The sequence below is a fragment of the Ranitomeya imitator genome, chromosome 1, assembly GCF_032444005.1.
Source record: "Ranitomeya imitator isolate aRanImi1 chromosome 1, aRanImi1.pri, whole genome shotgun sequence".
Taxonomy (NCBI): Eukaryota; Metazoa; Chordata; class Amphibia; order Anura; family Dendrobatidae; genus Ranitomeya; species Ranitomeya imitator.
The window spans coordinates 162,878,737-163,022,915 of record NC_091282.1 but is presented as its reverse complement, the minus strand read 5'-3'; the positions used below and the strand labels follow the sequence as shown (position 1 = coordinate 163,022,915).

Here is a 144,179-nt window from a genome sequence, read left to right as displayed (position 1 = left end):
TGGCTGGAAGAGAGACGGGCGTCCATTCTCGAGGGTATTGGTAAGCATGCTGTTGACTGATGTCTGCCTGTGTGCTCCACCCAAACAGACGTCTCCCACAATGACCCATCCTAGGTCAAGTCTCTGAGCATATGGGGCGTTTTGTGGGCTGTTGATCTGTCCTCTAGCCTTGTGGACCTGTAAAATGTCTCTTCCGAGGAGTAAGACGATAGGAGCTCCTTGGTCAAGCTCCGGTATCAGGTGAGCTATACATTTCAAGTGGGTATGATGAGCTGCTACCTCTGGTGTTGGTATCTCCGACCTGTTGTCGGGAATTTGATTGCACTCCAGTATCGATGGCAAGGATAAGCAGGTTTGACCGTCTATAGACTCTACTTTGAATCCGGTCGCCTTTCTCCCCGCCGTCTCGACAGTACCTGCACATGTCTTCAAGGAGTACGGAGAGCCGGGACCAGCAATGTTGAAAGTGTCGAAGAGAAAGGGCTTAGCTAGAGACCTGTTACTCTGATCGTCCAAGATTGCATATACCTTGATTGCCTTATCCCGTTGGCTCGCTGGGAATACTCTGACAAGACAGATCTTCAAGCAGGATCTTCCTGCTACAAGTTTCTTGCAGATCTCTGTACACTGAGAAGTGACCACTGGGGTGTCAATGTCAGTGTCCATCTGTTTTTCGGCAGACTCTTCTACTCGCGACGATACCCCTGAGGGTGGTCCAGGGTGTAGAGCCGTGTTGTGCTCCGCACTACTGCATTCTGCGCATTTCACACTGGTTTCACAGTTCTTGGCGAAGTGTGAGGTAGTCGCGCAGCATCTGAAGCATATCTTGTTTTCCTTTAGGAAGCTCTTACGGTCTTCTAGAGGCTTCTCCCTGAAGGCTCTACATTTTAGTAGAGGGTGAGGTTTCTTGTGTAGGGGGCAGTGTTTGCTGAGATCCTGAGGTTTGTCCTGCTCTGGAGAGGACTTACTTGCCCTGTAAGGAAAACCTGTGGAGGTAACATTAGTTTTGTGTACTGCCACTGGTAACATAGTAACATAGTAACATAGTTAGTAAGGCCGAAAAAAGACATTTGTCCATCCAGTTCAGCCTATATTCCATCATAATAAATACCCAGATCTACGTCCTTCTACAGAACCTAATAATTGTATGATACAATATTGTTCTGCTCCAGGAAGACATCCAGGCCTCTCTTGAACCCCTCGACTGAGTTCGCCATCACCACCTCCTCAGGCAAGCAATTCCAGATTCTCACTGCCCTAACAGTAAAGAATCCTCTTCTATGTTGGTGGAAAAACCTTCTCTCCTCCAGACGCAAAGAATGCCCCCTTGTGCCCGTCACCTTCCTTGGTATAAACAGATCCTCAGCGAGATATTTGTATTGTCCCCTTATATACTTATACATGGTTATTAGATCGCCCCTCAGTCGTCTTTTTTCTAGACTAAATAATCCTAATTTCGCTAATCTATCTGGGTATTGTAGTTCTCCCATCCCCTTTATTAATTTTGTTGCCCTCCTTTGTACTCTCTCTAGTTCCATTATATCCTTCCTGAGCACCGGTGCCCAAAACTGGACACAGTACTCCATGTGCGGTCTAACTAGGGATTTGTACAGAGGCAGTATAATGCTCTCATCATGTGTATCCAGACCTCTTTTAATGCACCCCATGATCCTGTTTGCCTTGGCAGCTGCTGCCTGGCACTGGCTGCTCCAGGTAAGTTTATCATTAACTAGGATCCCCAAGTCCTTCTCCCTGTCAGATTTACCCAGTGGTTTCCCGTTCAGTGTGTAATGGTGATATTGTGTTTTACTGGGTTTTACACCGGAGGCAGTGGTACATGACATAGTGAAATCGAAACTGGGGTCATTTCTAACTTTAGCCTGCTGAGCAACAAAGTCTACAAACACCCTGAAAGGAGGAAATGGCACCTTATGAGCCTGTTTGTAACGGGACCCGTGACTGACCCACTTTTCTTGTAAATTGTAAGGGAGCTTTTGGACAATCGGGTTGACACCTCTGGCAGTGTCCAGGAATGCCAACCCTGGTAGGTCACCTTCTGCCTGAGCAGCATGTACCTCCATTAACAAGTCGCTCAGTTCCCTGAGCTTTTGATAACCCTTATTTGCTATCTTGGGGAAATCATCAATTCGTTTATACAAAGCATTTTCTATAGCTTCTATTGACCCATAACATTCTTCGAGTCTCTCCCACACCATGCGAAGTCCTGTGTGTGGGTACTTTATGTTAATGTTCCTGATTCTTTTGGCGTGTTCAGCTGACTCGTTCCCAAGCCACTTAACCAGTAGATCTAACTCTTCACTACTGGAAAGATGCAAGTCTCTGATGGCATTCTGGAAGGAGGCTCGCCATGCTCTGTAGCTTTCAGCTTGATCAATGAACTTTACAAGTCCCTTGGTCACCAGCTCCCGGCGGGTAAAGAACCTTGCAAAGTTCATAGTGGCTGAGTCAGTGCCAACATGAGCTGGTGTGCTGTTGTCATGCGGTGTGTGTGGTGCATCCTCATACCTGGTAGGAGCTTCTGGCTTAGGAAAGTCTGTATAAAACCGTTCAGAAGCGAAGGGTGTCCCTGTCAGTCTGGGAGGAGGCCGTACCTTCTGTTCTGTAAGACGGTAGTGGTGATCGACGTCGTTTCGCAGTATACCTTCCTGCTTCCAGTATGGTGTTTGGAGGAAGGATCTCTGGTAATCTGTATAGGCTGGTTGGTGTAACGGATCAGAGTTGTCTTCTATTCCGGGATGTTGGAGGACATATTCTGAGACGCGTTGAGCAGGGTCCTGACGATCAAGGTTTGGTCCACGTACGTCGCTGTCACGCTCGGATTCAGGACACTCCACGGCTTCTAAGAACTCAGCTTTGGCTATTGCGGCTGCTGCTTCTTTTTCGGCGGAAAGCCTTTCTAAGGTCTCTCGCAGGCGTGCTGTATCTGCGTCTCTATCGGCTTGCAGGCGGGCTCTTTCTGCTTCTTGCTCGGCTTGCAGGCGGGCTCTTTCTGCTTCTTGGCAGGCTCTTTCTGCTTCTCTATCTGCTTGCAGGTGGGCTCTTTCTGCTTCTTGCTCTGCTTGTCTTAACTTTAACTGCATCTCTTGTGCAGCGAAGGAGGATCTTACCTTCGCCGCCTCAACTTCTGCTCAGGCGAGGGTGACAGACCTTTTCGAGGAAGACTTGCTAGAGCGGCTTGCTTGAGACCTCGTCCTGACTGAGGATGCTCGACTTGCAGACATCGTGTGTCCGTTTGCAGGCTGTAGGACATCTCAGAGCGGGTAGGAATGACTTCAGCGTAGACTGAGACGTGTAGCGCTTGGCGGGCAATATGGCGGCCGCTGCGGTATCTGCAGGCTGTGCGGTGAGGTACAAGCGGCTGTGTAAGTGGTCTTGTTATTGCTGGCGTCTAGCCTGGTTTTGCTAGCCTCCGCTGGTATTTAGCTTCTGTTTTACTGCTTGCTGGTATCTAGCCTGCGTTTACTGGCCTCCGCTGGGGTATAGCATCCGTTTTACTGGCCAAGCTGGCGTCAAGAATCCATTTTACTTGCCAAGCTGGCGTCAAGAATCCGTTTTACTGTTCTGTCTTCATACACGTTGATACGGTGTGTGATCCGACATACGGCATAAACCACTTCTGTCTCCCAAATAAGCAGACTGTTCTCTGTAGTCTAACTTGTTTATTGGTAAACATGAGCGCGGTAAAACTATAAGAATACAAATGATTTGTATAAGTATTGGGCAAATAATAACATGACTGCAACTAACAGGGAAAGCATACAGGATGATGCAACTTCTATAATAACTACATACAGCAGGTAACCAAAAATCACATTTCCTGTGTACTAGCTGCTATACAGTTAATCACACTCTGTACAACATTACATAGCAAGAACAGGGATAATGGTCTTACCGGATAATCTTAACCGGAATGGCAAGTAAGTGAGGTAGTTCAACACAGCAGATTAACACGTGTGTCCAGGGAAATACACAGAGAGAAAATGGAGTTTCCCCTTCCCATGATACCTTGGTGAATCCCAGAATGCAACACTCTAATAGTTACTGAAAAACACAGGTAATAAATTTAACCACCACTGGGTGGTGCTATAACACAGCAAAACCAAAACTATGGTATTAAACCTTTTTAAAGCTAGATACGAAACCTGACCTTCGCTAGAATGGGCAGAACATGTATTCCTCAAAACACTGAAGGACTTGACAGAGGTCTTGGAGCTTCGACCACTGCACACCAGACAACTCCATGTCTGCCATCCAACTGCCTGCCCGTGTATGTGTATCCTCCCACAAATACATTACAGCACGCCTCTGTTCACACAGCCTCTGAACCATGTGCAGTGTGGAGTTCCACCTTGTTGCAACGTCGATTATTAGGCAGTGCTCGGGAAAATTCAGTGATCGTTGATGGTTCAGCATACGGCTGGAGTGTACGGGCGACCGGCGGATGTGCGAGCAAAGTCTTCGCACCTTCAGGAGCAGGGCTAGTCACTCCAGATAATTTTTGAGGAAGCACAGCACCACCAGGTTCAAGGTGTGAGCCAGGCAAGGTATGTGTTTAAGTTCTGAAAGGGCTATGGCAGCCACAAAATTACTTCCGTTATCACTGACTACCTTGCCTGCCTCAAGATGTACACTGCCCAGCCATGACTGAGTTTGTTGCTGCAAGTACTCGGCCAGTACTTCCGCAGTGTGTCTGTTGTCACCCAAGCACTTCATTTGTAACAGCCTGCTGACGCTTACCACTAGCTGTTCGATAATGAGACACCTCGTGTGCAACACTGGCAGCTGCGGATGTAGTGGTCGTGCGACTGCGCTCTGTGGACGAGCTTTCGCTTCTAAAGGAGGAGGAGGAGGGGTGGCGAATGCCTACAGCCAACTGTTTCCTAGACAGTGGGCTAGGCAGAACTGTCCCACTATGGCTGTCCACTGTGGACCCTGCATCCACCACATTAACCCAGTGTGCCGTGATGGACACGTAATGTCCCTGGCCATTCCTACTGCTTCATGCATCTGTTGTGAGGTGCACCTTTCTACTGACTGATTGTCTTAGTGCATGGACAATGCGGTCTTTGACATGCTGGTGGAGGGCTGGGATGGCTTTTCTTGCAAAGAAGTGTCGACTGGGTAGGTCATAGCGTGGTACTGTGTAGGCCATCAGGGCTTTGAAAGCTTCGCTTTCAACCAACCGGTAGGGCATCATCTCTAACGAGATTAGTCTAGCAATGTGGGCATTCAAACCCTGTGTGATTGCTTTGGCCTTGCGACGATACCTCCACATTTTCTGCTGGTGGTGTCCTAACCAGTGGGCTTACAGTGAGGGAAGCAATGTAGCGTTGCTGACTACCTTCATTCTGAGCAGGTGCACCAACGGTACGGGACGTTTGGTAGTTAGTCCAGGCTTGCAAGTGCATGCTGGTTAAATGTCTAAGCATACACGTTGTATTTAAATTTTGAAGATTCTTCTCTCTGCTAAAGGTCTTTGAGCATTTCTTACAGATAACTTTTGACTGATCATTCGTATCTTGGTTAAAAAATTGCCACACTGCACTATTCCTACTATGGAATACCTTTTCAGGCATTGCACGCTCTGCTACTTTCACCGGATGGCCACGCTGTCCTAAAACTGTTTTTGTTTTTGACAAACGTTTTTGGCCTGATACGGGCCTGCCAGATGACAGCTGTTGCGATGTAGATGGCTGCTGCGGATCATCCTCCTCCGCTTCTGAGCTACTGGCAGCAGCACCCTCATCTATCACCTCCTCTTCAATGTCATGTGCACCTTCCTCTGTGTCACCGTGTAAGGTGCTATAGCGTTCGGGACGGGGCACCATGGTCTCATCAGGGTCAGATTCTGGCTCAGTACACTGCGAGGGCAATGTAGTGATCAGAGTCAATGGAACAGCATTATAATCTAGCTGTGGCTTTGCATCAGTGCACTCCATGTCCGATTCATCTTGTAATGGGCAGTTAACAATTTCCCGTTCTAACCCAGGCACGGTATGTGTAAAGAGCTCCATGGAGTAACCTGTAGTGTCGCCTGACGCATCCTTCACTTTTAGTTTGGGTAAAGGACACAAGGAAACGTCTTGTTCCTGACCAGGAGCATCCACTGACGATTTGCTGCCTTTATATTTGGAACTTTCTGAAGAGGAGGCGAAAGAGCTAGTGGCTGAGTCAGCAAGAAAAGCCAAAACTTTTTCCTGCTGCTCCGGCTTTAAAAGCCGTTTTCCTTCTCCCAGATAAGGGAGCCTTCGAGGCCTTGTGAAGCCAGACGATGAAGCTGGCTCAACACCTCCAGCCTTAGGTGCTATTGTGCTTTTGCCACTACCACCAGATGCACCACCACCACCATCAGTACCAGCTCGCAACCACCGCCCACGGCCTCTTCCACCTGACTTCCTCATTTTTTGGAAAATCTAACCAAAATAACAACTGTTATATGGTACTGTAAAACAAGATAGAAGGTGTATATAAATGTGTTGAGATTTTAAATCTCCCTTTTTTATTTGGGAGACTGAACAAAAAATCAGGCCCTGTGCAAAAAACAACACAATGTAAGTGGCAGAAAGTGGCTGGCTGATATACCACAAACTAACAGGACTGAAATATACCGTATATACTCGAGTATAAGCCGAGATTTTCAGCCCAAATTTTTGGGCTGAAAGTGCCCTTCTCGGCTTATACTCGAGTCACGGTGGGTGGCAGGGTCGGCGGGTGAGGGGGAGAGGGCGCTGAGGCATACTCACCTAGTCCCGGCGCTCCTGACGCTCTCCCTGCCTGTCACACTGTCTCCGGGTGCTGCAGCTCTTCCTGTCAGCGGTCACGTGGGACCGCTCATTAGAAAAATGAATATGGACTCCACTCCCATAGGGGTGGAGCCACATATTCATTCCTCTGAGCGGTGCCAGTGACCGCTGATAGGAAGAGCTGCGGCACCCGGAGACAGTGTGACAGGCAGGGGCAGCGCCAGGAGCGCCGGGACTAGGTGAGTATTTTATATTCACCTGTCCACGTTCCACCTGCCGGGCGCCGCTCTGTCTTCGCGTCCCCTTGCACTGACTGTGCAGGTCAGAGGGCGGAATGACGAATATAGTGTGCGCGGCGCCCTCTGCCTGATCAGTCAGTGCAGAGAGACGCCGGGACGGGACGCCGGGAGCTGCAAGCAAGAGAGGTGAGTATGGCATTTTTTTTTATTATTGCAGCAGCAATGGCACAGCTTTATATGGAGCATCTATGGGGCAAAAATGAACTGTGCAGAGCACTATATGGCACAGCTATGGGGCAATAATGAACGGTGCAGAGCACTATATGGCACAGCTATGGGGCAATAATGAACGGTGCAGAGCACTATATGGCACAGCTATGGGGCAAGAATGAACGGTGCAGGGCACTATATGGCACAGCTACGGGGCAATAATGAACGGTGCAGAGCACTATATGGCACAGCTATGGGGCAATAATGAACGGTGCAGGGCACTATATGGCACAGCTATGGGGCAATAATGAACGGTGCAGAGCACTATATGGCACAGCTATGGGGCAATAATGAACGGCGCAGAGCACTATATGGCAGAGCTATGGGGCAAGAATGAACGGTGCAGAGCACTATATGGCACAGCTATGGGGCAATAATTAACGGTGCAGAGCACTACATGGCACAGCTATGGGGCAATAATGAACGGTGCAGAGCACTATATGGCACAGCTATGGGGCAAGAATGAACGGTGCAGAGCACTATATGGCACAGCTATGGGGCAATAATGAATGGTGCAGAGCACTATATGGCACAGCTATGGGGCAATAATGAACGGTGCAGAGCACTATATGGCACAGATATGGGGCAATAATGAACGGTGCAGAGCACTATATGGCACAGCTATGGGACAAAAATGAACGGTGCAAAGCACTATATGGCACAGCTATGGGGCAATAATGAACTGTGCAGAGCACTATATGGCACAGCTATGGGGCAAGAATGAACGATGCAGGGCACTATATGGCACAGCTATGGGGCAAGAATGAACGGTGCAGAGCACTATATGGCACAGCTATGGGGCAAGAATGAACGGTGCAGATCACTATATGGCACAGCTATGGGGCAATAATGAATGGTGCAGAGCACTATATGGCACAGCTATGGGGCAAGAATGAACGGTGCAGAGCACTATATGGCACAGTTATGGGGCAAGAATCAATGGTGCAGAGCACTATATGGCACAGCTATGGGGAAGAATGAACGGTGAAGAGCACTATATGGCATAGCTATGGGGCAATAATGAACGGTGCAGGGCACTATATGGCACAACTATGGGGCAATAATGAACGGTGCAGAGCACTATATGGCACAGCTATGGGGCAAGAATGAACGGTGCAGAGCACTATATGGCACACCTTTCTATGGTACATCTATGGGGCAATAATGAATGGTGCAGAGCACTATATGGCACAGCTATGGGGCCATAATGAACGGAATGGAGCATTTATTTTTATTTTTGAAAATCGCCGGTAGCTGCTGCATTTTCCTCCCTAGACTTATACTCGAGTCAATAAGTTTTCCCAGTTTTTTGTGGCAAAATTAGGGGGGTCGGCTTATACTCGGGTCTGCTTATACTCGAGTATATACGGTAACCACTTTGTGATAATTTGAATCTCAGTTTTTTGGGGGGGAGACTAAACCAAAGCTCAGGCCCTGTGCATAAAACAACACAATGTAAGTGGCAGAAAGTAGCTGGCTGATATACCACAAACTAACAGGACTGAAATATATCCACTTTGTGATAATTTGAATCTCACTTTTTTTTTTGGGGGGGGGGGGGAGACTAAACCAAACCAAACCTCAGGCCCTGTGCATAAATCAACACAAAGTAAGTGGCAGAAAGTGGCTGGAAGATGTATGATAAAATACAAGGACTGTAGTACAATTTCAATCTCCCTACAATGATCTCAGGACAAGTATGGCAGCAATAAAAAGGACTGCTGCACACAAAAGTGTGGACAAATAAACAAGATAACTGTGCAGAAAGGAGCAACAGGATTTTTGCTTTTAAAAAAGCAGTTGGTTTGCACAGCGGCGTGCGAACAGCAATGCAGCTATCAGGGAGCCTTATACGGCAGCCTAATAAGCTACAGAGCTGATGCACAAAAATATATCCTCCACTGTCCCTGCAAACAAATGGTGGTGTTGGACAGTGGAAATCGCTACAGCACAAGCAGTTTCGGGGCTTAAACCCTTTCTGACATTAGACGTACTATCCCGTCGAGGTGGGGTGGGCCCCTATGACCACCGACGGGATAGTACGTCATACGCGATCGGCCGCGCTCTCGGGGGGAGCGCGGCCGATCGCGGCCGGGTGTCAGCTGCCTATCGCAGATGACATCCGGCACTATGTGCCAGGAGCGGTCACGGACCGCTCCCAGCACATTAACCCCCGGAACACCGCGATCAAACATGATCACGATGTGTTGGCAGTGCAGGGAAGCATCGTGCAGGGAAGCATCGTGCAGGGAGGGGGCTCCCTGCGGGCTTCCCTGAGCCCCCGCAGCAACGCGATGTGATCGCGTTGCTGCGAGGGTCTCCCTACCTCCCTCCCTGCTCCAGGCCCGGATCCAAGATGGCCACGGCATCCGGGTCCTGCAGGGAGGGAGGTGGCTTACCAAGTGCCTGCTCAGAGCAGGCACTGTGAAGCCTGGAGTGCTGTAAGTCAGATCGGTGATCTGACAGAGTGCTGTGCAAACTGTCAGATCACCGATCTGTGATGTCCCCCCCTGGGACAAAGTAAAAAAGTTTAAAAAAATTTCCAAATGTGTAAAAAAAAATTAAAAAAAATATTCCTAAATAATGGGAAAAAAATATTATTCCCATAAATACATTTCTTTATCTAAATAAAAAAAACAATAAAAGTACACATATTTAGTATTGCCGCGTCTGTAACGACCCCACCTATAAAACTGGCTCACTAGTTAACCCCTTCAGTAAACACCGTAAGAAAAAAAAAAAAAACAAGGCAAAAAACAACGCTTTATTATCATACCGACGAACAAAAAGTGGAATAACACGCGATCAAAAAGACAGATATAAATAACCATGGTACCACTGAAAACGTCATCTTGTCCCGCAAAAAACGAGCCATGATACAGCATCATCAGCAAAAAAATAAAAAAGTTATAGTCCTGAGAATAAAGCGATGCAAAAATAATTATTTTTTCTATAAAATAGTTTTTATAAAATGTATAAAAGCCCCAAAACATAAAAAATGATATAAATGAGGTGTCGCTGTAATTGTACTGACCCGAAGAATAAAACTGCTTTATCAATTTTACCAAACGCGGAACGGTATAAACGCCTCCCCCAAAAGAAATTCATGAACAGCTGGTTTTTGGACATTCTGCCTCACAAAAATCTGAATAAAAAGCTATCAAAAAATTTCACGTGCCCGAAAATGTTACCAATAAAAACGTCAATTCGTCCCGCAAAAAACAAGACCTAACATGACTCTGTGGACCAAAATATGGAAAAATTATAGCTCTCAAAATGTGGTAACGCAAAAAATATTTTTTGCAATAAAAAGCGTCTTTCAGTGTGTGACGGCTGTCAATCATAAAAATCCGCTAAAAAACCCGCTATAAAAGTAAATCAAACCCCCCTTCATCACCCCCTTGGTTAGGGAAAAATTAAAAAAATGTATTCATTTCCATTTTCCCATTAGGGCTAGGGTTAGGGCTAGGGTTAGGGTTAGGGCTAGGGTTAGGGTTAGGGCTAGGGTTAGGGTTAGGGCTAGGGTTAGGGTTAGGGTTAGGGCTAGGGTTAGGGTTAGGTTTAGGGTTAGGGCTAGGGTTAGGGCTAGGGCTTGGGTTAGTGTTAGGGCTAGGGTTAGGGCTAGGGTTAAGGCTACAGTTAGGGTTGGGGCTAAAGTTAGGGTTAGGGTTGGGGCTAAAGTTACGGTTAGGGTTTAGATTACATTTACAGTTGGGAATAGGGTTGGGATTAGGGTTAGGGGTGTGTCAGGGTTAGAGGTGTGGTTAGGGTTTCTGTTGGGATTAGGGTTAGGGGTGTGTTTGGATTAGGTTTTCAGTTATAATTGGGGGGTTTCCACTGTTTAGGCACATCAGGGGCTCTCCAAATGCGACATGGCGTCCGATCTCAATTCCAGCCAATTCTGCGTTGAAAAAGTAAAACAGTGCTTCTTCCCTTCCGAGCTCTCCCGTGTGCCCAAACAGGGGTTTACCCCAACATATGGGGTATAAGCGTACTCAGGACAAATAGGACAACAACTTTTGGGGTCCAATTTCTGCTGTTACACTTGGGAAAATACAAAACTGGGGGCTAAAAAATAATTTTTGTGGGAAAAAAAAGATTTTTTATTTTCAAGGCTCTGCGTTATAAACTGTAGTGAAACACATGGGGGTTCAAAGTTCTCACAACACATCTAGATAAGTTCCCTGGGGGGTCTAGTTTCCAATATGGGGTCACTTGTGAGTTTTTTTTTACTGTTTAGGTACATTAGGGGCTCTGCAAACGCAATATGATGCCTGCAGACCATCCCATCTAAGTCTGCATTCCAAATGGCACTCCTTCCCTTCCGAGCCCTCCCATGCGCCGAAACGGTGGTTCCCCCCCACATATGGGGTATCATCATACTCAGGACAAATTGGACAACAACTTTTGGGGTCGAATTTCTCCTCTTACCCTCGGGAAAATACAAAACTGGGGGCTAAAAATAATTTTTTGGGGAAAGTTTTTTTTGTTTATTTTCACGGCTCTGCGTTACAAACTGTAGTGAAACACTTGGGGGTTCAAAGCTCTCACAACACATCTAGATGAGTTCCTTAGGGGGTCTAGTTTCCAAAATGGTGTCACTTGTGGGGGGGTTTCTACTGTTTAGGTACATTAGGGGCTCTGCAAACGCAATGTGACACCTGCAGACCATTCCATTTAAGTCTGCATTCCAAATGGCGCTCCTTCCCTTCCGAGCCCTCCCATGCACCCAAACAGTGGTTCCCCCCACATATGGTGTATCATCGCACTAAGGACAAATTGGGCAACAAATTTTGGGGTTTCATTCTAGGGACACTTGACATTAAGTCACTCTATACAGTGATTAGCCACTCAAAAGGTAGCGAAGCGGCTGAATATTATCTGAACCAATTGAATATTTACAAGGATACACAGATCAGATTTATTATTGAGAGTATTCTATTTATTTTGGAACACAATTTCTTTGTTTATGATGGCCAGTTCTACCTCCAAACATAGGGAACGGCCATGGGTACCCGCTTCGCTCCTAGTTATGCGAACCTATATGTAGCCAAATAGGAGGAGCTACACATAAAACTTACCAATAGCCCTAACATTGGGTTGGTCATGTGGAAACGGTTTATAGATGATGTACTGTTCATCTTGAATGGCCCCCAACATGAACTGGATGTATTTATTGCCACTCTCAATCACAATGACTTCGGGTTAGAATTTACGGCTACCACCAGTAAAACAACAATCAATTTTTTAGACCTGAGTATTTTTATTGAAGGGAACCAGGTGCTAACTAAATGCCATCGCAAGGCGGTGGACTCCAATGGTTTCATTGACATCAGTAGCTGTCACCTTCCCGTTTGGTTGACCAATATCCCCAAAAGCCAATTCACTCGATTAAGACGGAATTGTACTAAGATACAGGACTACGAAACTGAGGCTGAGTACCTAGCGGGAAAATTCCTTGAAAAAGGTTATCGTAAAGATCTTATTGATGTAGCCAACAAGGAGGTATATGAAACATCCAGAGACACCCTTTTACACAAAACGACTAGGAATACATCCACTTTAGGGGGTATTACAGAGGAAATCCATCAACTACCTATCATTACGCAGTATCATCACAGGCATACACAATTTACTAAGATCATACGTAAACATTGGTCTACCCTTCAATTAGATAAAGTGATAGGCGGTTTACTACCCCATTACCCTAGATTTATCTTTAGGAAATCTCAAACTATCGGCAATATTATAGCCCCAACAACTAGGAAGGGTCCCACAAAAAAGACACTCCCAAAAAACCCGGGCTTCACGCCCTGTGGCACTTGCTCTTGTTGTGTGCGTACTAATTTTAGGAAAATTAAACAATTTAAATTTTATAACTCAGACGGCACTCGGGAATTTTCAATTAAGGATAGCATATCGTGTTGGTCTACGGGAGTTATCTACCTAATTAAATGTCCCTGTGACAAAATCTACGTAGGTCGGACAAAACGTAGACTTATGGATCGTCTTAAGGAACATTTCACTAATATTGAGAAAGGTTTTGTAGGCCATCCTTTGTTGAGACATTTTAGAGAACATCATGGGAGGTCAACTAGAGGGTTGACTTTTTGTGGCATTCAGGGGGTGCATAGAAATTGGAGGGGAGGCGGCGATTACATTAAACTTATGTCACGCACCGAATCCAAGTGGATTTTTATGTTAGACAGTTTAGCCCCTAGAGGCTTGAATCATGAGGTTGAGCTGTATGCTTTTAGTTAAATCTTGGTTCATTATGTATGCGTTTTTATAGCTCCCTCTTCATTTAGCTGGTCCTCTCCTCGTCGCCGTCGTTCCCCCCTTCCCCTCCCCCAGTCCCCCTTTCCTTTCTTCCTTCCCCCCTCCCCCCCTCCCCCACTCCTGCTCTCTTGTTTATTTGGTCCCCCGAGTTTTGTATGGGGCATATTTTATATTTTATATTTTATAGATTATATACTATATTATTGATCATATATTATCCTATTTTATATTTCATGTCCCTTATTTATTTCCCCATTTGCAAGGTGGTTCTTTGCATGTTTTTTTAGCCTAGTCTCCGATTTTTATGGTATTTTTATCTATTTTAATACAGAACTCAATAAAGGTTATTTTTTAAGTTAGGGGCACATATCGCTTACTTTTTTGCACATTGCACTTTTATTTATTTAGTCATTTATTTAGTCATTAATATATTCTCCCAGCTATTTTTCTCATTCACCTATATCCAGTCAGTTCTGTAGTGTTCTATATAGGCACGGTTTGTGGGTATTAGGGGCTATATAAGGAGCATCAGACTGCCGGGACCCTTTAGCCCTGACGAAGAAGGTCCGGAGACCTTCGAAACGCGTAGGCATTTCTGGTCCTGTGCGGCACCCGTCCTTTGCTCCTTACCCTCCTGTCTTGGTGACGTCACCCAGACCACGCCCCCCTCTCTCTCACCGCTCTCTGCAGTGGCTCTCTCCCGGCCCACGTGTGCCGACTAGCAGCGTTCCAGGCGCACGGAGGCTGTACACTCACCGGGGAGGACGCTCCCCATCTCTTCAGGTGTTGTTGCCACCTCACGCTGTCGTCTTGGATTCGGCATCTTCAGATACCCGGGCCGCTGGTGATCCTGATCTAATACTCCCCAGGACAGCGCCAGCACCTCTCAGACCAGCGCCAGCATTCCCACGGCAGTTACGTCTTATCTAGTAAGTGTGCGGTCTTTCTATTCATCTTATTCATTATATACATTTGCCACACACCTTATTATTGCTTCATTACTCCTCACACCTCATATCGTGGCCATAATAGGCAGCCCTGCTGGTTCTGTGAGCAATCGCTCATTTGTTTACTGACATTTATTGTCTCCTGTGACACCCTCACTGTACGTATTACCGTTTTTTTGCTGGTGGTCGCGACCACTTCTACATTGGCTGCCCCCACTGCTGCTATTCTCTATTTTATTGTTTAGGCTAGGTTCACACTAGCGTTGCGCCGCCCTGCGTCGGCGACGCAACGCGCGACGCACGTAAAAACGCGCGCGTTTTGCGACGCGTGCGTCGTTTTTGACGAAAATCGGACGCACAGAAAATGCTACAATGTAGCGTTTTCTTGCGTCCGACGCTAGCGTCGGAAACGACGCACGTGGCGAAAAACGCCACCAAAACGACGCACGCGTCCCCTATGTTAAACATAGGGGCGCGTCGCCGCTGCGTCGCCGCTGCGTCGCCGGCGCAACAGCGACGCACATTGGCGGAACGCCAATGTGAACGTAGCCTTAGCTAGAAGTTTATCTATTCCTTGGACTACATGCACCCATTTTTTGTTTCTTTATCTAGTTAGCGCGGTGTCTTTATTGATTTATACCTCACCTTTTATTATATGACAGACTTGGCACAGTAGCTGTCTAGGCACCTGCTGCTTTCTAGTGTACCCCCCTGGGAGCGCCGGTGTGTTTTTTGTTTTTTAAATTTTGGGGTCCAATTTCTCCTGTTACCCTCGGGAAAATAAAAACTGGGGGCTAAAAAAATCATTTTTGTGGGAAAAAATTTTTGTTTTATTTTTACGGCTCTGCATTATAAACTTCTGTGAAGCCCTTGGTGGGTCAAAGCGCTCAAAATACATCTAGATAAGTTCCTTAGGGGGTCTACTTTCCAAAATGATGTCACTTGTGGGGGGTTTCAATGTTTAGGCACATCAGGGGCTCTCCAAACGCTACATGGCGTCCCATCTCAATTCCTGTCAATTTTGCATTGAAAAGTCAAACGGCGCTCCTTCCCTTCCGAGCTCTCCCATGCGCCCAAACAGTGGTTTACCCCCACATATGGGGTATCAGCGTACTCAGAACAAATTGTACAAAAACTTTTGGGGTCCAATTTCTTCTCTTACCCTTGGGAAAATAAATAATTGGGGGAGAAAAGATAATTTTTGTGAAAAAATATGATTTTTTATTTTTACTGTTCTGCATAATAAACTTCTGTGAAGCACTTGGCGGGTCAAAGTGCTCACCACACCTCTAGATAAGTTCCTTAGGAGGTCTACTTTCCAAAATGGTGTCACTTGTGGGGGGTTTCAATGTTTAGGCACATCAGGGGCTCTCCAAACGCAACATGGCGTCCCATCTCAATTCCGCATTGAAAAGTCAAATGTTTCTCCTTCGCTTCCGAGCTCTGTCATTCGCCCAAACAGTGGTTTACCTCCATATATGGGGTATCGGCGTACTCAGGACAAATTGTACAACAACGTTTAGTGTCCATTTTCTCCTGTTACCCTTGGTAAAATAAAACAAATTAGAGCTGAATAAATTTTTTTTTTTAAAAAGTTAAATGTTCATTTTTATTTAAACATTCCAAAAATTCCTGTGAAACACCTGAAGGGTTAATAAACTTCTTGAATGTGGTTTTGAGCACCTTGAGGGGTGCAGTTTTTAGAATGGTGTCACACTTGGGAATTTTCTATCATATAGACCCCTCAAAATGACTTAAAATGAGATGTGGTCCCTAAAATAAAATGGTGTTGGAAAAATGAGAAATTGCTGGTCAACTTTTAACCCTTATAACTCCCTAAGAAAAAAAAATGTTGGTTCCAAAATTGTGCTGATGTAAAGTAGAAATGTTACTTATTAAGTATTTTGTGTGACATATCTCTGTGATTTAATTGCATAAAAATTCAAAGTTGGAAAATTGTGACATTTTTAAAATTTTTGCCAAATTTCCGTTTTTTTCACAAATAAACGCAGGTAATATCAAAGAAATGTTACCACTATCATGAAGTACAATATGTCACGAGAAAACAGTGTCAGAATCCCCGGGATCCGTTGAAGCGTTCCAGAGTTATAACCTCATAAAGGGACAGTGGTCAGAATTGTAAAAATTGGCCCGGTCCATAACGTGCAAACCACCCTTGGGGGTAAAGAAGTTAATCTTCCCTCCCTAACTATATCCCTTCTTCTGATGAAGCTGCGGCAACCTCTCCCTATGCTACGATCGGCAGAAGTAAGATGGCGGTCGGCGTGCACGCCCCTTTATAGCCCCTGTGACGCCGCAGAAAGCAAGCCAATCACTGTCATGCCCTTCCCTAAGATGGTGGGGACCGAGACCTATGTCATCACGCTGCCCACACTCTGTGTCCTCCTTCATTGGCTGAAAAATGGCACTGAATGCATCATACGAAACGCGACTTTGACGCGAAGATCGCCGACCTCATGGCCGATCCCACACTAGATCGGGTCGGGTTTCATGAAACCCGACTTTGCCGAAAGTCGGCGATTATTAAATTTGTCCGATCCATTTCGCTCAACCCTAATCAACAGTAAACAGTTTGGCAAGTGTGGCATATTTGGTTAGGTGGACCTCTTTCTCTCCACAGTTGAAGACACGTACTGGCACCCTCCCCTTGCGGACTTCAACCACCCGTCGGGCTGTCAGGATTGTTGGCCTACTTTCCGAATACACAGGTTCTACCAGGGCCTGGTAGTCTTTACCTCTGACGCCTATTATTGCCCGACACCATATTAACATTTCACTCATGGGGGTATTGCGATGGGGATTGAATCACTCACTGTGGCACGGCCAATTTCTCCACCAGATAGTTCTACCTGCTGTCTCTGTACCAGTGCTCTGATTTCTTTCTGCAAAACACATTGCTCACTGGAACCAGCAGTTTCGGCCACCTGTTGTAATAAGACAATAACCTCTGCAAGACAATTTTCTATGACATTAGTACCAATGGTCATCATAGGGTTACATTCACGGCGATCAATATCAACAACCACTATCCCTTGGGATTTCAACTCTACCTGCACCACTTTAATGGTGACCTCTTTGTATCCCACTTTTGGTAAGGGCTGACCGTTACTGGCTACTATGGTGAAATCATCATCAGGGCCACGAGTAATGTCTGTGTCAGCCCAATAACGTTTATAAAGGATGTAAGGCATAGTTGTCACCTGAGAACCGGTGTCCAAGCGTTCATGGAGATACCGTCGATCACAATGGGGAGAACAGGTCGTCCTCCAACATACTTGGCTCTCCAGTTTTGTGGGCCTGGTCGTCCTACTCCTGGGGATTGGCCCTCTGCCCCAGGGGTCGCTCGTTTAAACGACAGTACCTTGCAATGTGGCCTGCCTGATTGCAGTGGCGGCAGAAGGGTCGTCCATCCTGATGATGGCGATCGTCGTCTCTTCCTCTGGTTGGTGGGATTCTCTTCTGTTGTCGCCAGGGAACATCCTCTGGTCTGGAAGCCAGCTTGATCTTCTCCTTGGGGTCCTCCTGTAGGGACTGCACGGTCCGGGCAAGCACAGCAAAGTTCTTGGTCAGCTCCTGCAGCTGAAGGCATAGTCCTGCGGGAGGATCGTCTTCAAGGATTTGGGCATCGGCCTCAGCAGGAACTTGAGGACCTGGCGCCACCTCCTGGTGTTATGTGAGGGCTTGACACCTAGGGGGTACTGCACAGCTGGGCTGCCATTCATGTAGCACCTGGATGGCCTTGTCTTTGAATTGCGCAAAGGCTAAGTCCGGATTCTGCATGGCCAGGAGGTGCAGTTGGGCCCTTTGGTTATTGCACAGGAGTCCCTCAATGAACCGCTCTTTTAAGAGTTTGTCTTCATCTTGCACGTTGTTAGGATCAACCTGCCTGATTGCCCGCAGTGCTTCCTGGAGATTAAGGGCATAGTGCCGTAGGCTATCCTGCAGTCTCTCCTTGCACCCATAGAACTTCAACTTGATTTCTGTAGCGGTGCGGGTGTCAAAGGTGGTTTTAAGCTGAGCAAAGATCCGCTGCACAGTCCCTTTATCCGCAGCTAGCCAGGATTTCACCTCCCTCAGGGCCGCTCCAAACAGTTGGCCCGTTACAATGTGAACTTTCTGATGCTCTGTCAGGGGATAAACTTTAAGCAGGCAGCAGAGTCTTTCTTTAAAGTCAGCTAACATATGCAATTCTCCAGAATATTGCAGGAGCCAGGCTGCTCCAGGTATGTACGGCATGGAGAGGGGCATGATGGCCGCTGTAGCTGGGGCGGTGCCCGGTTGGCTGATGGGAACGGCGGGCTCTGCAGGACCTGGCGGCAGTACAAGGCCTGTGGCTGCGTATATCGCGGGGCCTGCGTCCACGTCCGCGGCGAGGCCTGAGGGTGCCATTAGGTAAAACACACACATTATTAAAAAGTATTTTAATGAAATAAAGACACATGGTGTTTTAATATTTTATTATACTCTTAATCCACCTGAAGACCCTTGTCACCTGAAACAAGGTTAAAAAAAAAAAAAAAAATATTCCATACCTTCCGTCATTACAGTCTTGTCCCACGCTGTAAATCCATCTGAAGGGGTTAAATCATTTTACACCCAGGAGCTCTGCTAATGCAGCTGTGCTCCTGACTGTGGTGAATGAATGGAATGCAGGGGAATGTACTGTAGTTACCTCGAGTCGCGATGATGCGCCCTCTGCTGGATGAACTCATATGAACTCGAGCTGGGAACTTTTCAGAATATTTTCCCATGCTCGAGTTCATATGAGTTCATCCAGCAGAGGGCACATCGCTGCGATTCGAGGTAACTACAGGGATCTTTATTTTAAACACGAGGACAAAAAAAAGGATTTTTCATATCTTCTTTCCAGCGAACGCTGCTGGAGAGAAGATATGAATGGCCTCTTAAGCACCACGTGGGGGGGACAGTGCTTACAGTAGCGCTGTCTCCTGCACGGCACACGGACTGCACACGGACAGCGTCCGTGTGCGGTACGTGTTTTACACGGACCCATTGACTTTAATGGGTCTGTGTAATCCGTGCGCTCCCACGAACACTGACATGTCTCCGTGTTTTGTACACGGACACACGGTCCGTGAAAACACGCTGACATGTGCAGTGACACATTGATTTCAATGTGTCTACGTGAGTCAGTGTCTCCGGTACGTGAGGAAACTGTCACCTCATGTACCGGAGCCACTGACGTGTGAAACCGGCCTTAAAGGGATTCTGTCACCTGAATTTGGCGGGCTATGTAAATGCCCTGTGTTGGTCCGATGGGTGGTGTTTCCTCTTCTTTCATTCACCCCTTCCTTTCCCGCTGGCCACAATATTTTCTTGAATTTGAGTATTTTTCCTCCGTAGTTCACGCGTGCGCAAAGCAATCTTGCCTTGCGCATGCGCAGTATGCTTTGCCCAACTGCAGGCAAAGGCGAAAAGCATTAGTGCTTTTCTTTATCTGCATGTATAACTGACTGCACTCAGATGACATCCGAGTGCAGCCCGATGTTTTACCCGTACCCACAGACTTGAATGGATGTGCATAGTCGAATTTGCGGAGCCACTCTCAGCATGCTGTGATTTTGTTTCCTCAAGCTGAATCTGCTTGAGAATAAAAATCACTGATCTGCAGTGCCCCATAGAATAACATTGGTCTGAGTGCTATGCAATCAAACATCAGATAGGACTCATCCGAGTTATACACTAGTGTGAGCAAGCCCTAAAGCACAAAATCTGTATGGACTTACGGTATATAAAAATTTTCTCTTTAGGAATATTAAATGACATGTATATTTTTATGGTCTATTCTATTGTAAATGTGTATTTTTTATTTTTTTTTTCATAGTAATTTTTGTTACTTTTTTAAAATTACATAATCAAAATCTGTTTTACGCATTGAGATCCTTACTTTGCCCTCCCACATTTTCTTACATTCACTTTAATGCCAAAAACACACACTGGGATGACTGCTTCCACAATGTATTATGCTTAATAGACAAATTAAATATAACATCACATCACATATCTTTGTACTATTGTTGGAACATGCCATTTTCAAAAGCTTTATTTAATGAAATGTCATTTTAAATGGAAAATACTTTGACGTAAATTATAATACATTTTCAAATAAGAAAAACAGAAGGCGAAATATGATTGCAGTAGATTACAATGATTAAACTTTGTTTTATCTCTATATACAGGAGCAGACCCTACAAAATATGTCTAATTTCACATCCTCTAGTTTGCAGAGCCATTGCAAAGATTCCTGAGGATGACGACGAATAGGATAATTCATTTGCCCTGCGAGTTGAAAATATAAAGAAAAATTGGCCAATTAGAAGAAAAATGGTGACACGTATCCTCATGTGTTCCGTGCAATCAGAAACTCCAGCCACTAAGAGTGGAGCAGAGGTTAATAAATCTCACATTTGAGTTAAAAGGCATATTTTTAAATGTGTTTACTAAAAAAATAAACCAACTTGGGCTATGTAATAATAATTACTAGTAATTACGATGCTTGGTCAATTAGAAGGTAGAAAAGAGTTAAAATGGTATTCCCATCTCCAAGATCCTGTCACAATAAGTAGTAGGTGTGATAATAATATTATTATTAAATATCTAGAATTATAAATGTAGTATAGTTTTTCTGATTCACTCTGTCTCTTTCCTCATATGCAGGCACTGCAGGACCTTAGGTATCCATGGCTACGACCACTAGCAGCTAGCTGTCACTATATCAGTGGTAGTAACCATGGATACCTAAGGTCCTGCAATACCTGCATGTAAGGAAAAGGACATAGCAAATCAGAAAAACTGTACTCCATTTCTAATTGGAGGTATTTGCTAATATTATTATTGCACCTACTACATATTGGGATAGGATTTTGTAGGTTGGAATACACTTTCAGTAAAATGTTAACAGACTAGTACATACATTATGTAGTTGGTTGCGAATACTTGCTTTACAATTTGCCTTGAAGTACAAAGATAAGCATTATTTAAGGAACGATCCGCTGTATCACAGACATGTGTGTAAGGTAAATTATGTCAGGGGCTCGCTCAGGCGAGCGATGATAATCAGATTATGCTAATGGCTCTTTGCTCAAACTCTGATTAGAGTTTGAGCCGAGTGTTATCTTATGGTGATCGAGAGAATAGTATCACAGGTGTGTAGAAGATGGAGAGCTTAATTTCTGCATTGTCGCATAAATCGGACTGAAGTCAGATGGCATCCAAGTGCAGTCTGATGTTTTACACGCACCCATTGACTTGTATGGGTGCACGTGATCCAATTTACGGAGCCACTCACAGCGTACTGTGATTTTTTTTTTTTCAAAGACCCATTTGGTTTGTAGAAAAAAACGCATATTTGTACTGCCCCATACTGTAACACTGGTCCGGGTGCTAGCCTATAAAACATCAGAGGGCACTTGTCCAAGTTATATGCTCTTATGAGCGAGCCCTAATATAGATTATGATAATTTACACCAAACCCCTGATCATAGTTCCTACTTGCATATTTGTCGTATAACTATACAATCCTTAAAACAATTTACAGCTGGAGTAGTGTGCCAACTTATGAGTAGTTATGAATGTTATACAAATATAAGTTTGCTGTGAGCTAATAAACTTTTCTATTGTTAAAGTGCATTCTTGTACTCTGTGCTTGGGTTCATGCACACAGCAGTGTCGTGTGTAAACCTCATAAGAGAACACATTAAAGGGGCGTCCAGTGAAAACAAGTTATCAATTATCCAAAGAAAATCAGAAGTCTTATTAGTCAGTTTGGACCCGCACCGATCAGGAGAACCGGGGACTTTTATCCCTATTAGAATGGAGTGGCAATACACATCCTCGACCCTCTATTTAGTCTCTATGGGACTGACGAAAGCCGCGCTTGGGTTTCTAGCAGCCCCATAAAGGACATATGGAGGGGCAGTTAGGTGTCCATCCTGATACTCCATTTTTTAACATGAATAATAAAAGTGTCCCATTGGGAACAAAAATTCACCATTCTGCTGATCAGCGCAGGTCCCGCCCGTCAGACACGCACCCATCAGCAATTCGTTTTCACTGGACAACCCCTTTATATAAGTACAAATCTACATTCTGGAACCATAGACATCCCTCTATATATGCTGCTACATCTGATGCCTACAACTGTCACCACATCGTCAATTGGAGGCAAGGCTCTGCATAAATACTGCATTTGATGGAACATGCCACATCTTTATTTTTTAATTCCATGCCGAATATCAAAGGTACTGAATGGGGACGTAGGGGCACAGTATTATGGAGCTGCTGTATGTGTTATGGATCTATACTGTTCAAATCCATATATCCATACTTGTTACTTGATATTTCCTGAGCGCGCTCGGGTGTTCTCTGAGTATTTCTTAGTGCTCGGAGATTTAGTGGGGCAGCACGGTGGCGCAGTGGTTAGCATTGCAGCCTTGCAGCGCTGGGGCCCTGGGTTCTAATCCCACCCAGGACAACATCTGCAAAGAGTTTGTATGTTCTCTCTGTGTTTGTGTGGGTTTCCTCCGGGTTCTCCGGTTTCCTCCCACATTCCAAAGACATACTGTTAGGGATTCTAGATTGTGAGCCCCATTGGGGACAGTGATGATAATGTGTGCAAAATTGTAAAGCGCTGCGGAATATGTTAGCGCTATATAAAAATAAAGATTCTTATTATTATTAATTCAGGGTTCAGTTCAAAAAGAACCTGAAGACTCATCTCTTCCGACAAGCCTACAGCCTGCAGTGATCCTCAACCTACTGAACAGCCGCACAGCCAGCTCTTCCCTCTCCTAGTGTATCCTCACCCACCCCCTGCAGACTGTGAGCCCTCGCGGGCAGGGTCCTCCCTCCTTATGTACTCGTGTGCCTTGTTATCTGCTCATGTTTAATGTATTTGTCTATATTTGCCCCGTATTCACATGTAAAGCGCCATGGAATAAATGGCGCTATAAAAATGTATAATAATAATAATAATTATTATTAGTGTCTGTCTCCGTAGCTGCATGATTTGCAGCTGCTAGACAGCCTGAATACATGTGGGGGTTGCCTGTTTGTTAGGAATTCCCACATGTATTCAGGCTGTCTAGCAGCCGCAAATCATGCAGCTACGGAGACAGAAAATAAATCTCGGAGCACGCCCAAATACTCAGAGGACACCTGATTGTGCTCGGGAAAACCCGAACGAGTACACTCGCTCATCACTATACTCAGTGTTTTGGATCAGTGTCTCATCTGTGTTTCCATCTTTCCCATGAGTGTGTCATCCGTGCGTCCGTTTTTATCATCACAGATAGATAAGTAAATACATTACATGGCTTCTTCTATACTTTGCATTGTTAAACACATACGGTGGATTCTGTTTTTCATGGACTCATAGACTTGTATTGGCCCTTTTCATCCGTAATACCGGAAAAAAGTGAACAAGTCTCCGAGTGTTTTGCACAGGCACACAGCCCATGTAAAACACATACATGTAGCCATCACCATAGATTATAATAGGAATATGAACAAAATAGATACAACACGGGCATGTGAATGAGGCCTTACAGCCAGTCTTTTCTTTACTTATTTGAAAAGCGGTCTGATTTCCATTTTTATATGTGAGTTTCTACAATCAGCCTTTTATCAGAGTTTTTCTGCGGTCGTGTAGGTTTGAATGGGTAAGTTTGATTCATGACTGACTATAATTGGAACCTAACAAGTAGGTGAAAAACACGGAGAGAACACATGAGAAAGCTGGATGCGTAAAGGGAAGCTGGGGCATCACTTCTCGACTATGCTGAGATTAGATACACATCTAATAAATGTAGAATTAATTCATAATCACATTGACAGTTCAGGTTTCTTTGGACTTTTCATCATGACTTGGTTTCTGATTTAATATATAACCTCTCAGTACTTCTTAGAATCATAAAATAACTGTGAATAATGTTACTAGACACTGGTATATTATTAAAATACAGTATATAAGTATTATTTTACATATGAAATTGCAATTCCCAGTTAAAAAAAATATTTAATCAACTGTACTGGAATATATGTATGGAAAGTAGTACAAAAATAATATCATTCTAATATATTTGTATTACAGTATAGTTTCATTAATAGCATTTAAACCATAGCGATTCAGAAATCTGTGTCGGGCAATGACCAGTGCGAGAGGGTCAATCGTGTTCATTTGTCACAGTCACTAAGTTGTGACGTCACCAATCTGAAACAATTGACATTCTGCTACACTACATCTGCAAGTCATAAATAAGCAACATGTGCATGAGACTTCAGGAATCTCACTTACTTTGTTGGCATCAGGAAAGGCCGGGTGCCCACGATCCGGAACTGGCAGTGTATGTTCACTGCGTCCAAAGCGCTGCCGTCTATTGAAGGCAGGTAGCTCCACATGTGTTCACTGAACTGTGCGGAATCACCACATCCAATACATTTCTATTGGTGTAATTTCTGACATGCGGTCTGAAAAGACGCGCTTCATGTCCATCTCATCTGTGGACGCATAACGGACATGGTATTTCTAGAAATCCCACCCACTATACTGTCACATCTGGCCACTGCGGGTTTGACGCTGCGCAAATATGTAACGTCAAAGCCGCAGCAGTTCCTCAGCGTGGGCCCATGACCTTAGGTTTCCTGACAAATCTACTCAGAAAAAAATGCAGCAAAAATGCAATGTGTGCACACAGCCTAATAGTATGCGCATGTGTCAAGGGTTTTATTAATCTTAGAGGATAAATAAGACTCAATACAATCTAATACCATAAATCCCACACAAGAACAAAGTGCACATAGGGCTGATGAGTGAGTCATGTTATCAGCTTTGTGGCTTACTTTTTAATCCATCTTTTATGTATGTTTTGTGAATAAATAAAAAAAAATATTGTTGTAATTTTGTATACCTTGGTCCTGTGTGAACTTCATTGTTTTGCAGTATAATGCAATATATACAGTATTTATACTGTATAAATAGGGGTTAAGAGTTACCAATTTTTGATGCCCTTTTTCAAATCACCTGACTGCTGTTGTCAGCCACAGCCATTACCAGTCAGGTAGGGCATCATCCCTTCCTGCATTGGTGAAGTTGATAGCAGTGGCCTGCCATGGAGATACAGGGGTTAGAATAAGTGAGAAATAGGGTTAGGCTGGAATCACACCAGTGTATGGCGTCCGCTGCAATATGGTAATGACCCTCGGCTCCAGCTGTGCTGCGGGTGTGATCCGGGTGTCAATGCTCGGTGCTCCCATCCTCTCACATCAGAGAGTCGCAGCACAGGTGCAGAGGAGAGGGAGAAAGTAATTTCTCCATCGCCTCCATTGCCAGCGTCAGCGTATATCGCACTGTACTTGGATGACATCCGAGTACAGTCCAATGTTTCACTCGCACTCATAGACTTGTATGGGTGTATGTGAGGCAAGTCTCGGTGCTAATCGTAGCATGCTGCCATTGTTCTCTCATGCTGAGAAGATAATCGCAGATCTGATCTGCCCCATGGTATAACATTGGGCCGAGAGCTAGGCAATGTTTTATCCAATAGCACTCGGCCTTGTTATACGGTAGCGTGACTCTGGCCTTATTCTCATACAGGCTCTGTTGAAGTCCTTGATTATGGAGCTCTATCGGCATGCAGTTCAATAGAACCAACATGACAGTCCCCTGTACTACAGGCTCAGCACACAAGGTTTCGCAATGTCCATGAACCTTGAGATTTTAAGCCTGCATTACTATAAGGCTAGGATCACATGACTGTTTTTCTCTCAGCCAATAAAATTGGTCCAATTATGCTAATCACACTCTGATCAGACTCTGGTCAATGTTTGATCAGTTTCATTAGAGTGTGATCCAAGTTTCTGGAATGTGGCGAACAAAAAATTAAATCTCCATCTGCTCCATTGAGTTTATCCATGAAAATTGGACTGCCTTTGGATGTCCTCTGAGTGCTGTCCGATTTTTTTTCACAGATGGCCGAGGAAAAAAAACCAACATGTGCACGGCCTCATTGACTAACATCGGTATGAGTACGTTATGTCAAAACATTCTGTAAATTATTTGGCACAGCAAAGAAAAGGTAGATGATATTTCTTTATATTGAAGACAAGATATTTTGCCATCTTGCACAATATTTCATGTAAAACATTTGATTACATTGTTGCCTTACAGATTTTTAGGAAGAATTTTTTTTGCTACTCCATAATTTAGGAAATCAGTGGATCCGTCATTGTAATCCTGTGTGGTATCATAGCAACTTGCCAGAACATCACTTTAAGGGCTCGCTCACACGAGCGTATACATCCGACTAGCGCTATCTGATGTTTTATCAGTAACACTCAGACCAATGTTATTCTATGGGTCAGTGCTGATCAACGTTTTTTTCTCAGTGCTGCGAGTGGCTCCGATAATGGGTTGACGCCCACCAATACAAGTCTGTGGGCCCGTGGAAAATGTCAGACTACGCTCTGATGACATCTGAGTGCTGTCCGATTTCCGCAGGCTCACACAATGGAGAAGATGGAGAACTTGTGTTCTCCATCTTCTAACAGTGCACTACATTCTCTCATCGGAGAGAATCAGATCACACTCAGCTGACACTTGGATCAGAGATTGACCGGCGTATCAGTAACACAATTCATTCGATTCTCTCTGAGGAGAGAATATACGCTGGTGTGACCCCAGCCGAAATCTTATCCACATTGGTAAATTGGTGAACTCTGATGGGTTTATATGAGCCAAGCATCTATTTTCATTTGTAATAGTTGATTTGTGGAACATTTATACAACTTGATATATCCGATGATCAACGGTTCAGTCATTGACTATATCAAGATACTTTATTGGTCAAACTGTATTTTCCCTGGAATGCATATAGTATATTTACAGTGTTCATTTTTGGCAATTTCATGGAAATTTAGGTTTGCAAAGATCAAAATAATAATGGGTGGTGGCATGATTCCAACACTGAGAATTCAACTACTCCTTGTCTACAATATTCAGTAAAGCTTGCAATAAAAGATCATCTCTATGCTTATAAGACTTGTTTTTATAGAATCGATCGATATAGTCATTGTATAGACTGTTCTCTCTGTCCTTTAGATCTGGCTGCTTGCTTATTTTATCCAGGGCATAATAATAGTGATGCTTAGGAATTTCTGTTAGCCCCTGTGCATATGAAGCCGCCTCTTTGTCAAAAGCATTCTTCAGAAGACGTAGCATTGCTTCTGACTTCACTGCATCCTCCAGTCCGTCACTCTCTGGGGAAGTTGTTGGTTTTGCTGTAGTAATTTTTTCCATAGTGGGTTCCTGAAATGATATGAGATGTGTTTTACTTATTGATCATGGTTCATGCTACCTTAGTGTATTAGAATGCTACCGTAACATATCATTTATCTATGTACTGTATAGATATAACTAATAGATTATTTTTTACACTGCTTCTTGGTGAGTGAATATTTCTTCTTTAAAGGGAACATGCAGGAGCTCTGGCAAAAAGATACGCTTAGCAGGGGATCTCCTATTTTGGCCTGTACATATCCTTGTAGGGGTGTGAAATGACGCTCTCCTCTGCCGGCGCATGTTAAATGCCACTGTATCAGATTAACAGTAGCGTTTAACAAGTTAATAGCTTTGAGCAGAGCTTTTCTTCACCAGTAGCTGTTAAGGGCACATGATGGCTGATTAAATCAGCCATCATTTGCCGAGAAAGATACAGGATCAGTGTGCGAGCCCGCATAAGAGGCAGGAACATGGCTTTTGACATATGTATGTCAAAGGCTGTGAAATGGTAATAAGGATAATAATTGATTATGAGACACTCTAGTATCTAAGCACAAAAAGAGGTCTGACACCGGCTTGCTTCACGTGAATGAAACTTTAGTCGCCAGAAGATTGCTGCACAACTCATCCAAAACTGAATTATGTACTTTATCACTACTGTTTTTTTCCCATCTTAGGCATTTATGGCATTTACACCCCAGGGATCCACAACTATTTAGAAAACATCACCCGTCTCGTAGTTGCAATGAATGAAGATTTGACCATGCAGGCACAACTTTTGCAATGTAAGGACATTTTGAAAAACATTTTTGAATTCCCATATAATAGAATGGGGAGAGCTTGCGCATGTACGGTCATCTCTTCTGTGTGAGGAGTGTTTGGCGACACAAGTTCTTGATAGAGGTGCGGTCGACCAAGGTGGGACTGAGATCTAACAGGCATTTATGGTGTACCCTGTGGATACGTTATAAATGCATGAGATGTGAATATTCCTTTAAAAGCAAATGAATAAGCAAGCATGTAAGTGAAGTCTATGGGTGAAGCACATCACTCATCCATTACTTACCTTTTCAGCATCTATGTTTTTCTCAACACCTCTTCGGTCATTCTGGACAACATTGTAGGAAGTATAAACTCTGGGAAGAGTCATGTGATCTGGACGGGTTGATGTTCCATGCAGAATCAGCTTCCAGCTAACAATCCTTCCTTCATTTTGCTTTCTATCAGACTATGTTGTTGAAAGAAAAACGTATATTCACATTTTAGCTGACAAATGAAATTATCATAACATACATCAAAGGACTGACACACAGAACAATACTGTCTGTGACACCGTCTCACTTCTCCATATAACAACGTACAGGACACAGATTGTACTACATCTTTATACTGTAGCGTTTCCCTTAATTCAGTTCTTGGGGACACTCGCTTGGCACGGGATTAACGCATACAGGCACGGTTTTTCACACATAATGGTCCATTCAGTTTATTAAATACAGCATAAATCATATCTCGAACAGTTCATTATATCGCCATATCAGAATATCACATACGGCTTTACATAGCCTTCAGTGGTCACACTGGTATCTCTCTCCAGTCACCAGATGACTACGCAGTTCAGCAACTGCCCTATGTTAGCGCACACAGTTCTTTTCCCCATACCAGGGGTTACCTCTTAGGAGCTCCTGCTCCACAGGTTGACTCCACGTCAGTCCAAGGTCCACAACAGGACCGTCCAGGTCGACGGTCTCACAGTGCTTCCAGGATGACTCCACTCCCAGGAGCCTCCAACACTGACCGTCCAGGTCCTACAGCACACAGGCTACTCAGTGCCAAAGCCCAACCATGTGCTATTCAGGAATTCCCAGGATTTCCAACACAGGCTTCCAGGGCCTTGCACTTGCACCACTCAGATCCAAACACAGGAACATGTGACCCACACCCTGGTCACATTATATACCTTTTAACCACTCCCCTGGCTAGGAGTGTGGATGTGTGGCTAGTTTGTCCCACCCATCTCACATAACTAGCCTAGTAAGTCTCCCTTCATAACTATACAAACTCTTGAGGGACTACAGGTCCCAGAACAACAACATTGTATCAGACTTACCACGCAGACTCCTTCTGCGACACATATCGGCCATTCACAACTCTGCCAGTCACTGTTTCATCACATTTATGCCTCCTAGCGCATCTTGAAGCGCACACACCGTGCCCCCTGGCTGTAACACTGGTCACTGCACCACAATACTTACAACATCAGAGATCTTGACTGTCCATGTTCCTGCTGGGTCTTCTCCCCAGGTGTGGACGGACATAAAGTCCCAGTTTTTGAAACCATTAGTAGATATATCTCTCTGTCGCTCAGTCAGCAGAACAGTTTTGGTTCCTGAATACAATAACAGTAATTGTTAGATTCAGGCTTATTTTTCTAATTTCTCATATGGATATATTGCTGATGCATCATACTCGTGTGTTTTGTCAAATACCTGATGGTGACGTTAGTGTGATGTGAAGATCTCCCCGTCGCGTGTATTCAATAGTAGCTTCCAGCTGCAAGTGCTCTAGTGACTTGATGTAATTGTCTTGCCCTTTACAAGCTTTTGTGGGTATCTCAATTGTGATTTCATCTTCTGATTTTAAAAGTCTGAGAATAAGGATTTTATTAGATATTATGTTTCCTATATTTAAATAACCATGTAATTTACCACAAATATCAGAAATGAAAGGTACAGAATAGTATAACATACATGTTATAATTGAGCCTGTACTAAGTGCAGCGCCTCAGGGTCCTGGTCGTTGCAGTAATATCATTCTCCTCTAGGGGGGAGTAATGTTATGTTTGGAGGCAATAAAGGAGGTCTCTTTACCAGGTACCACAAACATGCAACACATTTCATACTCCAGTCAACCAGGGGGAGCTATGCTCCTATTTATTAGGGCAGTCTTCACACTTAGGTAAAACTGGTGGCCTGGAGAGGAAGTTAGGCAGTTGCTGGATGAACTTAGCTCATGTAGTTGGTCCCTGACAGGGGCGGGAGCCTGTCAGAGGCCTAGACAGAAGGTCACGGAGCTGCGCCTGCCCCACATGCGGCAGTTCCTAAGAAAGGACACGAACAGAGAACTGTATTGTAGAGAGTGAGAAGAAGTCATAGCAAAGGAGTGGAAACCAGAAGGAGTTCTGCCCTGCACAGGCTGCCTCCTTCTGAGGCGCAGGATCCCGGTAGCCGGAACACCTAGAGAGCAACAGTCCTTTATGCCTTGCTCCAGAGACTGTCAGGACAGCTAATTTCACGTTACTGATCCGCCCCATACCCAGTAGGCAAGGTGGCACCCACAAGAGGCCGGTGCAAGCTAGAGTCCCTGTAAAAAGCCTCAGGCCACCGGTCATACGGGTTGTCCTATCCATCTGGGGGACAGAGAGAGACATAACATCTAGAACATCTACAACAGTTGTGAGGACCTTATGAGAGGCTCAGCAATAAGGTACTATAATACCCAGGAACTAGAGGAAGGCTACTGATTTCCACCTGGATAAGGGGACTCTGGATTTGCCTCCAAACTGGCCGGACTCTGCCTACCCTGTGATCTGGTGCTCTGGACTGTGGATGCTGAAGTCTACAGTAAAAAGGTAAAGAGACTGCAACCTTGTGTCCTCATTCTTCACTGCGCCTCACACCATCCACCACCTACACACTGGGAAGCCCTGGGGACATTCTTCAGCTGTGGGAAGGTATACCATCTTGCTGCCATAACATCACCCCAGTGGACCTCTTAAAGCAGCATCGGTCATCCTGACCGAATACCACAGGTGTCGTCACGAACATTTTCCCTTTAAAGACCTTTCCCCTTTAACTCGGTCGTCCCAAGGGCCATGGACTGGGTCAGCCACCGTGACATCCCCCTGTGATCCGCAGGACCTGGTACCGAGTACCCCGCTGCCCTATGGGGGCGATCCACTAAGCACAATTCCTGGGTCCACCCCCTGCCATGATCCATTTATAATATTGATGTCTTCTAATGCCTTTGAGAGACCCATTTAACATAAATGTATTCTGTAACTAGTACGCCAATATATTTAATATTCAGCCAGTAATTATTTTTCTATATCCCTTATCTGAAAATTCATGGTATTATGTGATCTCTTGGTGACCCTCTGGGAATTACATAGCTTTGTGTTATCAGAGGAGAGTAACCATTTCAGTTGCCAGAGGATCCTGTGTGATGAAACTGCATAGCTTGTACCAGAAAAGTTATTCACAGGTGGAATAGGGGGAAATTCAAAACTCTCAGTTACTGATGATGATTATACAGCTCCTGTCACACAGGTTTAAAGCGAAGCATCAGAAGTGAGCTAATGTTTAAATCATGTTTTTGTGCTAAATAATGAATTTTATGGCAATATTTTTTTCCATATCACAATGTGTATTTTTTTTAAAGACATTTTTCAAGTTTCACATTGGCCTCTAAATAGAGATATGCTGATCGCATCTCAACCCCAGGTTCAAGTCAGTGCTCTTTGGTTGTAGACAGGAGCTGTGTGAATTTCCTAACCTTCCAGGATCCCGGGCTCATTTTATGATTTGCTGTGCTGGCGTGTTGTGATCTGTGCACCATACCCCTAGCGGCAGCTAATGAAATAGGACATAGTACAATAGTGAGCCCTCAAAGTCAGGAAATTTGTGTTATTCCTGTCCAAGGAAAAAACGTGAAAAATCCACGACATGTGAACATACCTTTTCTATAACTTCATGTTGTATCATGAAAGAATACATTTACATTAGCCACAATACATAGACTGTGACCCTATATTTTGTATTGAAGCATCTAATGTCCGTGTGAAAAGAGCTGTGCATAGAGGTTCATGTGAAAAGAGCTGTGCATAGTGGTGTTACCTGTCATTGAAATCCTACCTCTGATATTAAGTAGCCTTGTTGGAAGCTCATCCTGAAAGGACATATTAGAAAGCTAACATATTAAACACCTTCTTCTCCACGGTATTCACGGTGGAAAATGAAATGCTAGGTGAAATCCCAAGAAACAATGAAAACCCTATATTAAGGGTCACCAATCTAACCCAAGAAGAGGTGCGAAACCGGCTAAATAAGATTAAAATAGATAAATCTCCGGGTCCGGATGGCATACACCCACGAGTACTAAGAGAACTAAGTAATGTAATAGATAAACCATTATTTCTTATTTTTAGGGACTCTATAGCGACAGGGTCTGTTCCGCAGGACTGGCGCATAGCAAATGTGGTGCCAATATTCAAAAAGGGCTCTAAAAGTGAACCTGGAAATTATAGGCCAGTAAGTCTAACCTCTATTGTTGGTAAAATATTTGAAGGGTTTCTGAGGGATGTTATTCTGGATTATCTCAATGAGAATAACTGTTTAACTCCATATCAGCATGGGTTTATGAGAAATCGCTCCTGTCAAACCAATCTAATCAGTTTTTATGAAGAGGTAAGCTATAGACTGGACCACGGTGAGTCATTAGACGTGGTATATCTCGATTTTTCCAAAGCGTTTGATACCGTGCCGCACAAGAGGTTGGTACACAAAATGAGAATGCTTGGTCTGGGGGAACATGTGTGTAAATGGGTTAGTAACTGGCTTAGTGATAGAAAGCAGAGGGTGGTTATAAATGGTATAGTCTCTAACTGGGTCGCTGTGACCAGTGGGGTACCGCAGGGGTCAGTATTGGGACCTGTTCTCTTCAACATATTCATTAATGATCTGGTAAAAGGTTTACACAGTAAAATATCGATATTTGCAGATGATACAAAACTATGTAAAGCAGTTAATACAAGAGAAGATAATATTCTGCTACAGATGGATCTGGATAAGTTGGAAACTTGGGCTGAAAGGTGGCAGATGAGGTTTAACAATGATAAATGTAAGGTTATACACATGGGAAGAGGGAATCAATATCACCATTACACACTGAACGGGAAACCACTGGGTAAATCTGACAGGGAGAAGGACTTGGGGATCCTAGTTAATGATAAACTTACCTGGAGCAGCCAGTGCCAGGCAGCAGCTGCCAAGGCAAACAGGATCATGGGGTGCATTAAAAGAGGTCTGGATACACATGATGAGAGCATTATACTGCCTCTGTACAAATCCCTAGTTAGACCGCACATGGAGTACTGTGTCCAGTTTTGGGCACCGGTGCTCAGGAAGGATATAATGGAACTAGAGAGAGTACAAAGGAGGGCAACAAAATTAATAAAGGGGATGGGAGAACTACAATACCCAGATAGATTAGCGAAATTAGGATTATTTAGTCTAGAAAAAAGACGACTGAGGGGCGATCTAATAACCATGTATAAGTATATAAGGGGACAATACAAATATCTCGCTGAGGATCTGTTTATACCAAGGAAGGTGACGGGCACAAGGGGGCATTCTTTGCGTCTGGAGGAGAGAAGGTTTTTCCACCAACATAGAAGAGGATTCTTTACTGTTAGGGCAGTGAGAATCTGGAATTGCTTGCCTGAGGAGGTGGTGATGGCGAACTCAGTCGAGGGGTTCAAGAGAGGCCTGGATGTCTTCCTGGAGCAGAACAATATTGTATCATACAATTATTAGGTTCTGTAGAAGGACGTAGATCTGGGTATTTATTATGATGGAATATAGGCTGAACTGGATGGACAAATGTCTTTTTTCGGCCTTACTAACTATGTTACTATGTTACTATGTTACTATGACATGAATTATAAGTCTAAAACGGCCCAAGTGGCCAGTGTACAAAACTGCAGAAATGCTCAATTTTGTTCTTTAGTAAAGATTGTGATATAAAAAGAAAAAAAAATCTCTGAAAATGTTGTAAAAAATACATGCAACACAGAAACGTGATTTAAACAAGGGGTCATTTTCTGATGATAGCTTCTCATTAATGAAGGAGCGCCAACACCCCATTGTGCCCAGCACAAAGACAGTCAAATTAGGAGCCATTATAACGTGAACCCTCCCTTAGATTTATAGGGTCACATATAATTTCTATATATGATAAAGTGTAGTCATAATACCTACTATTAGAGAGAGGAGAGATTCATTTGCTACAAAAGTGCACAAAATTATATTAATTGGTACTGTGAAGCAATTAGTTTAATATAATACGGAATATTATGTAAAATTTTACAAGGGGATACCGTAGGAAGATGTGTCCTGAGTGGTTGATTACCCATTTCACTATGATATTATTGTTATAACTCTGATATTGCAGCTCTACTGATTACATTTTCTCAGTGTCAGCTACTTATTTTAAGCCTCGTAGACTAATGATATGTTACAAACTTCCATGAGATTAATTTACCCCATGACATGGAATTATAGGAGTGTAAGCAGCAAGATAATTCACTCAATTATCTTTATTTGACTTGTACAGTGATCTATTGCGTGTGAATACATAATAAGAGATTGGATATAAATGGAGCAAAATGAATAATGTCATAGAAAATTCCGTTAAATATTTTGGGAAATATAGCTTGCCGATTTATTGTAGCCTATAACGAGCCTGGAAAAGTTGTTTGATAGAGTATGCCAAAATAATCTTCCATTACCCAGTAACAACCGCAGCCATATAGTACACATGAGCCGTACTTGATACCATTATAATAAATTCCAGCTTCAGAGATAAAACAGTTTAAAATGGTTAAAGGCATTATACAGGTCACTGCTTCTCCAGTTTGGAGGCTGACCTCACCTGTGAGATGCCCCCTTGTTGTTGGGGAGGATGCAATTTTCACAGAAGTTACTTCAAATTGCATAGTCCTTCACACAGTAGCGACAGTATCTTTATTAGCAATGTAATTTCCTCTTTTTGTTCTTTTACGTTATTTTGAAGATATGTAAGATGTAAATCGAGCAATATTTTCCATTAGCCAGGTGAGGGCATAGCATCACCTTGGTCTTTCCAGTGAGGCCGTACTTGTAAATGTTTTGGAAGCCTTGATCTAGATATCTGTGCAGTATGGGCCAGCAGGCAGGCAGGTAGCGGAGAAACGAGGATATGTCACGAGCAATATATTTATCATAACATATAAACACTAATATTAAAGACTTTTAAATGCCATTTTATATATTACTGTTATGATCCGGTGACCTTGGAGCTGCATGAGAACTTTCACTGGAGAAGATGGCCACTATACTGACCGCAATCCTGAACTTAACACCGCAACTAGAAGTAGCCGTGGAGTGTACCTAACACACCTAGACACCTCGTCACAGCCGGAGGACTAAATACCCCTAAAGATGGAAGTAGGAATACTATCTTGCCTCAGAGAAAATCCCCAAAGGATAGACAGCCCCCCACAAATATTGGCGGAGAGTCGGAGAGGAAAAAACATACACAGGCAGAAAAACAGGATTTAGCACAGGAGGCCACTCTAGCTAGATAGGACAGGATAGGACAGAGTTCTGTGTGGTCAGTATTAAAACCCTTCAAAACATCCACAGCAGAATATACAAAAAACTTCCTACATCAAACTAAAAGATGTAGTAGCGTAAATCTGCAACTCCAGTGAATCCTACAATCAGAGCAGGAATAAAACTGAAACAAGCACACAGCAGTGTGCCACAGATACAAAAACCAAACACTTATCTTTGCTGAATTTGGCAGCAAGCAGGAGAAGCCAGAAAGTGATCCAACACTTCACAAGGAACATTGACAACTGGCAAGGGCTAAAGGATCCTGCACACCTAAATATCCCAGTCAGAATTGTAATCATCCGATACACCTGGCCAGGACTGCGAGTCAACTGCATTCCCACCTACAACCACTGGAGGGAACCCAGGAGCAGAATTCACAACATATTACACTGCAAAACTGTGCATGCAGTCTATATACAAAGAAATACAGCCTGAAAAATAAGTAAAATGGCCTATTATATTGGACCTTTAGCATACTCACATAAAAAGTCAGACTTTTTAATTGCGCCTTGCAATGTTTAACAACTTGACGCTCACAGATTGTGGCAAAGTAGAATGTTTATTTACCAATGCAATCCACAGTTGTATATGTATTACGTTTCGGTCAGACCACTGACCTTCATCAGATGCACGGATTGCCATAAATGAAAATGGAGGAAAAAAAAGGCAATGCAAACAGTCTACTTTGCAACGTTATGAGTGCCAAATATTTCAACCTAGTTCCTGATGGGATAGGACCCTTCTTGAGCACCAACCATTAATGGGAGTACGGTACTTTGTCTTGCCAATATATATTTTTATTGTTCCTGTCACCAGTGCTGTGGCTCTGTACTAATTAGGCTGGTGCCCATTGCATCTATGCACTTAGGTCATCATTCATTAGACAGAGACTTTCGACCTCCATCTCTCCGCTATACGACTGCAGACCGTTTGGTTAACAGTATAGAAAGCGCAGCAGACTGGACTTTTCTATACAGAGGGCCACTGCAAAGAAACATATACAATGCATCATACATTTCTTTATAATAAGTCCCTGTGGTGGACAGATGCCTCCGCATCCATCCTAATAGTGGCCATTGTTGGGTGCGAACCTGATGAACTTATACGCCTTACAATTGCCACAAACATAGTTTGTACCTTGCCTTAGGATCTGGCTAGATATGACCGCTGATCATTTGAATGGCTGCTTACACAGGCAGGGCAAAGTAATAGATGAGCAGCATGCAATTTATAATAAATCGCTTGTCGCGCATAAGCTGCCATTGTTCTCCGCAGTGCGAGTCCTGGTTACACAGGACAATGCACCACCAAGAATGATGATCTTTCACACTGCACAAAAGATTCTTTCAATCGATGACCATCAAAGAGTGCTCATTCACGAATATCTTGCAGTGTAAATTCCCCTCTACATACATTACTGACCCAGTCATGACCGGTATTCTAATCACATGATGGAAATAGAAAAGAGGGCACAAAGATAATCAACTCTCCATTTGTCTTTACTTTTCTTTAAGCTTACCTTGGTGTGAAGTCACTGTCTTTCACAATACACTCTTTCTTCTCAGGAACTCCTTTCCATGTTTTTGGATCTGCTAAATTCACAAGTTCCTTAGCGTTCAACAAGCCAAATCCAAATCTACTGTTCACCATGAGACCTGCTCCATTCTTCTTCCAGCCAGAGTTATTAGCTAATGGATCATACTCGCTTGTCCAGACCACAAGATGCTGCATATCTCTCCATGTTAGATTAGGGCTGATAAAAAATGTAAATAAAAAAAACATGTAAGACCCAAGTTTTTTGAAGGCCATAACAATAGCATTTCGCTTTATCAACATATGGCAACAGCTTTATACTAGGATGGCAAGGGCGCACCAGTAACATTGGCTTTGAAGGCCCACATGCAAATATTAGGGTATGTGCACACGTTGCGGATTCCATTGCGGATTTTTCTACGCGGATTCTGCGTTTTACCTGTGGATTCCCTGCGGGTCTTCTGCGGATTTTGTGCGGATTTCAACTGCGTTTTTACACCTGCGGATTCCTATAATAGAATAGCTGTAAAATGCTGGGGAATCACAGAATTGACATGCTGCAGGAAAAACCGCAGCGTTTCTGCGCGGAATTTTCCGCAGTATGTGCACTGCGGATTAGGTTTTCCATAGGTTTACATTGTACTGTAAACACATGAAAAACTGTGGCGGATCCGCAGGGCCAAATCTGCTGCGAATCCGCAGCCAAATCCGCAACGTGTGCACATACCCTTACATTACTCTTATTCACACATTTCCCTATGCCTCTACACAATAATAAGCTAGGTACTGTGTGAATGTACGATGAGATGCTGCTTTTGTTAGTATATAGTGAATCAAATGTATTTGGAAAACTAGTGCTCATGTTGGGGGGAAAGTAGTTTTCTCCCTCAGAGGGGCCTACCGGGGGATTCACCTATTTCCCGGAGGGCCAGTCCAAGTCTGTAAAGCAACAGCCTTAAATTCACATGGCATAACAGAATATAACATATAGTATATATAAATATAGAATTTAGCACTCTTATGCTCATGAATATAAAAGAAAGAAATTACAAATATTCAGTTCAACCAATTTGGATTGAAAACTTGAAATTGCATTAAAATGATTTTCTCAAGGAATAGTCCTCTAAGAGAAGATAAGCCAAAATGAATGATAAATAATAAAACTGAGATCTGGTCTAAACAAAGAGGTGATCATCTCAAGGAGGTAGACTTATGGAGAACTTTTACTGTAATAGAGCAAAGACTTGTCCTTGCAGAGGACATTTAATATCGAAGGTAAAATAAAACACAACTTTTCTAAAGGTGTAAGTGATGAGAGATTATAATATTATATTTTATAATGATTTGTTCATTTCTATTCAAGCTTGACTATTAGAAAAAAACATACAAACAGTGAATTGCAGGATTCTTTTGGCCTTACTTTTGTTCCAATGCCAAAGCAAAGATTCCAGCAGCCAGAGGAGCGGACGCAGAGGTGCCTGTATGTGTTTCCGTGCAGTCATTATGTAGATCTGCACTAATCTAAAGGTTGAGAAAAGGAAAAATCAAATAAATATTTAGTACTAACATTTTTTTTTTAAATTAGGCCATGTCCACACGCTGATTACAGTAGTTTATATATTTGTAAAAGTTGCTGATGTGTATGTTAAAAGGACAACTGTCATTGACCATATTAAAAGAATGTTTTTTTCTAAATCCTGCAGCATGGAAAAGTATGTGATCGTCTACCTTATTCCATACCTTCTTTTTTTGTCGTACAATATTGGATAGCGGTTAGTCAGGAGAAAAAATACATTTTTATTGGCCTCTGGCAACCGAACCCTTTGGACAAGTTAGGCCGGGGTCACACTTGCAAGTGTGTCGCGAGAAACTCGCGCATCAATATCCGGCACAGCCACCGACTCTCGAGATCATTCAGCTGCATAGAAATACATGTAGCTGAACGCTCCGGTCCCGAGTGCTGGCGGCAGTGCCGAGTATTGATGCGAGAGACTCGTGCGAGTTTCTCGCATCACACTCACAAGGGCGACCCCGGCCTTAGTGTGTATATTGAGAGCTTCCTTGGGATACCCCCTAAACAGAGAGCAAAAACTATGTATGAATAAAGGTTTAATTTTAAACAAAAATACAGGTAAATTATTGCATGAGTAATATAGTCCATTAAATTACAGGATAAAATAGAGAATTATCTAAGCTATGCTATATGTCTTTATGAACCAACCTTCTCAGTCAATTCTGAGAAACAATTCTTATATAAAATCCAGGGTTAATGACTTAAAGGGAATTTCTCAGTAAGATCATTCCTTCTAAGCCGTCTATATGGGCATGCAGGTCATAGGAAGGTAAAGTTGAAATGATACTTTGATATCTGTGTTCCGATGTCTGATTCCAGAGAAATCCACATTTTTCTTATATGTAAATAATACGCTTTTCCAGGCTATGGAGCAGACATTCATTTGCATGAGAATATGCCTCCAAAGATTATTGCAAATGATAGGGAGTGTTACCAGCCTGACATGTAATGGCCCCTCTTTCCTCTCCCGATCTCACTGCAGAGCTGTGTGTAATTATACCTGACACATCTGCAGGTTCCTCACAGCTTCAGCTTTCATCTCACGGGCAGTCAGTGCTGCAATTCAGCAGAGCTGTGAGAGCTGCAGAAAATCTGCTTGCAAGATGACAAAGTTCAGTTCTTTTGTAGTGTGTTAGTTACTTCTCTCACACTGGTAATGCCCCCTTTTATTTAAAAATAATCTTTGCAGGCAGATTCTAATTCATGTCAGTGTCCGGCCCATAGCCTGGAGCAGCTCATTTACATATAAGGAAAAGTTGATATCTCTGGAATAAAACCTCAGATTGCAGATATCAATATATCATTTTATTCAGCTTCTTGTGACCTACATGCTCATATAGACGGCTTAGGAGGGTTGATCCTACTGGTAGATTCCCTTTAAAGGGAATACTCCTAGATATCACCTATCTACAGGATAGGTGAAAAGTGTTTGATCACTGGAGATCCCACCACTGGGCCCCCTCCTGATCATATGAACAGTGGCCCCATGTCCCCTGTTAAATAGAATGGTTGTTTTACATGCGTCCTGCCCATTTATTTGAAGCCTATGGGACTAACAATGTTCAGTTATGTTCATCAGCGTTAGAACCTCAGCAGTCGCTTATCACTTGTTCTGTAATTTTTTTTTTACCAGAAACAGTGATCAAAAAATGTATACCGTATATACTCGAGTATAAGCCGAGATTTTCAGCCCATTTTTTTGGGCTGAAAGTCCCCCTCTCGGCTTATACTCGAGTCATATACCCGGGTGTCGGCAGGGGAGGGGGAGCGGGGGCTGTGTAGTTATACTTACCTGCTCCCAGCGCGGTCCCTGCAGTCCCTGACTTCTTCGGCGCTGCAGATTCTTCCTGCACTGAGCGGTCACATGGCACCGCTCATTACAGAAATGAATAGGCAGCTCCACCCCCATAGGGGAGGAGCCGCATATTCATTGCTGTAAATGATCGGTGCCATGTGACCGCTCAATTACAGGAAGAAGCTGCAGCGCCGGAGAAGCCGGGACTGCAGGGACCGCGCCGCAGCAGGTAAGGGGAGCGCAGCGCTATAATTACCTGCTCCTCGCTCCGCTGCGGCTCCGTCTGCAGCGTCCTCTGGCAGTGACGCTCAGGTTAGAGGGCGCTGTGACGTAGTCAGTGCGCGCCCTCTGCTGAGCGTCAGTGCTGGAGACGGAGCCGCACGAGGAGCAGGTAATTATTGAAAGCGCCGGCGTCCTGAGAAGAGAGGTGAGTATGTGATTTTTTTTTTTTTTTATGGCAGCACCAGCAGCATTCTAAGGAGCATCTATGGGGCCATAAAGGTGCAGAGCATATAAGGGGCACAGCATTATAAGGAGCACCTATGGGGCCATAAAGGTGCAGAGCATATAAGGGGCACAGCATTATAAGGAGCATCTATGGGGCCATAAAGGTGCAGAGCATATATGGGGCACAGCATTATAAGGAGCATCTATGGGGCCATAAAGGTGCAGAGCATATATGGGGCACAGCATTATAAGGAGCACCTATGGGGCCATAAAGGTGCAGAGCATATATGGGGCACAGCATTATAAGGAGCACCTATGGGGCCATAAAGGTGCAGAGCATATATGGGGCACAGCATTATAAGGAGCACCTATGGGGCCATAAAGGTGCAGAGCATAAATGGGGCGCAGCATTATAAGGAGCACCTATGGGGCCATAAAGGTGCAGAGCATATATGGGGCGCAGCATTATAAGGAGCACCTATGGGGCCATAAAGGTGCAGAGCATATAAGGGGCACAGCATTATAAGGAGCACCTATGGGGCCATAAAGGTGCAGAGCATATAAGGGGCACAGCATTATAAGGAGCACCTATGGGGCCATAAAGGTGCAGAGCATATATGGGGCACAGCATTATAAGGAGCACCTATGGGGCCATAAAGGTGCAGAGCATATATGGGGCACAGCATTATAAGGAGCACCTATGGGGCACAGCATTATAAGGAGCACCTATGGGGCCATAAAGGTGCAGAGCATATATGGGGCACAGCATTATAAGGAGCATCTATGGGGCCATAATCAACGGTGCAGAGCATTCTATATAGCACAGTTGTATATGGAGCATCTATGGGGCAATAATGAACGGTATGGAGCATCTATTTTTATTTTTGAAATTCACCGGTAAATGCTGCATTTTCTACCCTAGGCTTATACTCGAGTCAATAAGTTTTCCCAGTTTTTTGTGGCAAAATTAGGGGGGTCGGCTTATACTCGGGTCGGCTTATACTCGAGTATATACGGTATATTTATTCCTATGCATTTGCTCTTAGTAGGAATCATGATTAAATATATATTTTTCTACTTACAATTCTCTGATCTTTGTAATCCCCACTGCTGTACGCTGTAGCTAATGTTGATGAGCATTTCTCTGCATACCAGGGTGACCGGCCTTGTTGGGAGGCACTGCTGATAGAGATGGTGTAGATGCTGTCTGTGTACCCGTCACAATCACAGTTATCTCCTTGACGGCCGCCATTGCCAGAAGCCCAGACGTAGATGGAACCTTTTCCATTTCGGCCCTATGAATAGAAACATTGCAACATCATTATACTCTGACTTTTGTTAATTATGTATTGTGTTCTATATCTGAATGGCATAGTCTCATGCATAATATATTGGGCACTAATGCACTTTACTATTTCTGAAGATTTATTTTTATTTTGAAGAGTATCATATTTTTTCCATTACAAATCATCTTCTTATGGTGAAAATTCAGGACGTACAACCTGTAATGAAAATTGATAATGCAAATATTGGACTTTAACCACAGAATACAATGCACAGGAACCTTTTGAGCCTCATTTATCATCTTTTTTCAGTCATTATTACATATTGGTATGATTTTCTTTATCCTGATTTTGTCAACTAATATGATCATTTGCAAATTTTCAAAATTATGCAAAATTTGTGTGCAATGGTTCTCCCATGCTCATGTACAGCACAAAACGTATTACTTATTTGGACAGTTTAAAACTAATGTAGGTACTTTTAAATCCCATTGATATGGTTGTGCAACATTTTATTCTAAAAAATTGCAAAAAATGAAAAATAGAAAAAAAATCCCCATCGTTAATTTTGCACCAAATTTACCAAACATTACGTACCATTTTGCTAAATTATGTGCAAAGTCCACAAAGAAAAACAGAAAAACAAGACAAAAAAATGATTTAAATGCAATTGACGAATTGGGGCTTCTACGTATACTTGCTGTACGGATGCATAGCATGAAAAGGGAAGTCTACTCTGCCTACTGAAAATATACTTTACATACAACACATGTAATACGTGGCTGGGTGACATCCACCAGGGACAGAATTAAACTGTGAACAACTTTGCTAGAGCTGTCACTCAACATTTGTTTAATTGAAGACCAAGAACACTCAGAAAAAGCTAATTAAGGCATTATTGGATTTTCTACAAGAAGATAGCTCAGTGTTTTATATTTATAGATAGAATTTTATATTTAGCTAGAAATTCCCCATGATCTTGTCACCACGGTTAAATTCGATTATCAGGACTCTGATTCATTGGCCAGGTAAGTAATCTATGACCACTTGATTGGAGGCCTGCATATCTCCATACTGCCCAACATGATGCACACACAATGATGTACCAGCCCAGGCTAATCAAAAGAGGAGCCGGGAATGCCAAGTGGTAGGAGATTCACAGGCCTCACATACAGCTCTCACAGATTACTGACCTGGATGATTGTTGTGAATTCCGCTCTTGGGCTCCCTCCGGTGGTTGTAAGTGGCACTTTTGTGAGTTCTGCTCTTGGGCTCCCTCTTGTGGTTTCAAGTGGTATGGCTGCTCCTTGGAGTTAGCTGTCATCAGCTGCCTCCACTTATCGTCTCTTCTGCTCTGCTATTTAGGCCTGGCTCTTTCCTTCAGCCAGTGCCACTTGTAAATGGTTCCTGGTTGGATTCACATCTCTTTGGATTTCCCTGTTATCCTGACCAGTTCAGCAAAGCTAAGTTTTTGCTTGCTCTTTTCTGTCCATAGATTGTGGACTTATCCGTTCTGTGCTTTCTTTGTTTGTCCAGCTTATCAGTATGAATTAACTGTCTTGCTGGAAGCTCTGGGAAGCAGATTTACCCTCCACACCTTTAGTCAGGTGTGGAGATTTTTGTAAACTCTGCGTGGATTTTTTGTAGTGTTTTATACTGACCGCACAGTATTCCATCCTGTCCTATCTATTTAGCTAAACTGGCCTCCTGTGCTCATCCTGGTTTCATTCTGTGTATGTCTTTTCCCTCTCCACTCGCAGTCATTATTTGTGGGGGGCTAATCTATCCTTTGGGGATTTTCTCCGAGGCAAGATAGCTTTCCTGCTTCTATCTTTAGGGGTAGTTAGCTCTTAGGCTGTGACGAGATGCCTAGGGAGAGTTAGGAGCATTCCACGGCTACTTCTAGTGTTGTATTGAGCTTAGGGACTGCGGTCAGTACAGTTACCACGTCCTTCAGAGCTCGTTCCATGTTGCTCCTAAACCACCAGATCATTACAGATGATAGACCAAAGTCCTGTGTATCCTTTCTCCCACCCCTACCTACAGTAGATGTAATAAATCTGAAAAAAATACATCAAGGGGAAGTCTATGGTCCTGATGCATCAAAGCTTTCCCTTCAGAATTCTGGCATGAAAGCTTTAAAAACTCACAAAGCTCAGTAGCAACTTAGATCTGTTCCTAAATTTTGCACGTCTTGGCTTCTTCATGGAAGGTGGGGCATGGCAACCAATGCTGGTTGACGAGCGGCAGTGTTTTCTATGCCACAAATTGTACTCCAGCAGGAGCTGAAGTAGGATTTGTGGTGAGGCATACAAGAAAGGGTACGCAGCTCGTCCGATGTACGCCTCATCATGAATCAGAAATGTTTGGCTCCAGTATATCTCCTCATCAAGACTGATGTGAACAGCCCAGGTCTTGATGAATCGGGCCCTACGTATTTAGGTAGAATTCATTCATTAGAAGTTGTGGAAAGCCTAGTTATGGAATGATATACAGCCACTGGTTGAATATTCGTTTATCTACTATATAGAAACCACATGTTCTTGCATTGTTCATTGCTGGAATAACTGCAAAGCTTGATCTGACCTAGTAATTCCTTTCTTGCTGATTGAACTACATTAAACAACATGACCCAGCTGCCCAAGTGCTTTTCGCATCTTCTCACTTCAGAGGACTATTCTGTTCACCACTATGTTCTTGTAATTGGGTTAGTGAAAGTTCTTTTGTGTCGTTTTGTTCTCATCTTTCCTACTTCTTTATGCCATAATTTCTTTCTGTGATCCATATATTGTGTCTTTTATAGACGGCCTTTCTTCTGCACCACGCCAGTCTATTGAATTTAAAATTTCTTTGAAAGGCAAAATCAGACTCAGTTTTTATTGAGATGCCCAATTTCCCTTTTTTTTCTCAGTTTCAATTTTCAACTAAATTCAATAGGCAAATTGCAATAAAAATGTTGCCCTGAGTTCTCTGTATAGAGGTGCACATGTACAACCATACAGCAGCCTGTAAAGGACCATTGTGTGCTGTCTTCTGTACTCAGTGGGACCACAATACTATACAGATGTAGTAGGTGTGCAAACTAACAACCCACAGAAGGATCCCTAGAGATCTTAGGTAAGGGCTAAAGTTTTCTGTACTGAAATATCAGTATAATAACCTTTTAAAGGGAAGCTATCATTTGAAAATAACCTTTGTTTAAATCAGACTTTCTTAAAATTTATTTATTTTTTTTTTTTGGGCAAAGCTTTTTTTTCCATATCACAATCTGGATTAGGAATAAAAAATCAAAATCTTGCAACGTTCACACTGACTACTGGGGCTATTTTAAACTCTATTTTTCTGTTGTTTCAAGAAAGAACACAAACATTAGCCAACATGAACAGACTCTGACCCTCTTTTTGTATTAAAGCATCGAATGAGCGTGTGCACATGTAATTGTGAAGGGAAAAGGAGCAAAGCCACCTGTGACATCGCCTATTGTGAATGGTGAGTCCTGTGTTATCAGTCATCTGTCATTGTAATCCTGCCTCTGATGATATGAAGCCTCATATAAAAATCCCCAGTGGCAATGTGAAAATTAAAGATGACTGTTGTTTTAATAAAAATTGTGATCTATAAAAATTGCATTTATTTTAATACATGTAACGTAAAAATTTGATTTAAGCATAAGTTAATTTTCTGATAAAGGCTTCATTTTAAACAGATTTTATAGTGACGGAGGAAGAAACAGTATTTATTTACAGATGTCTTATTCACGGCAGTGGTAACAACAAAATTTTTTCAGGAAAGATTACCACTATATGGACCAGATTTTTCTGTCAGACACCTCCTTTGGCAGCTTATCTCCCACGTAAATAAAGGTCAGGTCATGAGCGAGTGTCTAGAGTGGGTCAGAAGCTGAGCCTGCCCCATACCCTGCAGATACTGGCTGTGATACTCAGCCGGTATCTGCCTCTAAGGGTTCACTCACACTGGCGTATAAAAAATCTGTCCCATTCTCATCCAGAAAAGTGGTACGAATTTTTCTCTCTAGTCATCCGTGTGCTGCGCTCTGCTCCCGGGGCTTCAGGAAAATGGCCGCGCGTGCGCAGATGGAGATTGCGGTGGCCATTTTCCTGAAGCCCCGGGAAGCAGAGCGCTCCATCTGTGCACGCGCGGCCTCCGGAAAATGGCCGCCACCACCGATAACAAGAGGATTCACCCGGCTCTGCTGCATACCGGGCCTGCTGCATCACCATACCGGGGAAAGGGACCCCGCTTACTGCGCCTCCTCTGCCGCCACACCCCCGCAACCGCACCTCTGCCACCGGACCTCTGCCACCGGACCTCTGCCACCGGACCTCTGCCACCTAGGTAAGCCTGCATTGCGACTATTAGACGCACCACCCATTTTCCCCCCTTTTTTGGGGGGGAAAAAGTGCGTCTTTTAGTCCGAAAAATATGGTAATCATTTACAGGACCATTTACAGTTTTCTGTGTTACAGAATTGTAATATATCCATAAAAATCGGATGCCATCCTGATGGTCCACATGGCACTCGATTTTTTTTTTGTGCACTGTAACGATTTCGAAGTGACATTGCAGTATGCCGTGATTTTTTTTTTTCATGTCAAGTACAGATGAGAAAAAAATACACAGATCTGCACGGCATCATTGACTAACATTGGTCCGAGTGCAATCCCTTTTTTCTCGTGTGATGCCCCTTTTTTATCGTCACAGTGGCATTGCTTTCCTCACGAAGAGAGTGATGTCACGCTTGGAAGCGATGAAAGATCTCTTTTATCAGGTAATCACATACGCACATGTTCATACTCCAGGCCATAAGGGGGAGCTCTGAACCCGGATTAAGGGTGAACTCCCCTATAAATACATTCTGTTCTGGAGGGAAAGGGTGTTTTCAGGCAGTCCGTCAGAGGACAGAGATGAGATCAGTCGGACAGAGAGTGTCAGAAAGACTGAAAGGGCCGTGCAGCCAGAGTCGCTGCAGCTCCTGGAAAAAGAGATACAGAAGGAAAGGACAGTTTGTGGAAAGTGTGTAGGAGAGCAGAGCACAGGAGATAGATACCAGGGGAGCTTTGCAGCAATTTGGCTACCTCCCTGGCTGAGCACAGATTCCGGTAGCCGGAATAGCGAGGCCGTGTTGGACTCTAGGAGGCACAGCAGACACCGGCAGGACAGCTGGATTCTAAATCACCTGTCCGCCTTTACAACCAGGAGGCACAGTGACACATAGAGCCTGGGTCGTGATAGAGACCCTGTAAAAAGGATTGAGTCACCTGTCATAACCTATATGGGGGACAGAGAGGAACTGTGAGGACGTTATCAGAAGCCATAAGCAGTAAGGGACTGCAACACCACCGCGCTTTGAGGAAGGCTTTCATCTCCCCCTGGTAAAGGGTACTCTGGATTTGCTTCCAAGCAGGCCGGACCCTGCCTGTACCTGTGATCTGGTGCCCTGGACTGCGGTGGCCTGAGGCTTCAGTAAACCAGGTAAAGAGACTGCAAACCTGTGTCCTTATTCTTACTGCACCATTCACCATCTTCACCTATAAACCGGGAGCCCTGGGGACCTACTTCACCTGTGGGAAGTTATACCATCTAGCTGCCATAACATCACCCCAGTGGACCCCAGGTGGCATCATGAACACAAACTTTCTTCAAATCCCTTTTTACATGGGCGCCCAGGGCCACGGACCGGGTCGCCATCATGACACATCCCCTTAAATACCAGACACCGAGTACCCCATGGCCCTGGCAGGCGTTCCACTCGCATTACACTCATTCCGATTTATATGCTAGCGTAAGTGAGCCCTAATATCCGTATTCAGAGCTATTAACCTGTTCAATGTAGCTGTCGATCTGTGACAATCTTTTCCGCATGCCAGCATCAAGGTGCATTGTTCTAGATGCTCATTGGCCCTCAGAATGTGATCATGGGGAGCCATTAGGTTATGTCAGCCAGGGGTCTACTGAAGACACTTGTATCCGCCATCAGTGCTCTCTGTTGAAACCCAGCCTGTCACCGGGCTTCAAAAGAGACCATGATTTTTAGGATAAACAGTAATACTGTTGATTATATTATATAGCAGTGTTCCCCAACTCCGATCCTCAAAAGCCACCAACAGGTCATGTTTTTTGGATTTTCCTTAGTATTGCACAGGTGATGCAATTATCACCTCTTCAATACTAAGGAAATACTGAAAATATGACCTGTTGGTGGCTCTTGAGGACCGGAGTTGGGGAACACTGCTATATAGTATTGATGATTAGGGTTGAGCGACTTTTACTTTTTTAGGGTCGAGTCGGGTTTCGCGAAACCCGACTATCTCTAAATTCGAGTCGAGTGAAATCGGCCGATTATGGCGAAAAGTCGGGGATCGACCGAAATACAAAACCCAATGCAAAGTCAATGGGAATTTTTTTTATTTTTTTATTTTTGATTAATTTTTTTATTTTTTTTCTTCTCTCTCTCTCTCTCTCTCGAAAAGCTGGTGTTACACATTGCAAATCGCTACTGCGCACAATCGACAAGATGACGATAGGCGTCCACGCCCTTAGACCTATGTCATCACTCTGCCCACGCTCCTTCATTGGCTGAAAAAATGGCGTGAAAGTCGCGTACCGCATGGCCGACCCCACACAGGGATCGGGTCGGGTTTCATGAAACCGGACTTTGCCAAAAGTCGGCGACTTTTGAAAATGAACGATCCGTTTCGCTCAACCCTATGGATGATCAGATGATCTCAGGTTCAAGTCCCCTGGTGGGAATAGCAAATACAATAAAAAGTTAAAAAATAGTTTTAAAACATATTAAGAAAATATCAAATCACACCGTTTTTTCCAATTAAAAATAAAATTGTTACAAAATAAAAAATTACATGTGAAATCGCCACATCTATAAAAGTTTGATCTATCAAAATATAAAAATTAAGTAAACACCATAAATGTCACTGCAATCCTGAAAAAAATTAAACAGGAAGTAAAATATCATATATATCTTATAATAGTATCAATAAAAATATCTGCTCACCCTGCAAAAAAAGCCCTCACACAGGTCCATGCACCAAAAAATGTTACAGGTCTTGGAAAATGGTGACATAAACCAAAAAATGTTTGTTTGTTTTTATTTCCAAATTTTTTCACAAAATTTCCTTTTTTTGCAATTTCACCATACTTAGATTTTTTTTTTCATATTTCTAGTACATTATATGGTAATGTGAATGGTATCATTCAAAACAGCAACTCATTGTGCAAAACAAAAACAACAAGCCCTTTTTTTTTCAAAATTGGGTATTTATTGTTTTTCAGATCACAATCTGTAAAACACAAAAAAATGTTAATTTTCATACTGGCCATTGGGGCTATTTTATACACATACTTTCTGTTCTTTTAGGAAATATGCATGTAAATTAGTAGTAATATTCTGACTATGATCCCATCTCTTGTATTGAAGGTTTGTACAGAATGCTGTAGATAAGCCCCTGATCCCGGTGGGCTTAGCTCACCCGCGATTTTGGGGGTGACCGGTTCCCTTTAATCAGCTGACTATGTTCTTATATATACTGTATGGATAGGTGATCATTATGTGAGCGTGGCTGATCTGGGGCTGAGCTCTACTACCAGACATGAAAGAGAGTGTCAGTGTGTCATGTGCTGTAGAGAAGGCACCACAGCGATCCAGAGAGCTAAATGAACCCTCTACTAAGGATATGTATATCTTGGCATACACCTTAAGGCCGGTTTCACACGTCAGTGGCTCCGCTACGTGTGGTGACTGTTTCCTCACGTACCGGAGACACTGACTCATGTAGACACATTAAAATAAATGTGTCTCTGCACATGTCAGCGTGTTTTCACGGATTGTGTGTCCGTTTGCAAAACACAGAGACATTTCAGTGTTCGTGGGAGCGCACAGACCACACTGACCCATTAAAGTCAATGGGTCCGTGTAAACACGTTCCGCACATGGATGCTGTCCTTGTGCCATGCGTGTGCTGCCTAAGGACCACACGGAACAGCGCTACAGTAAGTGCTGTCCCCTGTGTGTGTTGCTGAAGCCGCTATTCATCCCTTCTGTCCTGCTTGGCTGAAAGCAGCGCTCGCAGGAGAGAAGGGATGAAAGACCAAGTTTTTTTTTTTTTTTTTTGTTTAAATTAAAGTTTGAGGTCACCTCCCACCCGTCCCCACCCCCCGTGCGCCCGCCCGCTTGCAGAGAAATACTCACTCAGCTCCCACGATGCCTCCTCTCAGTGCCGCAGCTTGTCCTGTGTGAGCGTCACGTGGTACCGATCATTACAGTGATGAATATGCGGCTCCACCCCTATGGCATTAGATGACCCCCAAACTTTATTGTTAACAAAAAAAACTTGATTTTTCATCCCTTCTCTCCTGCAAGCGCTGCTTTCAGCCGAGCAGGACAGGAGGGATGAATGCCGGCTTCAGCACCACACGCAGGGGACAGCGCTTTCTCTCCTGCACGTACCGTGTGGTCCTCAGGAGGCACACGGGCGGCACACGGCTGCCACACATGTGCCACGTGAGCACATGGACACACGGACACGGATAACACCGGTACCGATTTCTCCGGTACCAGAATTATCTGGACGTGTGAGACTGACCTAAAGCAGGAAATGGTATATAAATGCTTTCTTTTGATAGTGTGATCATCTATTTAATAGTCTTTAATTGCACATGTTTTTTTTCAGTATCTTACCTGTTTGATACCATACTCAAAGGCTTTTTGGGCGAGTTTCCCAGGGCCTTCAACAGTTTTTCCATCATCATTTGGCCCCCAGCTGGCACTGTAAATGTCCACATGCTGTGGATTAAACCCAATAGAACTTGCTTCGATGGCATCAGTCACGACCCCATCCAGCATTCGAATCCCTAGAATAAACAGCACGAGTTGTACATTACACAAAATGAACGTAAAAAGAGGTAGAAGAAATTGCAACACAAAGAAGGAAATGGATTATGGATGAATTATAGAAATTACAGTATGAATGGACATATTAATAATCTACAAAGTATGGAAAAAAATTTCAAAACATCTCAATTTAACCAATATGGAATATGAGTACCTTGTGCAGAAATTGCCTGCTATCAATTAAGTTATTAATAGTTGTCTGAGGAATGTTCTGCCATGCTGAATGCAGAAAATAATCAAGATCTGCTACTGGCATCTTCATTTGCAATTGTCAACATATGATGTGCTAATTGCAAGCAATGTCCACTGTGCGTCTATGTGCATCTGCGGATCACCCACAGGAACTGACATGTGGCACGGGTTTACGGGCCACAGCATGTCAATTTTTCTTGCTGAGACACCAGTCTCCGCAACAGAAATTTCAACAATATTTGAAAGGGGTAAATGCGCATGGTTCAATGAACACATGCGGATTTACCTGATTGACTAGAATGCAGCTACTTTCTGTTCATGGGAATGCAGCCTAATGGTGTTGCCCACATGGTCTCCATATCAACTTCTGGCTATCATTGCATCCAAGACAACAACAGGACTCATAGCTGAAAAGGATAGACTTCCATTCCAGCTGAACCTGTTTTCTTGCTCTGCACCATGATAACCTTTGAGAGTGAGGACAATGGTGAACTCCTGGTACTGGATGTCTGGCTTGTAGCCCAATGTCATGCGAATGCCATCTGAAGGTTTGTGTAGACACTGCTTGATGCCTTAGACTTGGTAGGTGATGTCTAATTTCACTTGTAGTACAGAATGGATCGATACGCGCTATTCATCGAATCTGATAAGACCAAATGGGAAATGCCATGAAAAGGCCTTCACTGAGGGAATAATTAAGTAAATAAGGCAGCACACTGCAGCGCTAGAACATACAAGCTTGAAAAACGAAATTTGAACTGCATTACTGCACTAGAAATATGAAAAATGAGAGCTTTTAGCTCATAAAAATGGCCAATTTTTTGTGTACCTGGTAGCCTCTTTACAGCATCTCTCTTATACCAGGTCCTACACTTGCCTACCTCGCTGAGAATAAACGTCTCCATCTGAATGGGTACATGTGAAACTTCTTCCTAGACCAAAATTCTCTCTCTCTGTGGAGGGGTATCGGACCTGCTGTAACTAAAACACCTGTGGCTAGGAGGCGGAGTGCACGATCAGAAGGCTAGAGAATACATTTCAAAAACCTGACCGGCACATCCAAACATAGACTCAGTGTGAACAGGTGCTGAACCTAGAGTCGCCAACTCGTATACAGTTAAGTAAATAAGGCAGCACACTGCAGCGCTAGAACATACAAACTTGAAAAACGAAATTTGAACTGCATTACTGCACTAGAAATATGAAAAATGAGAGCTTTTAGCGCATAAAAATGGCCAATTTTATGTGTACCTGGTAGCCCCTTTACGGCATCTCTCTTATACCAGGTCCTACACTTGCCTACCTCGCTGAGAATAAACGTCTCCATCTGAATGGGTACATGTGAAACCTCTTCCTAGACCAAAATTCTCTCTCTCTGTGGAGGGGTATCGGACCTGCTGTAACTAAAACACCTGTGGCTAGGAGGCGGAGTGCACGATCAGAAGGCTAGAGAATACATTTCAAAAACCTGACCGGCACATCCAAACATAGACTCAGTGTGAACAGGTGCTGAACCTAGAGTCGCCAACTCTTATACAGTTAAGTAAATAAGGCAGCACACTGCAGCGCTAGAACATACAAACTTGAAAAACGAAATTTGAACTGCATTACTGCACTAGAAATATAAAAAATGAGAGCTTTTAGCGCATAAAAATGGCCAATTTTATGTGTACCTGGTAGCCCCTTTACGGCATCTCTCTTATACCAGGTCCTACACTTGCCTACCTCGCTGAGAATAAACATCTCCATCTGAATGGGTACATGTGAAACTTCTTCCTAGACCAAAATTCTCTCTCTCTGTGGAGGGGTATCGGACCTGCTGTAACTAAAACACCTGTGGCTAGGAGGCGGAGTGCACGATCAGAAGGCTAGAGAATACATTTCAAAAACCTGACCGGCACATCCAAACATAGACTCAGTGTGAATAGGTGCTGAACCTAGAGTCGCCAACTCGTATACAGTTAAGTAAATAAGCAGCACACTGCAGCGGTAGAACATACAAACTTGAAAAACGAAATTTGAACTGCATTACTGCACTAGAAATATGAAAAATGAGAGCTTTTAGCGCATAAAAATGGCCAATTTTATGTGTACCTGGTAGCCCCTTTACGGCATCTCTCTTATACCAGGACCTACACTTGCCTACCTCGCTGAGAATAAACGTCTCCATCTGAATGGGTACATGTGAAACCTTTTCCTAGACTAAAATTATCTCTCTCTGTGGAGGGGTATCGGACCTGCTGTAACTAAAACACCTGTGGCTAGAAGGGGGAGTGCACGATCAGAAGGCTAGAGAATACATTTCAAAAACCTGACCGGCACATCCAAACATAGACTCAGTGTGAACAGGTGCTGAACCTAGAGTTGCCAACTCGTATACAGTTAAGTAAATAAGGCAGCACACTGCAGCGCTAGAACATACAAACTTGAAAAACGAAATTTGAACTGCATTAATGCGCTAGAAATATGAAAAATGAGAGCTTTTAGCGCATAAAAATGGCCAATTTTATGTGTACCTGGTAGCCCCTTTACAGCATCTCTCTTATACCAGGTCCTACACTTGCCTACCTCGCTGAGAATAAACGTCTCCATCTGAATGGGTACATGTGAAACCTCTTCCTAGACCAAAATTCTCTCTCTCTGTGGAGGGGTATCGGACCTGCTGTACCTAAAACACCTGTGGCTAGGAGGCGGAGTGCACGATCAGAAGGCTAGAGAATACATCTCAAAAACCTGACCGGCACATCCAAACATAGACTCAGTGTGAACAGGTGCTGAACCTAGAGTCGCCAACTCGTATACAGTTAAGTAAATAAGGCAGCACACTGCAGCGCTAGAACATACAAACTTGAAAAACGAAATTTGAACTGCATTACTGCACTAGAAATATGAAAAATGAGAGCTTTTAGCGCATAAAAATGGCCAATTTTATGTGTACCTGGTAGCCCCTTTACAGCATCTCTCTTATACCAGGTCCTACACTTGCCTACCTCGCTGAGAATAAACGTCTCCATCTGAATGGGTACATGTGAAACCACTTCCTAGACCAAAATTCTCTCTCTCTGTGGAGGGGTATCGGACCTGCTGTAACTAAAACACCTCGCCAACTCTTATATAGTTAAGTAAATAAGGCAGCACACTGCAGCGCTAAAACATGTAAACTTGAAAACACGAAATTTGAACTGTATTACTGCACTAGAAATATGAAAAATGAGAGCTTTTAGCGCATAAAAATGGCCAATTTTAGTTTTTATGCGCATAGCAAGGCCAAATCATTTCATAAATCTTTAGCACCATGATGGTGATCCTGTGAAGTCCTGAATGCCTTTCTCTGCAGCAAGACGTTTAGCTTCATAAATGATCATTTTTGTCGATACAGAATATCCATTGTTCCTGTGACGTATGATCCACTGTTTCACATCCACTTCTAAATGTGGCCACTTTGCAGCCCACGAAAACATTTTTTATCTTTGTCCATTTTTTGCAGCTGATCCTCCTGTATACGAGTTGGCGACTCTAGGTTCAGCACCTGTTCACACTGAGTCTATGTTTGGATGTGCCGGTCAGGTTTTTGAAATGTATTCTCTAGCCTTCTGATCGTGCACTCCGCCTCCTAGCCACAGGTGTTTTAGTTACAGCAGGTCCGATACCCCTCCACAGAGAGAGAGAATTTTGGTCTAGGAAGAGGTTTCACATGTACCCATTCAGATGGAGACGTTTATTCTCAGCGAGGTAGGCAAGTGTAGGACCTGGTATAAGAGAGATGCCGTAAAGGGGCTACCAGGTACACATAAAATTGGCTATTTTTATGCGCTAAAAGCTCTCATTTTTCATATTTCTAGTGCAGTAATGCAGTTCAAATTTCGTTTTTCAAGTTTGTATGTTCTAGCGCTGCAGTGTGCTGCCTTATTTACTTAACTGTATACGAGTTGGCGACTCTAGGTTCAGCACCTGTTCACACTGAGTCTATGTTTGGATGTGCCGGTCAGGTTTTTGAAATGTATTCACTGAGGGAATGACACACTAGTCCTACTCCTGGGATTAAGATGTGCGGTTGTGTAATGAACGCTTACCAGACTCCTCTAGTCTTCAATCCAGTTACACTAGCAACTCGACATTACATTGAATTTGTTGGTGGAAGCATTGCTACAGCCATTTCTCCAAAGTGTCCCAGAGGAAATTTTTCAAAAGAATAGTGCCAGGCTGTATATTGTTCATGGTATTTTGAGCAGTCTGCATGGCCTGTATGTTCTACCCTGGCCTGAAGCGTCTCAGTAACTTATCTCCCAATGCATCCACTGCAGCAGAAAGGTCCTCAGACAACCATTAATTACCTGATTGCTAGCAGCCAAGGAGTGAAAGTGTGGGGATTTATATGGAGAGCGCATTGAAATCAAGATGGTTTGAAAATGTGGTTTATATTTTTTCATCAATTGCACATCATTAACATGCCCATCCACCCTGTGATTTCCATAATTCCATGACTTTTCCTTCTTTACAATTTCAATATTGAAGAGTATAATTTTCGCATGTTCCAACAATTATACCAAATCTATACATATAAACCCTAAATAAGCTAAAATGGCTTTTAGTGTTCTATGCAAATACGTCCAGGGCTCTAATTAATATTTAACCCTTTTGTGCAATGTGCAGATGGTGCACGAAGTGCTGCTCTTGAATAAAATTATTATGTAGTGTCATGTATCTGTATAATACCGTTTAGTTCATGGTTGGACTCATGCTGTTTTGGGAAATTTTGCTTCCCTCTGAAGAACTCAACATTTTCTTGCAATAAAGCCCTGAGATCATCCCATTTGACCACTCACCTACAAGCTACACCATCATCACTGCATTATAACATGTCTAGTCCTGGATCTATACTGACTATATAGTCAACTAGTCAATAGTTAATCTAGGATTTTTGTCATATCTTCTCTTTGTCTACTGTCACCTAATCTGCTGTTTTTCAGAAACTCTTTTGACTCCTTACGATCAGCAACTGACGCACTACAGAAACTGCCCTTACTAAAGCTTAATGTTCTACTAACAGGCAATCTAATGGTAATTACTTTATTCTGATTCTTCTGGATCTCCCTGCAGCATTTGACAATACTGTCTCCACACTATGCTCTGCTCTATCAAGTTGTCTTCTGACAGCTCCTTCACTGTGTCATTTGCCAGCTCTTCTTCGTCTGTCAGGATTCAGTCCTAGGTCCCCTTCTTTTTTTTTCCTCTCTTATTGAATAAACTATCAGCAGATTTGACTTTCAGTGTCATCTCTATACTAATGACACACAATTATATACATCTTCACATTAGCACTAAAAAAAATACATCAATGATTGTCCACTGCCTCTAACATCATGTCCTCCCTCTATCTGAAACTAAATCTTTCCAGAATTGAACTTCCTCTCGCTAATACTCTACTAAAATCTGATATTTCCCTTTCCATGTGAGGTTCTACCATATCTCCCATGCAGCACATTCACTGTTTTAGAGTTATATTTGACTCGCAACTTTCCTTCGCTCCCTAATATCACTTGCATTCACATGTCATCTGCATCTCAAAACATCTCTCAGAATCAGACCTCTTCTTGCTTGAGAAACTGTTACTGTCGCTCTTACTCACTCTAAACTGGACTACTGCAATTCTCTACAAATCGGTCTCCCTATTACTAAACTCTCCCCTATCCAGTCTATCCCAAATGTAGCATCCAAGCTCATATTTTTTCAGCCTCTACATTATTGACTGCACCCCGTGTCAGTTATTGCACTGGTTGCCCAGCCGCTACAGGGTCCAATATAAAGTTATCACTCTCATCCACTTGGCTCTCCACAGTGCTGCAATACCCTAAATCTCCTCTCTCGTTCTACTACCCTACCCATGCTCTCCATTCTGCTAATGATCCAAGACCAACACACATCCATAATATAAACCTGCCATTTGTGTTTTCCCGTGCTGCACTATGTCCACTACCCTGGACAATCTCATTAATTCCCAGTGTACAAAATTTTAAGCATGTCCTATAAAAACAGCTTTCAGGCAAGCCTATCACACTACTTTGACAATCTAGTTTCTCTCATTTTCTTCCTGTCTACATTTCTTCTCAAAACATGGTCCCTTTCATCAGTTTTCCACGCACTCCATGCATTCAGTAGCACTTCATTTCTGTGCATAAAAAGATACTGGTTGGTGACTGGTTCATCAAACTTTACATGAATATCCTCATTTATTATATTAAATATTATATTAATAACTATTTATTATATTAAAATATTCATAAATGTAATGGTGAATGTGAATAGTGCTTTGCACATGTGTGAGATCTAAATGGTGGAACAGGCAGATGCAAAGTGCAACCATTTATTGTAATATCATCAATTTATATGCATATTCCAACAATGAATTAGATGTTATATTTTTGAGGTCAGTATGTATATATCACGAGTGTATACGTCCTCCTGGGAGATCTGGGGTTAGAAAATCATTACACATTGTAAATCACGGGTCTTCCACTTAGTCTGTGTATTTCGTGTCCCATATTAAATGAATTTCATTTCCTTTGGCGCTGAAGAGTAGGGTTGAGCGACTTTTCTTTTTATAGGATCGGGCCGGGTTTCACGAAACCCGACTTTTTCAAAAGTCGGGTCGAGTGAAATCGGCCGATCCTATAGAAAAGTCGGGGTCGGCCGAAACACGAAACCCGATGCAGTGCATTGGGTTTCTAATGGTTCCCAGGGTCTGAAAGAGAGGAAACTCTCCTTCAGGCCCTGGGATCCATATTTAAGTGTAAAATAAAGAATCAAAATAAAAAATATTGATATACTTACCCTCGGACGCGCCCTGGTTCTCGCCGGCAGCCTTCCTTCCTAAGAATGAGCGCCTGAAGGACCTTCGATGACGTCGCGGCTTGTGATTGGTCGCATGAGCGGTCACGCGACCAATCACAAGCCACGACGTCATCTAAGGTCCTTCAGGCGCTGATTCTTAGGAAGGAAGGCTGCGGGTTAGAACCAGGGCGCGTCCGAGGGTGAGTATATACCTATTAGGAATATACTCACCCTCGGACGCGCCCTCGGACGCTTCCTTCCTAAGAACTAGCGCCTGAAGGACCTTAGATGACGTCGCGGCTTGTGATTGGTCGCGTGACCGCCCATGTGACCGCTCACGCAACCAATCACAAGCCGCGACGTCATCGAAGGCCCTTCAGGCGCTCATTCTTAGGAAGGAAGGCTGCCGGTGAGAACCAGGGCGCGTCCGAGGGTGAGTACATCAATATTTTTTTTTTTTTATTCTTTATTTTACACTTAAATATGAATTCCGATACCGATTCCCGATATCTTAAACATATCGGAACTCGGTATCGGAATTCCGATTCCAGATCAGAAGATCGCCGACCTTATGGCCGACCCCACACAGGGGTCGGGTCGGGTTTCATGAAACCCGACTTTGCCAAAAGTCGGTGACTTCTGAATCTGGCCGACCCGTTTCGCTCAACCCTACTGAAGAGGTTAAAGACACTTTCAATGCTGGTTAGAAGCATGCAGTTCCATCTCACAGCTGTTTCTGACCTGGTCATTTCCTCTATAAAATCTGGCCAGTCCTTATCTTCCTCGCCAGTGAAAGTTTACTCCCTGGTTTCCTGGAGCTGCTGTGCAGAGCTGGAGATCATTTTTGCTGCTGGAGATTTTTGTATGCTGTTTTTCGATGTATGCTTTCCAGTAATATTCCCATTTTGTTTGTACATTCCTACCCCTTCCTAAGTACATCTCTACCTTTGGCGAGTGATTTGTATGTTAGCTGCTTTTTGTTATCCCTGTATAACAGGAGAACGGTAAGGCACAAGACCAAAACCCCCTCACCATTAGAAGCACCTTTGGGAGCAGTGATAGCTGGGCCCCAGTACAAGGAACAGTGCATGGCCCCTTTCCCTAATCACATACAGTCATAGTGTGATCTGTGTATTTAATTTATAATTAGACAATATGTTCAGATGTTTTCCTCTGTAACATATTGCGCATGTTGAAGGATGCCAACCTCCACTGGTAGGATGGGAATCCATAGTGATGCATCACACACAAATCATATAAAAAAATTTTTAAACAAAGGTTTAAATGATTTACAGCTGCTAGCCAGGCTGAGTACATGTGGGGGTTGCCTGGTTGCTAGGGAATCCCCACATGTAATCAAGCTGGCTAATAGCTGTAAATCATTCAGCTGCCGCAATAAAAACTAAATCTCCGAGCAGTCATAAATGCTCGGAGGTCACCCGAGCATGCTTGGGAAAACCCCGAGCAACGAGTATACTCGCTCATCACTAATGTTCAGTAAATGCACTCAATACTTGGTTGGGGCTCCTTTGGCATCAATTACTGCATCAATGTGTAATGGCATGGAGGCGATCAGCCTGTGACACTGCTGAGGTGTTATGGAAGCCCAGGTTGCCTTGATAGCAGCCTTCAGCAAGTCTGCATTGTTGGGTCTGGTGTCTCTCATCTTCCTCTTGACAATACCTCATAGATTCTCTATGGGGTTAAGGTTAGGCGAGTTTGCTGGCCAATCAAGCACAGTGATATTGTTGTTTTTAAACCAGGTATTGGTACATTTGGCAGTGTGGACAGGTGCCAAGTCCTGCTGGAGAATGAAATTTCCAACTCCAAAAAGCTTGTCGGCAGAGGGAAGCATGAAGTGCTCTAAAATTTCCTGGTAGACGGCTTCGCTGACTTTAGACTTGATAAAACACAGTGGACCTACACCAGCAGATTACATGGCTCCCCAAACCATCACTGATTGTGGAAACTTCACACTAGACCTCAAGCAGCTTGGATTTTGGCCTCTCCACTCTTCCTGCAGAGTCTGGGACCTTGATTTTCAAATGAAATGCAAAATTTACTTTCATCCGAAAACAACACCTTGGACCATTGAGCAACAGTCCAGTTCTTTTTCTCCTTGGCCCAGGTAAGATGCTTCTGGGTTTGTCTGCTGGTAATCAGTGGCTTGATAAAAGGAATGCAACACTTGTAGCCCATATCCTAGATACTTCTGTGTGTGGTGGCTCTTGAAGCAATGACTCTAGCAGCAGTCCACTCCTTGTGAATCTCCCCCAAATTTTAGACTGGCCTTTTCTTAGCAATCCTTTCAAGGCCATGTTTATCCCAGTTGCTTGTGCACCTTTTTCTACCACACTTTTTACTTCCACTCAACTTTCCAATTCTATGCTTGGACACAGCACTCTGTGAACAGCCAGCTTCTTTAGCAATTACATTTTGTGGCTTACCCTCCTTGTGGAGTGTGTCAATAACTGCCTTCTGGACATCTGTCAAGTCAGCAGTCTTCCTCATGATTGTGAAGACCACAGAAACAGACTAAGGGAACTTTTTAAACACTTAGGTATCCTTTGTAGGTGTTTTGTTAATTATTCTAATTTACTGAGATAATGACTTTTAGGTTTTCATTGGCTGTAAACCATAATCAACATTAACAGATATAAACACTTGAAATATAAATGACTCTATATATGAGTTTCACTTTTGAAGAACTGAAATAAATTAACTTTTTGATGATATTCTAATTTTGTGAGAAGCACCTGTGTGTGTGTGTGTGTGTGTGTGTGTGTGTGTGTGTGTGTGTGTGTGTGTGTATATGTATATACAGTATATATATTAACTTTCATTGCTTTGCAAACCTCCAGAAACAGCAACCTCTAATGACACTGAATATTAGTACAATATTATATACCAATCAATGATAACTATATAATTTATTATACAGCAGCCAACAAAAGAATGGAATTTACCTCCTACTTTAGCATTATATGCTACTCCAACGCCACATTTCTTGTTGTTTGCAACCATTGCAACTTCTCCTGCACATCTGGTGCCATGTCTGGAAAACAAAGCATAATTTAAAAACAAACAAAAAAAAGCAAAAAAAAACAGCAGTGACAACCACCGCCTCTCTCCTCCACCAATGTATTCACAGAAAGCATGGTGCGGTCTGTTGGCCACTGTTTTTAGCCCTTCAGCTGCTGCACTTTGCTAGTGTCTGCCTTAGACTATACCATAGAGATAATGTGCGTAAAATACTTACTTGTTCTCATTAGTGATATCGTATCGTGGAAAGGGGTCTTTATCATTATTATTAAAGTCATAACTTGCTTCTGGATCCTGAAAAGCAGAAATAGCATTGAGTTGTATTAATATTTTAAGACACACATTACAACATCTACCATTTTACAAACAATAAACTTACGTAATTTGCATAGATGTCTGTATGATTCCATTCCAGTCCATCATCTAATACAGTCACGACAACTCCTTTTCCCGTTATGCCTTTCCTCCATACCGGGATTACATGGAGATCCAGCTTTGGCAATGTTGGGTTCACTCTTGTGTCTTGCTGGGAATATTAAAGTACATTTCTTATAGCATCTTTAACATTGAATATTTTATATCTGAGTATTATGATGTAAAGTGTCAATCATAAACGTGTTTTTGTGTCATTATGTGTTGAGAGATTTAATGATCTCACAATTCCAATTGCATTTCTCTAGCATAAGTCCATTTTTTCATTTGTGGTACCCATACACAACAAGCCTGTAACATTTACCATGTTCCTATTATTTCTGTATGGCGGTATACAGATTTTTAACTCCATGTCAGTAAACTAGTAACTTGGTTTCAATGTGTGTACCTCGAAATACTTGGTCTGGACCTTGTTCTAGCTTCATAGGTACTATAATAATAAAGGGGTCCTAAAGAGGAGGTCCTTGTGACTAACAATAACCTAAATATAACAATATGGACATGATTGATTTGCTGTTCAACATAACAATGGGACACAGACATCAGAAAGGAATGTTTTTTCAAGGCCTCTTTTTATATTTGAGATCTCTGTGCCAAAACCAGCGATACCGCCATAGTAGAGGCATGCACCACCATAGAAGTGCAGCCATGGATAAGGTAAATGGCTGCGGCATGCGCCTGCTCACACATTTAATGTACCATTTCCTTCTCAATGAATTTAAATGCCAGGAGGAGGATTAAAGGGACTCTGTCAGTACAAAATGACTGTTCAAACCAAGTACAGGCACTCTGTGCTTTATAGCATGGCCAATAATTTCAAAACGCCTTCCCACAAACACCTTGCTTGTTTTCCATATATCTCCACCATTCTCTGGTCCTATAAAACCAGAGTTGCTAATTAGAACAGGGTGGAGCTAGAGGGAAAACAAGCATGTAGGAAGGTATCAGCTGCCTAGTCAAGAAAAAGTAGCAGGAAGTACACCAGCACCATCCAGATCATCTCTCAATAACGAGTGCAGCCAACTCAGCACTGTGTGTCCACCACTCACCTTCTGAATGGTAAGTATAGAAACCAGGGGACTATTGTATGGTAAGTATGGCAATACCAGGGGTTTATTGTATGGTACGTATAGCAAAACCAGGGGACTATGGTATGGTAAGTATGGCAATACCAGGGGACTATTGTATGGTAAGTAAGGCAATACCAGGGGACTATGGTATGGTAAGTATGGCAATACCAGGGGACTATTGTATGGTAAGTATGGCAATACCAGGGGTTTATTGTATGGTACGTATAGCAAAATCAGGGGACTATGGTATGGTAAGTATGGCAATACCAGGGGACTAGTGTATCGTAAGTAAGGCAATACCAGGGGACTATGGTATGGTAAGTATGGCAATACCAGGGGACTATTGTATGGTAAGTATGGAAAAACCAGGGGACTATTGTATGGTAAGTATGGAAATACCAGGGGACAACCTGCAGTAACCACCGATCGACCAAACCGCTGCATGACAAGCTCTATCCTGTATTCTCACCCATCCCTTGTAGATTGTGAGCCTTCGCGGGCAGGGTCCTCACTCCTCCTGTGCCAGTTATGACTTGTATTGTTTAAGATTATTGTACTTGTTTTTATTATATATATACCCCTCCTCACATGTAAAGAGCCATGGAATAAATGGCGCTATAACAATAAATAACATGAACATAAATATGACAATACCAGGGGACTATGGCATGGTAAGTATGGCAAAACCAGGGGACTATGGTATGGTAAGTATGACAATACCAGGGGACTATTGTATGGTAAATATGGCAATGCCAGGGGACTCTTGAATGGTAAGTATGGCAATACCAAGGGACTATTATTTGGTAAGCATGACAATACCAGGGGACTACTGTATGGTAAGTATGGCAATACCAGGGGACTATTGTATGGTAAGTATGATAATACCAGGGGACTATTATTTGGTAAGTATGGCAATACAAAGGGACTACTGTATGGTAAGTGTGGCAATACCAGGGGACTACTGTACGGTATGTATGGCAATACCAGGGGACTAATTTATGGTAAGTATGGCAATGCCAGGGGAGTACTGCATGGTAAGTATGGCAATACCAGAGGACTACTGTACGGTATGTATGGCAATATCAGGGGACTAATTTATGGTAAGTATGGCAATGCCAGGGGAGTACTGTATGGCAAGTATGGCAATACAAGGTCATTATTGTATGGTAAGTATCGCAATACAGGTGACTATTGTATGGTAAGTATGGCAATACCAGAGGACTAATTTATGGTAAGTATGGCAATACCAGGGGACTACTGTATGGTAAGTATGGCAATACCAGAATACCAGGGGACCATTGTATGGTAAGTATGATAACACCAGGAGACTATTGTATGGTAAGTAAGACAATACCAGGGGACTACTCTATGATAAGTATGGCAATACCAAGGGACTACTGTATGGTAAGTATGGCAATACCAGAATACCAGGGGACTATTGTATGGTAAATATGGCAATGCCAGGGGACTATTATATGGTAAGTAAGACAATACCAGGGACTACTGTATGATAAGTATGGCAATACCAAAGGACTACTGTATGGTAAGTGTTGTGATAAGGTAATTCAGTACCACAATGGACATAGAGGTCAGAGCACATACAGTGACCTGACAATAACCCAAAAACATTGAACGAGCTCTGAGACGTGGGAACTCTGCTGACCGCAATCCCTAATCCTCTCCAACCACACTAGAGGCAGCCGTGGATTGCGCCTAACGCTCCCTATGCAACTCGGCACAGCCTGAGAAAACTAGCTAGCCTGAAGATAATAATAATAATAATAATAATAATTTTATTTATATAGCGCCAACATATTCCGCAGCGCTTTACAAATTATAGAGGGGACTTGTACAGACAATAGACATTACAGCATAACAGAAATACAGTTCAAAACAGATACCAGGAGGAGTGAGGGCCCTGCTCGCAAGCTTACAAACTATGGGGAAAAGGGGAGACACGAGAGGTGGATGGTAACAATTGCTTTAGTTATTCGGACCAGCTATAGTGTAAGGCTCAGGTGTTCATGTAAAGCTGCATGAACCAGTTACCTGCCTAAGTATGTAGCAGTACAGACACAGAGGGCTAATACTGCATAAAGTGTATGAGAACATGATGCGAGGAACCTTTTTTTTTTTTTTTTTTTATTATAAATAGGCCACACAGGGATCGTTAGGTTAATGCATTGAGGCGGTAGGCCAGTCTGAACAAATGAGTTTTTAGGGCACGCTTAAAACTGTGGGGATTGGGGATTAATCGTATTAGCCTAGGTAGTGCATTCCAAAGAATCGGCGCAGCACGTGTAAAGTCTTGGAGACGGGAGTGGGAGGTTCTGATTATTGAGGATGCTAACCTGAGGTCATTAGCGGAGCGGAGGGCACGGGTAGGGTGGTAGACTGATACCAGGGAGGAGATGTAGGGTGGTGCTGAGTCATGGAGTGCTTTGTGGATGAGGGTAGTAGTTTTGTACTGGATTCTGGAGTGGATGGGTAGCCAGTGTAATGACTGGCACAGGGTAGAGGCATCGGTGTAACGGTTGGTGAGGAATATGATCCTGGCTGCAGCATTCAGGACAGATTGGAGCGGGGAGAGTTTTGCAAGAGGGAGACCGATTAGTAGAGAGTTACAATAGTCCAGACGAGAATGAATAAGTGAAACAGTCAGAGTTTTTGCAGAGTCGAAATTAAGAAAAGGGCGAATTCTAGAAATGTTTTTGAGATGCAGGTAAGAAGAGCGAGCCAGTGATCGGATGTAGGGGGTGAATGAAAGGTCAGAATCAAGGATAACCCCAAGGCAGCGGGCATGTTGCTTTGGAGTAATGGTGGAACCGCACACGGAGATGGCAATGTCAGGCAAAGGTAGGTTAGTAGAGGGAGAGAACACGAGGAGTTCAGTTTTTGACAGGTTTAGTTTCAGATAGAGGGAGGACATGATGTTAGAGACAGCGGTAAGACAATCACTGGTGTTTTCTAAAAAGGTCGGTGTGATATCGGGAGCAGAAGTGTATAATTGGGTGTCGTCAGCATAGAGATGGTACTGGAAACCAAATCTACTGATTGTTTGTCCAATAGGGGCAGTATACAACGAGAAGAGTAGGGGGCCTAGGACTGATCCTTGAGGAACCCCAACAGTAAGGGGAAGGTGAGAGGAGGAGGAACCAGCAAACATTGAACGAGCTCTGAGACGTGGGAACTCTGCTGACCGCAATCCCTAATAAGATAGAAAATAAGCCTACCTTGCCTCAGAGAAATACCCCAAAGGAAAAGGCAGCCCCCACATATAATGACTGTGAGTTAAGATGAAAAGACAAACGTAGAGATGAAATAGATTTAGCAAAGTGAGGCCCGACTTTCTGAATAGAGCGAGGATAGGAAAGGTAACTTTGCGGTCAACACAAAACCCTACAAAAACCACGCAAAGGGGGCAAAAAGACCCTCCGTACCGAACTAACGGCACGGAGGTACACCCTCTGCGTCCCAGAGCTTCCAGCAAGCAGGAAAAAACAAATAGACAAGCTGGACAGAAAAAAACAGCAAACAAAATAGCAAAGCGGAACTTAGCTATGCAGAGCAGCAGGCCACAGGAACGATCCAGGAGGAAACAGGTCCAATACTAGAACATTGACTGGAGGCCAGGATCAAAGCACTAGGTGGAGTTAAATAGAGCAGCACCTAACGACTTCACCACATCACCTGAGGAAGGAAACTCAGAAGCTGCAGTACCACTTTCCTCCACCAACGGAAGCTCACAGAGAGAATCAGCCGAAGTACCACTTGTGACCACAGGAGGGAGCTCTGCCACAGAATTCACAACAGGTAAGTATGGCAATACCAGAATACTAGGGGACTACTGTATGGTAAGTATGGCAATACCAGGTGACTATTGTATGATAAGTATGGCAATACCAGGGGAGTACTGTATGGTAAACATGGCAATACCAGAGGACTACTGTATGGTAAATATGGCAATAACAGGGGACTACTGTATGGTAAGTATGGCAATACCAGGGGACTTTTGTATGGTAAGTATGGCAATACCAGAGGAGTACTGTATGGCAATACTAAGAGACTACTATATGGTAAGTACGAAAATACCAGGGGACTATTGTATGGTAAGTATGGCAATACCAGTGACTATTGCATGGTAAGTATGCAATATCAGGGGACTATTGTATGACAAGTATGACAATACCAGGAGACCATTGTATGGCAAGTATGGCAATACCAAAGGACTAATTTATAGTTAGTATGGCAAAGCCAGGCAACTGCTGTATGGTAAGTATGGCAATACCAGGGGACTATTGTATGGTAAATATGACAATACCAGGGGACTATAGTATGATAAGTATGGCAATACCAGGGAACTATTGTATGGTAAATATGGCAATACCAGGGGACTATTGTATGGTAAGTATGGCAATACCAGGGGACTATTGTATGGTAAATATGACAATACCAGGGGACTATAGTATGATAAGTATGGCAATACCAGGGGACTATTGTATGGTAAATATGGCAATACCAGGGGACTATTGTATGGTAAGTATGGCAATTCCATGGGAGTACTGTATGGTAAGTATGACAATATCAGGGGACTACTGTATGGCAATACCAGGTAACTATAGTATGATAAGTATGGCAATACCAAGGGAGTACTGTTTGGTAAGTATGGCAATACCAGGGGACTACTGTATGGTAAGTATGGCAATATCAGGTGACTATTGTATGGTAAATATGACAATACCAGGGGACTATAGTATGAGAAGTATGGCAATACCAGGGGACTATTGTATGGTAAGTATGGCTATTCCATGGGAGTACTGTATGGTAAGTATGACAATATCAGGGGACTACTGTATGGCAATACCAGGTAACTATAGTATGATAAGTATGGCAAAACCAAGGGAGTACTGTTTGGTAAGTATGGCAATACCAGGGGACTACTGTATGGTAAATATGGCAATACCAGGGGACCACTGTATTGTAAATATGGCAATACCAAGGTACTACTGTATGGTAAGTATGGCAATACCAGGGTACTACAGTATGGTAAGTATGTCAATACCAGTGGACTACTGTATGGTAAGTATGACAATACCAGGGGACTAATTTATGGTGAGTATGGCAATGTCAGGGTACTACTGTATGATAAGTATGGCAATACCAAGGGACTACTGTATGTTAGGTATGGCAATACCAAGGGACTACTGTATGTTAGGTATGGCAATACCATGCGACTAGCTAGAATGCACGCCATTCTCTGGACTAGAGGTGGGCCTTGATTGTGACATGCATAATGTTCGCATCAATATACAGTATATTGATATATTAATAAGAGTCGAGTATGAAGAACTGAATTTCAGCAGTGGCCAGCAATTTTTACAGTGTAAATTAAAAAAAACCTTAAAGCAATTGCTTGAAGAAGCTAGGAGTGTATATGTGGATGGTAGCTTTTTGAATCTGTAATTTTCCACATTTAATGAATTTTCAAATGGTGATTAGTGATGAGTGAGTATACTCGTTGCTCAGGTTTTCCAGAGCACGCTCGGGTGGTCTCCGAGTATTTGTGAGTGCTCAGAGATTTAGTTTTTGTTGACGCAGCTGCATGATTTACGGCTGCTGGACAGCCTGAATTCATGCAAGGATTGCCTGGTTGCTAGGGAATTCCCACATGTATTCAAGCTGTGTTGTAGCCGTATATCATGCAGCTGTGTGAACAAAAACGAAATCTCCGAACACTCACAAATACTCGGAGACCACCCGAGCATGCTCGGTGAAACCTGAGCAACGAGTATACTCTCTCATCACTAATAGTGATCAAATGACTCTTTAATGCAATTTTTGCATGTTACTTACCAAATACCACTGATGACTCCACATGGGATCGTTAAAAAGATCCTCTGTGCTCTGTCTGAGGACAGTGCGTTTACTCCTCTCTTTAATATATTGTTGCTCTGCCCACGACACCTAGAGATATCAATAATACATTGTGTGATATTTGGTTTATGAGGCTGGAGTCACACTTAAAGTATTAAAAAATTGTTCCAAGTCTCCCTGCCGAGAGTCGCATGAGTGTAATGCGAGTGTCATGAGTACAATCCGATTTTCCACACCCAACATCCGATTTACATCCGAATTCAATGCGATTTTAACATGAGCTTTTACATAGAGCAATTCTCTGTCATTTACACATCATTTGCAAAGGAAATATTTGTCAAAACACTTACACATATACAGTATATAAATATATATATATATATACAGTGGGGAAAAAAAGTATTTAGTCAGTCAGCAATAGTGCAAGTTCCACCACTTAAAAAGATGAGAGGCGTCTGTAATTTACATCATAGGTAGACCTCAACTAGGGGAGACAACCTAAGAAAAAAAAATCCAGAAAATCACATTGTCTGTTTTTTTATCATTTTTTTTGCATATTATGGTGGAAAATAAGTATTTGGTCAGAAACAAACAATCAAGGTTTCTGGCTCTCACAGACCTGTAACTTCTTCTTTAAGAGTCTCCTCTTTCCTCCACTCATTACCTGTAGTAATGGGCACCTGTTTAAACTTGTTATCAGTATAAAAAGACACCTATGCACACCCTCAAACAGTCTGACTCCAAACTCCACTATGGTGAAGACCAAAGAGCTGTCAAAGGACGCCAGAAACAAAATTGTAGCCCTGCACCAGGCTGGGAAGACTGAATCTGCAATAGCCAACCAGCTTGGAGTGAAGAAATCAACAGTGGGAGCAATAATTAGAAAATGGAAGACATACAAGACCACTGATAATCTCCCTCGATCTGGGGCTCCACGCAAAATCCCACCCCGTAGGGTCAGAATGATCACAAGAACGGTGAGCAAAAATCCCAGAACCACGCGGGGGGACCTAGTGAATGAACTGCAGAGAGCTGGGACCAATGTAACAAGGCCAACCATAAGTAACACACTACGCCACCATGGACTCAGATCCTGCAGTGCCAGACGTGTCCCACTGCTTAAGACAGTACATGTCCGGGCCCGTCTGAAGTTTGCTAGAGAGCATTTGGATGATCCAGAGGAGTTTTGGGAGAATGTCCTATGGTCTGATGAAACTAAACTGGAACTGTTTGGTAGAAACACAACTTGTCGTGTTTGGAGGAAAAAGAATACTGAGTTGCATCCATCAAACACCATATCTACTGTAAAGCATGGTGGTGGAAACATCATGCTTTGGAGCTGTTTCTCTGCAAAGGGGCCAGGACGACTGATCCGGGTACATGAAAGAATGAATGGGGCCATGTATCGTGAGATTTTGAGTGCAAACCTCCTTCCATCAGCAAGGGCATTGAAGATGAAACGTGGCTGGGTCTTTCAACATGACAATGATCCAAAGCACACCGCCAGGGCAACGAAGGAGTGGCTTCGTAAGAAGCATTTCAAGGTCCTAGAGTGGACTAGCCAGATCTCAACCCTATAGAAAACCTTTGGAGGGAGTTGAAAGTCCGTGTTGCCAAGCGAAAAGCCAAAAACATCACTGCTCTAGAGGAGATCTGCATGGAGGAATGGGCCAACATACCAACAACAGTGTGTGGCAACCTTGTGAAGACTTACAGAAAACGTTTGACCTCTGTCATTGCCAACAAAGGATATATTACAAAGTATTGAGATGAAATTTTGTTTCTGACCAAATACTTATTTTCCACCATAATATGCAAATAAAATGATAAAAAAACAGACAATGTGATTTTCTGGATTTTTTTTTCTCAGTTTGTCTCCCATAGTTGAGGTCTACCTATGATGTAAATTACAGACGCCTCTCATCTTTTTAAGTGGTGGAACTTGCACTATTGCTGACTGACTAAATACTTTTTTGCCCCACTGTATATACATATACTTAATTAAACCATACTTACAACCTCACCAATTCCCTCGATGCCCTTGTCATCTGCAAAAGAGTAAAAACAAACGCTCGCGCCGACGTCACATAAGTGAAGTGAGTTTATTGGCCGTTAACTTGCGGGACCTGCCAGACGGCACCGCAAGCAGGAGGACTTTCTCACTCTCACGGTGCCCTCAGAAAAGAAATAGCAATTCACACAGAGACACTGAGAACACGGTGCTCAGTGTGTCTGCTGGATGACAGGCTGCATGGTCGCATTATGCAGCCTGCCATCTAGCTGCAGCAGAGCTGGACCCGTCGTGGGACCAATGGATTAAAAGCATCTCTGCAGAAAGGTGAGGAATACGGTTGTTGTTTTTTTTTAAACTCTTTTGCAGATGACGAGGGGATCGGGGGAATGGGCGAGGTCGTAAGCATGATTTAATTAAGAACATTAAAGGAGTCTGTGTCATTTTTTCATTAAAGGACTTTGTTCTGGGTGTCTGTGTTTTCTTACAATGTGACTACAGGGTTAGTAATTGGGACGTCTTATTGACGCCTCTCCATTACTAACCTCGGGGCTTGATATCACCTGATGGTGACATCAACCCCCATCTATTACCCAACTTGCCACTGCTACAGGGCAAGGGGGAAAAGCGAGGCTAAGTGCCAGAATTGGCGCATGTTATTGATGCGCCTTTTTTGGGGCTGAGAGCTGATGTTTTTAGCCTGGGGGGCAGTTTTGATGGTCCCTTCCTAGGCTATTAATATCAGCCCACAGCTGTCTGCATAGCCTTTGCTGGTTATTAATTATAGGGGACCCAACGTAATTTGTTTGGGGGGCTCCCCCATTTTAATAGCTAGTAAAGGCTAAGTATATAGTTGTGAGCTGTTATTAATAGCCTGGGAAGCTCCATGGGTACTACCCCCTTCCCAGGCTATAAACATCTGCCCCCATCCATCAGCTTTCCCTCTGCTGGTTATGAAAATTGTGCCAGAGCCCATACCATTTTTTTCCGAAAAACAATCTTTTATTAATTAAATATATGTCCAGTAATTTGCACACACTGTACAAATTGTATTTGTCACTGACATCTATATATCTACCTATTCCATTTGCATTTACTGTATGTCATCCATCTCTTCTATCCTGTCGGCTCCTGCAGTGATTTTACAGGACACGGCAGATAAATTACTGGCTTTTCTTCTATCTATTTATCTATCTATCTATCTATCTATCTATCTATCTATCTATCTGTGGGTCACTGACATCTATATATACTGTAAATATGGATTCTATGTGTATATAACTCTTCTACCTTTTCTATTCTATCCTGTCAGTCTGATTTTACTGTATGCGGCACATGATTTGCTGGCTTTTTAAAGGACATCGCATGGTCCGAGTGCTGTGCAATTTTTTTCCTCGCACCCATAGGCTTGCATTGGCGAGTCTCGGCTAAGTCTCGGTGACAATTGGAGCATGCTGCGATTTTACATGCATGTAGAATACGCCGGAGAAAAAATACGGTGATTTGAGCTGCCCCACAGATTAACACTGGTCCGAGGGCTATGCGATGTTTTCTCGCATAGCACTAGTTTGAATTTTATGGTAGTGTAAACCCGGCTTTAGAATGTGAATCAAAGAAATTGTGCCCATATTATTTGTTTTATAAAACACAGAAGTGATGCAAGACGCACAGTAAAGAGCTTGGCACATTTATCAAACTCCTCTACACTTTTCTCTAAAGTCTTGAGGGTTTCAGACAGACGTCATTAATCTTGCCGAACTGAACAACGTCTAGAAACTGAAATCTGTCACATTTTAAAATCAAAAAGTAAGATTCTGACAGATTGTTTGGTTCATAAAACCTAATTTAAAGTATGTTATTAGGCTATTTTACATTAATAGAGAAGAGATAGTTGAGGATTGATCTCAGACATTCATCAATGAAACAGAGGATCTCAGCAGCAGAATACTTGGGGTTCCTGAAGGTCCTAGTATCAGAATACCTATGATCAGATACATTTTAAGGGATCCTTTTCCATAGTGAACAACCCCGTATGCGGATTGTTTATTTTGGTTTTCGGGCAAATTCGTAGAATTAAGTGAAGATGATAAAGTTAAGGTCACACTAATGTATTTCCTCTCATCTGAGAGAAATGGGTTGATTATGCTAATCATACTCATCCGATTTTCTCAAATGAGAAGAAGGTGGGGAAAAAAAATGTCTCGGGTATTCTGTTATTTTTCTGATGTTTGTAGATTTGCACTCAGACCGAAAATACGGCCATGTGCACAAGCGCTAAAAAGCATTCATTATTATTGACCATTTTTCCAATATATGCATTTCCCTTATAAACTACCATTGATTTAAATTGTTTTATGTTTTTTTAGCTCTTTAGACAACCATTGCCAAGATTCCCAATGCATTCTCTAAAAATATATATTTTCTTAGAACTAAAACACTTACTCGATCATCATCTGTTAGCCGCTTTGTTATGTGCGGCACACTCCTCCGTGATCTCCTTGGATGTGCTGACAGTCTGAATAAATAGTGATTTTCAAGAGATCCAATCTGTAAAAAAAATAATAGATACATATAGATAGAATGAAATTAAAAGTGGCAGTAATCATTATTCACACATGTGAGCAATAATGCAGCATTGGTGCCATCTCATGTGATATCTCTGAGTAAGTGGATGACGTTGGTTGCATTGCGTGTCCTCTATCCACATCTGTTTCTATGCATTCATCAGTTTTGCTAGCCACAGGCAAGCAATGCTAGACAATTATACAATATGCTATCTCCGAGGAAAGCGTTATTTCCTCCATATTCATATACAACCAATTAGTCATTCCGCACTATGCTGACATCATGGCTTCATGAGAGGAGAGTCATTTAATGGATTGGATACATTACAGCACAATGGATGATTGGCATTTGCTTTCTGACTCATGAGCAAAGCTCATTTCTTAAATTCTTCTTCTACTTAGCTGCGGCTGATGGACTTTGGCTATTCAGAATCCTCATTTCAGTGAATTATAAGGACAAGCGCAGAAAATTAACAAGTGGTCTTCTATGGGGTGATCTGCTTTCTTTTGGAAAGGTTTCCCTGTTTAATAATATATAAAAAAAAAATCACATAGTTCTGCGATTGACAGAGTTCAGACTGGAAAAGCAGTGAATACAGGACAATAACATTAACCCCTTCACCCCCGGAGCTTTTTCCATTTTTTTCGTTTTCGTTTTTGGCTCCCCTCCTTCCCAGAGCCATAACTTTTTTATTTTTTCGTCAATATGGCCATGTGAGGTCTTATTTTTTGCGAGACGAGTTGTACTTTTGAACAAAATCATTGGTTTTACCATGCCGTGTAACAGAAAACGGGAAAAAAACTCCAAGTGTGATGAAAATGCAAAAATAGTGCAATATCACACTTGTTTTTTGTTTGGCTTTTTTGCTAGGTTCATCAAATGCTAAAACTGACCTGCCATTATGATTCTCCAGGGTATTACGAGTTCATAGACACCTAACATGTCTACGTTATTTTTTATCTAAGTGGTGAAAAAAAATTCCAAAGTTTGCTAAAAAAAAATAAAAAAAATTGAGCGATTTTCTGATACCCGTAGCGTCTCCAATTTTCGTGATCTGGGGTCAGGTGAGGGCTTATTTTTTGCGTGCAGAGCTGACATTTTTAATGATACCATTTTGGTGCAGATACGTTCTTTTGATCGCCCTTTATTGTATTTTAATGCAATGTCGTGGTGACCAAAAAACTTAATTTTGGCGTTTTGATTTTTTTTTTCGCTACGCCATTTAGCGACCAGGTTAATCCTTTGTTTTTATTGATCGGGCGATTCTGAACGCGGCGATACCAAATATGTGTATTTTTTTATTGTTTTATTTTGATTGGGGCGAAAGGGGGAGTGATTTGAACTTTTATATATTTTTTATTTTTTTTATATATTTTTAAACACTTTTTTTTTTTTTTTGCTTTGGCATGCTTCAATAGCCTCCATAGGAGGCTAGAAGCATGCACTACACAATCGGCTCTGCTACATAGAGGTGAAGTACAGATCACCTCTATGTAGCAGAAAGGCAGGTGTACTTTGAACGCCGACCACAGGGTGGCGCTCAAAGCAATCGGCCATCAACAACCATAGAGGTCTCAAGGAGACCTCTGGTTGTTATGGCAATGCACCGCTGACCCCCGATCATATGACGGGGTCAGCGGTGCGAGAACTTCCAGCCGCGCGGCCGGGAGCACTAGTTAAATGCCGCTGTCAGCGCTTGACGGCCGCATTTAACTAGTTAATGGGTGCGAGCGGATCACGATTCCGCTCGCGCTCATTGCACGCACATGTCAGCTGTAGAAAACAGCTGACATGTCGCGGCTTTGAGGTGGGCTCACCGCCGGAGCCCACCTCAAAGCAGGGGATCTGCCAGCTGACGTACTATTCCGTCAGCTGGCAGAAAGGGGTTAAAGTATTGTGTACATTGTCTGTTTGGCCTCCTTCACATGTACGTGTCTCTAGTACGCGTGGTATTTGTTTTCACACATACCGGAGACAAGTGTCCACATGTACCCATTATAACTTAAAGGGCTGTGTGTCCATGTGAATCACACGTAGGCATATCCATTTTTTTTTCCACAGCATAGATGACAAGGCCCATTAAAAGTCTATGGGTCCGTGTAACCACGTACAACACACGGATGACATCCGTGTGACATCTGTGTGTTGTTGTGTGATATGGAGCCATGCATACAAGGATAGGGATGGGGCCATGCATACAAGGATGGGGATAAGGAGCCATGCAGACAAGGATGGGAATAAGGAGCCATGTAAACAAGGATGGGAATAAGGAGCCATGTACACAAGGATGGGAATAAGGAGCCATGTACACAATGATGGGAATAAGGAGCCATGCAGACAAGGATGGGAATAAGGAGCCATGTACACAATGATGGGAATAAGGAGCCATGCAGACAAGGATGGGAATAAGGAGCCATGTATACAAGGATGGGAATAAGGAGCCATGTATACAAGGATGGGAATAAGGAGCCATGTAAACAAGGATGGGAATAAGGAGCCATGTACACAAGGATGGGAATAAGGAGCCATGCAGACAAGGATGGGAATAAGGAGCCATGTAAACAAGGATGGGGATAAGGAGCCATGTACACAAGGATGGGAATAAGGAGCCATGTACACAATGATGGGAATAAGGAGCCATGTACACAAGGATGGGAATAAGGAGCCATGTATACAAGGACGGGAATAAGGAGCCATGTACACAAGGATGGGAATAACGAGCCATGTACACAATGATGGGAATAAGGAGCCATGTACACAATGGTGGGAATAAGGAGCCATGTACACAAGGATGGGAATAAGGAGCCATGTACACAAGGACGGGAATAAGGAGCCATGCAGACAAGGATGGGAATAAGGAGCCATGTAGACAAGGATGGCAATAAGGAGCCATGTACACAAGGATGGGAATAAGGAGCCATGCATACAAGGATGGGAATAAGGAGCCATGTATACAAAGATGGCAATAAGGAGCCATGCATGCAAGGATCGGGATAAGGAGCCATGCAGACAAGGATGGGAATAATGAGCCATGTACACAAGGATGGGAATAAGGAGCCATGCAGACAAGGATGGGAATAAGGAGCCATGTACACAAGGACGGGAATAAGGAGCCATGTACACAAGGATGGGAATAAGGAGCCATGTACACAAGGATGGGAATAAGGAGCCATGCAGACAAGGATGGGAATAAAGAGCCATGTAGACAAGGATGGGGATAAGGAGCCATGTACACAAGGATGGGAATAAGGAGCCATGCATGCAAGGACGGGAATAACGAGCAATGCATACAAGGACAGGAATAAGGAGCCATGCATACAAGGACGGAAATAAGGAGTCATGCATGCAAGGATGGGCATAAGGAGCCGTGCATACAAGGATGGGAATAACGAGCCATGCATACAAGGACAGGAATAAGGAGCCATGCATACAAGGATGGAAATAAGGAGTCATGCATGCAAGGATGGGAATAAGGAGCCATGTATACAAGGATGGGAATACAGAGCCATGCAGACAAGGATGAGAATAAAGAGCCATGCATACAGGGATGGGAATATGGAGCCATGCATGCAAGGATGGGGATGAGGAACCATGCATACCATGATGGGGATGAGGGGACAATGCATACCAGGCTTATACTTGAGTCAATACATTTTCCCAGTTTTTCGTTGCAAAATTAGGTGCCTCGGCTTATACTCGGGTCAGTTTATACACAAGTATATGCAGCACCCCAGAGATCTGGTCGTTGCAGTATGACACTCTGTCGCTAAGGGGAGTGATGGTACGTCTGATGGCACTGAAGGAATTCTACTGACCAGGTATCACCAGCACACATTACACTACACATTACACTTCACACTCCGGCCATTAGGGGGAGAAAAAGGCTTTATTTATTGGGCCACTCCTCACACTGGTAAAACTAGGGGTTGGATAGGAAGTTAGTCAGAAGCTGACTGTGTTGGATTCAGGCAACATCCCGTGGCAGGGGATGTTGCAGGGAGAAGATTCAGGGGGGTGCTCGTCAGGCGTGGGAACCTGGCAGGTACCTAGCGAACAGAACGTTACGGAACCGCGCCTGCACTACCTTGCGGCGGTATCCTAAGAAAGAGACACGAAGCGAAGGATATTGTGGAACAGTGAGAAACGAGATCAAGCACAAAGGAGAGCCAGTAGGAGTCGTGCCTCGAGAACGGCAACATCCTACTGAGGCGCGTAGCCGGTGGCCGGAACACCGAGGAAGTAACTGACTCTATGCCTCACTTCAAACTCCGCAGGACAGTTAATTATAGGTTGGCTGTCTACCTTAAATTTCCTACGAAGACATAGGGGGCAACACGTGGAGAGGGGCATCTCTAGGGTCCCGGAAGAGCTCCGAGCCTTCCCATCATACGGGTGCGTCCTAGCCATAACATACCTGGGGGACGAGAAACTAGTAACATCTGGAACGGAATAGAAAGAAAGAGAAAGAACTAGAAAGAACGAATGAACGAACTAGAACAGAAGTTGTGAGGACTATACCGAATGCTCAGCAGGGTAGCACTACAACACACAGGCGCTATTGGTAGGCAACGATTTCCACCTGTAAAGGGAACTCTGGATGTGCCATCGGATCGGCCGGTCTCAGAAAGCCCTGTTAACTGTGCTCTGGATTGCAGATCCTGAAGTCTTCAGTAAAGAGGTAAAGAGACTGCAACCTTGTGTGCTCGTTATTGTCTGCACCTCACACCATTGCCATCTACATCAAAGGGAAGCCCTGGGGACATATTTCACCTGTGGGAAGGTATATCATCTAGCTGCCATTCCATCACCCCAGCGGGCCCCAAGCAGCGTCGGTCATCCTGACCGAACACCACAGGTGGCGTCACGAAACCTTGACGGACTCCTATTATTATTATTATTATTATTATTTATTATTATAGCGCCATTTATTCCATGGCGCTTTACATGTGAGGAGGGGTATACATAATAAAACAAGTACAATAATCTTGAAAAATACAAGTCACAACTGGTACAGGAGGAGAGAGGACCCTGCCCGTGAGGGCTCACAATCTGCAAGGGATGGGTGAGGATACAGTAGGTGAGGGTAGAGCTGGCCGTGCAGCGGTTTGGTCAATCGGTGGTTACTGCAGGTTGTAGGCTTGTCGGAAGAGGTGGGTCTTCAGGTTCTTTTTGAAGGTTTCGATGGTAGGCGAGAGTCTGATATGTTGTGGTAGAGCATTCCAGAGTAGGGGGGATGCACGAGAGAAATCTTGTATGCGATTGTGGGAAGAGGAGATAATAGGGGAGTAGAGAAGGAGATCTTGTGAGGATCGGAGGTTGCGTGCAGGAAAGTACCGGGAGACGAGGTCACAGATGTATGGAGGAGACAGGTTGTGGATGGCTTTATATGTCATGGTTAGGCTTTTGTACTGGAGTCTCTGGGTGATGGGGAGCCAGTGCAGGGATTGACAGAGGGGAGAGGCCGGGGAATAGCGGGGGGATAGGTGGATTAGTCGGGCAGCAGAGTTTAGAATAGATTGGAGGGGTGCAAGAGTGTTAGAGGGGAGGCCACAGAGCAGGAGGTTACAGTAGTCAAGGCGGGAGATGATGAGGGCATGGACTAGGGTTTTTGCAGATTCTTGGTTTAGGAATGTGCGGATCCGTGAAATATTTTTGAGTTGGAGGCGGCAGGAAGTGGAAAGGGTTTGGATATGTGGTTTAAAGGAGAGATCAGTGTCAAGGATTACCCCGAGACAGCGGGCTTGTGGGACTGGGGAGAGTGGGCAGCCGTTTACTGTAATGGATAGGTTCGTTGGGGAGATCGCGTGAGATGGGGGAAAGATGATGAATTCTGTTTTGTCCATGTTAAGTTTTAGAAATCTAGTGGAGAAGAAGGATGAAATAGCAGACAGACATTGAGGGATTCTGGTTAGTAGGGAGGTGATATCTGGTCCAGAGATGTAGATCTGTGTGTCGTCAGCATAGAGATGATACTGAAAGCCGTGAGATTCTATGAGCTGTCCCAGGCCAAAGGTGTAGATGGAGAAGAGCAGGGGTCCTAGAACTGAACCTTGCGGGACTCCGACAGATAGGGGGCGAGGTGAGGAGGTGGTGTGTGAGTGGGAGACGCTGAATGTACGGTCAGTTAGGTATGATGAGATCCAGGATAGGGCCAATTCTGTGATGCCAAGGGATGAGAGGGTCTGCAGCAGCAGGGAATGGTCCACTGTGTCAAAGGCAGAGGACAGGTCCAGGAGGAGGAGGACAGAGTAGTGTCGCTTGCTCTTGGCGGTTAATAGGTCATTGGTGACCTTAGTTAGGGCAGTTTCAGTGGAGTGGTGTGACCGGAAGCCTGATTGAAAGCGGTCGAAGGAGGAGCAGGAAGATAGATGGGAGGACAGTTCAATATGGACATGTTGTTCCAGTAGTTTTGAGGCAAAGGGGAGAAGTGATATAGGGCGATAGCTAGATACAGAGGATGGGTCAAGAGAGGGCTTTTTGAGGATAGGTGTGATTGTGGCATGTTTAAAGCTTGAGGGGAAAATGCCAGTTGTTAGTGATAGGTTAAAGAGATGGGTTAGGGTTGGGATGAAGACTGTGGTGAGGTTTGGGATGAAGTGGGATGGGAGTGGGTCAAGTGCACAGGTGGTGAGATGCGATCTTGAGAGTAGAGTGGAGAGTCCGTCTTCTGTAATGGTGGAGAAGTTGGTTTTGGAGGTGGAGGGCTGGGTAGTTGGGAGGAAGGGTTCTGGGGGTTGTTTACTAAAATTGTCTCTGATGTTCTCAATTTTCTGCTTGAAAAATGAGGCGAAGTCTTCAGCTGAGATGAGTGGGGAGGGAGGAGGTGCTGGGGGACGGAGGAGAGAGTTGAAGGTGTTGAATAACTGTTTGGGGTTGTGAGACAGGGAGGATATGAGAGATGAGAAGTAGGTTTGTTTTGCTGTGGCGAGCATGGTTTTGAAAGCAGTGAGGGACTGTTTGAATGCGATGAAGTGCTCGATGGAGTGGGATCTTTTCCATCTGCGCTCAGCAGCTCTGGAAGCTCGCCTCAGTTCTTTTGTCATGCTGGTGTGCCAGGGTTGTCTGTTGATTTTGCGAGCTTTGGTATGTGTGAGAGGGGCAAGAGATTCCAGAGCTGCAGCTATTGTGGTGTTATATAGAGCGGCAGCATCATCCGCATTGTGTAGGGAGCTTATGTCTGTGAGAGGGAGGAGGGATTCAGAGAGTGAGTGAAGATCAAGGTGTTTAAGATTTCTGCGAGGGTGTGAGAGTTTGTGGGGTGGGGGTTGTAGACAAGGAGTGGAAAGGGAAGAGAATGTAAGTAGGTTGTGGTCAGAAAGAGGAAGAGGTGAGTTTGAGAGGTTAGATAGGGAGCAGAGGCGGGTGAAGATGAGGTCCAGTGTGTGACCATCTTTGTGGGTGGCTGTAGAAGACCATTGAGTGAGGCCAAAGGAGGAAGTGAGAGATAGAAGTTTAGTGGCAGCTGAGAGGGAAGTGTCAATGGGGATGTTGAAGTCGCCCATGATGATAGTGGGGATGTCAGCGGCGAGGAAGTGGAGTAGCCAGGTGGTGAAGTGGTCGAAGAAGGTGGTGGCTGGCCCTGGGGGACGGTAGATGACAGCCAGTTGGAGGTTGGAGGGGGAGTAGATGCGCACAGAGTGCACCTCAAAGGAAGGGAGGGTAACTGAGGGTGGCAGTGGGATTGGGGTGAAGGAGCAGTTATCTGACATGAGAAAACCTATCACCTTTTATTGGACGCCCCTTAGCAGGGTCACGGACCGGGTCCAGCCACCGTGACATCCCCAGAACTGAGACAGAAAGGACCGGTACCGAGTAACCTGTGGCCCTGTGTCTGGGGGCGATCCATATATACGGTAGTTTTTTTTCCCCATAGGTCTCTTTGGCACTAAACTGTGAGAATAAGGCCAGTGGGAAAGATGGTAACATATTAGTAGTGATAGCTGTGTACTGTATTCACATAAGGCCTCACATGTCAGTTTTTCACATACGAATGCTATTGGGTTTTTTGTAAAGGTAGTACTCGTACCTATGACAGTCTGTAGGACTGTGCACATGGAATATTTTTTCCCCAGACTGAGTGGTCCGTGCAAAATCGTGGAGACATGTCTGATATCGATCCATGTGTCAAATGGCCACATTCACTTGTTCAGTATTTTACCACAGTATTTGTAATCAGAAGAAAGTATAATAGAAACACGTCACCACTTCTGTATTTATCACCCACTCCTGATTTTGGCTAACAAAGGCTGATGTAAAATACTGACAAAATAACAAACATATGAACATGGCCTAAATTTGGCAGTGCAAGTCTGTGTCCATGAAAAAATCTGACAGCATTCAGATACCATCTGAGTGCTGCATGCTTTTCAGTGAGATAGGAGAAGCTTTATTTCACATTAGTGAAAAATATCTGATGAAACTCTGAAGAAAATTATTGATGAAACTCGGTCCGTTTTTCTCATACGTAAGAAAATCCCCCTGACATCTGAATGAGGCCTAAAATGTCTAAAATAATCCTTTTAATTTGATTATTGATTATTTGATTTTGGAATTTGGGCAAAATTGTGATACAATCCATATGGCCGATATACAGTTAGGTCCACATATATTTGGACAGTGACACAAGTTTTGGCATTTTATCTCTTTACCAAAATATATTCAAGATGCAGTTGCATAATCATTATGGGCTTAAAAGTGCAGACTCTCAGCTTTATTTAGAGGGTATTCACATCCTAATTGGAGTAAGGGTTTAGGAATTATAGCTCTTTAGTATTAGTGTACCATCCAAAACTAAGTGGTTAAAGTGCCAGTGCATGTGTGCAAAAAGTATAAGAGGCATCACTGTCAAAGGGTTAATACAAAAAAATATGTATGAGACTGAGATCAGCTGTTGGAAGCAAGGACGCCACCTGTATGTGTGGGCGAATACTGGGCTCAGGCTGCCGCTGTCAGACATCCCTCCTCCCCGACGTACATTTCAGAAATCCTTCTTCAGGATTGAAAAAACATATGTCGTTGATTTTTAATAAATATCAAGAGTGGCTCACGACTTTGTTGAAGCTTTCAATTTTGTCCCTCTGTCCCTCTGTCAGTTTGACATCCCTGATCTCTATTTACCATAAAGAGAAGACTTCATGAGAGCAAATACAGAGGGTTCACCACAAGGTGCAAACCATTAACCCCTTCATGACCCAGCCTATTTTGACCTTAAAGACCTTGCCGTTTTTTGCAATTCTGACCAGTGTCCCTTTATGAGGTAATAACTCAGGAACGCTTCAACGGATCCTAGCGGTTCTGAGATTGTTTTTTCGTGACATATTGGGCTTCATGTTAGTGGTAAATTTAGGTCAATAAATTCTGCGTTTATTTGTGATAAAAACGGAAATTTGGCGAAAATTTTGAAAATTTCGCAATTTTCACATTTTGAATTTTTATTCTGTTAAACCAGAGAGATATGTGACACAAAATAGTTAATAAATAACATTTCCCACATGTTTACTTTACATCAGCACAATTTTGGAAACAAAATTTTTTTTTGTTAGGAAGTTATAAGGGTTAAAATTTGACCAGCAATTTGTCATTTTTACAACGAAATTTACAAAACCATTTTTTTTAGGGACCACCTCACATTTGAAGTCAGTTTGAGGGGTCTATATGGCTGAAAATACCCAAAAGTGACACCATTCTAAAAACTGCACCCCTCAAGGTACTCAAAACCACATTCAAGAAGTTTATTAACCCTTCAGGTGCTTCACAGCAGCAGAAGCAACATGGAAGGAAAAAATGAACATTTAACTTTTTAGTCACAAAAGTTATCTTTTAGCAACAATTTTTTTATTTTCCCAATGGTAAAAGGAGAAACTGAACCATGAAAGTTGTTGTGCAATTTGTCCTGAGTACGCTGATACCTCATATGTGGGGGTAAACCACTGTTTGGGCGCACGGCAGGGCTTGGAAGGGAAGGAGCGCCATTTGACTTTTTGAATCAAAAATTGGCTCCACTCTTTAGCGGACACCATGTCACGTTTGGAGAGCCCCCGTGTGCCTAAAAATTGGAGCTCCCCCACAAGTGACCCCATTTTGGAAACTAGACGCCCCAAGGAACTTATCTAGATGCATAGTGAGCACTTTGAACCCCCAGGTGCTTCACAAATTGATCCGTAAAAATGAAAAAGTACTTTTTTTTTCACAAAAAAATTCTTTTAGCCTCAATTTTTTCATTTTCACATGGGCAACAGGATAAAATGGATCCTAAAATGTGTTGGGCAATTTCTCCTGAGTACGCCGATACCTCATATGTGGGGGTAAACCACTGTTTGGGCACATGGTAAGGCTCGGAAGGGAAGGAGCGCCATTTGACTTTTTGAATGAAAAATTATTTCCATCGTTAGCGGACACCATGTCGCGTTTGGAGAGCTCCTGTGTGCCTAAACATTGGCGCTCCCCCACAAGTGACCCCATTTTGGAAACTAGACCCCCCAAGGAACTTATTTAGATGCCTAGTGAGCACTTTAAACCCTCAGGTGCTTCACAAATTGATCTGTAAAAATGAAAAAGTACTTTTTTTTCACAAAAAAATTCTTTTCGCCTCAATTTTTTCATTTTCACATGGGCAGTAGGATAAATGGGATCATAAAATTTGTTGGGCAATTTCTCCCGAGTACGCCGATACCTCATATGTGGGGGTAAACCACTGTTTGGGCACACGGCAGGGCTCGGAAGGGAAGGCGCGCCATTTGACTTTTTGAATGGAAAATTAGCTCCAATTGTTAGCGGACACCATGTCGCGTTTGGAGAGCCCCTGTGTGCCTATGCATTGGAGCTCCCCCACAAGTGACCCCATTTTGGAAACTAGACCCCCCAAGGAACTTATCTAGATGCATATTGAGCACTTTAAACCCCCAGGTGCTTCACAGAAGTTTATAACGCAGAGCCATGAAAATAAAAAATAATTTTTCTTTCCTCAAAAATGATTTTTTTAGCCTGGAATTTCCTATTTTGCCAAGGATAATAGGAGAAATTGGACCCCAAATATTGTTGTCCAGTTTGTCCTGAGTACGCTGATACCCCATATGTGGGGGTAAACCACTGTTTGGGCGCACGGCAGGGCTCGGAAGGGATGGCACGCCATTTGGCTTTTTAAATGGAAAATTAGCTCCAATCATTAGCGGACACCATGTCACGTTTGGAGAGCCCCTGTGTGCCTAAACATTGGAGATACCCCAGAAATGACCCCATTTTGGAAACTAGACCCCCAAAGGAAGTAATCTAGATGTGTGGTGAGGACTTTGAACCCCCAAGTGCTTCACAGAAGTTTATAACGCAGAGCCATGAAAATAAAAAAAAAAATTATTTTCTCAAAAATGATCTTTTAGCCTGCAATTTTTTATTTTACAAAGGGTAACAGGAGAAATTTGACCCCAAAAGTTGTTGTCCAGTTTCTCCTGAGTACGCTGATACCCCATATGTGGGGTTAAACCACTGTTTGGGCACATGCCGGGGCTCGGAAGTGAAGTAGTGACATTTTGAAATGCAGACTTTGATGGAATGCTCTGTGGGCGTCACGTTGCGTTTGCAGAGCCCCTGATGTGGCTTAACAGTAGAAACCCCCCACAAGTGACCCCATTTTGGAAACTAGACCCCGAAAGGAACTTATCTAGATGTGTGGTGAGCACTTTGAACTCCCAAGTGCTTCATAGAAGTTTATAATGCAGAGCCATGAAAATAATAAATACGTTTTCTTTCCTCAAAAATAATTATTTAGCCCAGAATTTTTTATTTTCCCAAGGGTAACAGGAGAAATTGGATCCCAAAAGTTGTTGTCCAGTTTCTCCTGAGTACGCTGATACCCCATATGTGGGGGTAAACCACTGTTTGGGCACATGCCGAGGCTCGGAAGTGAAGTAGTGACGTTTTGAAATGCAGACTTTGATGGAATGCTCAGTGGGCGTCACGTTGCGTTTGCAGGGCCCCTGATGTGGCTTAACAGTAGAAACCCCCCACAAGTGACCCCATTTTGGAAACTAGACCCCGAAAGGAACTTATCTAGATGTGTGGTGAGCACTTTGAACCCCCAAGTGCTTCATAGAAGTTTATAATGCAGAGCCGTGAAAATAATAAATACGTTTTCTTTCCTCAAAAATAATTATTTAGCCCAGAATTTTTTAATTTTCCCAAGGGTAACAGGAGAAATTTGACCCCAATATTTGTTGTCCAGTTTCTCCTGAGTACGGTGATACCCCATATGTGGGGGTAAACTACTGTTTGGGCACATGCCGGGGCTCGGAATTGAAGTAGTGACGTTTTGAAATGCAGACTTTGATGGAATGCTCTGCGGGCGTCACGTTGCGTTTGCAGAGCCCCTGATGTGCCTAAACAGTAGAAACCCCCCACAAGTGACCCCATTTTGGAAACTAGACCCCGAAAGGAACTTATCTAGATGTGTGGTGAGCACTTTGAACCCCCAAGTGCTTCATAGAAGTTTATAATGCAGAGCTGTGAAAATAATAAATACGTTTTCTTTCCTCAAAAATAATTATTTAGCCCAGAATTTTTTATTTTCCCAAGGGTTACAGGAGAAATTGGACCACAAAAGTTGTTGTCCAGTTTCTCCTGAGTACGCTGATACCCCATGTGTGGGGGTAAACCACTGTTTGGGCACACGTCGGGGCTCAGAAGGGAAGAAGTGACTTTTGAAATGCAGACTTTGATGGAATGGTCTGCGGGCGTCACATTGCGTTTGCAGAGCCCCTGGTGTGCCTAAACAGTAGAAACCCCCCACAAGTGACCCCATTTTGGAAACTAGACCCCGAAAGGAACTTATCTAGATGTGTGGTGAGCACTTTGAACCCCCAAGTGCTTCATAGAAGTTTATAATGCAGAGCCGTGAAAATAATAAATACGTTTTCTTTCCTCAAAAATAATTATTTAGCCCAGAATTTTTTATTTTCCCAAGGGTTACAGCAGAAATTGGACCACAAAAGTTGTTGTCCAGTTTCTCCTGAGTACGCTGATACCCCATGTGTGGGGGTAAACCACTGTTTGGGCACACGTCGGGGCTCAGAAGGGAAGAAGTGACTTTTGAAATGCAGACTTTGATGGAATGGTCTGCGGGCGTCACATTGCGTTTGCAGGGCCCCTGGTGTGCCTAAACAGTAGAAACCCCCCACAAGTGACCCCATTTTAGAAACTAGACCCCCCAAGGAACTTATCTAGATATGTGGTGAGCACTTTGAACCCCCAAGTGCTTCACAGACGTTTACAACGCAGAGCCGTGAAAATAAAAAATCATTTTTCTTTCCTCAAAAATGATGTTTTAGCAAGCATTTTTTTAGATTCACAAGGGTAACAGGAGAAATTGGACCCCAGTAATTGTTGCGCAGTTTATCCTGAGTACACTGATACCCCATATGTGGGGGTAAACCACTGTTTGGGCACACTTCAGGGCTCGGAAGTGAGGGAGCACCATTTGACTTTTTGAATACGAGATTGGCTGGAATCAATGGTGGCGCCATGTTGCGTTTGGAGACCCCTGATGTGCCTAAACAGTGGTAACCCCTCAATTCTACCTCCAACACTAACCCCCCCACACCCCTAACCCTAATCCCAACTGTAGCCATAACCTTAATCACAACCCTAACCACAACCCTAATTCCAACCCTAACCCTAAGGCTATGTGCCCACGTTGCGGATTCGTGTGAGATATTTCCGCACCATTTTTGAAAAATCCGCGGGTAAAAGGCACTGCGTTTTACCTGCGGATTTTCCGCGGATTTCCAGTGTTTTTTGTGCGGATTTCACCTGCGGATTCCTATTGAGGAACAGGTGTAAAAAGCCGCGGAATCCGCACAAAGAATTGACATGCTGCGGAAAATACAACGCAGCGTTTCCGCGCGGTATTTTCTGCACCATGGGCACAGCGGATTTGGTTTTTCATATGTTTACATGGTACTGTAAACCTGATGGAATACTGCTGCGAATCCGCAGCGGCCAATCCGCAGCCAAATCCGCACCGTGTGAACATAGCCTAATTCTAAAGGTATGTGCACACGCTGCGGAAAACTCTGCAGATCCGCAGCAGTTTCCCATGAGTTTACAGTTCAATGTAAACCTACGGGAAACAAAAATCGCTGTTCACATGCTGCGGAAAAACTGCACGGAAACGCAGCGGTTTACATTCCGCAGCATGCCACTTCTTTGTGCGGATTCCGCAGCGGTTTTACAACTGCTCAAATAGAAAATCGCAATTGTAAAACCGCAGTGAAATGCGCAGAAAAAAACGCGGTAAATCCGCCATAAATCCGCAGCGGTTTAGCACTGCGGATTTATCAAATCCGCAGCGGAAAAATCCGCAGAGGACCAGAATATGTGTGCACATACCGAAACCCTAACGCTAGCCCTAACCCTACCCCTAACCCTAGCCCTACCCCTAACCCTAGCCCTAACCCTAGCCCTAACCCTAACCCTAACCCTAGCCCTAACCCTAACCCTACCCCTAGCCCTAACCCTAGCCCTAACCCTACCCCTAACCCTAACCCTAACCCTAACCCTAGCCCTAGCCCTAACCCTAACCCTACCCCTAACCCTAACCCTATTCTAACATTAGTGGAAAAAAAAATTTTCTTTATTTTTTTATTGTCCCTACCTATGGGGGTGACAAAGGGGGGGGGTCATGTATTATTTTTTTTATTTTGATCACTGAGATATAATCTATCTCAGTGATCAAAATGCACTTTGGAACGAATCTGCCGGCCGGCAGATTCGGCGGGCGCACTGCGCATGCGCCCGCCATTTTGGAAGATGGCGGCGCCCAGGGAGAAGACGGACGGGACCCCGGCTGGATCGGTAAGTATGATGGGGTGGGGGGGGACCACGGGGGGGGATCGGAGCACGGGGGGGGGGATCGGAGCACGGGGGGGAATCGGAGCGCGGCAGGCATGGAACGGAGCACGGGGGGCGTGGAACGGAGCACGGGGGGGCTGGAACGGAGCATGGGGGGGTGGAACGGAGCACGGGGGGGTGGATCTGAATGCAGGGGGGGGTGATTGGAGCACGGGGGGGTGATTGGAGCACGGGGGGAGCGGACAAGAGCACGGGGGGGAGCGGAGCACTGGATGGAGGGGAGCCGGAGCAGTGTACCGGCCAGATCGGGAGGCTGGGGGGGCGATCGGTGGGGTGGGGGCACACTAGTATTTCCAGCCATGGCCGATGATATTGCAGCATCGGCCATGGCTGGATTGTAATATTTCACCCGTTATAATGGGTGAAATATTACAAATCGCTCTGATTGGCAGTTTCACTTTCAACAGCCAATCAGAGCGATCGTAGCCACGAGGGGGTGAAGCCACCCCCCCTGGGCTAAACTACCACTCCCCCTGTCCCTGCAGATCGGGTGAAATGGGAGTTAACCCTTTCACCCGATCTGCAGGGACGCGATCTTTCTGTGACACAGCATATGCATCACAGGTCGGATTGGCACCGACTTTCATGACGCATACGCTGTGTCACAGGTCGGGAAGGGGTTAATCAGCCTTAAAAATAGAAAGACCGGATTAGACTTTCCAAAAAACAAATCTAAAGGAGATAGCCCAGTTACTGGAAAATGATTCTTTGGACAGAAACTCATGATCCAAAGCACACCACATTATTATTTATTATTATACATTTTTATAGCGCCATTTATTCCATGGTGCTTTACATGTGAAAAGGAGGCAAATATAGACAAATACCATAAACATGAGCAAAAACAAGGCACTAACAGGTACAGAAGGAGAGAGGACACTGCCCGCGAGGGCTCACAGTCTGCAGGGGATGGGTGAGGATACACTAGGAGAGGGTAGAGCTGGTTGTGCGGCGGATCAGTAGGTTGAGGATCACTGCAGTCTGTAGGCTTGTCGGAAGAGGTGAGTCTTCAGGTTCTTTTTGAAGGTTTCCGTGGTAGACAAGAGTCGGATGTGTTGGGATAGAGAGTTCCAGAGTATGGGGGAAGCACGGGAGTAGTCTTGTATGCGGTTGTGGGAAGAAGAGATAAGCGGGGAGTAGAGAAGGAGATCTTGTGAGGATCGAAGGTTGCGTGTAGATAAGTAGCGGGAGACCATGTCACAAATGCAGTGGCATAACTTGAAACTCATGGGACCTGATGCGAAAGCTCTAACGGGGCCCCCAAATATTTTAAATCTTTCTATAGGAAAAAGGGACTTTTAGGGCCCCCTAGGCTCCAGGGCCCGGGTGCGATTGCACCCCCTGCACCTGTATGGAGGAGACAGGGTGTGGATGGCTTTGTATGTCATAGTAAGGGTTTTGAACTGGAGTCTCTGGACAATAGGAAGCCAGTGAAGGGCTTGGCATAGAGTAGAGGCTGGGGAATAGCGGGGAGACAGGTAGATTAGTCGGGCAGCAGAGTGTAGGATGGATTGGAGTGGTGCCAGAGTGCTAGAGGGGAGGCCAGAGAGTAGGAGGTTGCAGTAGTTAAAGCAGGAGATGATAATGGTGTGCACTAGTGTTTTTTTTGTCGTTTCATGTTCAAGGAATGCGCGGATATGGGAAATATTTTTGAGTTTGAGACGGCAGGAGGAGACAAGGGCTTGGATATGTGGCTTGAAAGAGAGGGCAGAGTCGAGGATCACCCCGAGGCACCGGGCATGTGGGACTGGGGGAAAGCGGCAACCATTGACATTGATGGATAGGTCTGGTGGAGGGGTAGAGTTAGCAGGGGGAAAGATGATGAATTCTGTTTTGTCCATGTTCAGTTTTAGAAAGCAAGCAGAAAAGAAGGCTGAGATAGCAAACAGACATTGTGGGATTTTGGTCAGTAAGGAGATGAGGTCAGGTCCAGATAGGTAGATCTGCGTGTCATCGGCGTAGAGATGATACTGCAAACTGTGGGATTCTACGAGCTGTCCCAGGCCAAAGGTGTACATGGAGAAGAGTAGTGGTCCAAGAACTGAGCCTTGAGGAACGCGACAGACAAGGGGTGAGGTGAGGATGTGGTGTGGGAGAGGGAGACACTGAATGTTCGGTCTGTTAGATATGATGAGATTCAGGATAGGGCCAAGTCTGTGATGCCAAGAGATAAGAGAATCTGTAGCAGGAGGGAGTGGTCCACAGTGTCAAAGGCAGAAGGCAGGTCCAGGAGAAGTAGGACAGAGTAGTGTCACTTGCTCTTGGCGGTTACATCCTCGGTAACACATGGTGGAGGCACTTTGATGGCATGGGCATGCATGGCTTTCAATATCACTGGGTTACTAATGTTTATGGATAATGTGACTGAAGACACAAGCAGCCGGATGAATTCTGAAGTGTACAGGGCGATACTTTCTGCTCAGATTCAACTAAATGTTGCACGGATAATTGGACGGTGCTTCACAGTAAAGATGCACAATGACCTAAAACATACTGCTAAAGCAACATGGTAATTATTTAAGGCAATGAAGTGTAATATTCTGCAATAGCCGAGTCAATCACTAGATCTCAGCCCCATTGAGCAGTATCTCACATGCCTAAGACTCAACTTAAGGCCGAAAGACCCACAAACAAGCAACAACTGAAGTTAGCTTCAGTAAAAGCCTTAGAAAGTATCACAAGGAGGAAACCCAGTGTTTGGTGACGTCTATGGGTTCCAGAATTCAGGTAGTCATGGACTGCAAAGGATTCTCTACAGATTATTATAAATGAGCATTTCATTTATGATAAAGTTAATTTGTCCAATTACTTTTGAGCCCCAGAAATGAGGAGTCTTTGTAGAAAAATGGTTGCCGTTCCTAAATGTTTCATAGGATATTTGTTCAACCACTTTAGTTATACCTGTAAGTCTCCACTTCAAATGCATCTCAGTTGTTTAATTTTAAATCCAAAATAGTGTCATGCAGAGCTGAAATCACGGAGATTCGGTCATTGTCCAGATCGCTCTCTCTCTCCTAAGAAACAGCCCTGACAAAAACGCAAAAAATATAGTCTATAGTATACATACCCTAAATGTTCCATATAGGAAATACTGTGCAATCATATACTAAGCAATCACACCCCATTAGTTGGTAGGCTGTGAGTGGTTGTATCATCAGTATTTTGCACCTGTATTGTCGCCATATAGAAAATACGCGTCGCCTGCATACGCAGATATAATAACAATAATTAGCTTACTCACTGAAGATTCTGCATGTGGACTCCTGTGGACAAAGTTCAGCCATGTTTACCATGTCTATCAATAACACAAATTCAGTCTATATTGACAAAAGACTGGAGCAAATAGATCCTACCAGTGCAGTGTTACAGCTGAAGGAAAGCAAAAGGTAGCTTTAGAAAATTAGATAATGGGAAAACACAATCTACCTCACATGATAAATGCCCTGAATGCCTTGCCTTGAACTTATCATGAGATCACTCCTACTCAGTCTACTGTTAGGCATATTTAAGGTCACACAGGCTGCTGCAGATTGCCGAAAGCAACTCTATCCAGGCTGCAAGCACTCCAAGTATTATACAACTTCTGGAACCCCATATGTGCTGCACCTGGAGGTGTAACTATGTACTGTATATGTAACAACTCTGCTGGCATCACAGCATGGCCTCACATCTCTCACACAATCTTACCCACTGCTCCAGGCCATGATGTGGTTTCTGTTTCATGCCAGCTCCATGTTCTGTGTCTCTGCTCTCTGCATGCCTCATGGCTATGTGTATACGGGGCCGGCGCCTGAACTCTCTGGTTCTTATAGGAATCAGGTCCATCTGTCTAATCAGTTCCTGACCAATTACCAAGAGGCCTCCTGTATATACTGCAGCTCCACCCTGTGGTCTGGGCCTGTGCAACTTACTCCCTCAGTCAGTTCTTAGCTGCTGAGGTGCCAGGTCCTGTCTCGGTTACTCTTTCTTGTCTGCCACCCAGGGGGGCGTTGTACCCTAGTCTTGTCCTGTGTAGCCACCCAGTGGGGCTTTGTACCCTGGTCTCTGTCTTGTGTAGCCACCCAGAGGGGCATCATACCCTGGCTTGTGTCTATGTCTCTGTGTCTTGTCTTGTTCCTGACTCTGTCTTAGTCTAGTCCTATTCCTCTGTCTGTTTATATCTGTCTTGGTTTGCCTTTTCTGCTCTGTTCGTCACTGTCTGTGGCTCTGCTTCTCTTTGCTCTGCACTCTGACCTTGCTTTACACTCTGTGGCTTTGCTCTGTGGCTCCGCTCTTTGCGGTTCTACCTGGCTCCGCTCTTTGCGGTTCTACCTGGCTCCGCTCTTTGCGGTTCTGCACTTGGCTCCATCTCCGCTCTTGGCTCCGCCTCCAGCGTCTCCGCTCTTGGCTCCGCCTCCAGCATCTCCGCTCTTGGCGCCGCCTCCAGCGTCTCCGCTCTTGGCTCCGCCTCCAGCGTCTCCGCTCTTGACTCCACCTCCATCGTCTCCGCTCTTGGCTCCGCCTCCAGCGTCTCCACTCTTGGCTCCTCCTCCAGCGTCTCCGCTATTGGCTCCGCCTCCAGCGTCTCCGCTATTGGCTCCGCCTCCAGCGTCTCCGCTCTTGGCTCCGCCTCCAGCATCTCCGCTCTTGGCTCTGCCTCCAGCGTCTCTGCTCCTGGCTCCGCCTCTTGCGGCTCCGTCCTTGGCTTTGCCTTCTCCTTCTCTTCTGTTAGTTCCACCTTCTACTTGTACTCAGCCTCCTGCGTTTCTGTTCTTGGTTCTAGCTCTTGTGCTTTCGCTCTGCATCCGCTCTTGCGGTCTTTCTCTACTTGTTACTTAGTCCTCCTGTCTGAACAGGTTCCTACCTGTTTCACATACCTGCCTGCAGACCGGTCCCTACCGGTTCTTCCTATGTTCCAGCCATACCTGCCTGCCTACCAGAGAGCCAGTCGTGTCCGCCTGCCCGCAAGTGTCTGTTGTACTCGTCTGCCTGCCTGTGTCCCAGCTGTGCCCGCCTGTCAGCCAGAGTGTCAGCCGTGCCCGCTCCGTTCTTTAGTGGGATCAGCAGCCGCAGCCAGACATCACCCTGGAGTGGTACCTGGTAGCTTCCTATTGCACAAGTCTGACCTCACCATCAGAGGCTCCAGCGAACACCTAGGAAGCTACTTAGTTACGCCCCTTCCAGGGAAGTTTGGTCTGTGGTCCAGTGGGGCCACACCCCTGTATGCCCGCGCCAACCAGTCTGGGCGCGTGCGTGACAGTATATAGTGTGAATAAGCAGATTATTCTCACCTACTTTTTATCTCCATAAATAAAGCTTTTTGGGTGTACCCTCTGACTTTATGGCCTGCCACCTTGAACACATTCTATTTATGATGCTGAGAAAAAATGTAAAGTGGGTGTTCACCTGATGGAGTCGTGTATAACACAACCACTATATTTGCCGTATATCAGCTGCTGCGGTATCCACAAGAATCAAACATAGTGTAGTATCAGTAGTGGATTTTCTCTGCTGAAATTCCAGTAACGAATCAACAAGCCAGAGGATAATTCAAGGTGGTTTATTTGTCAACGTGTTTCAAAGTCGCCAGATGGATTTGAAACGCATTGACCACTCTAAAACGTGGTCAGGTAGGGTCAGAAACCTCAGTGTCTGGTGTGACCATCATTTGCCTCACACAGTGCAACACATCTCCTTGGCAGAGAGTTGATCAGGTTGTTGATTGTGGCCTGTGGAATGTTGGTCAGGTCCTCTTCAAGGGCTGTGCGAAGTGTTTGCATGGCTGAGAAGGAAGTGTGAGAGAGGGGCAAGGTTGGAGATGTTCACACTGGTAGTATAGATCAGAGGTCCCCAACTCCAGTCCTCAAGGCCCACCAACAGGTCATGTTTTCAGGATTTCCTTTGCATTGCACAGGTGATGCAATTATTACCTGGGCAAGACGTAGGAAATCCTGAAAACATGACATGTTGGTGGGCCTTGAGGACTGGAGTTGGGGACCCCTGGTATAGATGGATCCGTTGCTGTAGTTAAAAACCAGTGGGTGCAGTACTTGCTGGTCATTGCAGCTGACAGAGGAAAAACAAGGGTAGTTTACAGCACAACCAACCGGATAAAAGATGTAAGTTTATTGAATCAGGTTAAAAGTTCATAAAAGTTAAAAACCCTCAACATCTTACGCGTTTCTGGCGTACTTAGACGCCCTTAATCATAAGTTGTGCAGGAAACTAGCCTAGTTTTTTCCTCTCTTTGCATGGACAGCATACTCACCGGACATGTCACCCATTGATAATGGGGTGCTCTGGATCGGCGTATGCCACAGCATGTTCACGTTCCTGCCAATAGCTAACAATTTTGCATAGCCAGCTGATCAACTCTGTGCAAAGGAGATGTGTTGCACTGTGTGAGGCAAATGGTGGTCACTAGGCTTGAGCGAAACGGATCGGACAAATTCAAAAGTCGCCGACTTTTGGCAAAGTTGGGTTTCATGAAACCCGACCCGATCCTAGTGTGGGATCTGCCATGCGGTCGGCGATCTTCGCGCCAAAGTCGCGTTTCGTATGACGCATTTGGCGCCATTTTTTCAGCCAATGATGGAGCGTGGGCAGAGTGATGACATAGGTGTTAGGGGCGTGGACACCTATCGCCATCTTCTCACTTGTGCGCTGTAGCGATTTGCAATGTGTAACACCAGATTTTCTGTTCAGGGACGGAGGAGAGAGAGAGAGAGAGAAAGAGAAAAAAAAGGATAGATTTCCCATTGACTTTGCATTGGGTTTCGTGTTTCGGTCAATCCCCGACTTTTCGCCATAATCGGCCGATTTCACTCGACTCGACTTTTGAGATAGTTGGGTTTCGCGAAACCCGACTCGACCCTAAAAAAGTAAAAGTCGCTCAACCCTAGTAGTCACACCAGATAATGACTGGTTCTCTGACACCCTCGGATGTCCCAATACTGTAAAACTGCACATTTTAGTGTTGCCTTTTATTGTGGCCACCCTAAGACACACCTGTGCAATAATCATGTGTCTAATCAGCATCTGAATATAATAATCATGTGTCTAATCAGCATCTGGATTTAACAATCATGTGCCTAATCAGCATCTTGATATGCCGCACCTGTGAGGTGGATGGATTATCTTGCATCTCGGCAAAGACGTTCGTATTAAACTTAATAATACTTCTGGAAAACATTTGGTTTATATTTCTATTTTTAGTAATTATTGTAAAAAAAAATAAACTGCAATTTTCTAAACTGTAGGAAAATAGAAATATATAGGTTTAAAAACTCCATCTTACAATAATAACATTTGATTTTACTTTGGTTGTGATAGATTAAACAAACAACAGCAAGATGCAACCAAATATATTGGCACCTGGTAAATACATGCAAAAGCAAATACCGTACTTCATTCCTTGCTCAAATATCTAGAGAACATAATCGCAAGACAGGCAGTGTTAAAGAATACCTGTTGTTTTAATTTGTATTTCATAAATCAATAGTATTTGTGAAAATAAGAAACGTCGCAATATAACTGAGAAGATACATCTGCTTCTTTCTTCTTCTGTACTGATCTTTCATTCTCAGTTCATGGGTAAAATGTGTGTTCAGTGAAGACAGATTTTACCTGGGAATTGAGAATTCTGAGAATAAATGATCAGTTCAGTAGAAGAAAGGAGCCAATTTCTTTAATAAGATATATAACAAAGTTTCTCTTTTTCACATTTTCTATTGATTTATGAAAAAATAAATCATTGGTTGCTCCTAATTTGCCACGTGCACATGCCTGTGCTTAACTGCCCATTTCATAAAATCGTTTTAGCAACCACAGGTACAGTGGTAATTTCAATAATAATAAATCTATAATGAGAGAAGGATAAGTAGATGGTGTACTGTGTATAGATATAGAGATCTATTCTGTCATATCTCTGCAGAGTCGTGACTCATTGACTCATTTCAAATCCTGTTTATGATAAGGCTTAAAACGTAATTTCCCTACAGTATCTCAAATACTGTCCATGCACAGACACAAACGCACACATACTCCTAATCTAGGGCTAATTTGATAGGAAGCCAATTAACCTAACCATGATCTGTAGAGTTTGTTGGGAAACCTGAGCAAACACCACATGCAGATGTTATTACTTATCAGTGTATAGCCTTAGTGCTGTAGGAACTCATGTACAAGATCATATTGTGGTGACCTACCTGTAGGAGTCGTATTAAAAGACTGATTGACTTGTATGGGTCCTTATAATACCTCTTTATATCTCATATTTCATATGGAGGCATACCGGCATTAGTATAAATCAAACATGAAAAAAAATTATACCGTAGTTCTTTGGATGCCATGTTATGGAGCTATTTTACTGCTAGGAGTATGGCAAAGCCAGGGCTGCCACCAGGAATTTCAGGGCTCCATACCAGCAAAATTTTCTGGCCCCCTTGAGACTCCGCCCAGGCTCCACCCCAGCTCCACCTCCACACCTCGAACCTTCCACAGTCCCACTGCCCACTCTTGGAAAAACTTCACTTCTGCACCATGTCCTCGCCAATCACACATTAACAGTTCCCATCTAACACTAGATCATATACATAGCAAGCAGCTTTTATTTTGACCAAAAGATTTTTTAAGCCACCCCTATGACAAGGTAGACTCTTCTGGCCAGGCCCTACTCTACTCTAACCTATTAAATATTTCTTGAAATATCCAATACTCTTTTAAAATATATTTTTAGTTATTTTCTTTATGGTAATGTTTCACATACATTTTTTAGCACCATGGCCGAACAACATATTACCATCACATAGTGACCGAATAATACCACATACAAGGGACAAATACCACCACACTATGACCAGACCACATATTACCATCACATAGTGACCGAATAATACCACATACAAGGGACAAATACTGCCACACCATGGCCGGACCACATATTACCACCATATAGCGACTAAATACCACAATACTGATCATTAATAAAAAAAAACCAATATTACATTGTACACAGAAACTCTCTACATAGTGTACAGATAATACAGTGATTACCAGTGACATTATACATAGGAGATCTGTATGTAGTGTGCAGGTAATACAGTGATCACCGGTGACATTATGCGCAGGAGCTCTATATATAGTGTCAGTGTACAGGTAATACAGTGAAAACCAGTGACATTATATACAGGAGTTCTGTATATAGTGTATAGGTAATACAGTGATCACCAGTGACATTATAAACAGGAGCTCTGTTTATAGTGTCAGTGTAAAGGTAATACAGTGATCACCAGTGACATTATACACAGAAGCTCTGTCTATAGTGTCAGTGTACAGGTACTGTAATACAGTAATCACCAGGGACATTATACACAGGAGCTTTGTATATAGTGTACAAGCAATACAGGGATCACTGACATTATACACAGGAGCTCTGTATATAGTGTTAGTGTATAACGTAAATGTGCAGTGTACATATTGACTAACCAGTGACGTCTCTAGTTGAAGATATTCATCTTCACTTTTCATCTTCATCCAGCACACACACTGCCATAACTTCTTCCAGCCAGGGCTCATCTCTGCAGAAAATAACACAGTTATCCAAGGCACTGCTTCCAAAACGCATTCCCCAATGTTTCCTCAACTTCAACACTATGCCGGATAAAGAAAAAAAGTGACAGTGTCGCCCTGCACAATACCATGACCCCCATTGAAAACCGTATTCTCAAAAATAAAATATAACACCGCAGTAATTATATCCCTTTGATTAGCCCCAACAATAATAATGTCCAATATCCTGGCACCTTCCTGTAATAACGACCCCCATCTTGACCCCCATGTCTCTACATCCTGCTCCCATATTGTCCTCCCATCCTGGCCCCATGCGTCCTCCCATATATCCTCCCATTCTGCCCCCCATATGTCTTCATCCTGTCCCAATATATGTCCTCCCATCCTGGTCCCATACGTCTCCATTCTTCCCCCATATATGTCCCCTCTTCCTGTCCCCCACATGTCACCATCCTGCCCCTATATATGTCCCATCATCCTGTCCCCCCACATGTCTCATCCTGCTCCATATATGTCCCCTCATCCTGCCCCCCCACATCTCTATCCTTAACCCAAATATGTCCCCTCATCCTGTCCCCCCACATAAATCCATCCTGCCCCCACATATGTCCTCTCACCCTGCCCCCCATATGTCTTTCCATATTGTGAATTTTAGTGAAAAAAAAGTGTCTCCTTACCTGACCACGGCGCAGCGGTGGGCTCTTCCTCAACCATTTCAGGCACTGGCACTTGACAGTGCATTATGTGCCGGTGATGTGAGCTGTTGGTCTCTAAAGTTATGTGCCCACGTTCAGGAATTGCTACAGTTTTGACTTTACTTAATTATGCAGAGTCAAAACTGCAGTGACCAGATGTTACAGCATAGTGGATGGGATTTCTAAAATCCCTTGTCCACTATGCGTACTATCCCTTGTCCACTATGCGTATATGTGCACCTGCGGATCACTTGAGGAGACGGAGAAGCACGGCGCGGGTTTGAGCCGCAGCATGTCAATTTGTCTTGTGGAGACGCTCGTCTCTACAACAGAAATGTTAACAGGAGAAATGTATTTGGATGCAGTAAATCCACATGGTTCACTGAGCACATGTGGATTTACCTATGTGATTAGAATGCAGCACTTTGGACGCAGCAAAAATACTCTGTGCCCAAATCGCTGCTACTTCCTGATTGTGGGAACGAAGCCTAAATGGCTAGTGGGTCCTATTGTCGTGCAGGAAGCGGTCCTGCATGGCAATAGATTTAACCCCTTTACCCCCAAGGGTGGTTTGCACGTTATGGAACGGGCCAATTTTTACAATTCTGACCACTGTCCCTTTATGAGGTTATAACTCTGGAACGCTTCAACGGATCCTGGTGATTCTGACATTGTTTTCTTGAGACATATTGTACTTCATGAAAGTGGTAAAATTTCTTTGATATTACCTGCGTTTATTTGTGAAAAAAACGGAAATTTGGCGAAAATTTTGAAAATTTCGCAATTTTCCAACTTTGAATTTTTATGCAATTAAATCACAGAGATATGTCACACAAAATACTTAATAATAACATTTCCCACATGTCTACTTTACATCAGCACAATTTTGGAACCAAAATTTTTTTTTGTTAGGGAGTTATAAGGGTTAAAAGTTGACCAGGAATTTCTCATTTTTACAACACCATTTTTTTTTAGGGACCACATCTCATTTGAAGTAATTTTGAGGGGTCTATATGATAGAAAATACCCAAGTGTGACACCATTCTAAAAACTGCACCCCTCAAGGTGCTCAAAACCACATTCAAGAAGTTTATTAACCCTTCAGGTGTTTCACAGGAATTTTTGGAATGTTTAAATAAAAATGAACATTTAACTTTTTTTCACAAAAAATTTACTTCAGCTCCAATTTGTTTTATTTTACCAAGGGTAACAGGAGAAAATGGACCCCAAACGTTGGTGTACAATTTGTCCTGAGGACGCAGATACCTGACATGTGGGGGTAAACCACTGTTTGGGCGCATGACAGAGCTTGGAAGCGAAGGAGCGCCATTTGACTTTTCAATGCAAAATTGACTGGAATTGAGATGGGACGCCATGTTGCATTTGGAGAGCCACTGATGTGCTTAAACATTGAAACCCCTAAGTGACACCATTTTGGAAAGTAGACTCCCTAAGGAACTTATCTAGAGGTGTGGTGAGCACTTTGACCCACCAAGTGCTTCACAGAAGTTTATAATGCAGAACCGTAAAAATAAAAAATCGTTTTTTTCACAAAAATTATCTTTTCGCCCCAAATTTTTTATTTTCCCATGGGTAAGAGAAGAAATTGGACCCCAAAAGTTGTTGTACAATTTGTCCTGAGTACGCTGATACCCCATATGTGGGGGTAAACCACTGTTTGGGCGCATGGGAGAGCTCGGAAGGGAAGGAGCGCCGTTTGACTTTTCAATGCAAAATTGACAGGAATTGGGATGGGACGCCATGTTGCATTTGGAGAGCCACTGATGTGCCTAAACATTGAAACCCCCCACAAGTGACACCATTTTGGAAAGTAGACCCCATAAGGAACTCATCTAGATATGATGTGAGAGCTTTGAACCCCAGGTGTTTCACTACAGTTTATAACGCAGAGCCGCACAAATAAAAAATATTTTTTTTCCACAAAAATTATTTTTTAGCCCCCAGTTTTGTATTTTTCCAAGGGTAACAGGAGAAATTGGACCCTAAATATTGTTGTCCAATTTGTCCTGAGTGCGCTGATACCCCATATGTTGGGGGGGAACCACCGTTTGAGCGCATGGCAGAGCTCGGAAGGGAAGGAGCATCATTTGGAATGCAGACTTAGATGGATTGGTCTGCAGGCGTCACATTGCGTTTGCAGAGCCCCATATGTACCTGAACAGTAGAAACCCCCCACAAGTGACCCCATATTGGAAACTAGACCCCCCAAGTAACTAATCTAGATGTGTTGTGAGAACTTTGAACCCCCAAGTGTTTCACTACAGTTTATATCGCAGAGCCGTGAAAATAAAAAATCCTTTTTTTCCCCACAAAAATTACTTTTTAGCCCCCAGTTTTGTATTTTCCCAAGGGTAACAGGAGAAATTGGACCCCAAAAGTTGTTGTCCTATTTGTCCTGAGTACGCTGATACCCCATATGTTGGGGTAAACCCCTGTTTGGGCACACGGGAGAGCTTGGAAGGGAAGGAGCACTGTTTTACTTTTTCAACGCAGAATTGGCTGGAATTGAGATCGGACGCCATGTCGCGTTTGGAGAGCCCCTGATGTGCCTAAACAGTGGAAACCCCCCAATTATAACTGAAACCCTAATCCAAACACACCCCTAACCCTAATCCCAATGGTAACCCTAACCACACCTCTAACCCAGACACACCCCTAACACTAATCCCAACCCTATTCCCAACCGTAAATGTAATCCAAACCCTAACTTTAGCCCCAACCCTAACTGTAGCCTTAACCCTAGCCCCAACCCTAGCCCTAACCCTAGCCCCAACCCTAACCCTAGCCCTAACCCTAGCCCTAACCCTAACCCTAGCCCTAACCCTAGCCCTAACCCTAGCCCTAACCCTAACACTAACCCTAGCCCTAACCCTAACCCTAACCCTAATGGGAGAATGGAAATAAATACATTTTTAAAATTTTTTAATTTTTCCCTAACTAAGGGGGTGATGAAGGGGGGTTTGATTTACTTTTATAGCGGGTTTTTTAGCGGATTTTTATGATTGGCAGCCGTCACACACTAAAAGACGCTTTTTATTGCAAAAAATATTTTTTGCGTTACCACATTTTGAGAGCTATAATTTTTCCATATTTTGGTCCACACAGTCATGTTATGCCTTGTTTTTTGCGGGACGAGTTGACGTTTTTATTGGTTACATTTTCGGGCACGTGACATTTTTTTATCGCTTTTTATTCCGATTTTTGTGAGGCAGAATTACCAAAAACCAGCTATTCATGAATTTCTTTTGGGGGAGGCGTTTATACCGTTCCGCGTTTGGTAAAATGGATAAAGCAGTTTTATTCTGCGGGTCAGTACGATTACAGCAATACCTCATTTATATAATTTTTTTATGTTTTGGCGCTTTTATACGATAAAAACTATTTTATAGAAAAAAGAATTATTTTTGCATCGCTTTATTCTGAGGACTATAACTTTTTTATTTTTTCGCTGATGATGCTGTATGGCAGCTTGTTTTTTGCAGGACAATATGACGCTTTCAGGGATACCATGGTTATTTATATCCGTCTTTTTGATCGCGTGTTATTCCACTTTTTGTTCGGCGGTATGATAATAAAGAGTTGTTTTTTGCCTCGCTTTTTTTTTTTTTTTCTTACGGTGTTTACTCAAGGGGTTAACTAGTGGGCCAGTTTTATAGGTCGGGCCGTTACGGACGCGGCGATACTAAATATGTGTACTTTTATTGTTTTTTTTTATTATTTAGATAAAGAAATGTATTTATGGGAATAATATTTTTTTTTTTTTCATTATTTAGGATTTTTTTTTTTTTTTTTTAAACTTTTTTACTTTGCCCCAGGGGGGACATCACAGATCGATGATCTGACAGTGTGCACAGCACTGCAGGCTTCACAGTGCCTGCTCTGAGCAGGCTCTGTGAAGCCACCTCCCTCCCTGCAGGACCCGGATGCCGCGGCCATCTTGGATCCGGGTCTGGAGCAGGGAGGGAGGTAGGCAGACCCTCGCAGCAACGCGATCACATCGCGTTGCTGCAGGGGGCTCAGGGAAGACCACAGGGAGCCCCCTCCCTGCGGGAAGCTTCCCTATACCGCCAGCACATCGCGATCATGTTTGATCGCGGTGTGCCGTGGGTTTATGTGCCAGGGGCGGTCCGTGACCGCTCCTGGCACATAGTGCCGGATGTCAGCTGCGATAGGCAGCTGACACCCGGCCGCGATCAGCCGCGATCAGCCGCGCTCCCCCCGTGAGCGCGGCTGATCGCACTGGACGTACTATTCTGTCCTTGGGAAGTAGGGCCCACCCCACATGGACGGAATAGTACGTCCAATGTCAGAAAGTGGTTAACCTGAATGTGCATCCAAGGATGCATGTTCAGTTACTGAGTGAACGGCTGAATTCTGACCCTGGGGTCCAGTGAGGAGAGGGGCTCTGGCTGAGGATGTACATTCAGTTAAAATAGGCGGCACACAGAACCGGATTTGGGATTTGAACAATCGGTCACCCCCCGAACCGGACAAATTCCACCCCTAATTATGTTCTTTTCTGACAGCTTATAAAATCATAGGCTGCAGCCAATAGAAAAAGGACACACAATAAAACATTGATCATAAATGACAAGAAGCACTGGCATGTACTGCCAATATACTGCAGTCAGATAAGAGGGAGGACAGTGCAGGAGAAAGGGGTAAGTCAGGGAGGAGAAAGCTAGTGTCTTATATTCAGCCCCCTCACCTGTCTCTCTTGGGTCTCATGCCTCTCTCTTGTCTTCTGTCTTTATCTTTGCTGTCTCCTGCCTCTGTCTCTCTCCCTCTCCCTTGACACTTCTTGGTTGTCTCTGGCTCCACCCCCGTTTAGCCCCGCCTTTCCATGTTCCACAGCCTGATAGCTGTGATGCTGCTGGAGGGGAGGGATTGGCTGCCGACTCCTGGCTCCGCTGCTGACTGCAGGCTGGGGTGAGTGATTATCCCCTGTGTCAGGAGTGCTCCTGGCCAGCCTACACTGCAGCACTGAGTGCTATCTCTCAGGGGGCAGTACAGCGCACCTGCTGCAGGAGGATTGTGCCGCCCCCAAGAGACACATGGGAGTGCAGATACCAACAATAGAACTGGATAAAGGCACTTTTTCTTGCCGGTTCGTAGTAGCAACTGATTCTGCAGGAGCAGCTGAATTCCACCCCTGTTCACAATACAGTTTTTTAAAACTGTCCAGTGAGCAGAAGCAAAGAATGGAGGGCAGCATGTCTTAACCAGTCGGGGCCCCTCCTCTTTGCTTCTGCTCACCGGGCCACTTACACCAGTAAGGGCAGTAATGCCCTGATGGCGGCCATGGGCAAAGCTATGTGTGTACACTGAGGCTGTATGACGACATACAGATTGCAAGCTCTAACTTGAAGTATAGTCCAGATATGCTCGATCCCTTCAGATATAAATCCAATCTTATTCTAAAGCCATAAAACCTTAATTTACAGATATCTTAGGTTTTTAGGAAAAAAGTGTCGATTTAGGCACAACTAACTGGATAAAAACTGTAATTATTGAATCAATTTAACAGTCCATAAAAGTTAGAAACATCAACTCAGGTGTTAAGATTTGTAATTTTTATGGACTTTTAACCCCTTAGTGATAGAACCAATTTTGTACTAAATGATCAAGCCAATTTTTACAATTCTGACCACTGTCAATTTATGAGGTTATAGCTCTGGAATGCTTCAACAGATTCCACTGATTCGGAGACTATTTTTTCGTGACATATTGTACTTCATGTTAGTGGTAAAATTTATTTGATATGACTTGCGTTTATTTATGAAAAAATTGGAAATTTGGCATAAATTTTGAAAATTTTGCAATTTTGAAACTTTTAAATTTTGTACCCTTAAATCAGAGATTCATATTGCACAAAATAGTTGATAAATAACATTTCCAACATGTCTATTTACATCAGCACAATTTTGAAAACAGGGTGTGTAAGGGCTATTTTACCAAGAAGGAGAGTGATGGGGTGCTACGCCAGATGACCTGGCCTCCACAGTCACCAGACCTAAACCCAATCGAGATGGTTTGGGGTGAGCTGGACCGCAGAGTAAAGGCAAAAGGGCCAACAAGTGCTAAGCATCTCTGGGAACTCCTTCAACATTGTTGGAAGACCATTTCCGGTGACTTACTCTTGAAGCTCATCAAGAGAATGCCAAGAGTGTGCAAAGCAGTCATCAAAGCAAAAGGTGGCTCCTTTGAAGAACCTAAAATATAAGACATATTTTCAGTTGTTTCACACTTTTTTGTTAAGTATATAATTCCACATGTGTTAATTCATAGTTTTGATGCCTTCAGTGTGAATTTACAATTTTCATAGTCATGAAAATACAGAAAAATATTTAAATGAGATGGTGTGTCCAAAATTTTGGTCTGTACTGTATATTTTTTGGGTAAGGCGTTATAAGGGTTAAAAGTTGACCTGCGATTTCTCATTTTGCCAACAAAATTCATAAAATCATTTTTTTAGGAACCACCTCACATTTGAAGTGAGTTTGGGGGTCAATATAAAAGAAAATACCCCAAAATGACAACATTCTAAAAACTGCACCCCTCAAGGTGCACAAAACCACATTCAAGAAGTTTATTAACCCTTCAGGTGGATCACAAGAACGGAAGCAACGTGGAAGGAAAAAAATTAACATTTTACTTTTTTCACAAGGGTATCAGGAGAAAATGGACCACAAAATTTGTTGTGCAATTTCTCCTGAGTACGCCGATACCATATATGTGCAGGAAATCCACTGTATAGGGCTCAGAAGAGAGGGAACACCGCTTGACTTTTTTAATGCAAAATTAGCTGGAATCAATGGCAGGCTTCATGTCACGTTTGGAGACCCCCTGATGTACCTAAACAGTGGAAACCCCCAATTCTAACTCCAACCCTAACACAGCCCTAACCCCAACCCTAACATCAACACACCCGTAACTCTGATCCCAACCCTAACCATAATCCTAACCACAACCCTAACCCAACACCACTGTAACCCATCAAAACAACCCTAGCCCCAACACAAACCTAACCCAAATCCTAGCCTCAACCCTAACACTAGCCCCAGTCCTAACCCTAGCCCAACCCTAAGCCTAGCCAACCCTAAACCTAGTCCTAACCCTAGCCCCAACCCTTAGCCTAGCCAACCCTAAACCTAGTCCTAACCGTAGCCCCAACCCTTAGCCTAGCCCAACCCTAATCCTGGCTCAAACCGTAGCCCCAACTCTAACCCTATTCCAACCATAACCCTAGCTCTAACCCCAACCGTAACCCTAGCTCCAACCCTAACCCTAGCTCCAACCCTAACCCTATTATAAAAATGGAAATAAATACTTTTATTTTATTTTATTATTTTTACCTAACTAAGGGGGTGATAAAAGGGGGTTTAATTTACTATGTTTTTCAATTTGATCACTGTGATAGACCCTATAGGAGAAATATCCAATTGTTGCTGGGTGCTGGCCGGCAGATCTCGACGGGCACACTGCGCATGCATCCGCCATTTTCTTACCGGAAGAAGATGCCGAGGGCTAGGGATCATCACCGGGGGATGCAGGAGGTGCCGAAGGTACCGGCGGGACTCGGGAGACCCAAATTCTCTCTCCTCTGATGTGCTAGATCATATCAGAGGAGAGAGAGAGAAATAAATAGGAATTCAAACCTTTTTTTTGTGATCGTCGTTATTCTGTGAATAATGGTGATTGTAACACTGGGGTCGGTAATAACCGACCTGAATCATGTTCTCCAGAGTCTAAGCTACCCTGCGATAGCCGAGACCCCAGAGAATTTCCAACGCTGGGGGGCGCTATAACCTTATTTCTCAGCACTGTTAAAAAGCGGCTCTGAGGAATAAGTACCTTTAACTGCTGCCATTAAAAAGCATATCGGCGGTCGATAAAGGGTTAACTTAATTCAATAAACTTACAGTTTTTATCCAGTTGTTTGTGCCGGAAACTACCCTTGTTTTTTCCTTTTCCAGTTACTATCATCAGCAGGTGTGGCACCCACTAGTTTGGATGTTTAACAAAAGTGGAGGAACACATCTGAATTATATGTCAGGTTAGAGCCACAAGTACACACATTATCAAAATTGTTGATACACACCGTTTAATTACAGAAAAACCCACAATGGTCACAGAAATAACTTGAATCTGACAAAAGTTATAATAAATTAACCCCTTCATGGGGGTATTTTCATTTTTCCACTTTTGTTTTTCGCTCCCCTCCTTCCCAAAGCCATAACTTTTTTATTTTTCTGTCAATATGGCCATTTGAGGGCTTATTTTTTGCAGGACAAGTTGTTGTTTTGAATGACATCATTGCTTTTTGCATGTCATGTACTAGAAAATGGGAAAAGAATTCCAAGTGCGGTGAAATTGCAAAAAAAAGTGCAATCCCACACAGATTTTTTGTTTGGCTTTTTTGCTAGGTTCACTAAATGCTAAAACTGACCTTCCATTATGATTCTCAAGGTCATTATAAGTTCATAGACACCAAACATGTCTAGGTTCTTTTTAATCTAAGTGGTTAAAAAAAACTTCAAACTTTGCTAAAAAAAAAAAAAAAGCGCAATTTTCCAATACCCATAGTGTCTTCATTTTTCGTGATCTTGGGTTGGTTAAAGGCTTATTTTTTGCGTGCTGAGCTGTCATTTTTAATGATACCATTTTGGTGCAGATCCGTTCTTTTGATCGCCCGTTATTGCATTTTAATGCAATGTTGAGGCGACCAAAGCAAAGTAATTTTGGCATTTCTAATTTTTTTTCTCGCTACGCTGTTTAGCGACCAGGTTAATCCTTTTATTTTATTGATAGATCGGGCGATTCTGAACGCGGCAATACCAAATATGTGTATATTTGATTTTTTTATTGTTTTATTTTGAATGGGGCGAAAGGGGGGTGACTTTAATTTTTTTTTTTTTTTCATATTTTTTAAAACTTTTTTTTTATTTTTGCCATGCTTCAATAGCCTCCATGGAAGGCTAGAAGCTGGCACAACTCGGCTCTGCTACATAGGAGCGAAGCATAGATCACTCCCACTGTATGTAGCAAAATTGCTGCATTGCTATGAGCGCCGACCAAAGGGTGGCACTCACAGCAATCCGGTATCAACAACCATAGAGGTCTCAAGGAGACCTCTGGTTGTCATGCTGACACATCGCTGACCCCCGATCACGTGACGGGGGTCAGCGATTCGCGCATTTCCGGCCCTATGGCCGGATGGCTGTTCAAAACAGCTGACGTGTCTCGGCTTTGATGCAGGCTCACCGCCGGAGCCCGCATCAAAGCGGGGGTTCTGACCTCGGACGTACTATCCTTTCCAAGGTCAGAAGGAGGTTAAAAATCCTTGAAAATGAACAAATGAAAGTCAGATATTGCTTTTCAACCATGCTTTCACAGAATTTAAAAAAAAATAAAACTCATGAAATAGGCCTGGACAGAAATGATGGTACCCCTGAAAATAATGTGACAAAAGGGACATGTTAAATTAAGGTATTCATTTATATGGAGAAGTCAGTTATATGTATATGGGAATTCATTCAGATGGCCATTATCTACTATATAATTGTCTAAGGGTCACTTCCGTCTTTCTGTCTGTCCCGGATATTCATTGGTCGCGGCCTCTGTCTGTCATGGAATCCAAGTCGCTGTTTCGTCGTGGCAAAATGCCCACGACCATTCAGCGACGGGCGCAGTCTGGCGGCAACATGGCCGCTCCTTCTTCCCCGCAGTCAGTGCCCGCTCTGTACTCCCCTCCAGTCAGCGCTCACACAGGGTTAATGGCAGCGCTAACCGACCGCGCTATGCCGCGGTGTAACGCACTCGGTTAACGCTGCTATTAACCCTGTGTGATCAACGTTTTACTATTGATGCTGCCTATGCGGCATCAATAGTAAAAAGAATTAATATTAAAAATACTAAAAAAAATAAAAAATCGTTATATACTCACCGTCCGTCGGCCCATCGGATCCACAACAGGCCTTTCCCGCTCGCGATGCTCTGGTAACCGGTCCATGCTGCGATCTCGCGAGATGATGACGTAGTTGTCTCGTGAGACTGCTGCGTCATCATCTCGCGAGACCGCAATGCACTCTTGAGACCGGAGCACGCGACGAGCGTCGGTAACCGCTTCGCTTGGAGTCGGGGGCTCTGGAAGGTGAGTATATTACTATTTTTTATTTTAATTCTTTTTTTTTAACAGGGATATGATGCCCACATTGCTATATACTACGTGGGATGGGCAATATACTACATGGGCTGTGAAATATACTACATGGGCTGTGCTATATACTTTAGTACGTGACTGGGCAATATACTACATCACTGGGCAATATACTACGTCACTGGGCAATATACTACGTTACTGGGCAACATACTACGTGGTAGGGCAATATACTATGTGACTGGGCAATATACTACGTCACTGGGCAATATACTACGTTACTGGGCAATATACTACGTTACTGGGCAATATACTGTTACTGGGCAATATACTACGTGGTAGGGCAATATACTACATGGCTGGGCAATATACTACGTAACTGGGCAATATACTACGTGACTGGGCAATATACTACGTGACTGGGCAATATACTACGTTACTGGGCAATATACTACGTGACTGGGCAATATACTATGTCACTGGGCAATATACTACGTTACTGGGCAATATACTACGTGTCTGTGCTACATACTATGAGGACATGAAAACAAGACCACCAAGGGCCAAATATATAATAAGGTGCCAAAAAGACTAGTCCCCATGTGGATGTCTTAAATATAGATACACCTCACGGACACTCCCACTGAATACTGCAAACCGAATAGAACAAATAGGAGTAACAACGCCCAATAGAATTTGAAAAAAGGTAAATTTATTACTTATAAACAAAATACTATAACAATAAGAAAAAGCTGAGCGAAACGCACGTCGGTGTTGGCGTGGCGCGTGTCCAGACTCAGTTACACTATGGGTAAGCAAGATTAAGATGGGGGAACGGGGGCTTTACTTACTATGCGCACATTTTTATGACTGCTTTGTGGTGTTATACTGTTTATGCCCAGTACTATTCGGTTCCCCTGGATTTAACATGCACTAAGCACTTTATGTATCTGCCCATTTGTGTTCCTGTTTGTCTGGACATTGGTAGCCTTCACTACCTGATCCCAGTCTGTCTTATTGTTATAGTATTTTGTTTATAAGTAATAAATTTACCTTTTTTCAAATTCTATTGGGCGTCGTTACTCCTATTTGTTCTATTCGGTTTGCAATACTATGTGGACATGCATATTCTAGAACAGGGGTCCCCAACTCTAGTCCTCAAGGCCCACCAACAGGTCATGTTTTCAGGATTTCCTTTGCATTGCACAGGTGATGCAATTATTACCTGGGCAAGACTAAGGAAATCCTGAAAACATTACATGTTGGTGGGCCTTGAGGACTGGAGTTGGGGACCCCTGTTCTAGAATACCCGATGTGTTAGAATCGGGCCACCATCTAGTATAATTATATGGGTGTATTTTACAATAGTTTCCATTTTATGGCAATAACATGTGGACCTCCAGACTTGTTAAGACCCCATGACCATTATATTAATGTTGTTTGAAGTTGCAGAATTTGACCTTCTAATGTCTAAGGAGGCTTTCCAATTCCACTGAATATATAGGGAAAAGAAGGATAGGGCATGTTGAATTTCAGCACGTAATCCTTTCGTTCCTGCAGGATTTAAAGGTTCTGTCCGCGGCGACTTACTCGATTAACTGAAAAGATATGCACATTTGGTTGAAGAAAGGATGAATGTCCAAAGGGGACATGATGACCTACAATTCGCCATAAAATCCTATAGTCATCTAGCTTCAGCAAATTACATCTTGAGGAGGTCTGAGTATTTCAGCTGTAACATGAAGCTAAACTGTGCCTGCATAATAGCCATGTAAAAGTGGTCTGACTTAAATTCTTTACTTTCATATCCTATTGTAATTATTGGTGACATCTGCATATGAACCCGCTGCTTTCCAATTAACCTCGATTGAACCAGACCCTATCTATTTTTACTCCCCGAAGCACTGATAGCGCTTAAAGGGACACAGTTACTAGAAGTAATCACTGATAAGTCCTGGTTTGGTGGAGGTCCGACCAATGAGGCACTCACCAAATCTAGAGAATAGGTACCAATGCTTCAATTCTGAATGACGTAGCAGTGCACATGATTAACCACCGCACTATGCATCCGGTATAAGATTATGGGAGATAACTGAGCACAGCTGTCAGGCAGTTCCATTGAGAAGGAATAGATTCACGGTGGTGCATGAACGCTGTCACTTCATTCACATAGGGAATAGGTGTACCCTTCTAGCCTCAGTAGGCGGACACCCAGCAATCTAGAAGTCGACAGGTGTTAACGTGTTGAAACAGGAATACCCCTCAGTCTTATAAGAATACAACAATAGTCACTGCAACATGAGGATTTTTTTTATACAAAATGACATCAACATTGAAGTTAATAAGTTAATTTTAAAATGTTGATCTCCATATACCGTCGATGCATCGTACTTCCACCGAAATTAATGAAGTATTATGAGTTACTTCTTTAATTTAAAAATGTATAGAAGATTCCCAAAAAGAAAAAAAAAATACATATATATATATATATATATATATATATATATATATATATATATTTAGGTCACAATGTATTCTGTTAGGTTTGAGGTCTTATCCACATTAATAAATACCTTTATATTTACTTAATTATATTAGAATGGTAAGAAAAATTAGGTAGGGGCACTATTTTTTTACAGCAACTTGGAAAAAACGATTTTGAACATTATGTATTTGAAAAAAATGCATGAATATTTGTAGCAAAACAGAACTGCCTCCCAAGAGGAACCTGGAATTCATAGAAGGGAAAAAAATAAGTATGAAATAACTATGAACATGATTGTCTAAATGAATTACAAGAACAATCCATGAGATAGTATATTATTTATATCTACTTGTGATTTTTGTTTTTCGTGTTAAATGCCCCTTAAATGTAATAGTCATAACAAAACAATTGGTTTTGCATCATGCCCTGTTGTCATAACTAAGAGACACATTCCAACATGTAATAGAAACTAGAAAAGTCATTCATTAATGTAGATTTCAGCAGGAAAACATATTTGGATTATTTACAGTGTAGCTTCAGTTTAGTGTCATTCTCATAAATAAGAGAATGACATAAATCATATTTCCCTAATATTATTTTGTATGCCGTAAACTCTTAAATCAGGATCAAAATTGTCACACTCCAGGATGGAAGTTCTGTCCGTGCATTGTATTATACAGGCAGGTGTAAATTTTTGGGATTTAATTTGCCGATACGCTGACATTACCTCTTATCATTAATATCAGCATGTAGCTTACTTAGGGGGTCTACTTGGAAAATTCATAAATCGTAATCGTTTTCAATACTAATAAAATATAACTAACTTATGAATTTGTGGACATATGGTTTAGAAATGGTATGTTGCACACTTGTGTTTGGGTAAACGATTTTACTTTGACACGGCTACGTGAGCCATCATACGAGTCTACTATTAGGCATGTATAGTATCCTTTCCATGTGTGGTACCTTAATGATTTTTTTACTCAGATAAGCCATCATTTAATCAGATTCCATTATCCAACCTTACAATAGACTGCATGATTTTTCATCAATGTCATAAAGAAAATGTATTGTTGGTTCTTCTGTTTATCATTACTTGGTACTTAGCAAGTTTCATATTAACTATAACCAATTGATTTCTTCGGTTATTTAAATACACATGAGCTTCACAACTTGTAGGAATTTTCTACACTAAAGGTGCTTTTACATTATCTTCTGATGTGATTGTTAAAAGTCTGACAATCGTAACATATTTGCCGACTGATGATAGTTTAAAAACCTATTAAGACAGAGGGACCACGTAATAATATGAGCACGATCAATAATAGATCATGTGCTGTGAATAGGCTGTCATTGCTTTTGGCGAGTCCTGTTTATACAGGACGATTCGCTGCTGAGAATGACCTTTTAAACAAACCAAAACATCATTTCACCCAACGAACAAGCATTTTCCTTGCCTATCAGCTAATCAACCATCCTGGTTACACTGCAGGATTGTGGGGAATTGAACATTGCTAGGAGCGCTCATTCCAGGTAATCATGCAGTGTAAAAGAACCTTAAGACCTAAACATACAAGCAAGGCATTGTCTGTTTGTGATTTTTGTGCTTTTAAAATGCTCTTTAAATATAATAAAACCATTAAAACAAAATAATTTAAATGGTTTAACCTCAAACCCTATCATGCCTCAAATCATAATTCCAACATTTGATAGAAACTAGAAACGTTTCAAGAAAACATATTCATTTTTTATAAATTATGTTAGGAGCCTTTGTCCTGTATCCTGTCAAATACAGCCAACAAAATAGCACAGCAGTATAGTCAGTGGGGTCCGTTCGTCACCATTATTATTCATCATATAAGGGGTACAGGGCTTGTTTAATTTTTTGTTTGCTCCTATGAGAAGAACAGCTGAAGTTACCAACACTGATGTAAAGAGCTTTAAAAACATCTATTGGTTATTACCTAGTTTACAATATTGGGCATGGCAGCTAAAATATTTAGTGTAAATGATGAAGACCTTATTCCAATCAAAGTTTATGATAACATGTACAGCGGGTGATCTGAGGAACCAATTGAGCATTACTATCACTACACCTCCTTATAAGAAAACTATACCCTTGAACTGTTTCATTGTGGTGAACCAGGTAAATATTGTAACTGGTCAAACTGGGTTATGTCAGCTCAGGTTATGCTAGGTTCATGTTTTTCTAGGTATGGGCACTTGCCCTTTAGGAACCTGAAACCTTGGATGAAATTAATACAGGTGGCTTTTATGAGAAGTTGAACCAGCAAACCACCCTCTATGATTTAAAGGCTGGCTGAGGACACAGATCACGTGTGTAAGATAAAAAAGAGTGTGGTGCTGCTCTTGCCATACTCTAGGTGGGTAGAGTGTATCAAATAAGTGATTTACTGCAAATTGTGGTCAGAAGAATTAGATGGAAGTTAGTTAAATCTTAATCATAGCGTGGCTAGTCAAATGCATATCTGCTGATTAATTATCTCAAGAAGAGATCTTGAGACCCCCTGACATCAAAGAGCTTGCTGAAAGAATAGTTGAGGACTGCTCTCTGATAACTACATGAGAGAGAACTTCAGAATTAGAGGAATGCCATTACCTAAATTTTTTAGACCCTTGGTCAAGTACAAGGAAAGGTATGCATTATAGTAACCTGTAATGATCGACCACACCAGCTTACTTCGAAATATGTCCTTGGTGAGACAATGAAATAGTGAATGGCATTTGGTCTGTAATGCCAAGTGGTTCTGTGTCTTAAGATTTTAAAGGACTGTGGCCTCTGACATTGACCTCTGCTGTGGTTGGAAACCCTTGTGTTGGCTCAAGCCTGGATCATGGACCTTCCATGACTTTCCTCAAGAAAGACTGGGGCCTATACCTAAAGGCCTGCTGGGAATGTGTGTATCTCCAAGTTCTGCTTTGCTGCTGAATTTGAGAGTAAGCAATGTAGACTGTTCCTGTGGGTGAGCAATTGTAGACTTTACCAGGTGTGGTATTCTGAAACAAGTTATCTGTTCAATGCCCTATGTCAAAACATGCTGTTAATGTTTATGTCATACTGTTGTGTAACTGCCAAGCTTAAGGCCAATGTCTAGTAGTATAACTACTGAGCTCTGTGCCTCTGTCTAGTAGTAGCGTAACTTCCAAGTTCGGCACCACTGTCTAGTAGTATAACTACTGAGCTTTGTGCCTCTGTCTAGTAGTAGCGTAACTGCCAAGTTCTGCGCCACTGTCTAGTAGTATAACTACTGAACTCTGTGTCTCTGTCTAGTAGTAGTGTAACTGCCAAGTTCTGCGCCACTGTCTAGTAGTATAACTACTAAGCTCTGTGCCTCTGTCTAGTAGTAGCGTATCTGCCAAGTTCTGCGCCACTGTCTAGTAGTATAACTACTGAGCTGTGTGCCTCTGTTTAGTAGAGTAACCGCCAAGCTCAGTGCCTCAGTCTAGTAGTATAACTACTGAGCTCTGTGCCTCTGTCTAGTAGAGTAACCGCCAAGCTTAGTGCCTCAGTCTAGTAGTATAACTACTGAGCTCTGTGCCTCTGCCTAGTAGAGTAACCGCCAAGCTCAGTGCCTCAGTCTAGTAGTAGTGTAACTGCCAAGTTCTGTGCCACTATATCTTTAATATAACGCTGGGAGCGTCACTCTGTCCGAAGCCTTTATAGACTGCGCAAGCGCAAGCGCCGGCGCAGTCTGGGTCTCACAGAGTGACGCTCCCGGGAGATCGCGGTATGCGTAAACACTGAACACACACCGCGATCTCCACCGGAGAGTCAGGGACCGACAGGAGGGTAAGTATATTCACCTGTCCCCCGTTCCAGCGCTGCATGCGGCTCCGTCTCCCGGGTCCTCTGCTGTGACGTTCCCAGTTCAGAGGGCGCGATGACGCGCTTAATGCGCGCCGGCGCCGCCCTCTGACTGAACAGTCACAGCCAGAGGAGCCGGAAGATGGCGGCGCGCAGCGCTAGAACAGGACAGACAGGTGAGTATAGCAAGTGCTGGGGGCCTGAGCTAGCGGTGACTCCGGCACCTGACCCCCACAGCGCGCCGGTGTCCCCGCCTGCTCAGGCCCCCAGCACTCGGCGCCCAGCGACGATAGGTGAGTTTGTTTTTTTTGTTTTTTTTATATATGGCAGCAGCATACGGGGCATATATAATGGAGCATCTTATGGGGGCATATAATACAATGGTGGCGCAGGATGGCAGCAGCACATGACAGAACGGGCACAGGATGGCAGCAGCACATGACAGAACGGGCGCAGGATGGCAGCAGCACATGACAGAACGGGCGCAGGATGGCAGCAGCACATGACAGAACGGGCGCAGGATGGCAGCAGCACATGACAGAACGGGCGCATGATGGCAGCAGCACATGACAGAACGGGCGCAGGATGGGAGCAGCACATGACAGAACGGGCGCAGGATGGTAGCAGCAGATGACAGAATGGGGGCGCAGGATGGGAGCAGCACATGACAGAACGGGGGCGCAGGATGGGAGCAGCACATGACAGAACGGGGGCGCAGGATGGGAGCAGCACATGACAGAACGGGGGCGCAGGATGGGAGCAGCACATGACAGAACGGGGGCGCAGGATGGCAGCAGCACATGACAGAACGGGGGCGCAGGATGGGAGCAGCACATGACAGAACGAGGGTGCAGGATGGGAGCAGCACATGACAGAACAGGGGCGCAGGATGGCACCAGCACATGACAGAACGGGGGCGCAGGATGGGAGCAGCACATGACAGAACGGGGGACGCAGGATGGGAGCAGCACATGACAGAACGGGGGACGCAGGATGGGAGCAGCACATGACAGAACGGGGGACGCAGGATGGGAGCAGCACATGACAGAACGGGGGCGCAGGATGGCAGCAGCACATGACAGAACGGGCACAGGATGGGAGCAGCAGATGACAGAACAGGGGCGCAGGATGGGAGCAGCACATGACAGAACAGGGGCGCAGGATGGGAGCAGCACATGACAGAATGGGGCGCAAGATGGGAGCATCACATGACAGAACGGGGGCAGGATGGCAGCAGCACATGACAGAACGGGCGCAGGATGGCAGCAGCACATGACAGACCGGGGGCGCAGGATGGCAGCAGCACATGACAGAACGGGCGCAGGATGGGAGCAGCACATGACAGAACGGGGGCGCAGGATGGGAGCAGCACATGAAAGAACGGGGGCACAGGATGGGAGCAGCACATGAAAGAACAGGGGCGCAGGATGGGAACAGCACATGACAGAACGGGCGCACAATGGCAGCAGCACATGACAAAATGGGTGCAGGATGGGAGCAGCACATGACAGAACGGGGGCGCAGGATGGTAGCAGCACATGACAGAACGGGCACAGGATGGGAGCAGCACATGACAGAACGGGGGCGCAGGATGGGAGCAGCACATGACAGAACGGGGCGCAGGATGGCAGCAGCACATGAAAGAACGGGGGCACAGGATGAAAGCAGCACATGACAGAATGGAGGCACAGGATGGGTGCAGAACATGTCAGAATGGAGGCGCAGGATGGGTGCAGCACATGTCACAATGGGGGCGCAGGATGGGAGCAGCACATGACAGAACGGGGGACGCAGGATGGGAGCAGCACATGACAGAACGGGGGACGCAGGATGGGAGCAGCACATGACAGAACGGGGGCGCAGGATGGCAGCAGCACATGACAGAACAGAGGCGCAGGATGGGAGCAGCACATGACAGAATGGGGCGCAAGATGTGAGCATCACATGACAGAACGGGGGCAGGATGGCAGCAGCACATGACAGAACGGGCGCAGGATGGCAGCAGCACATGACAGAACGGGGGCGCAGGATGGCAGCAGCACATGACAGAACGGGCGCAGGATGGGAGCAGCACATGACAGAACGGGGGCGCAGGATGGGAGCAGCACATGAAAGAACGGGGGCACAGGATGGGAGCAGCACATGAAAGAACGGGGGCACAGGATGGGAACAGCACATGACAGAACGGGCGCACAATGGCAGCAGCACATGACAAAATGGGTGCAGGATGGGAGCAGCACATGACAGAACGGGGGCGCAGGATGGTAGCAGCACATGACAGAACGGGCGCAGGATGGGAGCAGCACATGACAGAACGGGGGCGCAGGATGGGAGCAGCACATGACAGAACGGGGCGCAGGATGGCAGTAGCACATGAAAGAACGGGGGCACAGGATGAAAGCAGCACATGACAGAACGGGGGCACAGGATGGGAGCAGCAAATGACAGGATGGGAGCAGCAAATGACAGAATGGAGGCACAGGATGGGTGCAGAACATGTCAGAATGGAGGCGCAGGATGGGTGCAGCACATGTCACAATGGGGGCGCAGGATGGGAGCAGCACATGACAGAATGGGGGCGCAGGATGGGTGCAACACATGACAGAATGAGGGCGCAAGATGGGTGCAGAACATGTTAGAATGGGGGCGCAGGATGGGAGCAGCATATGTCACAATGGGGGCGCAGGATGGAAGCAGCACATGACAGAATGGGGGCGCAGGATGGGTGCAACACATGACAGAATGGGGGCGCAAGATGGGTGCAACACATGGCAGGATGGGGGCCAGGATGGGTGCAGCACATGACAGGATGGGGACGCAGGATGGAGCAGCACATGTCAGAATGGGGGTGCAGGATGGGAGCAGCACATGTCAGAATGGGGGTGCAGGATGGGTGCAGCACATGTCAGGATGGGGACGCAGGATGGAGCAGCACATGACAGGATGGGGACGCAGGATAGAGCAGCACATACCAGGATGGAGACCATATACCAATATAGATGCTAGCCATCCGGGCGTAGAACGGGTTCAATAGCTAGTAGTAATATAAAGGGCCCAGCCACACATAAAATCTGACTACTAGTTTACAAATAGCTCAATTTATTTACCTTGTGTAGCCATAAAGTATGTCTATGAAGCTTATTAAGAGTAGTTTGTTGAGACCTTTACAGCTTCTTTAAACTCTCATGTACCTGTTTGTGACATGGAAAGTTTGTGTAGTCATGGTTTTATGGAATTGTCAGAAAAACAATTCACTTGTGAATTACTTTACAGGGATTTCTCAACAGAGGCAAATGTGATATTCAAAGTCTAATATAGGTGGGTATACCACCACTAGGATCCAACCTATTTAGGCAACAATGGTCCCTTTTCCTCTAATCCACCAATTAATATGACTGCTGATCATCAAATCAAGGTGGACATGCAATTTTTGCCTGAAAAAAATGATCAATAGCTTCATTGCCTGCCAGAAATGCCAGGTGTTTGTATTTTACAAATTGACATCACACCTCTTTTAGATAGCATGTGGATATATTGTATACAGTTTTAAAGGTTAATAAAAGATTAAATATTACTTAATAGGGTGTTCTCAAGATTTAATTTCAGGAGTACACAGTTCCCCAGGCCCCAGTTTCCTGCTTTGTTGGACGCGGGGCTCTTTTGAAGATTGACAGTTTGGACCAGAAGTATGGTTGTGGTGCAAGTCCGAACAGAGTGCTCTCCCAAGCTGCTAACTGAGGCAGCTTTGCCTCTGCACCATGCTAGTGGTGCACGTTCCTTGCCTAGGTAATGGGCCATTCTAAGGTGGCCAGTAATCTAAACAAGAAGCTGTACATTATAAAATTAAAAATCCCTCTGTTTTTGAGAACATAGAGGATTTTTAATAAAGGGTTAATTGCAATGTTGCTTTCTAGCACTCTGCAATTTTACCCTTTTCTGAACTTGAGACAACATTTTTAAAATGGAAGAAAAATAGATGACCAATAAACTGAGCAAATAAATACACATGTAGAAATCCTTGTTTTAACTCCTACAACCTGTCCCCCTATACCTTCCCTTAATTTCTATGCACACCAAAACTTGAAAAAAGTTCTTAAGGGTATGTGTCGACGATAAGGAATTTGCAGCGCTTAAGATGCAGCACATGTTCGCTGAGTCCAAAGTGTTGCCATCTATTGAACACAGGTGATTCTGCATGTGTTCACTGAAAGTTGTGCTTGAGACTCGCATCTCCGCAAGAGAAATTGACATGCTGCGGTCTGGAGAGACATGCTGCATGTCTGTCTCCGCAAGTGATCCACAGGCAACTCAGCACACATAGTGGGCATGTGATTTCTTGAAATCCCATCCACTATGCTGTAACAGCTAGATGCTGTGGGTTGGACGTTGCACAAGTACACAGAGTCCAGCCCACAGCATTTACTGATCTTCTGAACATACCCTAAAGATGAAGAGTTAAGGTACCGTCACATTTAGCGACGCTCCAGCGATATAGACAACGATCCGACCTAAACTAGATCGCTGGAGCGTCGCTGTTAGGTCGCTGTAGAGATGTCAAACACAGCAACTCCAGAACGATGCAGGAGCGATCCAGTGATGTACTTATCGTTCTCGCTGGTTGTTAGCTCTGTGAAAAAACATTGCAGGCATCGTTGCTTTTGCTGTCAAACATGACACATCACGCCGACCTGACGACCAAATAAAGTTCCGGACTTTCAGCAATGACCAGCGATGTCACAGCGGGATCCTGATCGCTGCTGCGTGTCAAACACAACGAGATCGCTATCCAGGACGCTGCAACGTCACGGATCGTTGTCGTTCTCGTTGTAAAGTTGCTCAGTGTGAAGGTACCTTTATTTTTATCCTGACAGACAAAATAGTGGCTCAGCAGGGTCAGGTAAAGGAAATCATAGTGCTCCCTCCATACTGCCCACGAGGCACAGTCACAGTTAAAGGGAACCTTTCACCCCAAAATTCGAAGATGAGCTGTGACCACTGGCATCAGGAGCTTATCTACATTCTGTAATGCTGTAGATAAGCCCCTGATGTATCCTGAAAGATGAGAAAAAGAGGTTATATTATACTCACCCAGGGGCGGTCCCACTGCGGCCCGGGGCCTCCTATCTTCTTACGATGACGTCCTCTTCTTGTCTTCACGTCGCAGCTGTGGCACAGGCGTAATTTATCTGCCCTGTTGAGGGCAGAGCAAAGTACTGCAGTGCGCAGGTGCTGGGACAGGTCAGAGAAGCCCGGCGCCTGCGCACTGCAGTACTTTGCTCTGCCCTCAACATGGCAGACAAAGTACGCTTACGTCGGAGCTGCCACAGGAAGAAAAGAAGAGGACGTCATCGTAAGAAGATGGGAGGCCCCGGACCGCGACACCCATCAGACACGGACAGCAGCGGGACTGCCCCTGGGTGAGTTTAATATAACCTCTTTTTCTCATCTTTCAGGATACATCGGGGTCTTATCTACAGCATTACAGAATGCTGTAGATAAGCCCCTGATGCCGGTGGCCACAGTTCATCTTCAATTTTTGGGGCAACTGGTTCCCTTTAAGACTTCTCTCCAGTGTGAAGACAACTTAACTTATCCCTATGTCTTGGCTTCTTGGCCTATTATGGCTTCTTGGACTTCTAGTTAAGTTAGATCTGTCAATTTTGGTTATGAAGTTTTCTTTCAACATTGAATTTTTTTTGCATTGTAACAAAAATGAATGCCAGATACAAGATTAAGAATAAGATTAACCTCCTGTGTACACTGTCAACATTATAGACTGTGGAGACTTGAGTGTCATAACCAGTGCCTTCCCCCCTCCCTCCAATCCCGTAATTAAACACAGACAGTCCTAGGTGGGTTGAACAGGTTGGTCACAGTTTATTAACAAGATACAAGATTAAGAATACGATTAACCTCCTGTGTACACTATCTACATTATATTATCTCAAAGCCTACACCAAAAAAAATTCCAAGTGACAGCCTAAACCTAACCTATGTGTGTGTGTGTGGGGGGGAAGGTAACCATTTTTGGTCTTTTTAAAAAGTTATCCTTCATGCCTGCTTTCTGTGTAACATCTATTTTTCTGTATTTACATGAACACATATACTTTAGCTATTAGAGAGATAAGTGGTCACTCATACAGTTAGCATTATACCTTGTAAGGATTACCGTATGTATTTTAATATAAGCCAAAATGTCTTGATGCCCAGATCTCATACAGCTTATGTGCGTGACTCAGATAAGTGCAAGCAGATGCTGGTAACGAGCACAGCCATATTGAATATGGAAAAATAATATATGCTAGATACTTCTCCAGAGATTAATGTTAATGAAGACGACATATGTCTTGCAGGCTGCAGAATCTCAGGTTGTAATTGCCTACGTAACACCGCTGGAAAGATAGGTATGAGTAGGTGTGATACCACCAGATCGGACCCCTACCACGATCTATAAAGATTCTGATTTACAATTGACACCAGGGAGCTGGATACCTCCGTCACATCACCAAAACCTTCCTTCATCTGCAAACGTCAGTATCGCATAGATATGTTTCCTATCCACGTAATGAGGAAATATCACAGTCTTATCCAATGTTATGGAGATAAACCTTCCCATGCTATACTGGTTTTCTTTACTTATACAGCGTGTGTATTTGCGTTTGCTAAACTCACATGTTTGATACAAATTAAGAAGAATCCTGACAATACATACAGATATCATTTGCATTGTATGGTTAATTAAAATATTTAGATACCCTGGCATGCAACGTATCGCAATAGAGTGGTGGAAAGATGGTAGTAATAAGTGCAATACTTATGAATGAATGATGCCTTCTTCTGGAAGGCTGCAGACGCCTGTTCTGCATTCCCTGTAGATTGTAACCCCGTGAGGACCGGGTCCTATACCCGTCTGTACCAGTCCGTTTACTGTATTTTATATGTGGTTTATATATGTTATATATATGTTAAATGTATGTTACCTTTGTCATGTCTAGAGCACTCTGGAATTAAGGGTACTGTAAAATGAAATAATAAGAAGAAGAAAAAGAATAATAATAAGAAAAATAAATAATAATTTATGAGGCAACTGATTAAAAGATTGCAGCACGGGTATGAAGCGCCAGATCGGCACCAGGTTCTATAAGCACCAAGTGACATTTCGAAAAATACGGCAAACTCATAGCAAATGGTTAAGTGTCCACAGGTTATAAGCATTTTCACAATATGAATACATCAAAATTAAAGAATTTTTGTCTTACCGGACCAAGTAATTCATAGCCCAGTTCTCTGGCTAGTAACTCTGCTTCTTCTGGACCACCCGGTACCTCTACAGCCCATTCATTCACATATCGTCTCTCTATGCCAGACGCGAGTAGTAAGCAGCATGATGATAAGATAGACACTACAGCAATGTACTTGTAAGGCCAGCATCCTCCTTCCATTGCAACACGTATCTGGATAATGTTCACAAATGATTACTTCTCTAAAAAAAAACAACAACAACAACCTGTATTAAATATAAAGCCCTTTGCCTTCGCCTTGTTGCCTAGCGAGCGGATGTCAGGAGCAGGTCTCTCTTGTGGAGTCTATAGCTGGAGGAAAAAAAAAAATCCCACAACACGAACCTTTCTCCACATTCAATGGAAATGAGTATTTACACGTCAAAACTACGTCAAGCACACTTCCAGCGTCTTAAATCTATACGGTATTCCCAAAGGGAGGAGAGATGCTAAAATAGGAAGCAGGGATTCACGTAGCTGCACTGCCCACGGAGAGATCAGTTCGTGTAATTAGGCACGGAGACGCCCACAATGACTGAAGGAAACAGCAAAATCACGCTGAAACAGGCGACAGATCAGCTGCTTCCACTGCTGAGAGTCAATAGCACGCCTCGCTGGCACAGTGACTGTGTGGGGTTCTGCATGATCCGTGCTTGTGTGCTACATATGTTCCAGGAATAGATACACGCAAGATGCGAGCCAAGGGCGCAAAAATCACTGCAACACTGATAGGACTTGTTCAGAAACTGTGCATATGGTATGGTACCCTGTATGTAACCCCTTTCTCATGTACAGCACCATGGAATTAATGGTGCTATATAAATTAACAATAATAATAAAAAATAATAATAATATGGATGGTTTATTATAGGCAGATCAATACTATATATATATATATATATATATATATATATATATATATATACACACACTATATAAATACATATATATATACACACACCATGATTGGTTATTATAGATAGATCGATATTATATACATATATATATATATATATATATATATATACATGCACGATGATTGGTTATTATAGATAGATCGATATTATATACATACTATATATATGTATATATATATATATATATATATACATGCACGATGATTGGTTGTTATTATAGGTAGATCAATACATATTTATATACATATATATACAGACACAATGACTGGTTGTTATAAATAGATCAAGATTGTATATATGTATATATATATATATTTATGTATATGTATGTATACACACACAATGATTGATAAGTATCATTCTTTAACACATTATCAAGTATTTTTTTGCATTTTATTTGGCCCATGTTAAAATATGTCACTTATTGAGTAACATGGGGCTGCACAGAAACCAGCTCCTCTCTGCAGATGCATAGTTAATTCATTTAGGATTACATTGTAAATCATTGCATTAGGTTCCTATGTAAAACGAGGGAACACATTGTGACATCACCAAGGGGGGTTTCCAAATAATAAAGTCATCCCTGATATATCTGCCAAATTCAATTCATTGAGTTTTGTCAGGGAGTTAGGAAGAATGCCAGCATCAATTAACAAAAAAAAAAAGCTTGTGATATAATAGCTGCTAATGTCACTCCCGAATATACAGTACATAAAAATGTATTTTCAGGCTCATAGGACTGTAACAATAAAGGGCTGATCAAAAATGAATTTTGTGAATGATCTCATAAAAAACTACCCCAGTCAACCTTTCCACAACGGAAGTGGCTGATAATATAGAACAATAGAATGTGTTCAACTGTACAGGTCCTTCTCAAAAAATTAGCATATAGTGTTAAATTTCATTATTTACCATAATGTAATGATTACAATTAAACTTTCATATATTATAGATTCATTATCCACCAACTGAAATTTGTCAGGTCTTTTATTGTTTTAATACTGATGATTTTGGCATACAACTCCTGATAACCCAAAAAACCTGTCTCAATAAATTAGCATATTTCACCCATCCAATCAAATAAAAGTGTTTTTTAATAACAAACAAAAAAACCAACAAATAATAATGTTCAGTTATGCACTCAATACTTGGTCGGGAATCCTTTGGCAGAAATGACTGCTTCAATGCGGCGTGGCATGGAGGCAATCAGCCTGTGACACTGCTGAGATGTTATGGAGGCCCAGGATGCTTCAATAGCGGCCTTAAGCTCATCCAGAGTGTTGGGTCTTGCGTCTCTCAACTTTCTCTTCACAATATCCCACAGATTCTCTATGGGGTTCAGGTCAGGAGAGTTGGCAGGCCAATTGAGCACAGTAATACCATGGTCAGTAAACCATTTACCAGTGGTTTTGGCACTGTGAGCAGGTGCCAGGTCGTGCTGAAAAATGAAATCTTCATCTCCATAAAGCATTTCAGCCGATGGAAGCATGAAGTGCTCCAAAATCTCCTGATAGCTAGCTGCATTGACCCTGCCCTTGATGAAACACAGTGGACCAACACCAGCAGCTGACATGGCACCCCACACCATCACTGACTGTGGGTACTTGACACTGGACTTCAGGCATTTTGGCATTTCCTTCTCCCCAGTCTTCCTCCAGACTCTGGCACCTTGATTTCCGAAAAAATTTGCTTTCATCAGAAAAAAGTACTTGGGACCACTTAGCAACAGTCCAGTGCTGCTTCTCTGTAGCTCAAAAGTGGCTTTACCTGGGGAATGCGGCACCTGTAGCCCATTTCCTGCACACGCCTGTGCACGGTGGCTCTGGATGTTTCCACACCAGACTCAGTCCACTGCTTCCTCAGGTTCCCCAAGGTCTGGAATCGGTCCTTCTCCACAATCTTCCTCAGGGTCCGGTCTCCTCTTCTCGTTGTACAGCGTTTTCTGCCACATTGTTTCCTTCCAACAGACTTACCATTGAGGTGCCTTGATACAGCACTCTGGGAACAGCCTATTTGTTGAGAAATTTCTTTCTGGGTCTTACCCTCTTGCTTGAGGGTGTCAATGATGGCCTTCTTGACATCTGTCAGGTCGCTAGTCTTACCCATGATGGGGGTTTTGAGTAATGAACCAGGCAGGGAGTTTATAAAAGCCTCAGGTATCTTGTGCATGTGTTTAGAGTTAATTAGTTGATTCAGAAGATTAGGGTAATAGGTCGTTTAGAGAACCTTTTCTTGATATGCTAATTTATTGAGACAGGTTTTTTGGGTTATCAGGAGTTGTATGCCAAAATCGTCAGTATTAAAACAATAAAAGACCTGACAAATTTCAGTTGGTGGATAATGAATCTATAATATATGAAAGTTTAATTGTAATCATTACATTATGGTAAATAATGAAATTTAACACTATATGCTAATTTTTTGAGAAGGACCTGTAGATAAGATTAGACAATAGGTTTATTGTTCCTTTAAATATTTTAATGTATTTAGTGTAGCGTATGCCAAGTCCATCTGGCGGTGAGCGGTGAGTTATTTCAGCACCAGAACATTGGACAGCGAGGGAAGCTCCTCCACCCCAGATATCATGGGTGGGTGTCTGCAGCTCCTCGCTCTGCTGGTTTCCTAATAAGCCTTGAATCTGACATTTGTAACTCGGAAATGTGATGTGTGTCCTATGGCAGGAGCAGCAAAGAACAAATGAAAGTGAGCTCTAACCTTTGTCAAGCGCTTAATTGAGACATCATAGAACAACATATGGATTTATTTGGATTCCATGGTTATGTGGTGGAAGGGGTCAGTGAGGGGGATCAGGATACATTCGTCTGTTCCTTTCAGGCTGAGTCAGATTGTGTTTCCACCACCTTTGTGATGTCACACTTTCCATCTCAATGATATGTTCCCTGACATCTGATGCAGGTAGTATGATGGAGTACTTCTGCGTCACCAGCAGGAAATTCATGAGTAGTCATGTGGAAGACCGGTCTGTACATGGCTAGAATTTATTTGATCATTCAAAAAAGATTACCGCACACTCAAGACTGGTAAGATGCAAAAGGTGTATGCCAATTTTATTGAAGAAAACAAAATAAAAAAGAAGTGGTTGCCACATTCATATTCATTTGAAATAGACAAAAACCCGACGTTTCGACCCTCCCGGGTCTTACTCATGGGGTTACTCAAGTCCTTTGACATAGATGCATAATAGTGGCAGTGGTAGGGGGTGTACGACCGATCCCTTGTTAAGGCACAACCTTATAATAAAGCCAGTCCGGGCAGAAGTGTCCCGGGGACTTTCCTGGTCTCCCCCCAGGACATCGCAGCAAGGCGCGGGATGCGCCGCCAATCCTCCCAGGGACCCTTTTCAGACCCACTAGGTGTCTAACGGCCCTCACCACCCGGATTCTGTGCTCCCGGGACACTTCTGCCCGGACTGGCTTTATTATAAGGTTGTGCCTTAACAAGGGATCGGTCGTACACCCCCTACCACTGCCACTATTATGCATCTATGTCAAAGGACTTGAGTAACCCCATGAGTAAGACCCGGGAGGGTTGAAACGTTGGGTTTTTGTCTATTTCAAATGAATATGAATGTGGCAACCACTTATTTTTTGTTTTGTTTTCTTCAATAAAATTGGCATACACCTTTTGCATCTTACCAGTCTTGAGTGTGCGGTAATCTTTTTTGAATGATTGACTTGACCCCACGGTCAGTTTACCAGCACCTCCTTGTCCCTGACCTGAGTGCACACCATTTTCCTTGTCTACTAGAATTTATTTGATGACACTTACATGTGTTTAGGTAGTAACCCGTGCCTCAATGGTGAATTCTTGTATGGGTGATCAGCCCCCTGCCTCCGCAGCCAATTCTCACTTTTACATTTGCAATTTTCCCTCATCTATTTCCAATAGCCATAACTTTTTTATTTCCTCGTACACATAGACGTATAAGGACTTGTTTACAATGCTTTTTTGCCATAGTTTATTTCTTTTACGACATTCATTCTGTGCCAAAAATGACCTGGAAACATGATTTAAGCCAGAACTATATAAGTTCTAACCTACTAAGCTGGCATAGATTTTTTTTATTTTAGGGTTTCAAAAAAATTCTGAAATTTGTAAAAATAAATAATTTTGTATATTCGCTTATAAAGCACTTTACAGACATCATCATCGCTGTCCCCATTGGGGCTCACAATCTACATTCCCTTTCAATATGTCTTTGAAGTGTGGGAGGAAACTGGAGAACCTGGAGGAAACCCACACAAACACGGGCAGAACATACAAACTCCCTGCAGATGTTGTCCATGGTGGGATTTGAACCCAGGACCCCAATGCTGCAATGCTAACCTCTGAGCCATCATGTTGCCATAGTTTGTGTCACCATTTTCTGAAGACGTGATTGAACCTATCTGTTAGTTTTTTGATGATGAATTCTCTTTTACACCCGTAATATCTACAGTGGAATAAAGTTTTAAGCGGTACTCCAGTTTCAGGTGATTCCTTGCATACTGATGCATTATCCAACTTTACAATATGGACAAGAAAATTGAGACACATTACACCTACAGGAGCTTATGTGGTATTTAGTGTTGATCATGCGCTGAAATGCTCAAGTACCCGGTACTCGAATCATGCCGGTCAGATGCTCGGACAGGCTCGTCATGAGTAGCGAGCATAATGGAAGTGGATAGCAAACTCAAGCATTTCTCTCTTTCAAATGAGTGTCTTACAGGGACCCCAACGTCACATGATACTTGATACTGTCCGATACTCGATGGAACAGTGCTGAGCACGCTCGCCCATCACTAATATCCCATTCTAAATTCACAGACATTATTACATTACAATTTGAAATGCCCCAAGCAAAATATAAAAAAGCCACATATTCACCTCCTGGACTGGTGCCATTCCAGCATTGACTGCTGCAGCATGATACTAAATAGTTGTATCTGACAGAATTTTGAAGCCAGCAGCTGATAGGTTGCAGTGCTCACATGATTACAGTGTCACGTGACCACCACTGACATCACTGGGACAATGCTGGTCCTGGGGTATGTTTGCATTTTACTCACTTATATAGCGCTATTAATTCCACAGTGCTGCAGAGACATCATCATCATCATCATCACTGTCCTCATTGGGGCTCACCATCTAGATTGCCTGTATGTCTTGGGAGTGTGGGAAGAAACTGGGGCACCTGGAGGAAATCCATGCAAATATGGGGAGAACATACAAACTCCTTTCAGGTGATGTCCTTGATGATGATGAACCCGGGAGACCCCATGGGTCATCAATGATAAAGTAGTGGACAGCCTCTTTAATATGGTATAGTCACACATTGCAGTGACTTCATGCACTTTGTTGTGATTTGTGAAAAGCTGCTGCAAAACGGCTGCTTAATGCTATAATTCTGTGTAAAAGACGGAAAAAAAAACCTCTTAAGGGTATGTGCACAAGATAAGTGTTTGCAGCAAACATTTCTGCATAAGAAAAATGTGTTTCTTGGCAGCAAAAAATTCTGCATAAAAATACCCTTTTTTTACGTTCGTTTTTGATGCGTCTCTTTTCTAATTTATTAGAATGGGTGAAAAAGCTCCAAAAATACTGAAAGACTTGACATACTGCAGATTTAAAACTGCTTACAATTTGTAAGGATAAAATAAGTAGCAAAAATGTCATTCACTTTGCTGGAACAGTAAAATACTGTTGTTTTTCCAGTGGCAAAAATGCATCATGTGAACATACCCTAATACTTGCGACATCCCAGATGCCTCTTCTGTTTAGTAAGCTGGAAGATGTCATTATTTTGCAGCACATTGCAGGCAGGATTAAGTAGACTCCTACCAACAAGAAGAGGCACGGGGAGGTTTGCAGCGCTCTGGTCCACCAGCGACAGATTACTCATGTGGCCACTGTACCTGGGTCCTTGATTTTTTTCTGAACGTTAACATGTACTCTTGGTGTGATCGAGCACACATTTGTTTTGCATGGAGAGAGTGGAGTAAGATCCCTCCAGTAGAGGTTTATTTTCCTGGAGAGTGGAAGGATCATGGGTGGAATTTCATCCTTGTTGTGCCCACCTGTCTGGGGAGAGACGGAAGACCCCAATACATACACATTACATGGCCAGGCAATCTTGCCAGTATAAGTAGGTTCGGCTGCCATGACTCTCAAACCCATTGAGGCATTTCCTTGGCAAAATTGACATTTAACACAACAGCACTAATGGCCATAATCCTATCCCTATGCACGAAACTATTGACCTGAGCACACTGCAGAATATTTGTAGATAGAGCCGCACTTCTGGTGTCGGAGTAAATAAAATGTCATGTACTGCGTATTATATTCTGGCTATGGAGTACTTGCCGCGACCTTGGTTACATCCGTAGCTTTACGGAGCAGTTTGACCTGCCATCAATTTGTTGCATCCCATCAGATGAAATGAAGTTCCTGGACTGCTGACGTCTGTATGTACAACAAATGTGTTGTGATGATATAGAACTTTGACAAAATACGTTCGAAAACCATATAAATGAAGCATAAATGTGCCTTTCTAGCAAAACAAGGAAATTAATATGATTTTAACGACAGGGTATATTGCCTCTTGCCTACGGTTCATGCAAACAGGAAGTGGTTAGTAAGAAACCTTAGCCTTTTCATTCATAGCAACCAATCTGCCTTTGTTTGCTCTGTCTTGTATGGGCCATTTAACCGAAAGCAATGGAAAATGCTTACTACAGGACATCATGCGGTGACAAAGGGCAAACACTGCAGGATAGAGTCACAAAGGAGAAGTGCTTAATTGGGACAGACATGACACTGGATACTGTACACTATCCGAGATGTCAGATATGTATATATAAAAGTAACAGAAACTGTGGCAGAATTTGATGTGATGTTACTCGGGGCTAGTCGTTGGCGATAACCTTCTTGTCTTCACTCAATGAGAGTACGTAATAGAACAGACCTTATTTTTAGTAGCTGCATGACAGACATAATGGGGGAGGTTTATCAAGCTAAATGATGCAGAATCAGGGACAAGTTATGCTTAAAAACTGTCTTTCTGAACTTTAGGTTTTAGGTGTTTTCTGTGTATTGTTTAACAAAAGGGTGTGTCTTTTCCAAAGGGGCGTTACTTAGTGGGGAGAGGCATGATCTAAATCCAACACCATGCACCAAAAGTTTTTCCAAAATTCTGGTACAAAGTAAGACAGTCTAAAGTTATACCAGATTTATCAAACAGCATGAACCACTATGATAAATCTGTCACACTTTATAATTCTTAGGTGGTTGAACAATCCTAAAGTAATGGAAAATATGACCCAACGTATATGAGCAAGGAGAATTTTCCCTAAACTTGTAGATTCCCATAACAGCTGAGCTTTCAGTTACTTCAAGAGCATTTAAATCACTATTGGACAGACTTGGTTAATCTTTGTCTAGTACAGAAGTCAGCAAGCTTTTTTAGCTTATAAACTAATTGTCACGGTGACACCGCAACAGAGAGGGCGGCAGAAGATTGTGACGTCTGGTTTCACGAACTACAGTATTGCACTGGTTAAAAGTACTTTAACTTCTTATTAAACAGTGTAGATTTTTTCCTTGCTGGCAGTACAGGGGTTAAAATGTTCAGTTAAACCTCCTGTAGCTTTCATACCTGTATTGTCTCAGCTGTTCAGTGTTTTCCACTCCCCTCTGCTATATATGCTCACCTCTGACACTTAGGAACTGCCAGTGTTAGTCCTTACTGCTTGTTTGGAGTTGGAGGCTGTTCTGCCTTCCTCCACATAGGATGCTGTGTGGATTCCAACATACGGCTAAACCTTCATCCACATCCCAGTAAACAGACTGTGTTGATGCTTAAGTCTTATTTATTAGGGTGATAACCAAAACTATAACGTTGAACAACAATGGTGGACAGTATTCATAGTAGATGATCGAATAGTGAATGATGTTGATGTACAAGGTGGATGTTCAGTGAATAATCATAGTGGATGACTGATCATAGTGGATGACTGGTGAAAAACTGTAAAGAATAACAGCATTTCAGTATAAGCACATACAGGGTGCAATCACATAAATAACTGGGACATTACAGCAGAAATTCTACAGAGTGCATTACACAGTAATTCTGCAGCACTGCCCTATTCTATACAAAGATGCATCTATCTAAATGCAGAGTACACATTAACCTAACTGCAAGCTGCAAAGCACAATCTGCCTAACTATATTTGACTATAGGAGCTGCATAAGGCTTAAATACTAACACAAACATAAGATGCATTAAACCTTTATAAACGTACCGAGATCCGTTAGGACAGGGGTAAGAAAGTAAGCGAGACAGGAGCACGTGTGCCTCTCTTCAGACCAGAGGAAAATGGCTACTGAAGCTTGTCTTCCACAAAAAGAATGAGGGTGGAACTTACCCAGAAGACATTGCTGTTCTGAGTGAAAGGTTGGTAAACAACATGAAAAGTAGGCAACTGATGACCTCCAGTGGCCACAACTTGAATTACAAGATAATTAACTTTCTGCACAATAAGATGGGCAGAACACTCCCCGCTTGGCGTCAAAAGATGCCACAATTAGGTTCTTTTGGGGAAAATAATAATACAAGCTCGGTAACGGGCCTGAGGAACAGTTTGTTCTCCCCAAGCTTGCACACTCTGACCTCTACTTTCCGTACTTTCCCATCTTTACTGGGAAGGGTCTTAATGACTAGGCCGAGTGGCCACTCGTTCCGATGTGACTGACTGTCTTTGACGAGTACAACATCGCCAGATTGAATGTTTGGGCGTTCTTTCTGCCACTTTGTCCTGGTTTGCAGAGTGGAGAGATACTGTTTCCTCCATCTATCCCAGAAGACGTTGGACACGCTTTGTACTTGCCTCCATTGTCGTCTGTAGAGGTCTATGTCATTGAATTCTCCGAGTGGAGCTTTCGGGACACAGGTTTTCTGTGTGAGTAACATTGCAGGAGTAAGGATGGATGGATCTCCAGAATCACTAGAAAGTGCTGTCTTGTAGGACTGGGTTACATGAAATAGACAAGCTATAGCTCGAACGAGTGACTTCCAGGTGGAGAACCTGCTGAACCAGTGAGATTCGAGGTGGCAGCTTGAAATCTCTGTATGTAGAGCAAACACTTGAGGTCAGATCTCTTCGTCTGTGTCTGGACCCACTAGTTCGAAAGTTTCAGGCCTGCTGATGTGGGACATCGAATGGTACAAAGAGGTAGGACCTGTGAACCATGAAGTGTCCTTCAGATGACTGGGAGCAACGGATTAAGTCGCGTAGTCCGCGGGATTGTTGTGAGTAGGTACGTAGTGCCACTGATTAGGGTCGGTGGATCTTCTTACCCGAAGTACCCGGTTGCTGACGTAGACGTAGAAGCGTCATGTCTCGTTACAGATGTACCCCAGTACCACCTTGCTATCGGTGTAGAACTCTGCATCCTTGATCTTCAGGCTCATCGCATCCGAGATCAGTTCGGCCAACTCAACTGCGAGGACAGCAGCACAGAGTTCCAGTCTGGGTATCGTGTGTTCACGAAGTGGCGCCAATTTCGTCTGGCTCATAACAAACCCGATATGGCATTGTTCGCTTACATCTGTGGATTTGAGGTACGCTACTGCTGCAATCGCTTTGACTGATGCATCACAGAAAATACAAAGTGTTTGCGTTTTGACCTCTGTGGATGGCACAGGAGCATACGGTCGTTTCACACGAAGGTTGGTCAGGGCTTCAAGAGACTTCCTCCACTCTGCCCACAGGTCAGCCTTTTCTGCTGGAAGTGGATCATCCCAATCAGTAGTGTCTTGGGTGAAGTCCCTGAGCATCAGCTTCCCTTGGATGGTTACTGGAGCTACGAACCCCAAGGGGTCGTATAAACTATTCACGAAGGAAAGAACTCCTCTGCGCGTGAAGGGTTTCTCATCCTTGCTGATCTGAAAGGTGAAGGTATCTGTCTTCAGGTCCCACAGCAATCCAAGGCTCCGCTGCATGGGAAGGGGGTCGATGCTGAGGTCTAAATCCTTTAGATCGCTGGAATAGTCTTCAGAGGGAAAGGCTTCCATCAACTCTCGGCTGTTGGAAGAAATCTTGTGCAACCTTAGGTTAGACTGAGCGAGCATGTCACGAGTCCTCTTTAGTAGACTGATTGCGGCCTCACTTGTCGGTGTGGACTTCAAACAGTCATCCACGTAAAAATCCCTTTCCACAAAGGACCTGACGTCCGAGCCATACTCTTCTTCACCCTTTTTGGCAGAATGTCGGAGGCCGTAGATTGCGACCGCTGGGGAAGGACTGTTCCCAAAGATGTGTACCCGCATCGGGTACTCTGCGATGTCTTCGTCCGGGTCATTGTCACGGTACCAGAAGAACCTCAGGTAGTTTCTGTGTTCCTCTTTGACGAGAAAACAGTGGAACATCTGTTGTATGTCAGCCATAAATGCCACTGAATCTCTACGGAAACAGAGTAATACTTCCAGAAGTCTGTTGTTGAGGTCTGGGCCCAACAGTAAGACATCATTCAATGACACGTCTTCGCATTTGGCACTTGAGTCGAATACCACTCTAATTTGACCTGGCTTCTTAGGATGGTACACTCCGAAGATGGGCAGGTACCAACACGCCTCTCCGTGTCGAAGTGCAGGTGCAATCTCTGCGTGGTTGTTCTGGAATATTTTTCCAATGAAGGTAAAGAAATGTTCCTTCGTCTCAGGTGACTTCTGAAGCTTGTGTCTTAGGGAGATGAATCTGCTGTAGACCAATTCCTTGTTGTTGGGTAGGAGTCTCCTCTGAGGTCGAAATGGTAGGGGTGCGACCCAACTATTCGACGTATCCTTGACTATTTGTTCGTCCATGATGTCCAGGAATATCTTGTCTTCTATAGACATGGCTACCTTGTTGTCTTCCTTCGTCCTGTGGAAGACTGTACATCCTATGTGGTCTTGTTCACCTTCACAGGCGTGGTCTTCGTTGATAGGAACTGAGAAAGGGCAAGGTAGGGGAGTGCTGCTCGGTAGTTCCTTTACCAGCAGACTATTGTGACACGGCTGGAAGAGAGATGGACGTCCATTTTCTAGTGTGCTGGTAAGCATACTGTTGACTGAGACCAGCTTGTGTGCTCCTCCTAGACAGACATCTCCTACAATGACCCATCCAAGGTCCTGCCTCTGCGCGTATGGAGCATTCTGTGAGCCGTTGATATATTCTCTAGTCTTGTGGACTCGTAGTATATCTCTTCCCAGAAGTAAAGCTATTGGCGCTTCTGGTTCCAACTCAGGTATCAGGTGGGCTATACGCTTCAGGTGGGGGTGATACGTTGCCACCTCTGGTGAAGGTATCTCAGACCTGTTGTCAGGAATCTGGTTGCACTCCAGGATGGTTGGTAGTGACAGACAGGTCTGGCCATCCATGGACTACACTTTGTATCCGATTGCTTTCCTCCCCGCCGTCTCGATGGTACCTGAACATGTCCTAAGGGAGTAGGGAGAATCGGGGCCTACAATGTTGAAGTTGTCAAAGAAGATGGACCTGGCTAAAGACCTATTACTTTGGTCATCTAGGATTGCATATATCTTGAGCGCTTTGTCTCTGTGGCCTGTTGGATAGACTCGGACAAGGCAGATTTTTGAGCAGGATCTTCCTCCCTTGAGTCCCTTACAGATCTCCGTACATTGAGAGGTGACCGCAGGGGTGTCTTCGTCGGTGTTCTTCTGTTTCTCATCGTGCTCCTCTGCTTGTGACAACACTCCTGAAGGTGGTCCAGGATGCAAGGCTGTATTGTGATCCGTGCTGCTGCATTCTGCACATTTCAAGCTAGCTCCACAGTTCCTGGCGAAGTGAGAGGTTGTAGCACAGCATTTGAAGCAGATGTTTTCCTTGAGGAAACCTTTGCGATCCTCTAAAGTCTTCTCCCTGAAGGCTCTGCACTTTAGTAGAGGATGTGGTTTCCTGTGTAGAGGACACTGCTTACTGACATCCTGAGGTTTGCTCTCTTCCGTAGGGGGCTTAGTTATCTTGTGTTGAGGACCTGTGGAATCAATATCAGTTTTATGGACTGCCACGGGTGTCTTACTGGGTTTGACACCAGGGGTAGTGGAACATGACAGAGTGAAATCAAAACTAGGGTCATTTCTGATCTTGGCTTGCTGGGTGACAAACTCAACAAATATAGTAAAAGGAGGGAATGGTACGTTATGAATTTGTTTATACCGTGAACCATGTATAATCCACCTTTCTTGAAGATTGTAAGGAAGTTTCTGTACTATTGGATTGACACCCTTAGCAGTGTCTAAGAATGCCAATCCAGCCAAGTGACCTTCCTTCTGGGCAACCTGTAACTCTATCAATAAATCACTCAATTCTCTAAGTCTTTGATAACCCTTGGGCCCTATCTTAGGGAAATCATCAATTCTTTTGAATAAAGCATTCTCTATTACTTCTACGGACCCATAGCATTCGTCAAGTCTTTCCCACACTTTACGTAAACCTATGTGTGGGTATTCTATGTTAATGTCTCTTAGTCTTTTAGCATGCTCGACCGATTCAGTTCCAAGCCACTTTACCAGGAGATCTAACTCCTCACTACTAGAAAGGTCCAGTCCCTGAATGGCGTTCTGGAACGAAGCTCGCCACGACCTGTAGTTTTCGGCTTTGTCAGTGAACTTTACAAGTCCTTTTGTTACCAGTTCTCGGCGGGCAAAGAACTTTGCCAAGTCTATGGTGGCTTGATCAGTGTTGGTACGAGCCGGTATGTTATAGCCATGTTTAGTGTGTGGTGCATCACCATACCTGTGAGATGCTCTTGGCTTCGGACAGTCTGCATAGTACCTTTCTGGTGAAGAAGATGTCTCTTTAAGGTGAGGTGGGAGCTGTACCTTCTTCTCAGTGGAACGGTAGCTGTGGTCGACTCCTCTGTGTTGGACGTCTTCTTGTTTGTAGTAGCGAAGTTCGGGGTTGGATCGATGATAATCGACGTAGGCTGATCGTTGTAGTCTGTCGAGGGTGTTGTCCATGCTGTAGTGTCGATGAACGTACTCTGCGACGCGCTGAGCTGGATCTTGCTGCTCTAGATCTGTTCCAAGAACGTTGCTGCGTCTCTCATAATCAGGATCCTTCATGGCTTCCAAGTACTCTGCCTTAGCTATTGCAGCTGCTGCCTCTTTGTCTACCATAAGTCTTTCTAGAGACACTTGCAGGCGCGCACTGTCACGATATGGTATGAAATATCATAAGTAGTTCTCTTGCTAGCCTGCGTGGGCTAAGCCCCCCTTCTTGAAGCACAGTTTGAGCTGCAAATTCCTGGCTTTCCTTCTCTAAGAGTATGGGAGAAGAGAGGTTTTATTGCCGAATGGAATTTACGACTAGCATTTCCTGTGTAAGCTCTTGTTCAGTTAGAAATGGAAAAATGGCTCCAAAAATTCATGAAAGATTCTTTGTTTAGTTTTTGTTAGATATTAGGCAAACGATTTAAGCTAGAAATACGAAAATATATATTCTTAGTCTCACTCGGTGTATCTACACATCCCATGAATCTCGGGCTTCTAACTCCATCTGGTAAAGAAGTAGGGTTTTCTCTGTAAATATGTATCCCAGATAGGACATATTTGATCTCATTAGAATGCTCACGTTAATCCGAGATGAATGAGGAGTATGTTAGGACTCTGACATGTTTTGTAGTGAAGTTATAGAAATCAGAGAAAATAGTTTAAAGTTTAGGCAGAATGTAGAGAGAGGAGGGTCTGGATAAGCCAGCCCTTCTGTGATGTCAAAGCCTTAAGGTATTAAGTTTGTGGCAGGCTCCCCAGCTGTCTCTTCTGCTTGATTTCTTCTTCTGGACTTTTTATCCTATTGTTCTGGAAGAGCTGAGTACATCCCATGGACTGGGATGTATGGAAACTGCACTAGCCTAGGTTGCCTGCAATGCTTTTAACATGTGAGTGTTATCTTTTCTCTTTTATTCCCTTTATGTTATAATTACCCATGTACATATTTGCAATTGTCTCATTTGTAACTTTTTTATAAAATATTTTTGATAACGCACTGCCTAATTTTTAATGGGATATACTATTATATGTTAGTTCTTCTCCATGCTCTAAAAACCGTACCCTAAGTCTTCTGAAGGGAGAACGCTACTGTTACTGTTGTGTTGGGTTAGCTTCGGACCCGTTTAATCGAAGCTGGTGGCAGCGAAAGTGCGCTGACTGTTGGATTATGCTGAAGCAACTGCGGGTTTGATAATTATTGTTCCTGCCTGAGTGGGAGTAGTTGACCGCGTCGCTGCAGCGTGCCCAATAGCCAGTACATAGCAGGCAGCCTTCCTGGCGACTAATTACCCAGGGTGCAGTACCTAATCTGACCTGAAAGTAAGGGGGCGCCAGAGAGCTGCAAGTGTTAAGTGGAACTGTAAGCGGGATATACATAAATCCCTGCAGTTCGTGGTATATAGAAAAGCAGTTGGATACCTAGAATAAGCCCCTGCTGTAAGCAAGAGGTCAATAGCCTTATGTGTGGTTTTTCATCACATCGTGGAGTGGAGGGATAACTAAGATAAGCCCCCTGCACATGTGATAGCCGTCTGTTGGCCTAAAGTCACCTCAATCCGTGACGTAGGGGTGACGGTCACGGTGTGAATCCTGACCCATTGGTGACAGCGGTCAGGGGAATCGTGACACGCACCTTCTGCTTCTTGCTCTGTTTGTCTCAGCTTTAGATGCATTTCTTTCTCGGCGAAGGAAGACCTCGCTTTGGCTGCTTCAGCTTCAGCACGAGCGACAGCAGCCAGCTCTGCTAATGATGACCTGCTAGAGCTTGCTCGTGACCTCGTCTTGAGTGAGGATGTGCTGTTTCGAGACATTGTGCGCTTAGCTGTGTACTGCTGAGTGTTTTGGCGGGAAACTGAGTCTGTGTGCGGTGAGCTTCCGCGTGGCGGGAATGATGTAGCTCTTCTTGGCGGGCTGCAGTATAGTTCTGCGGCTGTATGGCGACTGCTGTGATACCCGAATGCGGAGCAGTGTGGGTGTTAGCGGTTCCGTACAGTCTGAACAACTACAGCCTGCGACCGGCTATCAGTTTCACTGAAGGCAGCTAATCTGTTCTTACTTTACAATCACCGCCTGCGACTGGCGGTCTCGTTTTTCACTGTTCTGCCTTCCTCCATGTAGGATGCTGTGTGGATTCCAACATACAGCTAAACCTTCATCCACATCCCAGTAAACAGACTGTGTTGATGCTTAAGTCTTATTTATTAGGGTGATAACCAAAACTATAACGTTGAACAACAATGGTGGACAGTATTCATAGTAGATGATCGAATAGTGAATGATGTTGATGTACACGGTGGATGTTCAGTGAATAATCATAGTGGATGACTGATCATAGTGGATGACTGGTGAAAAACTGTAAAGAATAACAGCATTTCAGTATAAGCACATACAGGGTGAAATCACATAAATAACTGGGACATTACAGCAGAAATTATACAGAGTGCATTACACAGTAATTCTGCAGCACTGCCCTATTCTATACAAAGATGCATCTATCTAAATGCAGAGTACACATTAACCTAACTGCAAGCTGCAAAGCACAATCTGCCTAGCTATATTTGACTATAGGAGCTGCATAAGGCTTAAATACTAACACAAACATAAGATCCGTTAGGACAGGGGTAAGAAAGTAAGCGAGACAGGAGCACGTGTGCCTCTCTTCAGACCAGAGGAAAATGGCTACTGAAGCTTGTCTTCCACAAAAAGAATGAGGTCGGAACTTACCCAGAAGACATTGCTGTTCTGAGTGAAAGGTTGGTAAACAACATGAAAAGTAGGCAACTGATGACCTCCAGTGGCCACAACTTGAATTACAAGATAATTAACTTTCTGCACAATAAGATGGGCAGAACAGAGGTGTAATTCGTGGTTGGAGTTGGCATTTGGAGATTTATTCAGAAGATTGTTGCTTACGGTTTTGTTTGTGTGCATATCCACATCCTCTCCTATTTGGTTACTCCTTCCTTAATATTCCCTGTGTTTGGGGAGTGTATTTTGTACCATTGTTATTTTCATTTATCCCTGTCCGCCTTCCCATATTGGTCCTGTTAGTGTTATCATATACACTTTGGCTTCTCACCTCCCTTAGTGGAGAAGTGGACAGATAAGGTGGATGTAGGAGCATAGCAAGGCATGTGAACCCGTCGTCTCCACATTCAGGAGTAATCCGAGGGACATGGACAGACTAGGGCTTCCCTACATCTAGGGACCTGGTTAGCGCCCACGGTCCCAAGGCACTGAGTGACACTATGTTCAAATACAATGATCAGGATTGAGCCACCCTGAGTATAAAGAGAAAAGCAAATGTCTGTGAAGACTTTACTGAAATGTTGCTTTTGTTAAGGGGAATCTGTCAACAGTTTTTTTTCCACGTAATCTGAGAGCATCATAATGTAGACAAAGAGACCCTGATTCCATTAATGTATCACTTACTGGGCTGCTTGCTGTAGTTTTGATAAATATATAAACATAAATATATAAATATATATAAATTTTCTTTTAGTGTTATTTTTTTTTTTACTATGGAGTGTTGCTCACAGGGCTTTAACCCCTTCCCGACCTTTGATGCATATGCTGCGTCATGAAAGTCGGTGCCATTCCGACCCATGACGCAGCATATGCGTCATGGAAAGATCGCGTCCCTGCAGATCGGGTGAAAGGGTTAACTCCCATTTCACCCGATCTGCAGGGACAGGGGGAGTGGTAGTTTAGCCCAGGGGGGGGGTGGCTTCACCCCCGCGTGGCTACGATCGCTCTGATTGGCTGTTGAAAGTGAAACTGCCAATCAGAGCGATTTGTAATATTTCACCTAAAAAACTGGTGAAATATTACAATCCAGCCATGGCCGATGCTGCAATATCATCGGCCATGGCTGGAAACACTTATGTGCACCCACCCCACCCCACCGATCGCCCCCCCAGCCCCCGATCTGTGGTCCGCTCCCCTCCGTCCTGTGCTCCGCTCCCCCGTCCTCCTGTCCGCTCCCCCGTGCTCCAATCACACCCCCCGTGCTCCAATCAAACCCCCCGCACTCCGATCCCCCCGCACAGCGATCCCCCCCCCGTGCTCCGATCCACCCCCCCGCACAGCGATCCCCCAGTTCGTGCTCCAATCCACCCCCCCGTGTTCCGATCCACCCCCCATGCTCCGATCCACCCCCCGTGCTCCGACGCCCCCACGTGACCTGATCTCCCCCCTTATACTTACCTAGCCTCCCGGGGTCCGTCCGACTTCTTTCCTGGGCGCCGCCATCTTCCAAAATGGCGGGCGCATGTGTAGTGCGCCCGCCGAATCTGCCGAATCTGAGTTTTGATCACTGAGATATAACCTATCTCAGTGATCAAAATAAAAAAAATAGTAAATGACCCCCCCCTTTGTCACCCCCATAGGTAGGGACAATAAAAAAATAAATATATTTTTTTTTTCCACTAAGGTTGGGGTAAGAACTAGGGTTAGGGTTAGGGGTAGGGTTAGGGGTAGGGTTAGGGGTAGGGGTTAGGGGTAGGGTTAGGGGTAGGGGTTAGGGGTAGGGTTAGGGGTAGGGTTAGGGGTAGGGTTAGGGGTAGGGTTAGGGTTCGGGATGTGCACACGTATTCTGGTCCTCTGCGGATTTTTCCGCAGAGGATTTGATAAATCCGCAGTGCCAAACCGCTGTGGATTTATCGCGGATTTACCGCGGTTTTTCTGTGCATTTCACTGCGGTTTTACAACTGCGATTTTCTATTGGAGCAGTTGTAAAACCGCTGCGGAATCCGCAGAAAGAAGTGACATGCTGCGGAATGTAAACCGCTGCGTTTCCGTGCAGTTTTTCTGCAGCATGTGTACAGTGATTTTTGGTTCCCATAGGTTTACATTGAACTGTAAACTCATAGGAAACTGCTGCGGATCCGCAGCGTTTTCCGCAGCGTGTGCACATACCTTTAGAATTAGGCTATGTGCACACGGTGCGGATTTGGCTGCGGATCCGCAGCAGTGTTCCATCAGGTTTACAGTACCATGTAAACATATGGAAAACCAAATCCGCTGTGCCCATGGTGCGGAAAATACCGCGCGGGAACGCTGCGTTGTATTTTCTGCAGCATGTCAATTCTTTGTGCGGATTCCGCAGCGTTTTACACCTGTTCCTCAATAGGAATCCGCAGGTGAAATCCGCACAAAAACACTGGCAATCCGCGGTAAATCCGCAGGTAAAACGCAGTGCCTTTTACCCGCGGATTTTTCAAAAATGGTGCTGAAAAATCTCATACGAATCCGCAACGTTGGCACATAGCCTTAGGGTTAGGGTTGGGTTGGAATTAGGGTTGTGGTTAGGGTTAGGGGTGTGTTGGGGTTAGGGTTGTGATTAGGGTTACGGCTACAGTTGGGATAAGGTTTAGGGGTGTGTTGGAGTTAGAATTGAGGGGTTTCCACTGTTTAGGCACATCAGGGGGTCTCCAAACGCAACATGGCGCCACCATTGATTCCAGCCAATCTTGTATTCAAAAAGTCAAATGGTGCTCCCTCACTTCCGAGCCCCGACGTGTGCCCAAACAGTGGTTTACCCCCACATATGGGGTACCAGCATACTCAGGACAAACTGCGCAACAATTACTGGGGTCCAATTTCTCCTGTTACCCTTGAGAAAATAAAAAATTGCTTGCTAAAACATCATTTTTGAGGAAAGAAAAATGATTTTTTATTTTCACCGCTCTGCATTGTAAACATCTGTGAAGCACTTGGGGGTTCAAAGTGCTCACCACATATCTAGATAAGTTCCTTGGGGGGTCTAGTTTCCAAAATGGGGTCACTTGTGGGGGGTTTCTACTGTTTAGGCACACCAGGGGCTCTGCAAACGCAACGTGACGTCCACAGACCATTCCATCAAAGTCTGCATTTCAAAAGTCACTACTTCCCTTCTGAGCCCCGACGTGTGCCCAAACAGTGGTTTACCCCCACACATGGGGTATCAGCGTACTCAGGAGAAACTGGACAACAACTTTTGTGGTCCAATTTCTCCTGTAACCCTTGGGAAAATAAAAAATTCTGGGCTAAAAAATTATTTTTGAGGAAAGAAAACGTATTTATTATTTTCACGGCTCTGCGTTATAAACTTCTGTAAAGCACTTGGGGGTTGAAAGTGCTCACCACATATCTAGATAAGTTCCTTTGGGGGTCTAGTTTCCAAAATGGGGTCACCTGTGGGGGGTTTCTACTGTTTAGGCACACCAGGGGCTCTGCAAACGCAACGTGACGCCCGCAGACCATTCCATCAAAGTCTGCATTTCAAAAGTCACTACTTCCCTTCTGAGCCCCCACGTGTGCCCAAACAGTGGTTTACCCCCACACATGGGGTATCAGCTTACTCAGGAGAAACTGGACAACAACTTTTGTGGTCCAATTTCTCCTGTAACCCTTGGGAAAATAAAAAATTCTGGGCTAAAAAATTATTTTTGAGGAAAGAAAACGTATTTATTATTTTCACGGCTCTGCGTTATAAACTTCTGTGAAGCACTTTGGGGTTGAAAGTGCTCACCACATATCTAGATAATTTCATTTCGGGGTCTAGTTTCCGAAATGGGGTCACTTGTGGGGGGTTTCTACTGTTTAGTCACATCAGGGGCTCTGCAAACGCAACGTGACGCCCGTAGAGCATTCCATCAAAGTCTGTATTTCAAAACGTCACTACTTCACTTCCGAGCCCCGGCAAGTGCCCAAATAATAGTTTACGCCCACATATGGGGTATCACCGTACTCAGGAGAAACTGGACAACAAATATTGGGGTCAAATTTCTCCTGTTACCCTTGGGAAAATTAAAAAATTCTGGTCTAAAAAATTATTTTTGAGGAAAGAAAACGTATTTATTATTTTCACTGCTCTGTGTTATGAACTTCTGTGAAGCACTTGGGGGTTCAAAGTGCTCACCTCACATCTAGATAAGTTCCTTTCGGGGTCTAGTTTCCAAAATGGGGTCACTTGTGGGGGGTTTCTACTGTTTAGCCACATCAGGGGCTCTGCAAACGCAACGTGACGCCCGCAGAGCATTCCATCAAAGTCTGCATTTCAAAACGTCACTACTTCACTTCCGAGCCCCAGCATGTGCCTAAACAGTGGTTTACCCCCACATGTGGGGTATCAGCGTACTCAGGAGAAACTGGACAACAACTTTTGGGGTCAAATTTTTCCTGTCACCCTTGGGAAAATAAAAAATTGCGGGCTAAAAAATCATTTTTGAGAAAAGAAATTTTTTTTTTATTTTCATGGCTCTGCGTTATAAACTTCTGTGAAGCACTTGAGGGTTCAAAGTGCTCACCACACATCTAGATTAGTTCCTTTGGGGGTCTAGTTTCCAAAATGGGGTCATTTGTGGGGGATCTCCAATGTTTAGGCACACAGGGGCTCTCCAAACGCGACATGGTGTCCGCTAATGATTGGAGCTAATTTTCCATTTAAAAAGCCAAATGGCGTGCCTTCCCTTCTGAGCCCTGCC

General features: G+C 43.8%; 1 protein-coding gene across 3 annotated transcripts; it reads right to left on the bottom strand.

The window, feature by feature from the left end:
• Positions 1-24,466: 24,466 nt before the first annotated feature.
• Positions 24,467-123,423, bottom strand: PCSK1 (proprotein convertase subtilisin/kexin type 1). Of its 3 annotated transcripts, none has more exons than XM_069752019.1 (15): positions 123,091-123,332; positions 122,725-122,948; positions 73,707-73,811; positions 69,233-69,343; positions 62,257-62,403; positions 62,095-62,171; positions 61,802-61,890; positions 51,600-51,772; positions 42,683-42,895; positions 39,206-39,306; positions 37,772-38,005; positions 30,307-30,464; positions 30,073-30,206; positions 28,884-29,045; positions 25,241-27,844 (listed from the first exon to the last, which is right to left on the bottom strand). In XM_069752019.1, exons 2-15 carry the CDS (start codon positions 122,905-122,907, stop codon positions 27,515-27,517), a joined length of 2,217 nt encoding a protein of 738 aa, XP_069608120.1. In that variant the 5' UTR covers positions 122,908-122,948; positions 123,091-123,332; the 3' UTR covers positions 25,241-27,514. The 3 variants fall into 3 exon arrangements, with proteins under 3 accessions (XP_069608109.1, XP_069608120.1, XP_069608131.1); XM_069752030.1 differs by having other exon boundaries at positions 122,725-122,919; positions 122,998-123,226; XM_069752008.1 differs by having other exon boundaries at positions 24,467-27,844; positions 122,725-123,423.
• Between the last annotated feature and the right edge of the window lie 20,756 nt (positions 123,424-144,179).

Bases quoted from the DNA above. Each gene is read 5' to 3' on its own strand.
- PCSK1 (XM_069752008.1), bottom strand. From the start codon at position 122,907: ATGGAAGGAGGATGCTGGCCTTACAAGTACATTGCTGTAGTGTCTATC. The intron at 73,812-122,724 runs GTAAGACAAAAA...TTTTTTTTACAG, and splicing joins GCTATGAATTACTTGGTCCG to ATTGGATCTCTTGAAAATCA. The intron at 38,006-39,205 runs GTAAGGCCAAAA...ATTTTTTATCAG, and splicing joins GCTTTGGCATTGGAACAAAA to CCCTAATCTAACATGGAGAG.